We start from the raw sequence: 144,179 nt of genomic DNA on the forward strand, positions 1-144,179 counted from the left end.
CCCTTGTTAACTCTGTTTGGTGCACTTTTTTAGATATGAGGTGCCTTTTGATTAAACTTAAATATCACAGGTCACTTTACACGTGAACAAAAACCCCTTTTTAAAAGAAAAATAAAACGTGGCAGGCCTGAATCGCTGCTTGTGGGCGTTGAGGCATGAACACCTGCCGCTTCACTCAATGAGCATATCAAACAAGTCTACCTCTCTGTATAAAGTTCGGGCCTCTCTTCTATGCATCGCTTGCGAGCCGAGTGAACAATCAGTCTGATTGGCGATGAACGTCGGATCGGCAGAAAATCCAGCGGTGCCAGAGGAACCACAAAGCGTCTCCGGAAGCTCTGGGTGCTATCTGGGTTGTCCCTGCATCTCCTGCTATGTATTTATCGTTAATATAACATCTAAAAATGCAATACACTGACGTTTATCACAACAGTGAACTTAACAGTCTCTCTCACCACTGTTTTTCCTCGGATCCATCTCATTTAAAAACAGCCAAGAATACAAAGACCTCAAACCTCACGCTTCACTGACACTTTACCAATTCTTAAACAGTTCTCTTTTTGACAACTTACAAGAATGACATAACTTTTACCCTGTTAAACACACTGAAACTCTGTTTCACCACAGCCATCTCTCCTCTCATCTCCCTCGGATTTGCACACACTCTGCCCCGCCCCCATCACACCATTCGACCAATCCTGGACTTCAGCAGCAGGTAAGTATATTAAATAATACACATATGAAGGCTGTGTCTCGTTTGGAAGGCTGTGTCCTCCGGAGGTCGCATTTGTTGGCCGCATACGTCATTGAGGCTGTCTCGTTTCAGAAAAGCGAGTAGGACTCTTCGAATGCAGCCTTCAAATGCAACCTTCTTTCATGGGAATTCGGAGGATGCATGAGGTGTATCCTTCGTGGGCACTCACAACCCACAATTCTTTGCTTCAGCGAAAATGTCTAAAAAAAATGTATGATGTAAATATGATGTTCAAACGCAAGTAATGTTAATTCCCAAGTTGAAGTACCTCAGTAGATGGGTGCAGAGTATATAATATGTATAATTATATTAATATATAATTAAAATAATGTATTAGACTAAAAGTACACCTGTAAAATCTATTTTCTTTTCTCTTTACATCATTTTAACTCTCCTAAAATGTACCTCATACATTCCATTCCAGAAGGACTTTGTTCCCTTCTCACACAAAGTGCTCGCGCTTGTTAAAGAGTGGCGTGCTGTCATAGCAACCATGTTACGTTCCATTTCCGTTTGTCCTACAAAGGCCGTCTCATTTAAACAAGGCTTGTTTAAAGGAGGACACTCGGTATACTGCAGACTTCAAAGGACGCATCCTACCTAGCATGCAGCCTTCAAAATGAGACACAGCTGAAATATCATAAAATTAGATAATATTAATAAAATAAAATACTCTTTACCCCAAATAACTTATATTTTACGCAGGGCTATAAATTGTTTTTTCATGTTTTAATTCTTCTGTTTTGGAGAAAATTGTACAAACAATTGCACACAAGCTTTTATAGTAGCATTTCAACTCGAAAGAGCTCCACCCATATGTCAGTGATGGTACTCTTCTTTCACAGTTTAAAACAACCCCTTCATTTTGAGTGAAAAAAGCTTATAATTGGAATACTGACACATTGTATCTGTTTGAAACAAATACCGACTCATGGTTTGTATTCTAAAATATTTTTGTCGAAACTTACTACAGTAAGGTTGTATTTGTATTATCTACATTTGCTAACACAAACAAACAATGAACAATACTTTTACAGCACTTTGTTGGTTAATGTGAATAGCAACATATACTAAAACATTTTTAAAATTAACATTTGTATAGGTTAACAATGCATTATGAACTATCATGAACTAACAATGAACAATTGTATTTTTTATAAATTAAAATGAACCAAGATTAATAAATGCATTAAAAAATATGGTTCATGGTATAACTAATGTTAAAAAATACAACCTTACTGTAGATTTTTATTTCAGAATATAAATGTCCACCTGGCAGATGAAGAATGAGCCATAAATCTTATAGACTTCCATTGAAAAGGTCCCCTAGGGATCATAGAGACTTAACTTAGTTGTGAATGGTCTTTTTTGACTTGGGCCAGTAAGCAGCCATCTAACAACCATTAAGTAGTCATTTATTCATTGTTGTGGAGAATCCAAATGCATTTTTACCAAATACAAGATTATAAAATAAGTTTTTAACTGTTTAAATGGGTCAAAAAAATAACTGAACATTACAGGAGGGTTAAGCATAAATCTAACAAAATTTTGTTTGGTTTATACTTAAAACAGTAAAAGCTAATGTGCTAATAAAAATAAATGAACACAAGAAAAATAAACGTAATTTATCTTAATATCTTACAGAATTGTTCTTTAATTTTTCTTTTTTCTCTCTCTCTCTCTTTTTTTTTTTTTTTTCTTCGATTCTAAGGATATTTTGATATTTTTGCTGGAAAATAAGAAAAATAGTGTTTTTTTTATTATTATTTATTTATTTCTTAAATATTTATTTATTAATTTTTGCAGTGTTTCACTTAGGAGTTTCTTGAATACTTATTAGATTTATGAAATGGTTGACACAAGCAGTGAAATTGGTTGGCCTATTGTTTACAAATAAACTATTTGGCAAGTTGTGTCTGTTTGGGTGTAGACATAGACAAATAGAGGACCAGACTGACTTCAAGCTAATGGTCATTTTTTCTTCAATCGTCATCTCAACCTTTTTGTTGTTGTATGAAAGGACAGGGCAACACATGAAGCCCTGGGTGGGGAGGGGTGAATACAAATGGCATATGAGTTTCCTCTAGAGAGCAAAAATGCAAAATCTGAGCATATAATGGGATTGAGTTGGAGGAAGGAGACCTGGGGGAATCGAGAAATAACAATGGGTTGGGGGGCGGGTGGCAGTGACACGTGCCATCCTTAGTGGGAGGGGAAAGGGTGGAATTGGGGGTGCAGAACCAGTGGTGCCCCAGCTCGGCCCTGGCCTTTGTTCTGCCAGCTGTTGGTGTCACGGTCAACATCCAAGAATCAGTGGACTTCAACTGGACTTTTACCACCTTAATGGTCCACAGTGAACTCTGCAAGGGATAGGATAGAACTGATCTTAAAATCTTGATACTTCTTTTACAGATGTTGTATTGAGAGGATTGATTCTTACTTAAAAATATACTAAATGTTTGTTTTTTTTTAATCCAGTTGATTTCATTATTTATTTTGCAAATGTATGTCTATAATTAGCTTTGAAGGGGAAAAAGACAGGAATAATTTCTCCCTCCGCTCATTTGAACAGACAGCGCTCATTCAGTCAGAAAGACCAATGCTTGCCAGAGGTAAGAAGCATCATCTGGAGTTCTTTCACTCTAAATTACTGAATAACAACCAATAACATTATTAAATAACACCCAAGCTAAATGTGACATTAAAAGGGTTTTGTAGTGTTTGATATAAATTTAAACTGTAGAAGAAGTTCAATGATTGATCATGTTCTGTAATTGCTGGTAAAGCTACACTATGTAAGACTTTTTTGATTAGAAATGAACAAAATTTCTTTAATGAGCGAGTACACCAACAAGCCGTCTTCCAATCCATGTTTTGCCTGATTCACTATGGTAAGTCAACAATAGAGATTTTTATTTAGAGCTGTCAGGATGGAATAAGTGCGAAATTGCAAGCATACGTAATTTGTCCTTGCATGTTTACGTCATGTCCGTAAATTCAGAATGAAGGCCCGGCTGTGGCACGACTTGTGCGAGTGTTGGAGAAGCGGGAAGCGATCGGCAATAGCTGTTTACTCTCCTCCTGAAATCACTCTCTTCATGGATTTTTAACTGTTTGGTGAAGTTGTTTACCTGCTGTAATGTGTGGTTATGTTTTCTGGTAGGATTGTTATGCTTTATTTAATCGAATGTGTACCGATTGCAATGTGTTTATGTTTCATTTTTTTCTGGTGAAGTTTCTATTACAGGTTTACTAATATTCGTGACTTCTGAATATTTTATAACATTGCTGCAGTTTCGAGATTCCCAAAGTGTGTGTCTCTAAGTATGTGTGTGCCGCTGTTTTAAGGCTTTTTTCATCTCAGTCACAGAAATGCACAAGTTGAAAGATTATTATTATTATTTTATTTTTTATTTTATTTTATTTATTTATTTATTTTTGCCTGATGAAGACCTAATGGTCTAAACTTTGCAAGCAAATGTAAGCCAATAAAGTATTTCTGGAGCAATAAATCAGTGGACAGTTTTTCCCTTTAAACAGATCCCCATGAATGTATGCTCATCTCAAGTTGTTTATGATGTACTGATTTCAAAGCACAGTGATGTGCTGTATATTAATTTGTTTAGCATGTAACCAACTCTTTATTCTAACTTTACTTCCAAATGAGCGATTAAACATTTTTTTTATAGTAATTGTGATATTGCATAGTTCTGCAATTGCATACTTCATGTTCAATAAATTATTTAATCATTATTAAATGTAATAATTTTTATATTAAAGTGTTATTGTTTGTAGTGCATAGACCTACTATTGTAGTATTACAGTTCATTTGCATTGTCCACTGAGGCTGTAGATTGTAATATAAAAATGTATTGTCTTCAACTGAACTCATTAGCCATTTCACAAGTTTCACTTAAATTGATATGTGTAGTACAATAAAAAACATTAATGTGTATTGTGTAGTGGATGAAACACTTTAATAATCATATTAAAATATAATTGTGTTGTTTATCTTCCTCAAAGTAAGTGATATCAATTATAAATCTTTAAGTGAATAACATAATATCAACATGAAATTAGCTCGCCATGACTCCACTCTGCAGGTAATCTCCTAGTCTTCAAACCATGAAATGAATCTGCCTCAAGAGCAGGGCCGAATCACAACTGATCTAAAGTGTTCTTTCCAATCAATCGGTACTGGTGTGTATCTGAAATGCAATGGGTGTAATGGGTGAAATGCAGCAACATTTTATTTAAAAACTTCTGTTGTAGATATATTGAGTGCTATGTGAACAGGCAAGTAGTCTGGTGCACAAGCCTAAGGAACTTTACGATTTTGGATGTTGTCCTTTCTCCTGTCTTCAAAGCAAATTAAGCCTTTGTATTCACAAAGCAGATAAACCGTGCAAATACTTGTTTCTACTTGATTCAACTTGTTTCTGAGTTGTCACTGGTACTTCACTGAGATATCAAGGCCATTGTTTTATGCGGACTCCCCATTTGTAGAAGGTGCCCTGCTTTGTGCCTGACAGGCTGGCAAGGCCCTAACTTTAACCAAACATTAGTCATACTGAGCCTGTCAGTCACAAAGCGGAGTACCTTGCCAAAAAAATAAAAAAAATAAAAATTAAAAAAAAAGGCACATACTGTATAGACTCATTCATTATATGTAAGGCCAGTGGAGGGATGAGCACTCAAACCCTCTACTGCCCCCTGTGTCAACTGTAGGCATGCTGGAAAACCTGTAGCTTGTACCAAATGAGGTTTACTGCTGCCACCTAGAGGCTTTTTAAAGTTTTCACAATTGATCTTCACATAAAGGTATGATTTCAGCTCAGATGTCTCGGTATTACTGAGATATATAGTGAAATATTGCAATATAAGATCACTTAATATTGTTATATAAAATTGCTATACATGGAACTATAGCCATAAATTATATTACCAAAAAGTGACAATAACAGCCCATACTCAAGGTGTTTTTCTCAGCATGCATGAACGACAGATGAAAGCAGCTAATATTCAGCTGTAAACACAAATGCTTGTAGGAAAAGGGTCATTCTAGGTTTAACAGAATTAATTTTGAATGTAGGTTGCTTGATGTACTTGCATGAATGATAATGAAGAGTAGTTCTCTGTGATTGATTACATCATAAGTGCTACCATGCACTGTTCTATTACACTGGAATATTCTGGTTTAAAGACATCTTAAGTTCTATCAATGGCATTTGTGACATGCTGTTGATTACAACAGAAGATACATTTGTTTCTTCCCTCCATTTTGGATTGTTTTTTTACAGTAATGCACGTACAATGGCAGTCTATGTGTAATTCATTCCAGAGGGTTCAAAATCAGAAATGTGCAGATTGTATTTTGTTAAAGCGCTTATATGAATTATTTCATACAAAAACGTGTGTTATTTGAGCTGTAAAGTTGTCTAAATCTTCCTAATAGTGGTGGAACTACTATTCTAGGTGGGTGAACTTCACTGGAGGAGCTGGAATATTCCATTGCAGTCTTGTCCTTATTTGAACCATATGGCAGACTACTCCCTGCTATATATCTGTTTTGCTCTCCTCTTTCCAGTTTTGGTGACCGTTGGTTGGGCTGTGAAATATATACCCACAGGCAGGCTTACTGCCAGACTTGTGAAGCAGACTTTTAGTTCAGGTTGCATTAGGCAAAACCCAGTTCCAACTGGAGATGATCCAGATAAACTCCCCGCCTCTCTCTACCCCTCCTCTTTTACCCTCCTGCCATTTTCTTCAGGATCTCTTCCATTTCCTCTGCTCTCTGAAAGTTGACCACTTCCCAGAATGCTGACCATAAATAAAACAATCCATGGCAAAATACAGATTCAAAAGCACTGTTATCCTCTGACCAATAGTAAATGTAAGAGACTGCAAAAAGTAATAAAGTAAACCAACAGAACAAGCATGGAACACATCGGATGTGTTAAGAGTTAAACTTCATCACTGACATCCTGGTTACCAGTGCAGTCAAATGCTTGGCTCAGATTGTTTAATTGCACAGTCTCTCACAGTTTAAAATCCTTACTAAACCAATACCTCCCACCATCTCTCTCTCTCTCCTTCCATTCCCCACCCACGCCTGTGTTTCCATGGTCAGCCCTCCTGCCTATGTGTGCCAAAAGCCCAGGGAGTGACATATGCATAAAACAAAACAAGTGTGCAATTTTGTTTCTGCAAGCATTCTTTTTGGTGTGTGATTCTGCCATATTTATCATCTCACCTCCCAGGAAAACTGTGAGTATGTCGAGCAAACCATCTAGAAGCAGCAGAGGGAGAAGGGTAATGCAAAGACTAAAAAGGCAGGAGGAAAAATGCATCTGTGCACTTAAAGAATACTTACAGAACATATTTAATTGTGAATTGTGTATTCTTCATGCTGTGATATTATTGGATTAACAGGTCAGCTTTCAACAGCTTCAGAGAATCTGCTAAACTTAGAATAAGCAACAAAAGAGTTTAAGGCTGTAATAAAGCCTGTAATAAAGCAATGCTGTTAGTGTCTATATTTGAGTAAAAACTGCATTCCTCAAAGCATGAAAATGAAAGAGCTATGTATAGTAAATGTAATATTTTAAATATTTGTTTATTTCTCTCTTTGCAAGTTTGTAGAGGTCGTTGCAAACTCTTGGCTTGAACTGCTGCCAGTTTCGTCCATTTTAATCTCAGCATGTTTGTCTTTCTGCCTCTGCACATGGAGGGTACAGAAAGTTCATACTTTACATTGATGAATACAAAATATTTGAATGCATGTGATCATTTATTCAAACAAATACTGATCTGATTAAAACAGAAACTGAAGATTTTAATGTGGCAATGCAAATTCACCCATAAACACAGGTTGTTAATTACATTACTGTAATTAACTGTAAAAGATAATTATGTGACTAGACTGACCAAACTGGGATTAGGATTTGGCCCAGAACTGGAGGAGGAACTAAAGCAGCATGTAGAATTCTGCCTTTATAACATTAATTCACATTATTTACCAGGAGACACGAACATCTCATTTTTCTAAACTATCCAATATAATTATCCTACAGTTTCAGAAAAATTTATTCATACTGTTGCATTATGGTTGAACCTCAGAAATACAGAGCAAAATGGCAAAATTCCTAAATTTAAGACTTTCGCAACATCAACAATTGGTTGAAAGACATTAGAACTCAAAGAACTCTAGACAGAGATTGTGTGGAAAACTCACAAGCATAGGAAGGTATTTACATTAAAGGGGTCATGACATGCCTTTTTTTTCTATTTATGTATTATATTTTAATATGTTCCTTGAGGTTCACTTATAATATTAATAAAGATTTTCTTGCACAAAAAACTGCTATATTTGTAAAACATGATCATTCTCCACCCTCATTCTGATCCTCTTTGACAAAATGTCTGTTTTGGTGCTGCTTCTCCTTTAAGACTTGACAATAAACACCCACTGTTATGATTGGCTTTCTGCTCTTGACTGACTTGTTCTCTTCTTGCCATCTCATTGCTCACCACTACTGGGTGGGCTACAGAAGTGATAAGGTAAAGTATGCGTTGATGTGTTGTGAAGGCGGTCAGATGCAAATGTCTACCACAGTGTGACTTCACAATGACCACGTTTACATGCACTTAAGAAAACGGTTTTTTCCAGATATTTAGTAAAATATCGACTGTCCCTAACGTCCACGTACATGCGCTTGTACATTGGGGGAATCCTGGAGTTTTATGTAAGAGGGAAATTCCATCACTGTGTAGCTGCAATTCAGCTGCAGGTCATGATAGTAAGTTAAGGAAACAAACACAGCAACAACTCTGGAATATCTGGAAATAAAGCGAATCAACAGAGAGTAAAATAGCGAAGTCTTCCTCGTATGCCATGTGTGTTATTTACACATGTGTTGTGGGAAAATTACGTTGCTGTGGAGAAAGCTGCTTACTGACTGAGCCGCATGTATATGGGAGTAAAGAGTACGCCGCTTAAACAGTGAATGTAAACGGGAATGCTGTTGTCTCACAATAACCCGTTTTCTGGTGTCCATGTAAACGTAGTCACTGTGAAGGGAGTAGAGACCGAGTCCTTTTGGCAGCTTGGTTTCAACAAATGCTCTTTTTGCAATGAGGAGGAAGTTTTGAGTTCTGAAGCTTACAATATGTTTTTATAGTACAATGACCTCTTATATGTCAAAAGATAAATGAAACTTTGATTCCTCATGCCATGACCCCTTTAAGAGGATGACCTACAAATGTTGGCCCAGGTTGCTGAGTAACTAAAAGTGTGAATTACATAGAAGTGATTTATAGTAGTAGTAATTTCAATAGTCAATTTGCTTTGTTAGAATTTAACTTCAGCCTGCCAGGTGTTGTGCAGGGTTTTGAGTGTGTGTTTTGCTTTCTCTTGTGGTTTAGATGCTGCGTTTGACTGCCAGGCGTGTAGGGGGACTTCTGTCCAGACGGGCAGTGGCTGCATTCAGCTCTAGCAGTGCCAGGATGGCCAGCCATGGGCATGGTAATGAATGTTCTTTGAAAACAAATTGATTCTGTAATGTTGGGTAATCAAAGGTTGAAACAATATATTAGTATATGTTCATTAAATGTCTCTCATAATCAAGTTATTTACAACATTATATCTGTATAATTTGCGATAATGACTGATTGTACATTATCCCTGCTTATTACACAGCTACTTATCAAAAAAGTAAATAAATGGACATTAATGGCCCTATTTTATGAGCACTAGCACTAAGCACAGAGCTAAGCCATAAGTCATAAGCGCAAAGTCAGTGAGCATGTTCTTCTCCAGTTATTGCAGCATCTATGTCCTATTATATAGTCCATTCCCTGTCAAGCACCAGCAATATAAACAAAGACAGCACATTGATAAGAAGTTCGTAGTGTAAATGGACTGTATGCAATGAATTAGAATAATAGAAAAATGGACAAGCTCCTTGTATATGCTTAGAAAATGTTATTCTCGTCATTCTCATCTAGCTTCATTAAAATTATTGGGAATGTAAGTATTATTAATCATTTTCATCTACTGACACACAAATCATGGCTAGTTGTATCAGCACGCACTTCACTCTTCTACCAGTCGATTTCGATTTGAAAAATGTAATTAATTTATTAAAACACAAAAAAATTAAACCAAAAATATTTCTAAATTGAAATTACACTTCAAACGAAACGAAAATATAATCAAAATAACAAAATGGTCAAAAAAATAATATCGCAAATACAAACATTTTACCCTCTCCAACTTCTTCCACCGGCACCTTTTCAGTGACTTAAAAATCACTCTATGACAACAGATGGAAAAATACCAAATCAAATTAGATTATAAATACAGTTAAACATAATAAAAATAATAGAAAATTTTTCCATGACCTATATTTAACACAAATCTCATAAATTACTGTTTCATAAGACAGCTACAACTCTGATCATCAGGGACATAAGTTAATATTCCACTATATTTTAAGAGTTTAGACTTTATTACCACCTGCTGTTGGAATCTCCAAACTGCAAATGCAGGAACTCAATTTAGACTTTACACAGAAAACAGAATGGTTTTGAAACGTTTTAGCGCAATTACCTATTTCTCAGGAAAATAGCAAAAAGCACTTTGCGCCATTTCATTAACATACAATGTGCTCACGGTGCGATCTCTACAAGTAAGCTAATAAAATAATTTTAACTCAAATCAATGTTTCATGTGCATTTATTTGGCAAGCAGTCTTGTAATAGGCTGAATACTGAGGAGTAGGACGCTCATTTTCACAAAATAAACACCAACAGAACTCCGGCGCAAACCGGAGGTTGAGCTGTTCACCGATTTCTTTCTACTCAAATTACATAATTTCAACGCAAATCAATATTTTATGTCCATGTATTTATTTATTTGGTTAGTAGCCATGTAATAAGCAGGATAATGTACAGTCAGTCGGTTGTTATAGCAAAATAAACCCATTCAGGGTGATACAAGACCCGTCCGCATCGCTGCGGTGTCCTGATTATAGATGTCTATACGTAGATACCTCATTAGCAGCTGTTCCTATGGGCCGCGATACGTCGATTTACTTTCATGTGTTGACGGACGGCGCTTGACCATTCCAATAGGGACTTTAAGCAACAGCTGCAGATGGGACGGCTATGGTGACTGTAAATAAACTGATCAACTGTCATATCCAAGAAAATGACAAATCATTTAAGATACTGTAGGACAGTGCCCCACAAGGGGGAGTAAGATAGCAGGCGGAAGGACTTAAGCCTTGTTTATACTTTCGCCTTGCTCCGCACTGCGAGCCTCCACTGACTGCGCATGCACCTCCCCAAAGGGATGAGACGTTTATACTTGACACGCTCGCCGTTGTACTATTCTTTGAAACTAAAGGGGTTGAGTAATTGTCAAGTAGTATTCAGGTCTTGAACATGCATGCAGAGAGGACACACATGATGATGTTTGTTTTCAGTACACTTCATTAAAACCCTCACTATGAAAAAAAAGCAAAGAATCACGTAAAACCCATTAAACCGTGAGATTATTACTTGTCACATTAGAACAAATATAAATATGAGAACATATGTATAAAACTAAATTGAACAACGTCTTAAATATTTTTCTAATTTTATTAAACATTTCATTTCATTCAAATTTTTATTAAACATCAATCAATCAAATCAATCAAATCAAATCACTTTATTGTCACACAGCCATATACACAAGTGCAATGGTGTGTGAAATTCTTGGGTGCAGTTCCGATCAACATAGCAGTCGTGACAGTGATGAGAGATATACCAATTTACAATAACATCAAATTAACACAACACAATTTAAACATCTGTTATACATAATTACACAACTTAAAACATCAAATTAACACAACACAATTTAAACATCTGTTATACACATAATTACACTCAACAATATACAAATAATAACATACACTGTACAGTATACAATATGCTGTTTTTGTTTTTTTTGTTTTTTACTATATAGATACTTAATGTACAGTATTGTACTGTATTGACATTCAGGCTGTCGGTTGATAGTCAGTTGTTAAGAGAGACATAATATAATGACAGTAATATAATTTATGACAGTCCGGTGTGAGATAAAAGAGTAATAAAGTGCAGGGCTGATGTATTTTGATCGTGGGAGATCAAGAGTTCAGAAGTCTGATTGCTTGGGGGAAGAAGCTATCATGGAGTCGGCTGGTGCGGGTCCTGATGCTGCGATACCGCCTACCTGATGGTAGCAGTGAGAACAGCCCATGGCTCGGGTGGCTGGAGTCTCTGATGATCCTCCGAGCTTTTTCCACACACCGCCTTGTATATATTTCCTGAAGGGAGGGAAGCTCACCTCCGATGATGTGTCTGGCAGTTCGCACCACCCTTTGCAGTGCTTTGCGGTTGTGGGCGGTGCTATTGCCGTACCAGGCGGAGATACAGCCAGTCAGGATGCTCTCTACAGTGCAGGTGTAGAACCGTGTGAGGATGTGGCGGTTCATTCCAAACTTCCTCAGCCGTCTCAGGAAGAAGAGGTGCTGATGAGCCTTCTTCACAACGACTTCAGTGTGGACGGACCATGTGAGTTCCTCAGTGATGTGGACACCCAGGAACTTGAAGCTGCTGACTCTCTCCACTGGTGCTCCATTGATGGTGATTGGACTGTGTTCTCTGTCTTTTCTTCTGAAGTCCACCACAAGCTCCTTTGTCTTACTGACGTTGAGGGAGAGGTTGTGCTCCTGACACCAGTGTGTCAGAGTGTGCACCTCCTCTCTGTAGGCTGTTTCATCATTGTCAGTGATCAGACCTACCACCGTCGTGTCATCAGCAAACTTAATGATGGCATTGGAGTTATGTGTTGCCACACAGTCATGTGTGTACAGGGAATACAGTAGTGGGCTGAGAACACAGCCCTGCGGGGCTCCAGTGTTGAGGGTCAGTGATGAGGAGATGTTGCTGCCTATTCTAACCACCTGGCGTCTGCTTGACAGGAAGTCCATGATCCAGCTGCACAGTGAGCTGTTTAAGCCCAGAGCCCGGAGTTTCTCATCTAGCTTGGAGGGCACTATGGTGTTGAATGCTGAGCTGTAGTCTACAAACAGCATTCTCACATAAGTGTTCTTTTTTTCCAGGTGGGAGAGAGCAGTGTGTATTGTAGATGCAATGGCATCATCAGTGGAACGGTTGTTGCGGTAAGCAAACTGCAATGGGTCCAGTGATGAAGGCAGCACAGAGCAGATGTAATCTCTGATTAGTCTCTCAAAGCATTTGCTGATGATGGGGGTCAGAGCAACAGGACGCCAGTCATTTAAACAAGTTATTTTCGATTGTTTTGGAACAGGCACAATGGTGGATGTTTTAAAGCATGTGGGGACTGCAGACAAAGAGAGGGAAAGGTTGAAAATGTCCGTAAAAACACCAGCCAGCTGGTTCGCGCACGCTCTGATGATGCGGCCCGGAATGCCGTCTGGACCCGCGGCTTTGCGGATATTCACCCGTCGGAAGGATCGGGTTACATCCGCTACAGAGACGGAGAGTGAACTAACCTCTGTAGCTTCGGCCGTGAGAACTCTCTCCAGGAGGGCGGTGTTAGTTCCCTCGAAACGAGAATAAAAAGTATTTAGCTCATCCGGAAGAGAGGCAGCGGTGTTCATGGCGGAGTTTTTATTCCCTTTAAAGTCCGTGATGATGTTAATTCCCTGCCACATCCTTCTAGAGTTGGTGGTGTTAAACTGTCCTTCAATCTTGCTCCTGTACTGGCGTTTTGCTGTTTTGATAGTTTTTCGGAGGGCATAACTGGCTTGTTTATGCTCCTCCGCGTTCCCGGAATTAAAAGCGGAGGTCTGCACATTAAGTGCCGCGCGAACATCGCTATTGATCCACGGCTTCTGATTCGGATAGATTCGCACAGTTCTGGTCGGAATCACTTCCTCTACACACGTTCTGATGAAACACATTACGCTATCAGCGTAAAGCTCGATGTCGTCATCAGAGGCGGACCGGAACATCTCCCAGTCCGTGCGATCAAAACAGTCTTGTAGCGTAGAGTCTGATTGGTCCGACCAGCACTGGATCGTTCTGAGGGTGGGTGCTTCCTGTTTCAATTTCTGCCTGTAAGCGGGCAGAAGCAGAATGGAAGAGTGGTCCGATTTGCCAAATGGTGGGCGGGGGAGGGATTTGTAGCCATCCCGGAACGGAGAGTAGCAATGGTCCAAAACCCGGTCCCCTCGTGTGTTGAAACTAATGTGCTGGTGATATTTTGGTGCGACTGATTTTAAACTGGCTTTATTAAAGTCCCCGGTCACAATGAACGCGGCCTCAGGGTGCGCGGTTTCCTGCTCACTTATACTCCCATGCAGTTCCTTGAGTGCCCGGTCTGTGTCGGCTTGTGGGGGGATGTACACAGCAGTGATAATGACCGCTGTGAATTCCCTCGGTAGCCAGAATGGTCGACACAGAAGCATAAGAAATTCCAGATCAGGAGAACAGAAAGACTTGGTGGAATGTACGTTCCTCTGATCACACCAGGATTTGTTGAACATAAAACATACACCACCTCCTCTAGTTTTACCTGAGAGGTCTTTCGCTCTGTCCGCTCGGAGCATGGAGAACCCCGTGGGTTCAATGGCTGAGTCTGGAATCTCCGCAGACATCCAAGTTTCCGTAAGGCAGATAATGCAGCAGTCCCTCGTCTCTCGTTGGAAAGAGATCCGCGCTTTCAGCTCGCAGAGCTTGTTATCCAGAGACTGAACATTTGCCAGTAGAATAGTGGGTAGCGGGGGTCGATTTGCACGGCGTCTTACTCTGATGAGAATGCCGGCTCTGTTTCCCCTTTCCCTCCTGCGTTTCCGCGGCCGTGCTGCCCAGACAAAGGGTTCCGCTTGCGTGTTTGTAAACAGCGGGTCGGCATTGAGGAATGTGAAGTCCGGTTTACGGTGTGAGATCGCTGAACCAATGTCCAAAAGTGTTTGTCTGTTGTAGACAATAAGGCAGACAACATCCAAGACAAAAAACATAAGAATTGTAAACAAAACAAACAAACCATTGCTATGTTGTGTCGGAGCTCGCAACGCAGCAGCCATACTCGGCGCCATCTTGAGTCCAAAAAGCATGGGCCTTTACTTTCATTAAATAGGCTTATTTCTGGTATCGTAGGCTCATTTTATAAATGTAAGCAATTATTTTAGACATAAGCACAAAGTGGGTGCTTCCTGCAAATGTAATTGCTCACATTTACAAAATCAGGTGATTATGTTTGCCTAGCAATGCAAATGTCTCTTTATGTATAGAGACAAAAGAATGTTATTACAGAATGATCACTCTTTATGGCTGCACATCAATGTAAATGTCTCAGGATGGCGTTAATTACTGTCTATCGCCGTCAGTGTAGTGTAGTGACTGTGTATATTTGTGAAGACACTGATGAATGAAAACATGGTACACCCAACAGTATGTACAAAACAAATCTAAGCCAATATTTTTTAAATCCTATGTAAATGAATTCTTATTTTAACTAATAAACTTTCCATACTTTCCAAACTGTTGTTCCTCAAAGCCTCAAAAGCACCTGATGGAGTTTGAACTTCACATCAGACTTCTTCTTTGGGTCCACATTCGCCAGCATATCAGCCATAACTACAGCAAATCTGTAGTCTTCATTGTCCTGCATATATATATATATATATATATATATATATATATATATATATATATATATATATACAGCAGTTATACAACAGTAGTAATTAGTACTATATATCTACTCAATGTTCCAAACAGCGACCCACCAGGAAGATGAGACTATATTCTGGCTAACTGAAATGTTTTTTTTTTTGCTCACCTCAACTTCCATATTCGATTCTGTTTCCCGGTGCTTTACAGACTGGCACAGCCATCCAAGTTCGTTTAAAATTGGCTAAATGTTTTTGTATCTGCCTGGGTCACCACTTCTTCCATGGACTTTTTTCTTGGTTTTGACAAACTTGTCTCTCAGATTTTTCCATACTTTCGTCAAATTGCTTCTTCTTTCCCCACCGTGGCTGCAGTTTCTTTCAAGGAATTCTGTGCCATCTGGCTGTCTCTATGGTCCAGCATGGATGGATCATAGAGTTGCCTGTACAGAAGTACCTGTTCGGCCAGAGTCGCCTCGAAGTCGTTCATTTTCAGATGTGGAATCGCGCGCACAGTTACAAAAAATGCCATGTTCACTGCCATGCGAAATAAGGGCTGTGTCATGTTTGGAAGGCTGCGCCCTCCGGAGGTCGCATTTGTCTCATTTCATTTATTTATTTATTTATTTTTTTGTTTATTGGGAATGCAAAAAAGGTTAACAATTGTGTAAATGTAAGTGCATATACATAAAAGGTATTGACAATAGATAAAAAATAAGAAAAAGACAGCCAAGGTCTAGCGCACGACTGCCCACTTCGCGATGACGTCATTTTTGCCGCGCGCTCCCCTGCACTATTGCAGAAGCATCATGTGTAAACCAGACTTAAAGATGCAATATGTAATATTTTTACTGTACTAAATCATAAAATGACCATAATATGTCATTAGAGAATTTGGAAACATGCTAAGTTGAAATACTGGCTTCTCCGATAACAATGCTACAGCCAGTATATTCTACTTTTAAGTTTCCATTCCGGGACGGAATTTCTGTTTATGTTTTGGCCTGTGTGATCCCACCCACTGCCCACTCACCAATAGTATTTCGACACCGCTGTGTTGCCAGATTTCAACAAGCAGCCATGCAAGCCAGCAAACAAACTGGATCAGAGATAACAGATTCCACCCGACCTAAAAAGCCTCACCATCTGTCTAAAAACCACCATGACCAGAGGTGCAGTAAAACAAGGATAAATACTGCAGATGCCTTTGGAAGATGGAGACAGCTTAAAACCCAGAAATCCTTTAAAACGGATGCTGAATTGGCTAATTTGCATATCAACATTCTGGCAACTCGCATGAGCTTTGAGTCTGGGGAGGGTCAGACAACTCTCCAATATTTTAAATTTGGACTGCAGTACTCATTTTAAACACTTGTTGTCAAGCTTACTTATAACACATTTAAGGGTTAAGAGGTTAATGTATGCGGAGAACAGAGAATAAAGGTGGGTTTTATTTATTTATTTATTTTGTATATTATAACCCGTGTGTGTGACTACATCTGGCGACGAGGATCACGGACCTGGATGGAAACACGCTTGGATTTTCGGATTTATAAACTGAAACACAGAGAAAAAGGGAATATCAGCAACATGGCGATGGCGCTGAATTTACCTCCTCTCGCCCCGTCTGACGTGCAGACAGACCCCGCCAGCATTGGATTGCGATGGCCAAAATGGGTGAGCAATTTCAAACTTTATCTGAGTGCTTCTGGCATTAAGGATAATACTCAAAAACATGCGTTGCTGCTTCACTTGGGTGGCTCAGATGTGCAAGACATATTTGCAACAATGGAAGACACAGGTGATAATAAGGATTTTGATGCAACATTGAAGAGTATTTTACTCCGCAGAAAAATGTCCCATACGAGAGACATATCTGTCGGCAAGCTGAACAATAGCAAGGTGAATCTGTGGATTCATTTGATGGCAGATTAAAGCAATTGGCTGTGACCTGCGATTTTGGCGATCACAAAGGTTTCATTCATGATCAGGTCATCAACAAATGCACTTAACTGCTCTCAGGAGACGATTGTAAATTAAATTACATGTTTCCCGGCATATTCTAAATGCATGTTATTGATATTATTGTGAACGATTCATCCATGCATATGCTTTATTTATTTTTATTTTTTTTTACCTCATAATCTTTAATCAAAATGTAAAAACTTGATCTTCCGGTGAAACGACAGACTTGACTCTGGTGACGTATGCAGGACTTCTCCAATTAGTCCCCTTAAACCCTGCCCCTTTCTTATAAATACCACAACCTTGCAAAGAATTGAACGAAGCGTCAATCGCATGTTGGTGAAGATGGCAAGGTGTATTTTCGTCTGTTTTTCTTCAAAACTATCGGTCCTTAACCCAAACCTCCTTGGTTATGGGTCAGCTGGCTTGAATTGACATTCCCTATTGGAACGTTCAAGAGCTGTCCGTCAACACATGAAAGTAAATTGACAGATACGGTTTGTAACAGTCCGGAGTCTTTCCAAGCAAAATTTCAGATTGTCTGATTTTCTATAAACACTGGGCAATATTTTGGATTATATAAAAACTCCTGACTTCACTTCTAAAAGAGTACCCCCTCATCCACAACCCCCCCCCCCAAAGCAGACTGCAAATAAAGTCTTCTTCAAATTAATATATCTTGGCAAACATACTGAAAATTAACACCTAGTCCATCATTTTATTATATGATGAACTGTTTCCACATAAAAGCAGTTTATGCATGGTCTGAGGCTTCTTCTTCATTCACTTGCATTCAAACAGCTCTCCTTGTTGACCGCTCCAAGATGGCGCCGTGGTCGACGTATCAGAACCAGCCGAATGAGGCATATATGTATGTATACCATGGTTTATTGTGCGATAACAACTGGCTGACTGTACAGCATCCCTTACTAATCCACCTTTCACTTTTCTACGATTCATAACGGAAGCCTGTTTTTATTTTCCATTCTCATGTTTTCACTCACAAGCAAACATTTAGCGTATTAAATTGCCTAATAATAATAATAAAAACATGTGGCTCCATAGTGCAGATACTTTAGAGCAGTGGTTCTCAAATTTATTTGACCACGCCCCCCTTTGAAACAACAAAAACTTTCGCGTGCCCCAAAAACTCCAGTAAACTTCCAGTAATATTAAACGATAATTTCATTAGTTTCGTAACGTTGATATAATTTAATTCTTCGAGCTTTTATGACAGCCAACAACTGCATAAGTTAAGCCTGAATTCATTTTTTACTTCAACTAACATTTAAAATGGTTGTTGTTCTCAAGGGTGTAGATTTGGCTTTGGGGGGGGGGGGAGGTTGCAATGTGAAGCATTTACCCATGTTTCCATTGATCATGGTATAAATATTGGGGGGGGGGGGTTGTACTTGCTTGTTTTGATTATCCCCCACCGGAATCTACGCCCCTGGTTGTTCTTCATGTGGATCGCTGATTTAAGTAGTTTTTACGTGGAAACCGGGACCAAAAAACAGTTCAGCGTCATTTAGAACAATCATGGCGCCACCTAGTGGTTGGTTAGGAAAACGCTGTATGATATAAAGTTAACTGTTTTCCGTATTGCCCATGTCTGTTTTTGTTTTCAGAGGTGACAGAGCAGGCGGACATGTCTCTGCCCATGTACTGGGACCGTCTGGACACTCCTCTACCAGACAGACCGTACCAGGACACCCTCAGTGCTGCAGACAAGAGCCTGAAGCAGAAGGAGAAAGGACCCTGGAACAACCTCTCTAAAGAGGAAAAACTTGCCCGTTGGTATTTCTTAGTTTTGTCTCTTTTTTTCCATTGTCTTTTTTCAGGGTCATTTCTACTTCTGGTCCTGTGTCTTCTTTCTATTCTTATGTACACTCGGAGGGAAATCTTAAAGGGATACATTTCTGGCATCATGTACTCACCCTTATGCCATTTCCAACCCTTATAACTTTCCTCCACAGAACACAAAATTAGATTTTTTGTTCTATGAAGGAAAGAAATTCATACTGGAATGATATGAGGGTGAGCAAATGATGACAGAATTTTAATTTTGGGGTGAACTATCCTTTTAAACATGACTCTTGACTCATGAGAGTACATTATGTATATACGAGACAGTGCAAAGAGCAGAACCTTTGACAGAAGCAAGGTTCACAGATGCAAGTCTCTGAAAACTTCAGATCTGTTGTAGTCCCCCATACTTTCAGAAAAAAAAAAATGCCACTATGATTCTGAATTGCAGTGTATAGGCTGATGTTTAAAGAGACATATGCAGAGATGAAGAAACCATCCAGTGAGTGGAAGACGGTGGTTGGTGGAATCTTTTTCTTCATTGGGTTCACTGGCCTGGTTGTTCTCTGGCAAAGGATCTTTGGTGAGGGAAGGTTTATTTTATTTAAATTTTTTGGTTTTGTTTTAATCTCTTTCGGTTTATATGTCAGGATTCCCACACCTTTTGTCCAATGAATTTCTAAAAACCTTTCCAGTTGTTTGTGATTCCTAGACAAGGATAATAATAATAATAATAATAATTATAGCCACAAATAGCAATTTACAGTTGCTGGAGGACTAGAAAAAAAGAAAAAAAAATACAATTTAAACTTCTGTGACTGCAAGTTTTTATAAATCCTCCTGGAAGTCACCATTTAAAAATTCCCTGATATTTCCAGGTTTTTCACGAACGTGGGAACTCCGATTCCTAGTTAGCAATCTATACAAGTACCAATCCAAGGTCCTAGTACTAATGTACTAAACTAATGATTTCTAATATCTGGTCTCGGGTCCCAACCTTAAATTTACTTGTTTTTTCTCAGTGTATCCCCCTCATCCTCACACCCTTGATGATGAGTGGCAGGCTATGCAGGTGAAGAGGATGCTGGACATGCGGGTGAACCCTGTGGAAAGCTTCTCAGCCAAGTGGGACTATGAGAAGGGCCAGTGGAAATAAATGAAGAGAACAGCTGAGCTTCACACGTCCAAATCTTGCTATTTCCACCAGTCACCTTTGGTAGTCGTCATATATTACTGTGATGTCCATCCCTTATTTGACCATAAGAATGTTACCCAGAGGGAAACAGCGTAAATAATGTTTGATAGAGTAGATCAGGGCACTAAAACAGTCGACTGTGTTGAATGAATCACAACTGTCTAATCTTTACTAAAGTACAACTTAAAAGAAAACAATTTTTTTTTTGTATCTTCATATTGTTTCAATGAGAAACATAAGAGAGGAAACACTCATATTAATGACCACAAGATTTGATGACAAGTTTTTTTAATTCAAATGGGTCTTTATTTAAGTTCAATGATATCAGACATTTAAAAAATTCCTAAGACATAAAACAATGAATTCAGGGATGAAGCTGTTCAAATAAACCCAAAACCTTAAAAAAATAGTTTCCTTTTTGTCCTCCTATTTTTAGGTTTAAGTTGGCTAAATACAAACACAATGAGCAACAAATACACTTCAAAGAAATTATGGAGTTTAAGGCCATAGGAAGGAACAATATGCGTTTACACCAAATATCATAATATTTTCAAATAATCAAAATGCCTTAAATATTTTCACTAAGCTATGATGAGCTAGTCTAATTTTCCTTTAAATTAACTAGTTTACATAGTGTCGTACCAACACTGGTACATTTCACTCTTAAGCATATTGTAAAACTCAGTAACCACACAGCATCTCTCAAACACACATTCACACACACAAAACCTGCAACATGTCAGACAGAGACTAAGCATGCAAGCAGCAAATTTTCATAACACGGAATGTATTCTGTGAAATCAGTGTCTACAGAGCAGCAAAAGTGTAAATGTCAGCAATTTAAATCTGCTGAAACTCACCAACTATAATTGTTACATTGCTATTAAAACACTTGTAAAGGTGTTATTGGATTTAACCATGTTGCCAATTAACTCGTTTTACTTTTCAAGCTTAAGGCCAACATGAAATTTGATTTTACTTCTGTAATGTCATGCATTTCCTAGTGGGTAAAGGGTAGGGCGGGGCTTGATTCTGTCCATCTGGAATTTATTGGATCGTGAAAAGATGGTGGTCAGAACTAAATGCGAGTTTTCTTAACGAATTCCATTGATAATGCTGCTTTTTCAAATCCATCATTATTTGCTATTATTGCAGTAACATTTATTACATTAACCAGCATTAAATTGGGTCCTTGTGTGCCCCCCCTCCTTGACATACCCCTCCCAGTCCGATAGGATTACTTAGGTAATATTTAGATGATAGCTACTGTACACGCTGATTAATCTTGTACAATAAGACCAGGAATGTGTATTTAAAAAGTGAACAGGGTTTAATATATAGGTAAATAATTTCCTTCATTTTGACTTAAAGGCAAAACACTGCAGTTCTGCAAATTTCATTGTATAGTTCTTTTGGGAGTGAATCTGGGATTGTGCATCTATTCTTTAAGTGTCTCAGACCTGCTTAATGTTAACAAACCACGGTGCACTACAACAGACTTTACTTTTGTAGGTTAGGTCTCGAAGGACGTCACGTTTAGGATTGGTCTCTTTTGACTGACACACCAAAAGATCTCATCTTTCCCATGAGAGCTTTAGCAGGAATTGAAGGCCGGATATATATATATATGCCTGTCCCCCCCATTCCTTTCATCACTTCTGTTTGAATTAACCTGCTCGTCAATCATCTTCAACTAGAAAAGGCAAGGAATATTCAACTTTACGTTCTGTTTGAATTAATCACAGTTTGAAGCCTAAAGATTGTTTCTCCACATCTAAGCGCGATTTAACAATTTTGACACGAGCTGAATATGGAGCAGCAGGTGCGCACGCGCTTAGCTAATCTGACAGCAAGACAGTAAGAATTTGGCGGGAATCAGGAGCTGTGAGGAGACAAGAATATGGAGAGGGGAAACCAAGAAACAATGGTAAACTATTAGTTTGTAAGGATATAAAAAGAATAGTTTTGGTTTTAAAGGGATAGGTATTTCTTCCGCGGAACACTAAAGATGTTAGGAAGAATATTCTTCCTAACGTGCCTCAGTCACCATTTACTTTCACCGTATAAAAAAAAGATGCAATGAAAGTGAATGGTAACCGTGGGAGCATTCTCCCTAACACCTTCTTCCCCCCACCCCCCAAATAGACATGGTTTGGAACAACGTGAGGGTGATTTAATGATAAGAGAATTGTCATTTTTGAGTCACCTAAGCCTTTTCTATTCTAAGGTTTGTTTGTGAAAACAGACTGTAACCCTGTCTCAACTGTAACCCTTATCAAATAATAAGCGTTTCAATATAGGACAGCCGTTTTTCATTTTCACGGGAGAACCGTGATATTATCTACACCAAGATATCTTAACGCTAATGTTCAAAACTTGCTGGACCATTACATGTAAGGCTTCACTCTACAAATGATGCTTTAAAGTCTGTGAAAGTAACATTTACACAAAGAGAAATAAATTAATGGTAGGCGACTCAGAACTGATGTTAGGATTTAGGGTTTTTGCTCTGGAAAGTTAAATGCACTGTTGCCTATAATATTTTTTTTAATTTTTTTAGTTTTTTAGTTTAAGTTAGTTTAGAAATGGAACTGCAGCAAATGTTAAAAGTTACATTATACCTCAAATTCCAATTAAAAATTGAATGACTATTAGTAGTATAAGTACTTGTATTGTAATGTATTCCCAAGACTATTCAAGACACCAAGCTCTCTTGTGGCAATATGGTTTAATCTAATGACTTACATTGTCTGTGTACAAAACACAGTGAAAGAGTAGTCAAAGAAGTTTTAGGAGTGAGTGACCTTCTGCTCCTTACATATCCATGTCTCGTCTAGTTCTAGTTATACGTGATATCAGACTCGAGCTCAAACTTAAGTTTAATTAACAATAAACGTCAACAAACATACAAAACTTTCTCTGAAATCAAAACAGAATAATGTTAGATGAAGCTGTTGGTCCAGAAAATGTAGATGATCCAACAGGACTTAAGAGACACACATTAAACACTCTTGTTTATTGTTGATAAACAAATCTGCATGTGAAAATGAACAGAATAATAATTAAATAAACTAAGAGAACTGACATGTTTTCCACATTGCCTTCTAATGGTAGAGAGAGATCACAGTCTGATTTCTCCACCAGTTGCTCAACAGAAGAAGCAGGAGCTGAAGTGTAGTGTCTCTTTAGCTCTTGCACACCAACATTTCAAAGAGATGTCAGTGATGATTTAACAACTGGATACTTCAGTTTCAGCTTCCTCTGTTTCATTAGATAATTACCTCAAGGATTGCATACAAGCTTAATTTAGACTTAAAGATAAAATATTTGTATCCCTGTTAGTTGCCAATCTCTTTGAAAATGAGAGAGTAATAAAGATACCTTAAAACTGACTTAGGCTGAAAATAATTATTTATAAAAAAACAAAGAGAAACAAAGAATGAATGTTTGGTCAAACTTTTTTCTTTCTGTGTCATTTTTATCATTTCGTCAAACAGGGCGTAAGGACACGTGGCTTCGCATTTCCAAAGGTCTGGGTGACGTGTGATATGAAATCTCAGGTGCGTGTCATTCAGTCAACAGTACACGGTGGGACGTGGGATGTAAACAGGACATTTCTTGGCAATAAAAGGGAAAGAAACAAATCCGAAACAAAATTATTTGTAAGTTCCTTCATCTTTGCTGGAGGTCTAGTGAAGTTGGATCTTCAGTTATCTGTCTTCTCACAGGCGTTTCTGTGCAATGAATGACCCCAACATAACACCAGTGAGCAAGGTCATTCCCACCAGCAACCACTTCTTAAAGTTTTCTTCTGACTTTCTACTCTCCGCTGCTGCATCTTTCCCAAAGATCTCTGCAAAGCGCTCCTGCAAATAAACACACATACACACAGCATATTAAGATTAACAGCATAATGAATCTCTCAAAAACATGTCCATGTCATATTTAACACAAAATACAAATATATATATTATATATATATATATACAAAATAAATACATATATTTATATTGGTTGTGTTGATTATTAGGCTGTTAAAATATAACAATTGAACTACACAGTTTTGGCCTTGTTGTAAAAAATTAAGGGATAGTTAACCCAAAAAATTTAAATTCTCTCATCAGTTACTCACCCTCATGCATCCCAGATGTGTATGACTATGTTTCTTCTGCAGAACACACAGATTTTTAGAATATCTCCACTCTACTGGTCCATACAATGCAACTGAATGGTGATCAGACCTTTGTAGCTTCAAAAATCACATAAAGGAAACATAAAAGTAATCCATATGACTCCAGTGGTTAAATCCATTTCTTCAGAAGCAGTATATAACAGGTGTCCTTTTTTACTCTAAATCTCCACTTTAACTTTAACTTTCAGATGTAAAAGTGAAAGTGGAGATTTAGAGTAAAAAAAGGACTTCAATTTTGATCTGTTTCTTGGCCACACCTATTATATTGCTTCTGAATATATGGATTTAATCTTATGGATTACTTCTATGTTTCCTTTATGTGATTATTGGAGCTACAAAGGTCTGGTCACCATTCGCATTGTATGGACCAATAGAGCAGAGATATTCTTCTAAAAATCTTTGTTTGTGTTCTGCTGAAGAAAGAAAGTCATATACATCTGGGATGCACAAAGGTGAGTAAACGATGAGAGAATTTTAATTTGTGGGTGAACTATTCCTTTAAAATTAATATTTTTGTAACATACCAAGCTAGAAGGTTCCCGGTTGAATGAAATATGAAATATACCATTGACATATACCCAAATGAATTAAAACTGAATCAAATCATATTGAATGGAATCAAATTAGGAAATCTTCATCTATGTCCAGCCCTATTGCATTTCCTAATATTGTCAATAATGATTCTTAATGCTATAACACAATATTTTTAACTGTATTGCAATTAAAAAAAAAAAAAACTGTAATGCAAGGGGGTGCTGAATTGTCATGTTACAATGTGTAACATTATGTGAATAGTGAAACCTAAAACAGGTTTCATTCCCTTTATGCAAAATATAATTTCTTATTTCCTTGTTTTCATGAGATGAACAAAAGAAATTTTTCACAGAAGTCCCCTCACAGCTAAAACAATACATCACAGTCCCAAATAGTTAAATATATGGAAAATTCAAGAACTACAAAGAGTACTGTACAAGCCATACACAGAGGAAAGACCATGCTCAACCAACCAAACCCTTTAACTTTACTAATTGACAGTCATTTCAACCAATCCCTAAAGTCCATCAGTGTCCGCCCCTTCCTGTGGCAGTTTGTATGCACAACAATGCAATTTTTATTCTGTAACCACCAGGGGGCAAGATTTACCTTGTCTGTTTTAAAGACTTCACTAACCTCATTTCTCAGCAGGATTCTGTAGCAAGCCCAATTTTATTTGTAAAGCTGAGAGGGGATTTCAGGTTTTATAACGTAACCCGTTTCCTCAGGGAACACACACAAAGTGGAGCACAACAATAGCAAATGGAGGCCAATATGACTCATAAACATGGAAATGTTCATACCACCTTTGCCATTTCTGAGGATGGAGACAGTCGTTGTCTCAGTTGGCTCTTTAGTGCAGATTCGGGGTCAGTACAATTTGTTTCACTAGCATCACATTTTTGTTCCAGGTATTTGAGCGATGTAGTGATCATGCCAAAAAATATTCAGTGCATGCTGCCGATTACAAAACAGACACACACACACACACACACACACACATTCAGCCCTCAGACACCACCCCTGTTTTCCACTTAAGAATACTGATGTCATCCTCCAGTCTTTTCCCTTGCCCTAGTTTTCTACACAAGCTTGAATATATGGGAAGAAGAATGTGTAAGACTGGATAAAACCATCAGACATGTTAAACATGTTCACTGTCAAAACATTTATCAGACACCACAAAACTGGGTATCTCTTTAAAATTTAATTAAATAAGTCACAGCATCTTCAATCAAAGGAAGTTTGTTTTGTAGCAATGATTTTTTTTTTTTTTGGCTTTTCAATTATTTACAGCCAAAGCAGACAGGAAATGATGGGAAGAAGGGACTGGGAGTCGGGACATTATACAAGCTGGATTCAAATTCACATCACCCCCATACAAGCACCACAGCTCAATATGTTATCAGCATGCATGCTTTCTAGGTCATGACTCTGATGGACTGTGGCCATTTTATTTTTTTAACATCAATTATCTGTAACCTGTGCAAGTGATCAGTCATGTGTCATATCTGAAGATTATGAGTGCTAAATCAAAACATTAAGTGGGAAAAACCTAGATGATATTTCAAAATATTGCTATAATTAACATCACAATACTGTAGCGATATTATAAAACACAAATCTACATTTTAGTAACATTTTTCACACAAGTCTATAACTTGTTTCATTTGTAAAGATAACAGTTCAGATCCACCTTACAATCAGACCACAAAGTTTTATTGTGAAATGCATAGGATATGCTGGAACAAAGGTGCGCTATTTCCTCATGTTGTTTTATTACTGACGTGTCTATGCTCTACACAACTTCTATGGCTCTACGATGAAGTAAATCAGGAAGTTTAGCACTTGATTCACAAAGCACAGAAGTCCAATGAAGATAAATACGAAACAAGCAAATAGAAGTTTGCAATGTTTATTTTTTCATGCACAGTCTGAATTGTACGAAGTCAGACTAACAGACCTAGATAATGCGATTGTAGCCTGGCTTCATCAAGCATGTATATACGTTAATCGGACCACAACTGGCCTGCAAAAGACTGGTGACGTACGACGTGTATAAAACACTTCTTCAGCTGATGTCCTTCCTTTAAATATTCTATTACGCATTGTGTCTTGAATACTTGGACAGCTGTAGCTCAACTATGCAAAAACCCACCAAAGCTTTATTGTAACTGCGCATGTAAACATACAAAAACAATTTACTGCAGTACACTAAAAGAATTGCAACATTATCATATTATGACAATGACGTGGATATAATATCATATTAGCAGGTCCCGGCTGATTCCTAAACGTACAAAACACAAATCCTGTCATAATTCAAGAGTATTGTGAAGTAGGTCTGTCAAATTATAATTAAAATTTAAGTTGAAAATGAGCATTTACATTTTTGTTGTGTGCCAAGCACTGATGATGACTTGCAAGCTTTTTCCTTTAAAAAGCAAATAACCGTCCGATCTGAAAATTTGAAAAAGTGGATACAGACACAAACAAGCACTTAATGGATGTTCTTCAGTGTGTCTAAAATCATCATGCAGGGACACAGATGAGAAGTACAAACATGAAGCTGAGCCAACACAGGAACTCCACTAAAACAGAGAAATCTTCTTGAAATGTTGCGTTTGTGCTTAGATTGAATTTCAAATGTAGCTAGGAGAAACAGCGTGCCAGTACTTTCACACTTTCCTAGTCTTTTATAACTTTTTTGTGGTTTATCACGCAGTCACACACTGACAGTGTGATGTATGTCGTCATGAAATCAGAGACCCTCCCCTTGAAATCTGTACACGTCCTCACAGGAGACACATTTAGCTAACAAGTGTAAACAGCGATGTGTCTCACCTGACCACCCGAGATGCATCTTAATCCCTGGTGTAAACAAGGTCTTAAAGCCTTTATTTCCTTTTAAATTGAAACAGTGTCTAAAAAAAAAATGCATCTCTCCTGCATGAGATACTGAAAAAAACAGCGAGACACAGCACAACAGTCAAAGACGTCCGTCTAGTGCATGCTTCGATAGAAACAGATGGACGAGTTCAGAGTGAACGGCCTTGGCTTACTCTCATGATGCAGCATAAACATTAGGTATGTTAATACAACTGTATTTAATGAAAAACACTGTGGTACCGGTGGTATTATGAAGCTTGAGTCTGTGTATAGGCTACTGTTTAACATTAAGTTAACATAAAACAGTCAAAAGAAGCGTTTCTTATTTGTTTTTCTTTTTTAGTTAAGATTTCAGATAAACCTTTTGGCTAAATGGCTAAACTGGCTAAATCTTTTGACTATCATTTTAATGCTCTTTTGTTAACAGACAGATGTGTTCTTTGCAATAAACAATAGCTATAACATGGTACTCATTGGTTTATATTGATTTGTTGCACCCTTGTGGACGCAATGTCTCAATGACAAAAATCTGATGTCTTGTAGCATTTTCTCCCTACCTTAAAAATATTGTATTTGAAATAAGGATATAATCAAAATTTGTTAATATTTAACTAAAAATGTCAAATTAAGTTTCTCAGCCCTGTTTACAGCCCTATTGTGAATAATAATACAAAACAGGCACTGCTTAAGGAGAGGGGAAATATCTCATGAAAAAACTTGCACAACAAAAATGCAAATTATCTATTGTAAATGATTGCCTGGAAATTGTTTAAGATTTCCCTGAAGTGAGCTTCTTCATACAGGCCCAAAAAGCAGTGTGTATACATAGCCTAACTCTGCAAACAGAATTTGGCAGAGGGGGAAGTCATTTAGAACAGGCTAGTTGCAGCACAAATTCCAAAAAGCCTCAGGAATATACTGAGGTGGAGCTTTGAGGTGGAGTTATTTAGGCATACAAATCAAATCTATTAAAAGCTAAAACTTTGTTGAAACTGACAAAGAGCCAGCACCTGAAACAAATGTAAATGAAGAGCAAGAATTAAGAGACTGTCATATAGATATACTATAGAGGAACATACAAGATATAATTAGCAGGAAATTTAGCATGCGATCATTAGTATGTTTGACAGGTGTAGCCAAGGTGATGACTACTTTATAGACGTGTAGACTGATGTATAAAAAGCCAACAAGTGTGATTTCATAGGAAATGTGTGAGTGAGGGAGTGGTGGAGGCTGATAACAGATGTCTAGTTCCAGTGCAAAAGGGTTATCACAACCATTGACATAGCACACGACATCACAAGTCAAGACCTCAACTCGCTTCCACTTACAGTTTGACACAAATACCCATTAACATAAATACACATCACACAAGCCAGTAGATCTGGCTTATGAACACTCAAATCAATGAGTGTGAAATTAAATAATAGACAACAATAATATTGAAATGCATTTTAAATTTAATGTGAACTTAAAAAAAAAAAAAATGTAATGTAATGTAAAAAGATAATGCGAGTGTTGTTTGCCCATGCAAATTCGCCATCACATGCTAGTGTGTTTTCAGTGGTTGCTAGGGTGTAACTATGTGGTCCTTATTCTTTTTTTGGTAGGTAGTGTTTTTTTGGTAGGTGGTTGCTTAATGGCCAAAGTCAAAAGAGCCCACCACCAAAATCTCTATGATTCTCTGGTTAATGGATGATTCTCACAAAACCTGTCAAGAAAATTTCCTTGGTCCTATTTTACTCAAAAATAAATAAATAAATAAATAAATTATATTTTGCATAGAGTAGGAAGCCTAGTTTTAGGATGCCAAAAAGATGGTCATTATGATATTCTCATTACCGAAACAAGACCAAAATAAATAAAATTATATATATATATATATATATATATATATATATATATATATATATACACACATATACACACACACACACACACACACACACACAGTTGTGCTTAAAAGTTTGCATACCCTGGCAGAAATTGTGAAATTTTGCCATTGATTTTGAAAATATGACTGATCATGCAAAAATCTTTTATTTAAGGATAGTGATCATGAAGCCATTTATTATCACATAGTTGTTTGGCTCCTTTTTAAATCATAATGATAACAGAAATCACCCAAATGGCCCTGATCAAAAGTTTACACACCCTTGAATGTTTGGCCTTGTTACAGACACACAAGGTGACACACACAGGTTTAAATGGCAATTAAAGGTTAATTTCCCACACCTGTGGCTTTTTAAATTGCAATTAGTGCTGGTGTATAAATAGTCAATGAATTTATTAGCTCTCACGTGGATTCACTGAGCAGGCTAGATATTGAGCCATGGGGAGCAGAAAAGAACTGTCAAAAGACCTGCGTAACAAGGTAATGGAACTTTATAAAGATGGAAAAGGATATAAAAAGATATCCAAAGCCTTGAAAATGCCAGTCAGTACTGTTCAATCACTTATTAAGAAGTGGAAAATTCAGGGATCTCTTGATACTAAGCGAAGGTCAGGTAGACCAAGAAAGATTTCAGCCACAACTGCCAGAAGAATTGTTCGGGATACAAAGAAAAACCCACAGGTGACCTCAGGAGAAATACAGGCTGCTCTGGAAAAAGACGGTGTGGTTGTTTCAAGGAGCACAATACTTGTTGACATAGCGCTTATGGTTGTGACCATAAAGCTCTACTTTGGTCTGCTCACTCCAAATTACAGTGTGCCAGAAGCTGTGAGGCGTGACAAGGTGTTGTTGGGCATATTGTAACTGGGCTTTTTTGTGGCATTGGATTCTTTCTGGCAACTCGACCATGCAGCTCATTTTTGTTCAAGTATCGTCATATTGTGCTCCTTGAAACAACCATACAAAAGGTGCTGAGTTTTGAGTCTAAGTTTAATATTTGTTCAAATCCATAACTCCTAACTATGAGCAGTAGTCTTAGAGATGCTTGGCTTAGCAGGCACCACTAATAAAACAAAAAATTCAACACAATCTACATCCTTTAGAGAATCCAATATCCTACTATAACAATCAACCATAAAAGTAAACTACCGTTTGAACACATACATCGACTTGAGAGTAAATATAATATCTCTCATTCACTTCCTCAGTCACACCTTTGTCAACTTTGGGTTGTTTAAACATGGCCCATGCTCACCTCATGATGAATGGTGAACAGAGAGGGCGTGCTGCAGTCAATACACACACGTGCTTTATTATAGCATATCATTGTGCAAAACTGTGAGAACAAGGTGGGAGAATGGTGAAGTGGTATGAGAGGAATGTGGCTCTGTAATTGCAGTTGAAATCATGAATCTAAAAACATGTTAAGGCATGCCTCTTGGCTGTAAGATTACAAAGTAATAAACAGTACTCAGCCTACAGTTTTAGTGCACAGGGCACAGTCAGTACATGTGATGCAGTTATGGGCCTTTTGAGCATGTCATGAGTGTCATGTTTAATAAGCTTAAATAAACAAATCATTTGCTGAAACATCACAGAGCCTTATTTAGAGTCAATTATGTGTAAGCACTGTTTCGAAGCCTATTGAATACCTAGACACCATTTTAAGGCATCATATAAGATGGGCTCCTGATGCGAGGCAACTAACTTCTAAGATGCCTAATTTTGGCCAAATTGAAGAGCAACATCGCAAATATCTTTTGCAAAGAAGGCAATTCCAGAATGCACTGTGACATGCATTGCAGTCATCCATTTATGCAATTCTACTTGGGTAAGATGTTGCTTTAGAAGACATAAAGGTACATCAATAGGGTTTGAAACGGAGCTTTACTTTCACCTCTGTGCGAGCCATTCAGTAGAGTCAGTCTCCAACTGTTTCAATTCTGCCTTCTCTTGAATGTGAATGTTGATTCTCGGTGTGTTCAGCTCTTTCTGCTCATTAACACTAATATCGTGGCGGGGTGAGCATTAGACAGACATGGTGGGTGTGGCTTCAGAGAGGCGTTTATTGTAAATAATAATCAACATAAAATGTTCAAAAAGAGATAAGTATCTAAAATAAAGGGGGATCTGGCACCCTCGCTGTGAAAGGGTCTAAGTGAAGGATAGGTGGTGATGAAGAGTGTATAGTCCAGGTATAATGGGCGGAGTCTTGGCTTCCCTGGGGCTGCGGCATGCGATGGGACGGGTGGCACACCATCCTGGCCCATCAGCCGGGACATGTGCTTCAATCTAGTTGGAGTCCAGGGTGCGGGTCCGCCGCATCCAACTCATGTCGGACCCTACCCGCTCCGTTCCTGGACCTGCAAGGATGCCAGTGTGAACACCAGGAGATTAAAGCCAGCTCCCCAAGGAGAGGCATGCTCTGTGTTTTAATGGCAGTGGTGCTGAGGCTCTATTCACATCATGTGCACCTCATTATCCGCTGCCCAAATGAGGCTTATTAAATTGCACCTCTCCTGCCTCTCCCGTTGTACGTCTGGCTGAGGGACGGCCCTCAGAGGTGGGGTAATGATAACGAGTGGGAGGAGTGGGCCGTTCCGCCAAAAATACATTAACACACAACACAGGAGCTTATCGATCTCATGCCCACCCCAGCCAGGTGCAGCACACGTCGTGGCATGTCTCTAACAATATAGCACCACACACATCATGCCAGACCCTCATGAGAGTATTCGTGACTAGCTTTTTTTTTTTTTTTTTCATTTCATTAACAAACATGACTCTTTGTATATCTTTAAGCTACACTCCAAACACCCAGTGCATAACTGTTAATCCACAGTAGGTGTGACTAAGAAGCACGTGTACACAAATACTCTCTAGAAAAGCTGATTTTTACTGGCTTCAAACACAGCTAAGGTTGTGCGAGTACTCCCAAGAGATACTGGCTGCTAGCCCTATGTGAACAAAGAGCACATACAAACCTGGCCCTACAGGAGAGAGTGAAACCAGGTGCAAGGTGTCTGCATTCTGTTCAGTTAGCACAGGCCAATATCCAAATAGAGGCCAAGAAAGGAACCGATTCAGTTTCTGAAAGAGGCACAGTAAGGGAGAGGTACTGGATGGGTATGAAAGCTGGCAAAGATGATGAGGTGGTATATAAATGCGAAGTCATCCTTACCACTATGTTGCAACAGTTACAATCCAGCTACTGAGCAGCTCTGTTGACATCATGAATTATATCAAGTATCTCAGATCTCTTTCTGACTGAAGATGAGCTATTTTTTTTCATGTGAGAGAGAGACAGAGAGAGAGAGAGAGAGAGTGTGTGTGCGTGTGTGTGTTTTGGAGGTGAACAGTGTCATAAAGAGAGTTCAGTTTGTCTCGGTTGGGTTTCTCCACTGTTACACCATTCTAACCCCTTAAACTCTCCATGGCATTTGTAAAGTCAATGGCAAGGTTTCCAGAACAGCTTGTTCAGTCTTCAACCAGATATTATACACACACTTAGGGTGTGTTCACACTTGTAGTTCAGTTCTCTTGGTTCTCTTAGTCCGGACCAAAAAAGAAAATGATACATTTAGTCCTGGTTCACTTGGTGTTCACACTGGCATTTTTAACACTGAACCTAAAGATACAAAACAAAAGGCATAATGATAAGGCCAAAACCTGATTGGACAACTTTTATGACGTATATTTTGTGACGGAACTTGCCGAACATCCAAAACAATGCTGGCTGCTGGGCTTAATGCACTCGTTGGATTTATATATATATATATATATATATATGGTGGTATTTTTACCAGCTAAGAACAAACAAAGAGCTAATAAAATGTGTAAAGGAGTCAAAACAGCGCCGGGAATTCCTCCGTTGCACACACAATCCAAGATATGCTGCAAGGAGATGGCGGTTCTGACACCTGTACCGAACTGTAATGGCCAACATAGCTCCTATGATGAGAAGAACTAGGTATGCTTGAGGTCAATATTAAAAAGCAAATGGCTTCCTGTTTTTGGTCCATTTAGACGTCTTTGGTCCATGCTGCGTTCATATAATCAAACCGCACCAGAGTTCGTTTGGAAGCGGACCGAGACACACTATTCAGGGGGTCTCGGTCCTCTTGTTTGGTGTGCACTAAGGTTCGGATGGCAGCATTCACACTTGTTCAAATGAACCGCACTAACAGTGCAATCGCACCAGAGTTCGTTTTAATCTAACCAAACCTGCCAAGTGTGAATACATCTTAAGAACATAATGTTTAATACCAAACACTGCATGGCCAGCTTTCTTTCCTGATTAGAGAAACCAGAACACTGGTATGTCTGAACAAAACCTTTTTCATCAATACACCTGTTTCAGCCTTTTCTTGCTTGGTTGACCAATAATAATCCTATGAGAAACTATAAGAATAATTAGATTTTTAATTGTTTAAGAAAACGGGTGGTACTTCAGTGCAAAACTTACTGTCACAATGCTAAAGTGTTCAGGGTGGTTGTCATGTTGTTGCTATGAAAACGCTAAAGTGTTATGAGTTGTTTTTAGTGCATTGCTATGTGGTTGCTAAGGTGTTCTTGGTGATTGCAATGTGGTGGCTGAAGTATTTTGAGTGATTAAGTAGGGCTGCAACTAACGATTATTTTGATAATCGATTAAACTTCGATTATTTCTACGATTAATCGGATAAAAAAAATCACATTTTATTTCCTGTATTTTCTTAAAATATGATTTATTATTTTATTTTTTTAAACTGAAATGATAAAGGGCGTATGGATTTGGTTTAATTTACATTACTGAATTTATGATTCTATGCTCACAAAACTTTAAACAAAAGCCTGAATCATGAAAAGTTAAGTTTTAATTTATTGTTATTATTATTATTATTTTCAGGACATATGCGAAACAGTTCCTTTACTTGTAAGACTTAAAAAATGCTCATCATTAAAGATTAAAATTATCCATAGGGCATGAAGTGTGACAAAAAACAAAAACAAAAACAAAAAAATCAGCCCAGCAGAGGGCAATAGTGACACGAGAATAGAAATATGAATAATTATGCCCTGCTGCAAAATACATAATTATGTTACATACATATGCTTGTACACTGTCACTGATTACATGTTTTTAAACTATTCTTTTAAAAAAAAAATGTATATGTTTATCCAGTAAAATAATGTTTGCCATAATATAAATTTACTAGTTAAATCATACATTACATTTGGCATAATCAGGAGAACTTTCAAATATCAGGACCCTTAGCATTATTATACATTATATTCAGCATTACATAGTTTAATATAGTACAATCATCTGTAAACCCTGTTCAAATTCACTCTCACGCTGAAAAGACTCATCCTGTATCACATGCGCCTTCATGAGCAGGAGAAAACACTTTAAAAACCGGCACACCTTGACTGCTGAGACTTCAGTCTGATATCCATGAAAGCTGCACAACTGATTACATTGAAACTGAAATTGTGGTATGATGTTGGACAGTTTAATCAAAATAATTGCACAGCACTCCCTTTCTCCATTGCGATCGGTTTGTTGACGCGGATGCGCGCGCACACTCGCTTAGTTTAACTGAGACTCGCTTGTGGTTTTGCGAAATACGCAGCTGATTTTGAATTCATAACATGTTTATATTATAAAACATCGAAAATAGCACTAAAATGCAAGTGATGAGCTGGAAAGAAACAACTTTCACGCATCAAACAGCACAAGCACTCTGTCTACGCACCTGAAGCAGCATCCGCTACACTATAAACTGTATGCTTATTATAATCTTCTTTGAAGTGTTTATAAAGTGCTCTCGTGCGCTGGACAACTTGGGTCGTGTTTTTCCGCTTCAACTTGTCTCTTCAACGAGTTTCATAATGCAACACATTTTTCACTTGGCTATGAAGTGACGTCACTAACAGGGCTTCTCCGTACTTACCGCAAATATCCAACTAATCGATAATGAATTCGTTGTCTATGATGTCCATTATCGATAATTATCGATTAGTTGTTGCAGCCCTAGTTTTAAGTGCATTGCTATGCAGTTGATAAGGTATTCAGAGTGGTTGTTAGGGTGTTGCCATGTAGTTGCTAATGTGTTCTGCATGGTTTTATGCGCATTTCTATGCATTTGCTAAGGTGAAGTGGTTGCCAAGTTATTCTGGGTGGTTTTAAGTGTTTCTGTGTGCTTTCTAGGGTGTTCAGAGTGTTTGTTAGGGCACTGCTAAGTGGTTGCAAAGTAGTTGCCCTGTGGTTGATACAGTGTTCTGAGCGGTTTTAAGCACATTTCTATACATTTGCTAAGGTGTTCAGAGTGTTTGTTAGGGCACTGGTAAGTGGTTAATAAAGTGTTCTGGGTGGTTTTAAGCAAATATTTGTGTGGTTGCTAACTTGACCAAGTCAAAAGAGCACACCCACAAGTCTCTATTATATTCTGGTCCCTATAGATATTGTTTGGGTTCCTCTGTCAATGCAAGTTTATGGGATTTTTCACTTGTTTTATCATTGGCCAGGCATATTTTTATTTATTAATTTTTTTTTAAATCAGATTGCTTAGAAAAGTAATATCACACCTCAACAAGCCATATGATTAAAAGTATCCTTCATGGCCATAAAACAAACAGTATGCCTTAGCAAGCACCACTAATGAAAGCTCTCAACCTGAAGACCAAAGAGATCTACAGCTTGAGGCTGGCAACCAAGCAAAGCATCTGAAAGCACAGGCTGGAATGTTAAGGAGGTTTCTCAGAACAACAGAACAGGCTCTTTGCCTTAGATGCCCTCTGGCCTCTTTCAAATGCATTGAGCCTAAGTGGTGAGACCAGAGGAAACCAGCAGGATTCTTTTTAGCAGTGAAGCCCACACAGCAGCTCACATCAGAACACTTACAGAGAGCCCGGAAGGGCAGGATTTCCTAACAATCACTGAGGAATGCTGGACACCCCATAGCTGTGTGGAAATCAGCTGATAGGAAGCGAGCTTTGAGAGTGAGAAAAAAAAAAAAAAAATACATTTCAACTGTGCACCATGTAACCGTGTCGATTGCAGGCTTTGCTGTTTCTTGCTCAATAATCTCTGCTGAGTCACTCAGGCTTCAAGTTGAAACCAGAAATTTCCAGTATGTGATGGGAGGGATGATGGCGAGAGCGAGAGTGGGGACAAGAGAAAGAGGCAAAACAGATGTTTAAAAAAACCTGAAATCTGAATTACAATTTTGTACCTTTTAGTCAATGTGTGTTTGCTTTGAGGCCACCTATATACTAGTGTACTCCTACACACTGTAAATATTCACTTTCAGCAGATAGATGCATTCAAAATTTACAGTCATCACCTTCAAAGAAAATGGACCAAAATATTACTGACTCATTTTGCATTACTACACAGATTTTTGTCCAATCAAATTCTCTAGAATGACAACGTACCTGTACCGGTATTACCAAATGCATCCAACTATCTAAAAGTAAATCTTGGTTCATGGCTGAAGTTCATAACTAAAGCCTATTGGCTATTTTAAAGAAGGGGTGGGTCCTTCAATATGTCCCTCCCAAACTGCACGTCAAGAGATTTCATGGGGTCTAAAAGGCAAAAAATAATCCAGTAAACCATCACAAGACAGGATTTGTGACAGCCACGGATGTTCAAGAATTACACATACGTTGCTAAACAAACAGGATTTTCAGAAGGTGAAATTGCATTGCAACATATTTTTCAGGGTAAAAATAAACAACAAGAGGTCAAAGTATGTGACGCGTGTTTGCTGCAGTTATTTAATCTCTGATCAAACGGTACTGGTCATCTTCTGTTTAGGTCAACAGACTATGTCATCTTATTAAGTTTGATGCTGTGGAGACAGATACTTCAGAGCCATTTAGATGTCAATGACATCAGCCCAAACCTACAGGGCAAGCAAAACATTTATTATATAGAGAGTCTCTCACTTTTATAGAGCGCAAGTTCCTCTCTCTCTCATTTATGGTCTGTGGGTTTAGTGGTTTACAGTTGGAGTAGTACATTCTGAGTTACCTCTAATGGTACAGCCAATTCTGCCACCTTTCTTTGGAATACATACCTCAAAACTCAAACTGATTGAAAGTTTATAGTCAACCAGTTAAAAAGGATTTTTACTTTGCCCTTAACATCTTTTTAACCCCTGGTTAAGGCCACTTTTAACACTGGGTTAACTGATCATAAAAACGATGATCGATAATGACCATTTGGACGTGACTTTTCACTAAATTAGAAATTCAGTGACAACTATTGTCAAAAAGGGGCCTTTTTTAATTTTGAAATTGATTACGTTGTGATTTTCAGCATTTCCTTTGTTGTCAGAGACATCTCATAGCAACCAAACTGATAAATGATGCTTCAATGCTAGTGTTTGTTCTACAGCTTTACGATAATCAAAAGAGAGCATAATTTAGTGTTTTGAACACCTGTCTCTGCAAAGTGCAAACATTTGCTAAACAAGATTTATTATCATATAATGTAGGAATGTTGACTCAGTAATGGATATTATTTCATAAAAGTGAACGTTTATCATTGACTGTAAATCTCATTGACTCTGGGTGCTGACATGTTTGCAAGACATCAAACACCTGCATCTTGGAGAAATCAGAGTCGAAGATGTCCACACGGGTTTCCAATTTGGAAGTCCTACATAAAATTGTGTTCCATTGCATAACATGGCATATAAACAAAACGTGATGGTTATGGTGTCTCTGGTCAGGCAAACTGTTGTTTGCAAATACACGGGTCAGCCAGCCACGACAAAACAGTGGTGTGCACTTATTTAGATAATTACGGTAACCAGCAGGATGAGCAGAGAGACTTGCTTTGAGCATTCTTTCATTGAGTTGGCCACTGAGCCTTCACATAATGAAAAAATATGATGCATACACTTTTGATCATGCCATATTTTGTACTTTCTGTAACCGATTACGTCATTACAAACAATAATAATGAATAGGCGAGACACTGGAACAATGGGACACAATGCAGCAGCCAAAAGCACTTGCCTGACATATATGTACATAGTCCGTCAACAAGTTCTCAAGTAGACAAAATGACCAAAATGCCAACCCTACTTTAAACACTGGGTTATGAAGCTATGCTCAACAGTAGGATTAACAGCAAGATTGTGGTGCCAACCCTGAATTGCGGTGCCTTTTCTGATGAATCTGCATCCTCATTTGAACGATCCCATTAGCAATTCTTTTTTTTTTTCTTCCCAATTTGGAATTCCCAATTCCCAATGCGCTCTAAGTCCTGTTGTTGATTTCTAAAATTAACATTTTCATAATGTACCAATTTGGAAGGTACCCTGTCAAATTTATAGCTGAGAGAGAATTTCTCTCATTTATAAGCAAAATTTACATTGTAACCAAAATATACCAAAATTAATCACAACTGAATCAAATCATATAATACAGGATTCCCACTCTTTTCAAGGCACAATTTTCCAGGACATTTTATGTACCCAACAAATATTTAAGCAAAAACACATGCGTCCATTCTTTTATTTTGGTGGGTTTTTTTTTTTTATGGTAGTTTCTCATCTCCAGATAAGCAGTTTGCTCCATGGCCCAGTGTGATTATTAATCCCCATTAAGATGTGATTTAATTAAATAAAAATATAGTCTGTATATGCTGCGCACTTGAGATTGCTCTGTCTCCGTCATCTCACACACACAAGAGTGCACGTGATGATCATGATGAGGTGTTTTCAGTGTACAAGCGGCCGGCTCTACACATTCATTTTGAAGCACGCATCACTTGCAGATTATTTATTGAATTAAATCAGAGCGACTTTTTTTTGTTTAATTATCACATTAGTACATATCACAATTTTAATTTGATTAATTGTACATTCAACTGTACATTAATTTTCATCCAAATGTCATATTCCATTACATTCTGCATTTTATTGCTATTACCATTTTTATGACTAGATTCCGTGTTTTCCACATACTACATGTGGTAACTGCGGTATAAGTCAACTTCAGTCGTTGAATTATTGAAAATTAATTCACACCCTGAGGTATTAAGGCTAAATCACCTTTACCAACCCAGTCTGAATAAAATAAAATAAAAATCTGTGGTCCAACTGTCATCGTTGTCTAAAGTTTATAACTCACAGGGATGCAAACTCATGAGGTTTGAAAAAGTTGAGACAATCACTGATCCACGAACATGTTTTCCGCATTTTTTTTTTCTTTTTTCTTTTAAAGAATGAGCTAAAAGCACCAACTTAAGCTATTTTAATGATTCAAGTATAGAAACTTGTTTGCACAATTGTGAAAAATTAGCTGCAATAAAGGGTATTTTGGTGTGGCTTGCTTCTGTCTCACAAATTTGTTAAGTTTCATTAATTAATTAGTTTAGTGACCACATCTGGAGATGTCACTAGGTGGTGACAAACGAGTGTCTAATGTGCTATGAACTAGTCACTGGCTGCCCGAAAACAAAGGTAGCTTTCTTGTTGCCTCACTGCTCTATCAGTCAATGACTCAACAAACAGCGTTCATGTAAGAAGGAAGCTCCAGAAACTGGTTTTGGACAGGCTAGTGAGGCAGCATAATGTCACATCGTTGCTAGGATACCAGCAACTAATTATCGGCATCTGGTGTCTACTAAATTTAACGCGTCTGCTTCATTGTGGTTCGGTTGGACTGAATGGTCTTATAATCTAAAACAAAATCAGGAGAGTTTTGGCAATAACCAAGTATATATTTAATAACTACAGTACTACTTTCTCGCTAGAAATGGAAACAAAAGTTGGAAAAAGTTAATAAAAACACATTTATACACAAATTGGCTATCAACTGCCTCTTCGGCTGCCATTTTTTTTTTTCAGCTCAACTGCTGTGGATCCACAAACACAATTGTGGGCTTTGATAGGCAGCGAAGGATACATCTATGCTGCCTTCAAAAATCGATCAGATGAAGTTATCTCAGTAGACAGGATGTGACGCAAACATCGGAGTTGGACATGCCTTGGTCCCTTCCTACCTCCGTATTCAGCCTCCAGAGGCAGCATTTTCCTGGTTTCGGATGCAGCCATTTAATCATTTTGAGATGTTCACGACTGAAATCTGCCAAGAGACTTTATAGTACATAAACATTATAAGAAAAAAGGCAGATCTATAATTTCTGTTCATTTTGTGAACTGGCGAGTATGACTTAACATGACAATAATACCTATAACCCTAACAATAATACTCTAATGAGTTTCAATAACGTCCTTACCTATTAAAATTTGCATGTCAAATCTACTGACTTCAGTAGAATGTTTAAGCATTATAATAACAAAGCAGATCTACTGTATCATTTTCCAACAGTTTTTAAACTGCTGAACATGACTTTTATCAGAATAGACAATAATAGCCAAATAATAATAATTGAGTTTCAATAATGTCCTTACATCATTGTAAAGCGTATTTCACATGAGTTGAGTTGAGACATCAACGCTCTGCGCAACACCAGTGTCAAGCGGCGCTTTGCCTCCACATGACAAGTGTTGCAGAAAGCGTCACGGAGGGGCGAATTTATGATCTTGCCACGCAAGAAAGCGGGAGGTGTACACAATAAACATTGAAAACATTTATTTGGATGAGAAAAAAAGGCAATTGCTTTGATTGCAGAAAATAAAGAGGACTCGTTTATGTTAACGTCTTAGCGTTTTTTGTTTTTTTGTTGGTGAATGTAATAATTACTGTAGTTCAATAACTGGGGTTTCTGGATACTCTGAAATGATAAGGTAATAATTAATAAAAATAAATTGATACATTCAATATCTCTTAATAAATGTGGACAGTTTTAAAATATTTCTTGAAGCTCTGAACTCTCAAAGGCATCATTTGTGAGGCAAAAATGTATATGAAAAACACAGTTGGAGCCGAGGTTGTGCTGACGCGTCACTTCAGACTTCAATGTATTTGGCGGCGCTGACGCGAGTCATGTTAAAGCCACTCAACATGTATAAACATCAGTCACTTTTACAAATTAATAGCTCTTCCGTCCTTTTCTCTCTGTGATGAACAAGGTAGACTCACTTGCTGATGCTGAGGTAAACGAACAACATGCCCCTCTCATTCAGTCGGTCGGTACATGTACCAGGTCATTCAGTTTGTTTATGAATGAGAAGTTTTACGAGTGTCGCTTCTCACTGTACACGCACTGCTGTAGTCAAGCACGCGATTGGCTGTAGCTGTAACCAATCAAGCTATCTGCCATGGTTGGACCATGATTGCCAAGCATACAATTGGCTGCTGCTGTAATCAATCATAAGAGTTTAAGTGCACTTAATGTTATTATTGTGTCACAATTTGCAGCCGCCGGCAGTTTGTGTATTTGACTCCTATTCCGAATCCTGATTGTTACCATGTTTTAGTACATGTAAAGTCATGTACATTACTTGTCCAATCAATGTTATTAACCTCATAAATATAACTTTAAAAGAAATAAAATGTAACCTAAGGTTTACAAATGTACAGTGAAATGTCAAAACCTGACTAAAGCCTCAGATGGCAATTATTTTACATGGGAACCTGAGGTAATTCCAGCATTTACAGGGGGTAGTCAGTGATTTTATTGCCGTCCGAATCCAAAATGTCTGTGTTTTTCTCCCACCTCCCACGAGAAAATTCCCGGACAAATTACCTATTGTTTTTTTTACAAACACCAAGGTCGTGCGGTAATTTAATTACCGTCTGAATCCACATCTCTGAGTTTATAATCCAATAGCCATTTTGGAAATACTTTTTGACCACTGCTAAGTGCCATACGTTTGCACTGCATGCGGTAACAGCTCTGGCGGTAATGAACAGTTGTGAAAGTTGGAGGATTGTGTAACAGACATTTTTTTAATTCACAATAATAAAATTATGTCACCCTCCACCACAGTGAGTGGGAACTCTTAAGTAGAAGGGAAAGAAAAATGAGAGCCAGATCACTTAAACTTTTGAAATGGTCCATTATTATGGCAGCAATGTAATAAAATTGTAATATACCACATTTTAATGTAGAAACATTTACTAAATGCATTTATACATTTATACTCATTTATACGGGTCTAGTAGTCCCAGAAAAGTTGCCGGGTTAATGTCTATCTTATTTAAAATGTTAAATTTCCACCTCCAATTTTTTAAACACCGACAGATCATTCCAAATGATGTCTGTCATTTTGATAAAACATAAGAAAACCATTTTTACCACAGCTCCTTGATACAGTTGTGCTGAAAAGTTTGCATACTCTTGGAGAATTGGTAATATATATATGTACCATTTTTAAAGAAAACATGAGTGAGCAGGCAAAACACATTTCTTTTTTTTTTGGATTTAAAACATGGCAACAAAGAAAAAAATGAAATGACCCCTGTTCAAAAGTCTACATACCCTTAGTTCTTAATACTGTGTATTGCCCCCTTTAGCATCAAAGGCATGACAGCGTGCAGTCTTTTGTAACAGTCGTCTATGAGGCCCCAAATTCTTGCAGGTGGTATAGCTGCCCATTCGTCTTGGCAAAATGCCTCCAGGTCATGCAAAGTCTTTGGTCGTCTCGCATAAACCGCACGTTTGAGATCTCCCCAGAGTGGCTCGATGATATTAAGGTCAGGAGACTGTGATGACCACTCCAGAACCTTCACCTTTTTCTGCTGTAACCACTGGAGGGTCAACTTGGCCTTGTGATTAGGGTCATTGTCATGCTGGAAAGTCCAAGAGCATCCCATGCGCAGCTTTCGTGCAGAAGAATGCAAATTGTCTGCCAGTATTTTCTGATAACATGCTGCATTCATATTGCCATCAATTTTCACAAGATTCCCCATGCCTTTAGAGCTCACACACCCCGAAAACATCAGTGAGCCACCACCATGCTTCACAGTGGGGATGGTATTCTTTTCACTATAGGCCTTGTTGACCCCTCTCCAAACATAGAACTTATGGTTGTGACCATAAAGTTCTGTTTTATTCTTGTCTCTCCAAAGTGTGCCAGAAGCTGTGAGGTGTTTCAAGGTGTTGTCGGGCATATTGTAACCAGACTTTTTTGTGGCATTGGCACAGTAAAAGCTTCTTTCTGGCAACTCGACCATGCAGCTCATTTTTGTTCAAGTATCATCATATTGTGCTCCTTGAAACAACCACACTGTCTTTTTCCAGAGCAGCCTGTATTTCTCCTGAGGTTACCTATGGGTTTTTCTTTGTATCCCGAACAATTCTTCTGGCAGTTGTGGCTGAAATATTTCTTGGTCTACCTGACCTTGGCTTGGTATCAAGAGATCCCCGAATTTTCCACTTCTTAAGTGATTGAACGGTACTGACTGGCATTTTCAAGGCTTTGGATATCTTTTTATATCCTTTTCCATCTTTATAAAGTTCCATTACCTTGTTACGCAGGTCTTTTGACAGTTCTTTTCTGCTCCCCATGGCTCAGTATCTAGCCTGCTCAGTGCATCCACGTGAGAGCTAACAAACTCATTGACTATTTATACAGACACTAATTGCAATTTAAAAAGCCACAGGTGTGGGAAATTAACCTTTAATTGCCGTTTAAACCTGTGTGTGTCACCTTGTGTGTCTGTAACAAGGCCAAACATTCAAGGGTATGTAAACTTTTGATCAGGGCCATTTGGGTGATTTCTGTTATCATTATGATTTAAAAAGTAGCCAAACAACTATGTGATAATAAATGGCTTCATATGATCACTATCCTTAAATAAAATAGTTTTTTGCATGATCAGTCATATTTTCAAAATCAATGCCAAAATTTCATAATTTCTGCCAGGGTATGCAAACTTTTGAGCACAACTGTATGTGCGGCTTATGTGTATCTCCTTGTGTGCACTTAGGAGAGAGCGTGCAAGCGGCGCAACTGAGGTGATGTGGGTGACGAAACATGCGTACCCCCACTGACAGATTTATTTGGCTGCGTTGATAAACAGTCTTGTCTCTACAGTTTCCTGATTTGTTTCATTGCTCTTCGCAAGAATTTTGGCTTGCTCCGTATGTGAAAATGTACACTGTAAATGTCCGCATCGCTTTGCAGCACAATTCCCTCATGCTTTTAAAAAAAAAAAATTCCAAACATATTGAAATGCAAATACAGAGGATACAGTTTGTGGATTGATGAATTTTACATATAACAAGCACAAATGCAATCATGTGATTGACAAAATGTCTCGCTCGTCCCCTGTGATTTAATTGAGAACGCATGAGTTTCATCACAGAGGAGCCATGAAAATGTAATTTTACAGATGTCACACTGAGAAACAATTGCCGTCCGAATAGGGCTTAAGAGTGATTAATAAGAGTAATGTATGAACATTGTGAAACATAGAACAAGATAACCCATGATTATCCCAGGGTTGAAATGACCAACAATTGCCACTTACAGTATTGCAAAACAGTCAGCAAAGGCAGGTCACCTAACTGTGCAATGTTTTATCATCATTAATACATTTCCAAAAAGGGAAGCAATGCTGTTAAATAAACACCAAACATCAGTTTCCCAAGCCCAGAAATTACAGACACCTTAAAATCATGGCAACAGGGGCCTGGACAGAAGATGTTTCCAACTGTTCTCAGTGTGGACAGAATTCATCTTTTCTACAACATTCAATCTGCCCAATCACAGCTGTCCTTGCCATCATTAGTGTAAGTTATGCAATCCTTCAGTGAGAGGTTAAGACACCTGGAAAATTAAACGGGTCTTCAGCACCGCACTTCATAAATTTAGCTGACAATTATGGCGACTGCCACAAAACTACGCCACTATACCCTTGGCCCAAATGATATTTAGACCACCAAACAGCCAATCAGATTTCAGTATGTAAAAGTAATCTGAGAGGCCCATGTTCTTGTTTTATTTTAGGTTATATATCTAGAGGATCTATCTATGGGAGGTGTCCTTTGTGTTTGTCTGGCAATATGGACATGTTTGTGAGTAAAGTAAATGAATTAAAGAGAAGATTAATGAGTCAGGAGAGTGGGGCTCAGACTCCAATCTGTTCCATATCTCACCAGGGAGGCGTCAGCATCAGTTCCCATTCTGTCAGGCAAATCCCAGTGAACACACAACTGGGTATTCACACACACACCTTGCACAGATTACATATGTACATAGTGATGGGTCACAATGGTCGACTAGTTGGTTGTCAGAGAAGTGAGGTTATCTAGTTCTTATATACTTTTTTAGTTTTTATATTTTAGTGCCAGTACTTTAATTAGTGTGCTGTCTGTGCTTTAGCTGCTAAGACAGTTTGCACAGTAAAACGCCCCTTTTTTTGTGTAACTGACGCTATAGCCATACATATTCTTATGAATGTCTTTGGCCTTTGCATTGTCTCTTGCACTGTTTTTAGTCGACTTGTCTTTCAGGCAACCCACTGACTAGTCGATTTTGATGGAGTTTTGCACATCCCTAAAATTCATGCAAACCAAAACACTCATGTAGATGGTCAGACACACATATACAGCCAGACGCTGACCTAAACCGGCACATACAGACCGACACAGCCTTTGGTGATATTCATCAAGAAACTGACCTTATATCCCCCCACATCTCAGAAATGGCACAAAAGTACCATCTGTGATATGTGTGTGAGATTATGTTATAGGGGAGAGTGTGAGCAGGGGGAAGATGTGATGAGATGAAAAAATGAGATGTCGTAGAAATGACTCACCCTAAATTCACACAAAAATGTAAAAGATGACAGAATTCTCTCACTGTCATGTCACTCCGAAACCATATGACTTTCTTTCTTGCGTGGAACACAGAATAAGTTATCCGGCAGAAAGCCCAAGCTGCTCTTTTCCAGTTAATAAAACTGAACTGTGACCACGGCTGTCCCTGGTCCCTTTCACTTTCATTGTAAGGAAAAAAAAGCACCTCTGATATTCTGCAAAACATCATTTTGTACGATGGTGATGAGTAAATGACAGAATATTTATTTTTGGGTGAACTATCCCTTTAAGTATATGACTGATGACTATCACCGATGATATACTGTGTTCTTTAACACACTTGATTAGTCACACTCTTGTCCATCAAATCACCCTCTTTGCCACTAATCCACTGATGTGGCCTTTTTCTACATAATCTGATCTATGAAATATATGGGAATGAGGGGAAAATGGAGAAAACAACAGGGGCTTTAAAGAGGAAAAGGGATAGACAGAAAAAAAGATGGAAAAATGGCATTGATAGAGAGGATGAATATTGAGAACGAGAAACAGATAGAGGGAATTGCTCATGACCTGATTTCCAACTGTAAGCCAGCTCAGTAAGAGCAGAGCAGCACAGATGAGAAGCCAATGCGATCTCTACCCCTGCTCCTAATCTGGCATCAGATTTGCATCATACACTCAGACTGAGCTTCCACTCTGAGTCAGTTGAACCCGAGTCAGTCACCTCTGAAGCCCTGCATTGAGCTCTGGTCTCTAATGACTCCATTTCATGCTTTTACAAACTCAAGCTCCAAATCAAGACCAAAAGTGAGCCTATTTCACACTTTTAAAGGGATAGTTCACCCAAAATGTACAATTCTAACATCATTTATTCACTTTCATGTTGCTCAAAACCTCTATGATTTTCTTTCATCAGTGAAACAAAAGAAGATGTTAAGCAGAATGACAGCCTGGTGACTGAGATCGTCTCATTTTGTGTTTCACATAAGAAACAAAAAGGCATGGGATATGGGTTTGGAACAATATGGGTTTGGAACAACATTAGGGTGAAAATAATTATGAAAGAAATTTCATTTTTGGTTGAACTATCCCTTTAACAATCCGATTGTTCAGCTAAAAATAAATAGATAAATAATAGAAAAAAAGGTCACTGGCCAAACTAATTAAATATTTGCATTTTATATGTTGCTTACAAAAAGTTTAATTTTTTTCAGAAAACTGGGCTACTTCTGAATGGTCTTCAATGGAGAATTCTCTAAAAAGAACTAAGTATGGCATCTTCCAGCAGGTGTTAACTGGCCCATGCCATTTGCCCAAACCCTGACCCCTCAATCACACCAAAATCCCTTTAAGCCAAGTCAGTGCTAAGACAGCTATTTTCTATTAATGCAAAAGTATAGCTTCTATCTTCTTGAATAGGAAAAGACTGAAATCCCTAAAACTATTTGTCAGTACAATTGGATAACAATGGTCATCATAAATTCCGCTGCTTTAGATCAAATGCAAGATGTGCATATGCGTTCTAAAGACGGCACCACACTAGCCGATTTTTACAGTGATTTTCAGGTGTGACTTTTATTAACATAATCAGCAGCCAGGCGGAGGAAGACGAAGTGCACATTAGCATCTCTCAGCGGGAGTCATTAATCACTTCACCGTCAGGAATCTGCTGAGTCTCTGCTAACCTGTGGAGTTAATGGTTCCAGCAACGGAAAAGTACATCATAACTATTACAAAAAATTATTCCGTCGCCAAGGCAGAGTCTTGTATCCTCGTCAAGTGACGAATGAGTTTCTTCTTCAAGCTGATCTGTGATCACACTCATATGTGCATACCATCAAAAACGCTGTAATTCAGTGATTCTGTCACCAAGTGTTTTTCCTGCCTTTTGTTCCTATCCTAAAATGGCATCAGAAAGCAGAGGCACAACAGTCTGTTTTTATTGAACATAATTTCTTTACTCACTGAGTGTAATTTCTTTACTCACTGAAAGCTGCATATGGACATAGGTGTTCTACAGCATACCTCCGACTGAAGAGAGTGAGATCTCAGCAAAACAGTCTGAATGTGTGACACCCTCAGCCAAAAGAGTTGTTTGGAGTCTGCTACTGTGGCGCTAGCTTAATTTGCATGCACGTTATAGAAATTCAAAAAGATGATTAGCATTTTAAACTAAAAGGTGGAATTTCTATTCCTATAGTTGCCATATTGAGCATTACATTTCTACTATTCAGTTTTCTAAGCAAGGTCTCTCTTCTCCTTATACTGTCTCCGTAACATGCAATGGAACGTGTTCGATGCATGCGCACTACAACTGCTTTGTGACACTCTTTTAGTACAGTAAATGGACAGCACATGCGAAGTCGACGCGCACAGATGACGCAACATACTGTGAGCGGAACATTTTCGCAACGTGCACACCCGAAGTACACTTTGGCCTTAATACACTCGCACAGGCAAGAGAAGTGTGTATGTTTGTGTATGGAGATTATTAATTAGATAAGAGGGGAGCTAAGAAGCTTAATCCACTGAAGTTGAACATCACGCATATACACAAACACACTGCAAACGTCGCAAGAACATGACACAAAAACAAATGTAACAGTGGGAGAGACTTTGCTAAAAATAAGCTAGGTGTATCCACAAACACTTAGGTTAGACAGAAAAACATACCACTTGGTGGCTAAGACACGATCATGAATGTGCTTTAGTACACATGCTTTGGAGGGTTAGAGTGAACAGATTCTTAAAAGTAATTTTAAACCATTTTTATTAATGACACAAATTCAACATGTCTGGCAAAAGTGCTGATGAAAATGACAAATCAATTGTTGATTTTTTCCCTTGATATTATAATAGTGATTCATTTTGATTAAAGGAGTATTCCAGGTTCAAGTTAAGCTCAATTGACAGCATTTGTGGCATAATACTGATTAACACAAAAATAAATTGACTTGCCTCTTTTTCTTAAAAAAGAAAAAATCTGGGTTCCAGTGAGGCACTTTCAATGGAAGTGAATGGGCCCAGTCGGAAAATGTTAAAATACTCTTAAAATACAATTTTAGTGTGACAAAATCACTTACTAACCTTTTCTGTGTAGTTATATCCAATTTTACAACTACATTGCCATGACAATGTAATGCCTAAAACAACTGTAAGTGACAATTTAAACAACTTTACAGCTCAAATAATGTATGGGTTTTAACAGAAGAATTAATGCAAGTGCTTTTACAAAATTATTAGAATCATATTTCTGCTTTTAAACCCTCAAAAAAGTGCCTCACCGCAACCTCAAGGCTCAATATTTGCTTTTATAAGGAGGGACGAGACGAAATTAATTTGTGTGGTAATCAACATTATGCCACAAATGCTGTCGATTGAGCTTAACTTGTATTGAACCCGGAATATTCCTTTAATAGAAATTACATTAAAATACTTATTTTGGGTGGAACTGCTGCATGCTGAATTCTTTATGTTGGCTAAACATCCAAAACAAGCTGAGAACTGTGTTCCTGAATTACTTTATTTTTTACACACAAGTAAATCAAGACTAGTTGCCTTAACGGTCAACTTCACATTGACCCTCTTATTGAAGCATCAAGAACAAAGCTGTTAATTGAATTTTGAATATATTACTCAAAGAATCGAGCATCGGACTTGTCTGTAATTGGTTGAAATGCTCAGCCCCTGCAAAAACATACATTAAGCAGAAAATTAAACAGAAAATTGATGCAACATGAGTAGACCTACATGGACTGTTATAATTCACACTTTTCCTGATAATTTAATAGTAGCCGCTGCATCAGTAATCTCCATTATTTATTAAATTAACTGTGGAGCCCTACTCTGGAATATTTGCCATTATCGTATTGTAATGGACACATTTGTAACTCTGTCAAAATACATCGTTATAAAAAACAAAATAAGATTGGGAATGATTACAATCTTGTTTTTAAGAGGAAAAAAAATGTTTTGCATTCCATAGTGCTGTCATAATTCATGCATGAGAGGGTTAAATGTGCATGTGAGGAAATTTCCATTTTTCTTTTTTTTTTCCTTTGCTCTGTCTCTCCCTGTGACCCTGGCAGAATGGATCAGCCCAACCTTCCTTGAAGGTGAGGCCAAAGCCCCCCTTCTTTGTCCCTGCTTTGACATGAGGAATGCATTGCCATAGCGTTAGTCCATCCCCCCCCCCCCCCCCCGGTGACAAGGCTGCTGGAAGAGACCAAAACACACCATATTTTTAATGCCATTTTTACTCAGTCAGTCACACAAACACCAAATGCACGTAACACACACACGTAAAAACATCATGTATGCATAATGCATTGTCCAAAAATTAAGCTAAATTGTGAAAAAGAGGAAAACATCTATGTTTGGAATAGCATACAACCATACTACTTTTAATCTTGTTGCAGTTCTCGACTTGAACTTCCATGTCCAGTGTGGTGAATGAACCAGACATAGTATCAGCTTTGATTTTCAAGACATCTTTTGGCAGTCCGATCAAATAATGGGTCAAAAAAGAGAAGGCATTGTCACACTAAATTTGGTTAAAACGTAAAATAGGCATTCTAATTTCCAAGTTACTAACTGGACCGCACTTGCTGAATTAAACTTGCAAAATGATGAGGTCATGTGATAATGTATAACACAGTTTGAAATGTCTGTTTATTGTGGATTGGACCCTTTTTACAGACTGTGATGACTGCTCTTCTACATTATTTAGCAGCGTAATTCTAGTTAACTTTATTTTACTTTCAATTATTTACATTTTGTAAAATAACACTTTATATTATATTACCCTGACATTAATATTAATATATATATATAGTTACCACAGCTGCAATTTGGTTTCTAATACAGCTGCTGAGGGAGTGACCGTAAATTTGGCATTATTCTCTCATCTCACTGCCTTAATCGACTGCTCCGAGTTGGCATTACTGCCATAATGTCTACTTTCACTTTAAAAAAGTATACAGTATATACTGTGCATTATTCAATAAGAAGTAAGCTAAAATTCTATTCTGAACAATATCTCAAATCGCGTGGATCTGGTTTTCGCACATATTTTCTGTTATGAGCCGAAAGGTCAGGGGTAAACCACGACCTTGAGAATAGTAATGAGGGAATATGTGCAGTGCACTGTCAACAGTGACATGTAAACATTTGGCTAAGCGCTAAATGCCTGGTGTGTCACTGTGAAGGTGTTGGTTCGGTTTTTGTTCCTGTGTGTGTGGAAGACTGAGAGACACATTTTGTGCTTGACAGCGTCACATCTGGATCACTGTCTCCATCACTGCCATCAGTGTGTGTTTACTGCCAAGCGCCTCACCTGGAAGCAGCATGCTGTGTGTGTGTGTGTGTGTGTCCACCTGCATTTCCTTTGTTTAAGGAAATCACATGCCCATGTTGTGCAATACCTTCATATAATTGCGCAAATGGGATGCATATATAAACATGCACAAAATAGAACAATAATGCACCTTGCTTTTTACAGAGATAGTTCACCCAAAAAATTAAAACTCACCCATGTTGTTTCCAAACCCATGACTTTTAATTCTGTTCAACACAAAAGATGTTACGCAGGCAAAAATGAGGCTCAGTCACCATTCACTTCATTTCAAAAATATGCAGTGAAAAAGAATGATGACCGAGGATAACATTCCTCCCTTACACATCCTTTTGTGTTCTACATAGGAGAGAATGTCATACAGGTTTGGATTAACATGAGGGGAGCAACTCTTTAAATGCGACACATGCCTACACACACACGCGCGCGCACACGACACTAATGCACATTGGCAAACATATGCGATCCAAACCCAGACACAATTGACCAGGAGCACAAAAGCAGACATATAGTCATGCGACACACACACTGGCACAGTCGCAGAGAGGGGCGGTGCTAATGTATTGGAGCTTGACGAATGATTGCGGGAGGTGTTGTGATGAGGCGTGTCACAAACAAGTCTGCCCATCACACATGGCCATCACGTCTAACAAGTCGATACAGAGACAGATGACCAGTAAGGTGGAGGGATGATGGATGGATGCATGAACGGAGAATGAACAAGACAGAATGAAGGAGTGATCGGGCACACTAACAGTGGTGGGCATGTTGTTGCATGTCTGATCTGCAACACGTCCACCCATGTGAGACTGAGAGAAAGGCGGGGGAGAATGAACGAAATAATTAACAGAAAACGGAAAGAAAGGAAGGACACAATGAAGAGATGGAGGCAGGGAAAGAAGGAAGAGAAAGTAAAAGCGATGGGGGGTGGGGATGGTCCCATGGGTGTTCCCTGTGCAAACATGACAGATAATGGGACGAGGGGGTCTGTGCGCGTATACGTGTGTTTACATTTGCATACGTATACGTTTGATGAAATTCAAGAGTAATAGCCATACATCATACAAATACTTCTGTTATGGTGACAGTGATTTAAAACGTGATAAAAGGCAGGTCTTTGTTTATCAGCATGCATGAGGGCATCACTGCCATGTGTGTGTGTCAAGTATGTGATCTGTGAGTTTGATTAATGATTCAGTGTGTTTGTAAGTCACTTTTCTAGTTAGCACAAGCAGGGCGATGGTAAAGGACACATTGCTAATGAGAGTTTCTGAGGGAGTAATGCAACACATACGTGCGTGCACGTACACACACACACACACACTCTAAAGATGTAATGAACAAAGCAGGTGTAATCAGAGTGAAAAGTATGGTTCCCCCACCACACACCACTCTGTATCGTTATTTTGCCCTCCCTCTAGTTACTGCTCCTGAACTCTCATTGACTGAAAATAATTTAGACTGAACAAAGGCAGTTAGCCGAGCACATTCACATATAATTCAATCCTAATTGGTAATAACCCCACCCCCTCAGGCGCTGGACTCCTCTAGTCTAGTGCAATGATGACAAGAGCACTGGAAATATTATCACACACACACACACACACACACACACACACACGTCAGTCATTCTACTTGCCCTGTCTTTTCCATTGGAGGTAAACCAATATTTGATTTTGCCGATACCAATCACTAAGATGTTGAAAGAAAACTGATAATCAATTAATCGTCCATAATTTTTTTAAATTGATATATTGATTGTGTTAAAAAACGTTCTTAGTGTTTTCTTATTGTGATGGCATGGCCCAGATATTGAGGCTACAAGAGGCCACATCAAAGTCTTTCTAGCAAATCAGTCCACTGTCGGCCATCTCTGGAACGCTCTCAGGAGGCAATTTCCAGTCATGCCATTGCAGCTCCTATCTACTTGAATGGGGAACTCCGAAATCTCAAAAACGGTTGGTCAAGACTACGATCAAAGAACATTTCAAATCAGCAGTTAAATTTGATAATTTTGGAATCATAAACTGTATTTCTTTACCTCATATTATGCTAAAACACACAATTTTCCTGGCTTGTATAGCTAATGCGCATGCACGTCAGCAGTTGATTGACAGGCGATGTCTGTATCTAAAAGGTGATTGGCTCTTTTACCTGTAAGGCAGGACTTACTTTCTACATCCGTTGACCGTTTGGTGCTAGATCTTCTTGGTTGGGTGTTCCAATTTCTTCCATTCATTTAAACAGAAGTGGCCCATCTCTGCTAAATAGTCTCTGGCCACATTCAGTGAAATCTCAGAATTTATTGTGTGACCAAAATCCCAATAATAGCCAGAAAAAAAAAAAAAAAAAAAGATTTGGTGCATAACATGGGACTTTTGATTTTAAACAAGCCCGAAATACATCACAGACTCTTATTTTGAAATGTTTGTGCAACAATCTGCTCACACAAACAGATAAGGAAAATAAAATATGCACTCTCACAATCATCTACAATGTATTACAGCAAATAGGAGCATTAATTAATCAGCAGTGGATCATTAATCATCAGCAGATCAAAAGCGAACGCAAACAGACTTTCTATGGAGACAATGGCAGTCAAAATCAACAAACTCAAATCAATGAAGATTATATACAAAAAAAATTACATAATTTCCATGCTTTAAAAAAAAATAACATTCTGTATTACCAATCATACATTAGAGATTATTGATATATTATTATGGAGACCTATTGCCTCTCTTACAATGCTCTACATGAAACCAATCTCCAATTTATGTTATTTATATACTGTGTGTATGTATGTATGTATGTATGTATGTATGTACGTGTATATATATATATATATATGTATGTATGTATGTATGTCTATTTATTCACCAGATTAAGGATTTTATATATTTCACCAAATTTTAAATTTGAAGTGATGTGCTGACAGGTCAAGTTTTTGTATGCTCATGTTTTTCTTGGCATGCCCTTGCTTCAATTTAGAACATTTGATCATGTAATCAAAATACGCATTGAAGTGAGGACATTTATAATTGGATAATATTAATGTAAAAGACAACAGATATAGACTCAGCAGTGTCAGTGATTGTTTATATTTCACCTGCAGAGGCTGCTCTCATATTCTACAACCCTCCAACACCGCCTACGAAAAACTGCTTGCAAAGCCACTCTCCAAACCATTACAGTAAACAAGCATGAGGAAACAGACCCGGGTGTGACTGCACCTCTGGGCATCATTACTGTATCAGAGCCCATCTCCCCTTTGGAGAAGAGAGTGACTCGGTGATAACACAACCAGACGTGCAGGTACAGCGATACACCTGAATCGCACAGCTGCCAACGACTTTCACTACATTACTGCATGTGTGGGCAAAGAGCGTGAGACTAAAGTGTGGTTGAAAAATGTGCCTGCATGTGGGAGGGGAAAAAATACAAACAGGCACTTAAAAATCCCAAATATAAGAAACCGAGAAGTGAGTGAGTGAGAGCAAGAGAAGGAACGGGCATTCCCTGCTTCAAAAGAGGAGGGTGATTTTACCGTAGCTCTCCCCACCGCAAATGGGACGTACCTACGCAGAGGACAAGACGGTTTTGTGTCAATGGCTTTAAAGAGATAGTTCACCAAAAATGAGAATTCTGTCATCATTTATTCTCCCTCATTCCATAACAAATTCATGTGATGTTCTTTTAAAAAAAGGAAAAATGCAGCAATTAAAGCAAATCGTGACTGAGACTAACACAATGCTTAACATCTTTTAAATTCCACGGAAAAAAGTCAACAGGTTTGGAAACAAAATGAGAGGGGAGTAACTGATGACAGAATGCATTTTTGAGTGATATATCCCCATCTCACTACAAAGCAGTAACTAAAATGATTAGTGTGTGAACCCCCTGCTACCGTAATGCTTCGATGAGTGGAAAATGCACACTAGGGAGAGAATGTATCCCGTTCGACCATGAAATCGGGTGAACGTGTGTGTATGCGTGACCCCTGCTGCTACGGTTCACATATCAACTACAGTGGCCTGTGTGAAACGGAGCATCCTCTTGCTAGCCAACCACTGGTGAAGTTCGTCTGGCAGAAAGTAACTGATGCTGAATGAGAGTGAGATGAAGAGGCTTGAGTGGGTGTCTGCACACAGGCAGGTAGCCTACATTCATTGTGAGCATGTAACATACGTGTCTGGTTTTTTCAAAGTCAGATGTGTAGACCACATTTTACTTCCCCACTGAGGAAGTGACATCAAAAGCTCCTGCAATTTCTGCTTAAGATGAACCAAAATTGCAGCTGGGTGCAAAACCTCAGGATGTGAAACTTCAGGATGTGACTTCATTCATAATTGGTTCACGAAGTGCCAGTCATCTCTTAAAACTGAACATATTAAACTGGCATATTAAACACTTTCCTCAACCTAGACTAGTGGTTTTCAACTGGTTTTGCTTCAGGACCCAGATTTTCCATCTGACATCACATTACCAAACACATTAGTCCCAACACATTACCAAAATGGGTAAACAAGTACCCTTAAAAGGAATATTCTGGGCTCAATACAAGTTAAGCTTAATCAACAGAATTTGCCTTTCTGTAACCGCATTAATTATTATTATTATTTTTTTTTAATAAAATAGGGACCAGTGTAAATAGTTTTGATTTCCACAAAAAAAACCCAAAAAAAAAACCACTATGCCACAAATGCTGTTAATTGAGCTTAACTTGTACTGAACCCAGAACTTCCTTTAAAATCAAACATTTTATTATGTATATTAATTAATTTCTTGATAATTGAGCCAGATTAATTTGCTCCGAAATTGCGCTGTAGAGTCCGATTTAGTGCACAGCTTCTAGTTTAGGTCCACAACAGAAGATATGGGAAGTGCTTTCTTTTCCCTTTAATAAGTCTATATATTTTGCTACCCTAACTATGCATGATTATATGGTCAGACTCATTTATTAGTTGCTAATGCCACTGTTCTTCCCTGCCGACTGAGACCCTATAAGAACAGACATGGGACCCATTTTTGGGTCCTGGCCCTGTTGAGAACTAGGGATGCACCGATACCACTTTTTCTCTTCCGATCTGATATCTGAAATCTCAGTATCGGCCGATACCAGTGATGTTTTTTTTTCATAACCAGCGGAGAATGTCTATACCTCACTAGGGTTGCAACAGTATGAGATTTTCACGGTATGATAACAGTCTCAGAAAATATCATGGTATCATGGTATACGGTATTACACAATTATTACTATCAGTTACAATGACCCTAAAAAGGAGTGAAAACAGAGGTTTTTTTTTTTTTTTTGGTTGAACAAACACTTTATTATAATTGAAACTTGAAACCATTTTTTAATGGAAGTATGTGTAAAAAAAAAAGTCTCCCTTTTGAAAATAAATAGAATAAATTAGAGCCCGACTGATATGAGATTTTTGAGACCGATACTGATTTTAGAGGGGGAAAATTCACTGATTAATGATATGGTGGCCGATATAGTTAATTTTTGAGCTGAAATGAAAACTATGTGGATTGTGCATCGATTTTGCACTGATATGATTATGCACAGGTACTCAGAAGGCTGCTTTCTTAAATCTTTTCATCAAAGAGTATTTGACATTATTATTATACATTTTCAACAAATTCTAGAAATGAACAAGAAAATAAAGAAAAAATAAAAATACAATAAATAGCTAAATAAACATCAGTACTGCATGTTCAGTATCTGTCAAATGCCAACCATTAAAATAAGAATAAATAAAAACTACGATAAATAGCTAAATAAACATCAGTAGTACTGTTTAATATCAGTAAAATGCTGACCATTTAAATAAAGAATAAATAAAAATAAAATAAATAACTAAATAAACATCAGGGGCCGGTTACACCAGCTATACATACGTTACAACTTAGCATAGTTGAGCACTAAGTGGGCACTAAGTCACAATTTACGCACTACTAAATATTGGAGCGTTGCACCATTACATTTATGTAGGACATAACCCTACATATAAACTAAATATTTAAGGAAGCCTCTGACTAGGAGCAACTTATGGAATAAAAAAAATAAATAAAATAAATTAAAAAAAAATCAGACTCACTTAATGACATCAATGAGCTCATGTTTCGCATGACAGCCTTCAGTCCTTTCGACATATATGATGATGTTGGCATTTACACTCATTTACATTTACGAAAGAGGAAAATTTTTTTACTTTTAAGCAGCTTTTCAGCATGAAACCGATCTAACGGTGCAGTTTTTAGGGTGCGTCACCCAGTGTCAAGCTTCAACACATTCAAAATATATATATATATATATATGATTTCAAAATGAATAAATGTCTATTTTTCTAGCCTGTTGTATTAGTATTTATTTATCACCCCTTATTTATTTTAGATACAGTTCCCATATATTATTATTTACACAGGGCGAATATACTACTTATTAAATCTACATTTATTACATATCCTATTTTAATGTCTGGAAAACCAGACTTTTAAATATTACATTTTGTAAATGCAACAACTGGAATTGTTCAGTTGAAGGGGGTACCAAACTGTGAATCCTGAACAAAACAGTTAGGTGAATACATGTTTACACACTGACAAGGTATGAATGTAGCTATGTAGTTAGCTAGTTAGCTATAAGCTCATTGCCACAGAGAACAAAAGATGTACTTGATTTACTTTCCAGCATTGTGTCTCACCAAATAGGTAACAACATAGCGTGAAATCAACACTCAATCCACCACCTCACCGTTGTCTGCTGAGCTGCAAAAAGATGCTCTGATGTTTACCTCTCAAACTGCTACATTACTGACTGCACTGACAAACTATAGCTGGCTAACATAACAAACAGATGTGATAAACATGAGTGACATGGTTGTCAGAGACAGGGTTAACGTTATATTAGTTATATAAAATGATGGGGTCATTGTTAATTAACTTTCCAGTATGTATTTCACAAACTAGTTAGCAGCTTATCGTGAAGACACCGCTGAACTCCGCCCTGTCTGCAGAGCCACCGTCAGTTCAGCTCTGTAAACAATGGAGTCGGAGCGTGCTCTGCCAGACAAACTATGTTATGACACCAATTCTAAAGCAATGTTCTGAAAAAAGTTTTCATATCTGCACATATCGGTAAACATATTACGCTGATACCAATATATTGGTGAAAGGTTAATATCGGCCGACCGATATATCGGTCGGGCACTAGAATAAACAAGAAAGCTAACAGAATTATAATAATAAACCGAATTATAAACATGATCAAAAAAATAGCATGTAACTATAACGTGTTATATAACTAAAGCATGTTAGTTTACATGTTAAATTAACTACTAAATGAAAAATAACAGTTTTACTATTTTTACTAATAACTTTTAAAGTAATGTCCTATGATTATTATCAATTAACATATACTGTAGGTGTACGACAGCACAGCCAGACTGCTCCTGTCTGTACCTTAAACTCAGTGGTTCTCAACTGGTTTTGCTTCAGAACCCAGATTTTACATGGAAATCAAGTGGCGACCCACCATAGTAAAAACGTAACCTGTATTTAATGTATCCTGGGTTGCATTTCCTTTTATGTTGCATAGTTTTGTTCATGGTTTTCAAGTACAAGGACATGCATCAAGTGACATTTTTGTTGTTGACGTCAACAACAAAATCTACAGGAAGTTTTCTCTCTCCCCCCTTTTAAAAACTGAAGAGCATATTTACTTATATGAGCCCATTATTATCCCGTTTGTTTCCCAATTTCAAACAGAACATACATATTACACGAGGAAAGGCTCCTCATTACCATGGTTAGGTCAGTGTAGCTAGTCTTGAATAATAGTAATAACAAATTACAGTATTTATGAAAAAATAAATACTAGCTGAAACACATCTTGAAACTTTAACTACAACTGCCACTATTGATATAAAATGAGGTCTGAAACAATTTCGTAAAGGTGACGTATAATGAAAAATTAGCGCATAGTACAGTGTTGCTCTTTTTCTCCTCATTGCTGTTTGGCATGTCGGGTCTACCTACTGTTTGATGGGTTTGACTTGACTTCGTAACGCTGTAAACTAGAAGTCTCACTAGAACTGAAATTGGTCACATCAGTTTTGAGTTCTGTGCTCCGCAATATCGAGGGAAGCCCGGTTATTGCACGCGCGCACCAGATAGCAGAGTATATCAATAGCGTGAGCTGGTTACGTTATACTTGTGCGAAAGTGCAGATGAGAAGCCTTTAGCTGATTGCGAGATTATCATTAAATCTGCCTCGGCAGTCCTAAATATGCTATCAGTTGGGCAGCTGCCGAAATATCTTCAATGGGAGAACCATGGCATTGTTCTTTCCCTGCTGTCCGCGACCCAGTCCGAATAGACCTGCGACCCACCAGTTGAGAAACACTGCTTTAACTCTCACACACACACTCTCACTTATGTCAGACCCCCTCGCCTCTCTCTGACACTTTCTCCGCTGCATGTGTGTGTGTGGCACAAGTTGAGGAGGAAAGGAAATGCGTACACACACAGGTAAGATTCTCAGTCCGGTTGCATTTTTTTTCTCAATACCGTAGATAAGCAAATGTACATGGTATGGTAACCGTCCATTTTCATACCGTGATACTGGTATAGCGCTGCAACCCTATACCTCACTGTGTGGAACTAATTGGGGTACTCTTTTATATGTAAAGAAACAAACCTCTAACTACAAATTATTTCAATATAAATGTATAGCCTGTTAAAAAAAAATGTATCTAGTCTACTGGATAATGTAGCAGCAAAAGCAACAGTAATTCCAGTGAAAGTCTTCAATAGAAAAGAATCCAGTTTTCTTTGCACAATTTGCACAGCTTTTATAAGGTTACTGATATCACCAGAGCCCTCATCTCATGAGAGTGCTCATGATTTTATACAAATGTTTTAATTTCTTTAGGAGTAAAGCTTTTTTAATGAGGAAAAAATTGCTGAGGGCACCTTTGTGCTTTTATGGTTCTTTTCTGTCATTTTTGGAGCTTGACAGTAACGAACATGACTAACACACAGTATTGGATTTGGATTGGGCTTGTCAGGCCGATACCCGATCTGTCTAAAAATGTCAGTTTTGGAGCCGATACAGATCCAGGTTTCGGATCAGTGCATCCCTATTGAGAACCACTGATCTAGACAGTTTACTGAGTGATATCTGAACACTCACATTCACATGTGATGCAAAAATCTGGCTATATCCTACAAAAACACTCATACGGTTAATTAAGGACTTCCTGCTATAACTCTGTGTGCTGTAATGTTCTCATTCCTAACATCACATGACTTCAAGATCCGTATTAAGATTAAAAATACAACGTGTTGACTTTTGCTTTCAGGAATGTTCAGGACTCCTTGTGCAATTAAGAAATCATGAGATACCAGAAAGGAATGACAAGGGTAAAAAAAAAAAAAAAAAAAGAAGAAGTATGCACTATGCACTAAACAAAACAAGAAATGCATTTTAGAGTTTTCAGTCAGCAAATGAGAAGAAACCAGCCTGCCAATTAAAGAGAGCCTGTTCTCTGTACTGTCCAATGAACAAGCAGTGTTAAAAATTACCTTTACAATTAGACAATGACTTCCATATCTCACCCTCACTGCCCACCCAATCAGATTGCAGCCTATGACCACAAAGGAAAAGAGCTGACTTGGCCAGGACACCTCCATTACCTGCCACCCGTCCAGCATACATAAAGCATTGGACCAGCACAAAGGTTTTTCTCATGACTTTGCGCTTGCCTGCCTTTCATCTACTGGACAGTTGACCAAGGGACAAAAACACATGGAAAACCAAGGTGAATACAATAAAAGACAATGGATAAAAGGAAAACAATGAACTATTTGTGTATCCCCCTCATTTCCCAACCATACGTGTTCATTTCCCACACCGTGCTCTGTAGAGTTTCGATTTGGAATAAAGACTGTGGAGATCAATAATCAGCTGACCAGCGGTTGTGGCTCTGCTATCTTATCTCCCATTCCTTTCCCCTCCACAGAGTTAGAGCATCCCCACCCAGGCCCAAGAGAAAGCAGGTGCTAAAAACAGCCGTTGTCTGGACCCTAGGGAGCCAGCAGATCTGGCCGTGCAAAACACACACACACACACACACACAAACTCGACTGCAATAGACACTGATCAATAACATCTGCTTAAAAAAATTTCCCTGGACTATTACACCTTTAAATTCTTCAGAATGCAATTGAATTTCAATTAGTGACAGTAGTGTTAACATTGAGATCTTTGTTTGACTACAAAGAGAGTCCTATGGTTTCAAACTAGGATGATCAAGTTTGACCAGGAGAAGTTCCACCCCATGTTCATCAAATCTATACTGCATTGTTTTCGATAAAAAAAAAATATTGTTGAGAGGATAAGTAACTTTGAGACCAGGGGCCATATTACAGTAACATCCTTCCTCTGGAATCCTCTCATATGTGCTACTAACTATGGCCATTTCATTTAGCATCTAGATATGTTCTATTTAACTTGTCGCATCTTAACTTAAGAACCTAGATAGAAATTTGATGTAATACGACATCAGAAATCTAAACAGAATGGATATAGCGAGTCTGCTTCCACAGTGATCACACTGAAAAAAACCTGTTTTTCTTTAACAGGATAGACATCGAAGGAATCAAAGTAACTTTCCACTTACCCATCCGCCTTGGCTCTGGATCCAAGGCTGAATGTGGTTGTCTAAGTAGACTGTCATCCATTCTGCGATGCGCCCCACTAATGGGCTCATCTCCTTCTCCACGCACTCGACACACAGAGCCCCTCCGAAGGCAAACAGACCCACAATGCGACCCCAGTTGACGCCGTCACGGAACACTTCATCCATAACGCTCTCGAAGCTCTGGTATGCCGTGGCGGGCGTGATGTGGAGCTGGGAGGAGAGATCACTGAAAGCTCGGGAATAGCGCAGCTCAAACTCATTGGCAGAATCGCGGAGTGCCTCCTTCACTGCGTCCAGACCCCCAGTCCCGTTTGTCTGATTCTGGGGGGATGAAGTAGGGGACCGTGGTGGTGTCCCAGTGGAATTAGCACTCATTCCATTTAGGGAGCCATTAACAAGGGTCGTCGTTCCTGCCGCTCCCTCGCCATTCTCTTCAGCTGCCTGCCCCCCATCAGTCCGATTTGAGTCATCTGTGAGTCCAATGTGGTTGCAGGGGTAGTTCCTCTGTGAGAGTTTATATTTGATAAAAGATACCACCAGTTCTCTGTTATAGTAAGACATAATTCACGTCGTTGTTCGTTGTTCTCCGATGTCTGGTTATTATTCCTACTTGCTCGTTCTTAGAACACAGTGCACACCCTTGCGTCCTTCTCGGGCTTCTGCCGACGCTCAGGGATGGTGCAATGGCTCATGCCCTGTGGTAAGACAACAGTGCAATGAATTGATCCGTAAATACGCAATCATTTTCACAAACAAGGAGAGGAGGGGGTCAGGGTGAAAACTTTGGAAAAGGTTAAAGGGGCACTAAAAATAAACAGCTTATTTTCACCCTCTAAAACCCCTCTTACTTAATTGAGTGGCTTGATCAAAGGAACAGATGGTAGCCTCTCATCACCTGCCTCCTACAAAAAGAAAAAAAACAAAAACAGGGACATTTTCCCCTCTCCCCTTGTCCAAGACAAGGCGAAATGTACACTGACCTTGACATGAGTGAATTTTTAACAGCAGGGGACATGAACAGCCAACGTGGATAGAATTATGATTTGTTCATTTGAACAAATCTGTATATGATGGACTGTAATTGTGGTGGCAGAAGAACAAGCCAAACGCCACAGACAAAGATGCCACAACATTATTTTTTTAGGAATTACTTTAAATCGTTCTGATAACTTGTGCATCACTAATTTACTCCATAAAAGATTTGTTTAATTTCTATAAAACAATGCATCTATTTATAGTTAAGTACATTTATTATTAGTCATTATTATTATATCTATAAAGCACTGTTTTACTATCATAATAAAGATGATTATTTTAGAGCAAAAATCTAGCTAGACATAATGGTCATAATATAGAGATACGAACAATCTACATGTGATCTCTCGTATAAACAGATTAAACAGACTTTTTATTAAATACATAGATATCTAAATATTCATTTATGATTCATTATTCAATTTAAAAGATATATCGCAAAAAATAAACAATATCGTTATGCCACTCTTTCTTTCTGACCAATTCCTCAGCGCAGGGTCTTTATCTGATCGCTCGTGGGAAGGGCGCGAGAATTCTCAGGAAACACACTGGATCAGCCAAACACGTGCTGACAACGACGAGGCACAGAGCAAAAACACATGGCAATTTCAATACTGCACGGTGTGAGCCGAGCGGAGTGTTAAGAAAAATGACAAATAATTAACATATAATATGGACGAGTATTTTAATTTTAATTCGTATTTTGGAGTACTAAGCCAGAATGACCAAGTTTCGAGTCCAGATATACAACTCTCATTGTCTACATTGAGGCAATTTCACATTTAACAGTAAATTACAAGATGTAATAACACTTATGGACGTCGCTGGTTTGGTCGGCGATAAACTTCGCGTGAATTCGTGAACATTCTCGAGCGATTCTTGCTGTGTTTACAAACACTATGTCAACTCAAAGCACAAACGCAACTGCTAAGGTAAAGCGATACCTCCCATACATTGCTGTTCAATTTATTTATATAAAGAAACACTTCAAAAAAATAAAAAAAACATTTAACACACCCTCGAGAGCTTTCGTTTGCCACGGAGTAATCTATATAGTGACTAGTAAACAGATTTGCACTTAGTAACAACAGCATTTCTCAACCAACTAGTTAGGTATTAACCAAAGAAAATATCTTATGATAGTGTTTGTTAACAGTGTTTACCACAATGACAACACTGGGAGTAAAAGAGCATTCTGCTTACCATAACACAATCCAGTAGATTAAGTCAACCAAGTAAACAGCCAAACAGCTCTCAGCGTGTGCGTAAACTGGATATAGTGCAAAGGTTATGGGACAGTATCAACAGACACCACGGTAGATCAAATGTAATACTGTGTGTGAGAAACAGAGAGACAGGGCTAGAAAATGTATCTTTAAAACAGACCTCCCCTCCCTGTGATAGGACATTACCACACTCCTATATGGCATGATGACGCCCGCACTGCCTACCTACCAAAGTCATTGCGTAATAAAACTAGGCTCCATTCTATAACACAGGACGAGCGGAAACAACCGGTCAGTACTTCACATTCAGGAAAAAGTGATCACACGTGTTGTATCGACTTGTGTTCCCCCTAGCCCCGATAGGGCATGGGGTTAGGGTTAGGTTTGTGCATGGGGGAACGCATTCTGACAGCGGAGAATGTTACCGTCAGATATTGTTCCCCCCATACAGATCTGCTGTGGGGAAACAGATCCCGACGGGGAAGCAGAATTCGACACAACACCTGCAATCACGCTTAACCACGTCAGTCAAGAGAAAACGCACAAGAGAGGACCGGATCCACAATTTTTCGCGAAATTCCGCATTCCTGCTCCTCACGCGCAGTGGCCGAGAGCATTACAAATGCTGCCCTGAGAAACACTGGCTGTAGATATCTTTTTGATATGGTATCGGTAATCTCTTGGTGATCTGCATGCAGTTATATGAGATGTCAATGCCAGGACACAAAAATAACGCTTTTGAGTTTTGTTTGCGAATACGCACAAAGCATTTACCAGAAAGCAACGCCGATTCCAGCAAGAGAGCAAATGAATAGCAAGCCAACAATACATTTCCTGTAAAGATCCAAGCCAATTACGTCAATCTTTCCCACTTCGGCTAACTAGCCATGTAAGCTAGCGTCATGGAATATGGACTGACTGTCCAGGAAACGACGAAATCATCATTTGGAGGCAATAAGCGAGTTAAAAGATAAACACCCGCCTCACAGACCTTCACTACTTACTCGGATATTTGCAAAAGCATAGTCCTGTTCTCCCTCATGATCTATTTCGGTGTGTTTCTGCTCGACCAGTGTGCAGCCAGTCCTCCTGAGCGCTGTCAACAGTGCATTCAGCTGCAAGCTTTGAGTTCCGCCCCTTCGAGCTGCTCTGAAAACCATGGGCCTGTTCATTTATTACTGCAGCTATATCACATAGACATGGAAGTCTGTGTTGGTTTATGGAGTCATCTTATGCACTCAAACGTCCGTTAATTAAACATAATTTAAAAGGCAACACCGCTTAAGAGAAATGTCTCAATATCCTGGTGTTCTATTATATACAGCCAGGCTTTTAACATTTAAATTTAAAACCAACCGTTCCGCCTCACTGCTAATCCTAAAAGTAAATCCTCATAGGTTCATGTTACTTAGCAACTTTTACTCGTTGTGTGTGGTTAAATTACTGCTATGATTTCTCTTTAAATATGTTTCTACAAATATTGAAACATTAAAAGGAAATTGACGTTACGAGTGTAAATATGATTAAACCAAAACGGCTTGAACTCAATAAACAAAGAGTGGCAGAATTACTATGGTAACCTTTGTTACCCCAAACGCTCTTGATGCGTTTAACTGTTACAGCGACGCCTTTTGGCGTATTCAAATATTTAATGACAAAGTCCCTTTCAAGGCAGGTCAGCTCACTCGCTGGACGCTCCCGGGCAGCTATTTTCTATGTAAACAAGCGGCATAAAAGTCCAGCTCCTATCTACTCGAATGCAGAAAGACCGAAATCTTTAAAACTGTTGGTCAATATTACGATCAAATAAAATATTTATAATCAGAAGTAAAATATGACAGCACTGGTATCGTAAATTGTACTTATTTACCTCAGATCACGCAAAAAAAAAAAAAAAAAAAATATATATATATATATATATATATATATATATATATATATATATATATATATATATATATATATATATATATATATTTCCCGACTTGTCTAGCTAATGCGCATGCGCATCCTTGGGTTGCTCGACATGCGACGTCTACATCTAAAAGGTGATTGGCTCTTTTACTTATAAGGCGGGACTTACTTTTCTACATCCGTCTGACTTTCCAATTTCTCCCATTCATTTTAATAGAAGTGGTCTGTCTCTGCTAAATAGTCTCTGTGAATGATCATCTCTTTACAACATAAAATTTTGTGTTTAGAATGTTTTCCCACCACGTGGCTGACTACTTTGTTTTGCTAAAGCTAATTTCATAGCCAAGGTATTATCCGAAGTACACATACAGTAAATAATCAATATTTTCCACATTTTCTTGTAACTACTTACAGGCTGTAATTACTGTAGGTGATTGTTAATTACGGCAAATAAAATAAGTGATATTTACCTTGTTTTTTCATTGTTTTCTGCGAACACCAGTTAACTCATATTTCAAGCATTCTCTTCACTTACTCTTTTGTTGACTCGATAAACAAGTACAATTTTGGGGGATTTTTTTTTTTTAATGGATAGATATAATTTTCAAACAATAAATATTTAAATTGTATTAATGTATGTACATCTTCATTCATCAGCTTTTGGTGTTGTCAATAAAATAAAAAGCAGCAACGAAACAGGAGAAAACATCTGTTCAGTTCAAACTTTATTGATTACTTCACCAAATGTTTGGAAGATTACATCACAATATGTATAGAGTTGAACATTATTCTGTATATTTTACATGGAAATTTTACACATTGTATTTCTTCATATACTGTATATATTTATATTTCCCAGTCTCAAGGAAGGCAAAGTAGACATCCATAGCTTCAAGGGAAGGAATGCTTTCAGCAAATATTTAAATGCACTTCAAGAATGAAATACATTCTCACAAAAATAAAGCGGGAGTTTAATCTACACTGATGACACTAGTAAACCATATGCTGCTGGGGTTCAATGAAGATACACCTGGATTATACAGTATGTTTGTATTCCTGTATTACTCCCACTTTCTTTTGAAAGTAACACCAGTGAATGGCATCCGTGACGTAAACCTGCAGATTCAGTCAGATTCAGAAGAGCAAACATAATGTACGCAAAAACGAAAAAATAACTTAAAATAATCCATTAAGCAAAATTTAGTGCACTAAAATTAAATATTCATTAAATGTTTTAAGATTTAAATGATAAATAAAAAACATTGGAATGCAGAATGATCAAACCCCTCAAAAGAAAACCACAATGAACTTTATAATGCTGAAAACTAAATAAGCATGATGTGTGGCATTCAACAAATGATAGCGTTGACTTGGTTGGGATTAACAAGTGTGAGTACTGACGCCTGTAAAATAAACACCAAATGTTTTTGAAAGCAACTGTTACATTCTTAGAACAATTTAAGTTTCAGTGTGAATAAACTAAACCCAAATTAAGGTCCTTTATGCCAAACTAAAAGAGTTTAATGAAGACAAACAAAACCCCTCTAGGGCTAGCCTAATAATGGGTTTAAGAGACTACCCCTTTTCAATTGGAGATGAATGTCTAATTTCATGATGATTCAGTAAAGGACAATGATAATGCACATTTCTGATGATAATGCACCAGTCGTTAACAAATATACCATTGTTCATGGACAAAGGCTCATTGCACATTAGCAGTCTTCTACACGCTCATAACAATAAGTGTTGATTTCATTTCTGTATTTTTTGAGATGTCTATATTTGTTCAGCCTTTAAAACAGACAGAATTCAACAGATAAGACAAAAGCCAACATAATGAAATCAATAGACAATCAGAAACCAGCTATACAAGCAGTACTGGTAATAAATTATTCTTGTTGCAGCAGTACAAAGTAAAGGAAAAATAAAAATAAACAAAAATGACTCGACTTTAATAACACAGACGGATGACACAGTAGAGGTGTCACCGCAGAGGAGCCCTGATGGGTCACAGTGCTGTACTTTCATGAGGGAGTGGCTGACGCCCGATGAGTCAGGACTGGCAGAGTCCTTTGCTAGGAAAGTATAGGACAGTCACACACAGCCCAGAGTAATTAGTTCCTATATCAGTCAAAGCTTTCCTGTACAAGAGAGGTGCTTATATGCTCTGATCATCCATCTGTCCACTTTTCAGCCCCCCTTTGCTTCCCTTTTCATTTCAGAGCTGTGATCCCAGTTCTTGTTTAGGACGATGAAGGCTGCACTTGGCCCAATTCAGGAGAGGCGATATGGAAGACAGAACCGATGCGGAGGAAAAATCGTCGCAAAGTTGCACGGAGCTCTGGAATGAGGTCAAACTGCATCATCTCGCACAGATGGTGGTAATAGCAGGAGGCATGAGGCTTGAACTAAATAAGAGAAGAGAACACTAGAGTAAACATATTCAGGTGGAGAATATTCCCAAAAAGATTCAACTTGTTCAGTGTATTTAAATCATGGAAAAACTGCAGTAACTTGGATGAAATATAACACAAGCTAATTTAAGTGTTAAAGTCAATGTTCAATAACAGAATGGAGCCAAACGTGAATGCAAGTTTGCTACAATAATGCCTAAATAGCCTTTTGGCTATAGACCTTAATCACAATAGCACCATACTTGATTTTTGACATAAAGGAAAGCAAAGCTTTAAGGGATTGACTTGGTCTCTTCAATGGCATGCAATGTATAAAGCTGTATAAGCTCTTAGATCACATCTAATTTTTACACAACTCGTGTTTTCTGGAGTTTTTTGTCCTCTGAATGTTATTGGAGAGATGTCCTTTCAATGTTTCTTTAGCAGAACGATCCAAAACACTTTAAACAACAGTACAACCATTGAAGGGACTGCAAGTCTATCCCTCACAGCCGCACTGTCATTCCCATCAAAAATTAAAGATGGTGCTACTGTGAATCAGGTCCATTGGCAGGCACTGATGGAATTTGCTGACTGGTCAAAAACAGGGGGTGGGGGGTATCTGTGGAATTTGGCAGAATGGATTTAAAATGCTTTTTAGCTATTGGTAGCTAAAAGTGTAATCAAAATAGACAATATTTGGTTTGTACAAACTGTTGTTTGTACTTAATTTACACATTTTAATCCATTACTTGCACTGCACAAAAATAACTAATATTGGCATTATATTCATGCTGTTTAGCCAGAGGGGAACTGGCCCCCACAGTGAGTGGGCCTGGTTTCTCCCAAGGTTATTTTTCTCCATTAACCAACATGTTATGGAGTTTTGTGTTCCTTGCCACAGTCGCCTTCAGCTTGCTCACTGGGGTTATAAATACAATTATGATTTACTTATTTATTTTTATACATAATTTACAATCATATTGTAATCAAACTACACCATGATCATTCTAAGACTTTATAGATATTACAGATTCATTTTTTGTTAATGCATGATTTTCTGTAAAGCACAACGATGTGTGTTGTGAAAAGCGCTATACAAATAAAAATGACTTGACTTGGTAATATTTAAATAAATGAACATGCAAAGGGTGGGGGATGTGTAGATCTCTATGAATGAGGGGTGTTCAAATTCTGCAGGAATCTCCAGAGTTTTGCGTGCACATATTCCGTGTGGGCCTGGCAATTGGTAAACATTATCCAGTAGCAATGCATCTGTGGTGATGTCAGCAGAAAAGGAAAGTCATTTCAGAGGAGTTGCAAGTTATTACATTTTGGTTAGCGATTATGAAGACAACGTTTTAACTTGGAAAAACTTGCATCAACGAATGGTTCAAAGTAAGACCAGAAACATGCATTAAAGTAAGTTGGGTCAATTTTGATTTGATGTTGACTTTAACAGAAGTGTTCTTGGGTTTTCCAATTAGGGGTTGTCTGAAAGACCTGTAAGTGTCAATCTGGAATGGAACATTGTTGGAAATGCCTTATGTTATTAGAACAGTGATGAATGGAAAAGTCTATTTTAGTTCCAGAAAGGGAAGATCCCTAGGGCTACAAGTCTCTTTTACATATAAGGTCATCACACGGACAAACTGGCATATCATCAGAGAGCTTCCTGTAATAAAAGACTTAACACAGACCCCTAAAGGATAAGAGAGATATTCAAAACAGGGCTTTCCTGCAGGAAATAACACCCATTAGCTTAACACTTAGACTCACCTGTACAGCTATAAAAGAAATGACTGATACAGTTCTGGTTTTTCAAGCTCTCAGACGAGGTCAACATTTTCCAATTTAATCCAAAATCAAGTGGCCAAACCTATTTAATTTCTGACCAAATATGAAAGGTAAAAAGTGCTAAATGTACATGTTGAAAGAGAGGGTGTGTTTGTTATTACTTTGTCATCATGCAGTCTGAGTGTGCGGGTGAGGAGTAGCAGCAGGAGACTCGTCCAGGCTTCTCTGTGGCTCTCTGAGGTTAGACTGATGAAGTAAGCCAGCGCTTCACTACACACTCTAAATCAACACACAAATGTACACATTACCTCATCGGTCCCAAAAACCTCTCATACAGAACATGTAAATCAGAGAACTTTCTCATCTTATTTCAGTTCTTATGACTCATCACTAACAGTTTTGTATTTATAACGTTTTTTAAAAGTTTGCATCCCTGTTTACAGATGTACATAAAGACATCTACAATACCTGTCAAAAGTTTTGACAAACCCACTCATTCTTTATTATTACTATTTATAATAAACATTTTAGAATAATAGTAAAGTAAAAAACTATTAAATAACGGTAAAACTTTACAATAAGGTTGTATAGGTTAACATAAGTAAACACAGAAGTTAAAGGGATAGTTCACCCTCTCATCATTTACTAAACCTTATGCCATCCCAGATGTGTATGACTTTTTCTTCTGCAGAACACAAATTATGATTTTTAGAAGAATATTTCAGCTCTGTAGGTCCAAACAATGCAAGTGAATGGTGACCAGAATTCAGAAGATCCAAAAAGCACATAAAGGCATCATAAAAGCAATCCATACGACTCCAGCGGATTAATCCATACCTTCATAAGTGATATGATATGTGTGGGTGAGAAACCGATCAATATTCAAGTAATTTTTTGCTAGAAATTCTTTTCCCTGCCCATTAGGGGGCGATATGCATGAAGAATGTGAATCACCAAAAACAGAAGAAGAATGTGAAAGTGATTTGTTTCTCACCCACACCTATCATATTGCTTCTGAAGATATTGATTTAACCACTGGAGTCTCATGGATTACTTTTATGCTGACTTATTTGATTTTTGGAGCTTCAAAAATTTAGTAACCATTCACTTGCATTGTATGGACCAAAAGAGCTGAAATATTCTTCTAAAAATCATAATTTGTGTTCTGAAGAAGAAAGAAAATACACATCTGGGATGGCATAAGGGTGAGTAAATGAACTACCCCTAACAATGGACAATACTTTTACAGCATTTATTAATCTTGGTTAATATTTATTTCTACATATACTAATACATTTTCTACCTTTAAAAAGTTGTATATATGTTAAAGCTAGGGTGTGCAGTCTTTTCCAGAAACATTTTTTGTTATACTGGTTGAAAGTCTCTTCACATCCTGATAGCAATCAATAATTTAAGTGGTCTAAATGTAAAAAAAAAAAATATATATCTTCTGTGGAAGGGACAGGACTAAAAAATTATCGACTAATCATTGCATTCGGTCCGAATGTAATGATAGGATGTCCTTCCCGTCTATCAATCTATATTTGCATACCGCCGCGCAACTTGTTCACGCAGACAATCACACGTCATCAGCGCGGGTTCCTTGACGCTGTGCAGAGCGAGCGAGAGACTGAAAGGCGAACCGCAGCGTAAATAAGTTGTTTACGTTCGTTATTATTGTATTGTCTAACCTGTGAATGAGACATGAGGTAATCTGAAACCGTTGCGATCGATTCCACCAACACGTCTCTCCTCCTGGCGCTTAGACTCTGCTCTGTGTGTGTTCATGTGTGATAGAGGAGGTGTGGCTTTGGAGACACCTCTGAAGTGAGGGTGGGCTCTATGCTTTCAAAACTAGCTTGCTAACTGCTAGCCTCTCTGGATAACACACCCTAACTTTAACATCAGTTTGCACTGTGCACAATGCATTATGAACTAACATGAACAGATAATGAACAACAGTATTTTGAGGAATTAAAATCAACCAACTTGAGTTAATTACTCAATGAAGTAAAAAAATATTTCTTCATTTTTAGTTCATGATGCAACTAATGTTAACAAATACAACCATATTGCAAATTACCGGAATAACATGTGGAAGTATGGAAATTATTTAGTAACCAAAAGATGTTAAACAAATCTAAACTAACTTTTATTTTAGCACTATGTCAAAGTAGCCACCCTTTGCCTATTTTACAGCTCTGCACATCCTGGGCATTCTTTCAACCATCATCATGATGTATCCACCCGAGATGCTTTTTAAACAGAATTGTTTAATTCAAAATTCAAAACTTCAGTTTTTTAAGGAAATTAATATGTAGGCACAATTTAGATGTCTACAAACCTAATTTCAAGCATAAGCCTAGAGATAAAAAGGTTATTAAGACCATGAGAAACAAACTGTGTCCAAACTTTTGACTGATAGTGTATCTATAGCTGAGTGCAGTACTAATTGGTACATATCAGAGTGATGATTGTAGCATACATGTTTAACACCTTCATATCATCAGAATTGCTGAGATGTTAATCATGTTACACCCGTCATATAAAAAAAAATAAACAAAGCAAGTGCATTTTTTAATAATAGGAGACACGCAGGTATGTTGTATAGTATATAATCAATTCTCTGTGTGTTGGTCTTGGTGAGCAGGTGTGATCATTTGCACTCACTGCAGCAGGCGTGTCTGGATGTCTGGCCATGAGTCCTGCAGCTGCGTGTCAGAGTACATGCGAAAGAGGATCCTCAGACTGCAGGCCAGACTACTGGTCTCCTGCTTCAGAAGATTTGGTTTTGACTTTCCCTTAAAGCCTACACACAAGCCCACACATAAAAGCACAGATTAATAAAAGACATGCAGAATAAAAAAAGACCTCCTCAAAATAACCACATTACCACAACCCAGACAAGGAAATAAAAGATTGACGTTTGCAATCATGACGTCACTGAATAAATGGAATATTGGATGCAGCAGGGCAGACCTGCTCTCCAGAGTGCTGTCCTCTGCTCATTGTTGGAGTTGAAGTCCTTGGCAAACCTGTGGGACTCAAGGAGGCAGTCAAGCAATTTGAAGAGGTGCTGTGATGACAGGTGTCTGTACATGCCCTGATCGGGCTCCGTTTCCTCCTCTTCTGCCTCCTCAAGTGCATCTCTCTGCCAGACAACACACACAGACAAAGACACTCAGTCCCTGAACCATAGTTTCATCTGTATGGCCACACAAACAAGTTAGCTGAGTTTAGTGGATGTTTTCAGTCATAAAGTGAAATGTAAACACATCTGAGCTGTTAAAGGAGTCAAAACACTTTTCTCTCTAAGCTGCACTTATAATTTGAAGGAATAGTTCACCCCAAAATACCCTTATGCCATACCAGATGTGTATGACTTTCTTTCATGTGCTGCACTCAAATGAAGATTTTTAAAAGAATTTCTCAGCTCTTTTTGTCCATACAATGCGTGAATGGGTGGCAAAATTTTGAAGCTTAAAATTATAAAAAAAAAAATAAAAAAACACACAAGTCAGCATAAAAGTAATCCATAAGACTCCAGTGGTTGAATCAATGTCTTCAGAAGCGATATGATAGGTATGGGTGAGAAACAGATCGATATCTAGTCCTTTTTCATTATAAATTCTCCTCCCTGCTCAGTCAATCTCCACTTTAACATTCACTTTTTTCTTCTTGTGTTTTTGGTGGTGATTAACATTATTCATGCATATTGCCCCAGGGAGAAGTATTTCTAGCAAAAAAGGACTTAGATATGTGTGGGTGATCTGTTTCTCACCCACACCTATCATATCACTTCTGAAGATATGGATTTAAACACCGGAGTCTTGTGGATTACTTTTATGATGCCTTTATGTGCTTTTTGGAGCATCAACATTTTGGCACATTATATGGACCTACAGAGCTGAAATATTCTTCCAAAAATCAAAATTTGTGTTCTGCAGAAGAAAGTCATACACATCTGGGATGGCATAAGGTTTAGTAAATGATGGGAGAACTTTCATTTTTGGTTGAACTATCCCTTTAAGTCAAGGTTTTTCCCCCTACCATTTTCCACCCTCTCTCTGACCCTCAGAAATAAAAAGCCACTTGTTTCTAACACTGGGTTCCTTTGTAAGAATATGTAGAGTCGAAGGTGCTACACTCAGCCAGGAAAAGCACACATTTTCCTTAATTTTACTCCTATCATTAGTTCTTCTGGTGTTTAGGAATAATAGTACTGTATCTATCCTACATCTTGCTCATTACCTTACCATGGCTTTGCAGGCCAAATTTCTGAACAGAGAATAGGCATTGTGTTAATGTGGGTGGTCACGTGTTAATGTATTCGGTTTTCTGACATTAAAAATCCAAGTATTATACTACAAAATGAGCCATTTTTGCAGCTTATTTTCAATAAATTGTCTTTTTGGAATGGGGAAGTTTTTAGTTCTGATAGTTGTACCATGTTTACATATAACAATGAACTTTTATTTTTAAAAGATTTGAACTTTTGATTTCTCATGATATGACCCTTAAAACAATCTATAAATAGACACTGCACCACTTGAACTAGGAATTATTTAGAAGGTAAATGTCATCTAGAACAGATGACAAGTAGTTATTGTTGAGGTGTATTATTGATTAAAATACACCAATCAGACAGTTGTATGGTCTGCATTTTTTAACTGGGATAAATGCAAATTCACTGACTCCAACAAACCTGAGCAGCAGCCATGTTCTCGGCATCCTCCCTCTTGCTGGTAGCCGGATAGAATACAATGTTGTCTATGGTCTGAATCAACTCCAGCTGTACTACACACTTTATAAGCAGCCCTGCAAACAGCCTGTGGTCTGAGACCCCTAGATCACACCACATTAGAGAGTAACATGTCAAAACACAGATGGAGGAAGAACTTTGGACAGAAAACCTAGTCAAACAGGGTAAGAGGATAAGACAGCAAAAAGATATTGTAATGGACAGAGGTAATCTATACCCTCTCCATCTAAAAGCAGTGGTTCTCAACTGGCGGGTCACCACCCAAAAATGGGTCGCAAACCTGTTCTGTTCTGATAGGGTCGTGGAGAGCAGGAAAAAACAATGCTAAATTCAAATAATAAAACACAACTAATCATATAATCATTCTTTTAAAATAATAGCAAAACAAATGGCCTTTTAACTTTTAAGCACTTCCCATGTTTCTTGGTAGAAGCTAGCCAAAGTAGGCAGATGCCGACATGGCCAGGTTGTGTGACATGCCGTCATCCTTGAAAACAGATTAAAAAAAAAAATAAGGAAAAAGAAAACACAATCCAGACTACATTGAATAAAGTTTACGGGTTTGATATCATGTTGGTTTGGCACTTGATGTTCAATGTAAAATACGATTCTTAAAGCCAAACCAGTTGAGAACCACGAATGTGAGTGATTATGAATTTTGGTCAATACATTTCCTTGATACAAATGGAATCATTGCAAAACAGTTTAAAAAGGGAAGAGGTCAAACAGTCCAAACAATGTAGCTGCTGGTGGAAAGTCCAAAAAATAATATGTGACTTGGGCAGCTCTTTATATTTCTTCTTACTTGTCTCATAGCTGGTGAGACAATGTGGGCGAGTTGCGAGTTGTTTACATTGTGACATTTTCATAAGAATTCATCCAACGGGGCTTTTGATAATACGTCTCGAGATTACAACTTTTTTTTAATTCATTCATATTCTCAATAGTTAAATGCATATTTATAATACAATATTTTTTTTTTAAATACAGTAAAAATAGATAAATACAATTATTTTTTATATTTCAATAAGCATAAATGTAATTCCGTACAACAAATTCTACAATGACGTATCAATACTTCACAATTCAAATAATATATCATATTATTATTCACACTACAGTCTTGAGAATGAGATTTGTTTTGCATTATGGTAATGAGAAATGGGTGGGAGAGTAGATGGTGCATCATAAATCTTAATGGTGCTAACAAATAGGCTCAATTTTTAAATGTGGTTTGAAATAGACCCAGATATGTTCTTTACAGGTTTCGTGAGGTTCACCCAAACACAAAGAGAAGCATTACAGTACATACTGGCATGGGACTTTCCTTTCCAGGTTTCATCACTAGTTGTGGACATCTGACTGTGGCCTCTCTCTGACAGAGTCCTCTCAAAACTGCTTTGGGACAGAGAATCCACCTCAACATCCTAAAACACAGACAAACAAGCACGGAGATGCATTGGTTTACTTGTAAACCAGAGCCAAAAATGCAATTGTCTGCTCCTAATAGCAAGCAGAGACTCTGGTGGGTGTGTGTTAGTGTCAGGAGAGGGTAGAAAACTAAAATCGGTAGCAGAATAAGGACTTAGAAGGTGCTTATTTGTGGCTGACTTTGTGTGCGCATATTTGCAATATTTACTTATGTTCCTGTCATCTCACCATGTGTTTCCCTTCTCCCACCTCCTCTTCTTGCCCAGCTGGTCGCCATGTTAGCAAGCTGTTAAGAGCAAAGTCAAAATCAGACTGAAAGAGCATTTCATGAGCTGAGCTTTACAAACAGCTTCTTCAAACACACTCAGATTTCAATATTAGAGGTCATGTCAGCACCTATGCTAAGTAGGATGTCTGAAATATGACTGAACATCTGAGACATATGGCAAAACCTCTCAGATTGAGGAAAATAGAAAATTGTGGAGTACAAATCAGTAGTGATGCACCAAATACTTTAGTGCTAAAAACACGCCGCAACGGCTTGAGGCTGTCTACACTGACGTTATGACACAAACATTCTAAATCGTTTAACTTGTGTAGTAGCGCCAGCGCGTGCAGTGCAAAATGGAACGAGACACCTGTTTATTGTCGGCGCGGCGGACGCGTTGCACCGGCGCTCACAGTGTAGACAGCATCATTGATAATAATGGGGTTCTATTACTTCTGACACGACGCTCGTGTCCGGTGTAGACAGGGTGTAAATGTGAGCAAATGTGCCACAGTGAACAAGCTGCTCTCATAGCGCTTATAACACTTGCAACAGATTTGTCTATTTTCACTGAAAAATTACTGAAATTTCTGGCTGTCTCTCAGCAAAAGCATTTGTATGCCTTCAGAAGACTTGGAATATGACACGAGTCGCATAGACTACTTTTATGACACTACTTTTTACCTTTTAAAGTGAGTAACAACTGCCATTTTATTGAAAAGATGGACTGGGATGTTTATTTAAATATCTCCTTTTGTTTTCTGCATGAGAAGGAAAGCCATATGGGCTTGGAACAACATGAAGGTTAGTAAACATTTTATTTTCTTTATTTTTTTTTTACAATTATTTTGCTTTTGTCTGAAAATTGAACATTTAAAAAAAAATTGGTGCAACCCTACAAATCAAATTTAAGCAAATCAAAACACATTCAGACAGCAGGCTGTCAAGTGTCAATGAAACAGATAGTGGGGTGTGCAGTAGTGACATACGCATGAGGGCTGGTGGTCTGGAAGATGTCCAGCATGCAGGCGCAGGTGACTTCCCACACCTCCCCACTGAACTTCTCACCGTTCAGGATCACCAGGTTCTCCAGGCAGTTTGTGCCTGACCGCGCCAGCTGCTCATTATCTGACAACAGAGGCGGAGTTCTGAGTGCAACACGCTAACACTTCCCCTCTATTACCAAACACTGCTGCTTTAAAACAACACCACCCGCTGGGCCAATATGTTTTTCCAAATGTGACATGTGTAGGTATCACAGATTAATGTCCATCTGTAGTGGAGTAAAGTGGCAGGGCAGGTCCAAAAAATCCCAAACTCTCCCTCATGAATAGTGCAACAGATTAGTAAAATCCCCACCTTGTTTCACACACCACTGCAGCTGTGCAAAAATATCTGCCAGCAGTACTTCACTGAGAGGTTCATAGAATTGTGTGAACACGTCACAGATAGCGTAGAGGGCGTGGTTACACGTAGTCGTCATCCACTCTGTTTTCTATGCAAAACAAAATGGCAAAAATCAGATTTTTTATGATCATTTAGGACTTCTGATCACTTATTAGCTGCAAAATACAAACACTGGAGAACCAGGAATTTGTCATATTAAAAGGGGTCATATGAGGAATAAAATTTTCCTTCATCTTTTCAGAGCCTGATGAGCTATGAAACCAAGCTGTAAAAACAAATTACTTTCCAAACCAACTGCTCTCATTTACACGTCAACAATGGCTACTTGGTGATCAGAATAAGGAGAAAGCCAGATACTTTTATTCCTAAAAATCATAGGAACTAATGATAAGAGTTAAATGTATGAAAGTTCAAACTTTGTGCTGCTCCTGGCTGTTTGTCGACCGATAGATCGGTTTTACCCAAAAATCAATGGCAATCGTTGCCAAATCGTGGCAAAATCCCTTCATCTGGTGCATATATATGATATAAAAAGCTTAATTTGGTGAATATTTACATATAGAACTTTGTAATGGAGTCAAGACTCTGTCACATCACTATTTATGGACTAATTTACAATTATTCATGCAAATGTAATAAAAAAAAAGACATACGAAAATTGGCAAGCAATCACTGATGAATGATTTACCCAAAAATGAAAAGTCTCTTATTATTTAACCACCCTCATGCCATCCCAGATGTGTATGACCTTTTTTCTTCTGCAGAACACAAATCAAGATTTTTTTAGAAGAATATCTCTGCTCTGTTATTCGACACAATGCAAGTGAATGGTGGCCAGAATTCTGAAGGTCCAAAGATAAAATATTGGCATCATAAAAGTAATCCATATGACTCCAATGGTTTAATCAATGTCTTCTGAAGTGATTCAATGGGTTTTGGGTGAGAACAAACCAAAATATAACTCCTTTTTCACCATACATCTTACCATTGCGGTCTCTAGGCGTGATCATGATTTCAAGCTTGATTACACTTCCTAGTGCTTGATGCATGCACAGAGCACTAGATGGTGCTATAGGAAGAGTAATCAAGCTTGAAATCAAGTTTGCCAAGGAGACTGCTTTCAAGAATTGCAGTGAAAAAGGAGTTACATTTTGGTCTGTTCTCATCCAAAACAGATTGGATCGCTTCAGAAGACATTGATTAAACCACTGGAGTCGTATGGATTACTTTTATGCTGCCTTCATGTGATATTTGGACCTTCAAAGATTTGGTCACCATTAACATGCATTGTATGGACCTACAAAGCTGAAATATTCTTCTAAAAATCTTTGTTCTGCAGAAGAGTGAATTTTCATTGAATTAATTACTGCTTATTCAGTATTTATTAGCCCATTTGGCAATGTTTACTTTGTAGTGATTCTATTGCATGTTTTGTTAACCTTGTGTGTGAGAGAGAATACAGAAAACATTAAAGACCAAAATAAGAGTCCTTGGTGTATTTCAGGCTTGTTTATAATTAAAAGTCCCATGTTATGCGCCAAATCTTAATTTTTTCTGAAAATTTTTGGGATTTTGGTTGCACAACAAACACGTATCTGGGATTTTACTCATTTTGGACTCTTGCAGCCACCTCAGTCTCAGTAAGAAAAGACTAAGAATTTTTTTTGTTTTTACATTCAATATATCGATTTTAAAATCTATCGGCCGATTAATCGTTATCTGCCTTTTCCACCACCTTAGCTATCGGTTGGCCTCTAGTTTATAGCACCTGGCTCTCTACATATTCTTTTGAAGCATCTCAATGTTTGGAAAGAGTGGCTAAAATTTAACAAGGTCCCCGATCATTTAAGTCTGATCTGAACAATTTGAGAAGCACATTTCAGTATGAAATGTTTTGTGAACCAGTCACTAAGAGGCTGATATTGATGATGGGAGAGTTTAAAACTACATTGGATCCGACAGCACACCCACAGCCTGCATCTACTTGCTGTTGCTCATTTCATATGCAAAGGGAGTGTTTCATAAATGGCACTACAGCAAAAAATGGACCCTTTAAATCTAAGGGTCAGAAAGAGGGTGGAAAATTCACACTAAATAAATTACAATATGTGCAAAATTCAGCACTTGAATCCTGACTAGGGCCAGGACAAGTGATCACATTACTCCTATTTTGGAATCCTTGCATTGGCTCCCTATCAGGTTTCGTGTTGATTTTAAAATGATCATGCTTACCTACAAGGCTTTGCATGGTTTGGCTCCTCAGTATTTGTGTAAGCTTTTAACCCTTTATACCCCAAAACAAAATCTCTGCTCCCCCAAATCTGGTCTTTCAGCTGTACCTCAGACTAGTTTACGCTCTATGGGTGGCTTTTTCTTCTTATGTTCCAAAATTGTGGAAACATCTTGCAGCTGATATCAGAGAAGCACAGACATTAGGTATATTTACATTTTATCTTAAAATATTTTTTTTTCACAACAGCTTTTAATTGATTTTTATTTTTGCATTCTGATTTATTATAAACTTTTTGACATGCATGTTTATATGCTCTATTTGTTTTTATGCTTTGTATTCTTTTATGTTTGTCTTTTTATGTAAAGCACCTTGAGAAGCTACTTTAAAGGTGCTATATAAAATAACGTTTACTATTATTATTATTATTAAACATTTATGGAAAACTACATTACAACTATTTTCAGTGCAAAAAAAATATATATGTATTTTTTTTTTTAACAAATATTCTAAATGGACATCAGGTATGACCCTTTAAGTTGCGACTAACACTCTGACTCACTTCAGTTTGCTGCTCTGGGAGCTTCATGTTGTCAAAGATTCGGAAGATGATCCGGAAGAGATCGTGCCACCAGTGCTTTTCAAATGTGTGTCCATAACACTTCATGATCTCAAACATGACGGTCAGCCCCCTGCATCACACAAACACAACCTCTGAATAAACTTCCCATAAAGCCACATTATCTCACTGTTTGTATATGGAGGAGAAGAGAGTGGTTAAGCTGTTGACAGGGACCCACCTGGTCCTGATATCTAGTTTGCAGCGGTTGATTATGCAGGAGAGTTCAAACAGGATGGGGAACCAGCCTCGCACCCAAACACGATCGCCAGGGGCGACGTTCATGTCATCACTAGTGTACTCTCTCAGTGCCTGGAAAGGGGGAGTGTAGTTAAAATGTAACAAAACCTTTAAAGCTCTGGAATCACTAAGACAAAGGTAACAGCACTCACCTGTGGCCGTTCAGACACGTATTTAGCGCAGTAGCGGATTAGCCGGATGGCTTCCATACTTGTGTCAGGGAATGCAGCATTACAAACAAACTCTGACAGACACTTCACTGCATCCTGGAAAGAGTCAATGGCTGCAGCGAAGTGCTGCTGAAATGTGTTCACTGTGTGGAAGAAGATGAGATGATGTTTTTTGTAAAGATAAAAAAAAAAAAAAAGAAAGCCTGTTCATGAACTGAAAAAGGGCCATTTGCTGGTACTTACTAACAATGTGTCCAGTGGTCTGAAAGGCAAGGTCCACAATGTTCTCATCATGGTCTGATGCTGCTTGGTGGAACACAGAGAAGATGTTCTTCCATCCAGAGCGAATATTTGCAGCCTGGGAGTTCACCATCTGGGCCACACAACGTATCACCATATCTCGTATAGTGGGTGACCTACAGAACAAATAAAGGAAATTAGAGTAGAAACAACATGGTAATTCTTTCCTCATTCTCATGAAATTGCATAATTTAACGGTTTTCATCTCATCAATCACTGAAGTTTCCCATCTCTACGTTTGTTCCACTCTAACACCCATCTACTCACCTGTTCTTCTTCACGATGTGTTCAAATGGCCTTAAAAAGTCCTTCTGGAAGCGGAAGTTGGCCAGTTCTCCTTTCTCTAAGAACTTCATAGAAAGTTGTCTCAGGGAGTCAACAGCAAAGATGGCCACATCCTCATTAGGGTTACAACCCACCTGCCAAACCAGCAAACAAAAAAACAAAAACAAAACACAATCAAATACTGAAATTTTACTTATTTAGCATCAAAGTGTTGCTCAAGTGTCCGAGACCTAACCTCTGGGAACAATTCTGGAATCTCTGATAAACTATTTTCAACAGTTATTGTAGTGTCATAATCATTATGGTGTTAGCCAAATATTGAGCAGCATTATGGCTAGGGTTTACACCTTATTAACGCTAGCGCCATCTTTGATTTTTAATGGGAATGACAATGAGGCTGTGAGGGATAGACTTACCATATCTTCAATAGCACACACAGTATAAAGCTCCTAGATCAAATCTGATTTTCCACAACTCATGTTGTCTGGAGTTCTTTGTATACCGAATGTTCTTGGACAGATTTACTGCATTACAGCCCATTGAAGAGACTGAGTCTATCCCTCACAGTCTAGTTGTCATTCCCATTAAAAATCAAAGATGGCGCTAGCGTGAATAAGGTCTATACTTCGTTTTTTCATGTGCCGTTACATCTCGCGCATGGTCGGGTGTTCTAGCCTTCCAAAGTATAGTTTTTTGAGTGCGAGTCCACACAGACTCGTTCGACGTATGCGCACTACAACTGGCAGAAGATGTACACAGCCACGCTCAGGTGCAGGACGTCACAAAAACTGGGCTGCATTGTATTCTTTAGCCTTAAGGTAAAGGCTACTGACCTTGTTGAAGTGATCTCCGATGACCTGCCAGATCCGCGACCACTGCAAGCGGATGCGGTTCATGTTGTAGTAGGAGATCTCCACAATCTTCTGCAGACTGAACATGCGCGGTTGGTGCGCAGAGGCCAGTTCGTCCATAGATACAGCACACAACCAGTGCACAAAGTCCACTGGAGATGAAAGAAGACTTCACAATTAACACAAAAAAAATGTATGGAGTTCAATGACATTTAGCCTGTAAAACAAACTTATTATGTACATGACCAGATGTCCACTTTTCTATTGGCAGAACACAGTATCTGTGTGCAAGTATGAAAGTGAATCAGCTGTATGTATGCTCACGATGTGGGTTGGAAGAGTGAGTAGATGAGCAGTAACAATACAGAGAGCCTTTTTGAGTTTCAGTAACCTATGGTTAGGAGTCAGGGTTGTTAACACAATAATTCCAGGTTGAGTCTCAGTCTTTTATGTTTACCATAGTTCTTCTATTGCGGCATTTGTAATGCCACACCCACAGGTAAGACCATGGATGGCTCATTATTACTGTGGTAATAAGAAAAATCTAATATATATTATACAATTAAAGGTTCACTCAGTAACTTTGTGTCATCTAGGATTATAGTGACACCTAGTGGTGTGGATGCAGCATGATTCAAAATCAATAGTTTTCAGTAACAGATGCCATTGTAGAAATTCACTATTCACATTCAGCCATGATTAATTTAATCCAAGAATGAAAGTGTCCAATAACAAGAAGGTTACTGAGATTAAGCGAGTAGTATTCAGCTGGTCATGTCATTCTAAAATGGCAGCCTCCATGAGGGCACCCCTGCCCCATGTAGAATAAAACAGCTTTTATAAGGTTTACTGATATGAGTCCTCATCTCATTGAGTGGTCATGATTTTATACATATGTTTCAAAATGACAAATTAATTTCTTTAGGAGTAAAACTTTTTTTAATGGGGAAACAATTACTGAGTGTACCTTTATAATCAAGCCTCATACAGTGCCCTGCGAAACTATTAATTTGTTTTTGCTATACACCAAAGAGATTTGGGTTTGAGATCAACAGATGGATATGAGACGAGAGTTTAGGATTTCAGCTTTTATTTCCTGGTATTTACATCTAGATGTGATAAACAACATAAAACATAGAACCTTTTGTATCAGACCACCCCATTTTTAGGCAAGCAAAAATATTGGAACATGTGACTGACAGGTGTTTCTTGTTACCTAGGTGTGTCCTGTTAGATTGATTGTTTAAACAATAAATAGCTCTGAACATCTACTCTTGGTTTCAGCCTTCAGTTTCACCTGCGAAGACTGCATTTGTTGTTAAAAAGGACAAGCCAGCATGAAGATCAGAGAGCTGACTATGGGAGAAAAGCAAGCAATTTTGAAGCTGAGAAGAGGAAAAATCAATCAGAGGCATTGCACAAACATTGGGCATAGCCAATACAACAATTTGGAATGTCTTGAAAAAGAAAGAAACCACTAGTGTACCGAGCAACAGACACCGAATGGGTCGGCCAAGGAAAACAACAACAGCTGATGACAGAAACATTGTGAGAGCTGTGAACAAAAACCCAAAAACAACAGTCAGTGACATCACCAACAACCTCCACAGGGCAGGGGTGAAGGTATCACAATCCACCATTCGAAGAAGACTTTGAGAGCAGAAATATAGAGGTCATACCACAAGATGCAAACCACTCATCAGCTGTAAGAATCTGAAGGCCAGATATGAATTTGCAAAAAAGTACAGAGATGAGCCACAAAAGTTCTGGAACAAAGTTTTATGGACTGATGAGACCAAGATTAACCTCTACCAAAGTGGTGGAGGAAGAAAGGATCTGCTCATGATCCAAAACATACACGCTCATCTGTGAAACATGGTGGAGGTAGTGTCATGGCTTGGGCTTGCATGGCTGCTTCTGGAATGGGCTCACTAATCTTTATTGATGATTCAGAAGTTTACAGGAACATTTTGTCAGCCAATTTACAGAGAAATGCATCCAAATTAACTGGGAGGAACTTTATCATGCAGTAAGACAATGATCCAAAACACACTGCCAACTCAACAAGGAATTTATCAGGGGTAAAAAGTGGAAGGTTTTAGACTGGCCAAGTCAATCAATAGACCTTAAACCAATTGAGCATGCATTTCACCTCCTGAAGACGAGACTGAAGGAAGAAACCTCCCGAAACAAACAGCAACTGAAAAGAGGTTGCGGTAAAAGCCTGGAAAAGCATCACAAAAGACGAAACCAACAATTTGGTGACGTCAATGAGTCGCAGGCTTGATGCAGTTATTGCAAGCAAGGGATATGCAACCAAATATTAAGTGTTATTTATTTTACTTCAAGACTTATCTGTTCCTATATTTTTGCTCACCTAAAAATTGGGTGGTCTGACACAAACGGTTCTATGTTTTATGTTGTATAACACACCTTGATATAAATACCACGAAATAAAAGCTGAAATCCTAAACTCTCGTCTCATATCCATCTTTTGATCTCAAACCCAAAGGTATTTGGTGTATAGCAAAAACAAATTGGCCTTGCCATTCCAATAGTTTCGGAGGGGACTGTATATTCTCCCTGACTGATCATTTAATATAAAAATTCTATTAAAGTTTACTGTGATACTGCATTACAGTACGGGTGGTGGTGTAGTTTAAAAGCTTTTTATTTTGGGGCTTAACACTGTGTTGTAGCTCTTTTCCTCATAATTGGTGGACAGAAGTCACGCTGTCTAGCTGTTTGAGTTGTTTGACTTCTTCCACAGTGCTTTTAATTTTTAAACTCCTCATTGGAATTCAAATGGGTTATGCAAGTTTTGTGGTCTGTGCTGCGATATCAAGAGAAGCCGGATTGGATTGGGTTGTGTTGCGCGAGTGATCCAGCTCTGCACTCTCCTGTCTCCAGAGCACATCAAGAAGCCTGCTGGATTCGCACGCACCTGTGTGCTACAGAAATAGGGCACGCGACACTCACGAAAAATTTAGATGCGTATGTCAGATGAGAAGCATATTTAGTGCTTATAAAGTGGCGAACACAAGATAAATATTAGCGTCAATGGCCGCCGAAGCAAATTCTAAAAAAATAAATAAATATATATAGTGCTACCACTATTGGTCCTTAAACATGGCATGCAGTTCCAAGATGCTGTAAGGGGGTGGGGGGACTGCCCTTCAAATTAATTTGCATTAAGTTGCTCTGGACAAAAGTGTCTGCTATATAACTGGGCAATCAAGTAAACAGTCTGAAAAAGATCACCCGCTACTTACATACACCTAATAATAATTAATAACTTCATTTATTTATCACACATTATACATTTGCACATATACAGTGAAATTCTTTTTTTCACATATCCCAGCTAAGCTGGGGTCAGAGTGCAGGGTCAGCCATGATACGGCAAGGAGTTATAGCAATCGTTTGGGAAAGTTAGACAGCATTTTTAAAAATATCTCATGTTGATGTTCTCTTCCAAATTTAAAGTCCGGGAGCCAGGTAAATTTCTTGGATGCTCAGAAAGCTCAATTTCAAACAGGTAGCAATTTAGGCAGCCCAATCCATTATAAGTCACTTGTTATGATGCAATGGACCAAATGAATCTGACACAGACTATTATAATAAAGGCAAGCAACTGAAAATGGTTTTAATTTGGAGTATTCAGTGAACTAAAAATAAGTTTGGAATGCAGATGTTCTTGCTTATGTTCTTTGTAAATATGACCAAACTCAGTAACCACACTGACCCAAATTTACAAGAGGATGAGGAAAAATAAAATCTGTATGTTTTATGAGAAAAAACTATTACGTTTGTTATGAGCAACCACACAGACTTGCTCCCAAACTGTGTACAAATGTAACTACATTTTTCAGTAGCATGACAGTAGCTGAACTGTTTTCAAAACAGTGTAGTGTTTCCAGTTACATGCAACATTTTCCAACAAGTAGCAGAAGGCTAATTCGATACGAGTTCCATTGGGAATTTCAAGTGGGCTTTAAAAAAAAAAGGAAGAAGTTTTTGATTTAGGAGTAAAACATTGTCTGTTGTTAACGTTACTTAAAGAGAAACTCATGTTTTGTTCAAGAACATACAGTTGCAATCGAAATTATTCAACCCCCCCAAGACAGTAAGGATTTTCAAAGGTAAGCTTTTCTGATGACCCAGAATTTTTAAACTTTACATCTATATCAGTTGAGTGACACATTCAAAGTCATAGTGTGAATATATAACCTAATATTTCTAAATAGCAGGATTTTTTAAAATTACAGCCATTGCCATAATTATTCAACCCTTATTGCATGTAGCTGTTCCTTAAATATGTAAGGCTACACAAGTAATTGTTTTAAAACAAAATTAAGTCATCAATCTGCAATGGCACTTATTTAAGTTTTAAAATGTAAGTTTAGCGTTGTAAGCAAAAATGTATTTCTATGCACAAAATGCAATTAAAAATAAACAAAAGCTAATAGAGGAGATTATTTCATTACACAAGCTCATGGCTAAAAGTACATTTCCAAGGCACTTCAATTTCCAATAGACGAAGTTGGCAGCACCATTCATACATTTTTTAAATATGGTACAACAGCAACCTTCTTGGGGTGTGGAAGAAAGCAAAACTTCACCAAGGGAAAAGTTGACTGAATATTCAAGAAGTAATTAGGAAAGACCTGTGGAGTCCTGGAAGAAGGTTTTATTGACGTATGACACTAAACTGAAAATGAGTTTTAGACCCATGAGTCAGCAGTACGTCTGGAGTAAGATGACAAGAATGACACCATCCCCAGAGTCAAGCATGAAGGTGGGTCAGTCCTGTTATGGGGGTGATTTGCAGCTGCAGGAAACGGCTGTCCTGACTATGTGACTGACACCATGGATTCTTTCAGGTATGAGGCCATTTTGGCATGAAAAATGTGATGCCTTCAGTGTGTAAATTGAAGCTCGGTGATCACTGGACTTTCCAGCGAGACAATAACACCAAGCATACATCCAAGTTGTCCAAAATTTGGTTCAGGGATAGGTCGTGGAATGTCCTTAAATGGCCCTTTCAGTCCATCATTAAAATCCCATTGTAAACCTTTGTTGGGATTTCAAGGAAGCAGTGGCAGAACAGAAACCAAAGAATGTCAATGAGCTGGAAACTTTTGCTCATGAGAAATGTGTAATAGAGAGGTGTCCGAAGCCTGAGAACACTTACCTGAAACATTTATTTGCTGTTATTAAGGATAAAGGATGCTCCACAAATGATTGACTTTGGGGGTTGAATATTTTTGACATGACATTTGTGGAGAGAATTAGTTATTTTCTATTTTAAAATTTGGGTAAACTGAACTCTTTGTTCTCAAAATCACTCAAATGTGTATTAAAAACTTACTTTGACTGTTTACTGAGATTTTAGTTAATGTGTTTTAATTCACATCACCAGAATGTATTGCTGGTCACAGGGGTTGAATAATTTCAATTGCAACTGTAAATTACACAGTGTCACAACTCAAACAAGAATTTTAAAACCATTGTGTGCAAAAAAAAAAAAAAGAAAAACACATCAAATTGCTAATTGAGGACTACAGCTACCAAAAGGATTTGAGTTTACGTGCTTTACAAACTGGACAACCATTGTAATCTGTTGCCTCCTTAAAAAAAACTTCAATGTAGTTAGCAACTTGTAGTAGATGTAATTACTTGTTAGAAACTTGTAATTATTTAACTACTTTTCTAAAGGGGTAGCTTGACAAAGAAAAGCTTGTAGCGTCCCCAATACTGCTCCCAAATATGAAACCAAACAATTGTAAAAAACAACAACAGAAAAACCCTACCAATTGCATTTCCATCAAGTCTGGTGGATCCAGTGAAGATCCTGACATACAATATAGAGAGAAGGAGGGTCAGACAAAAGAAAAAACAGTATAAGCAACACAGTATGTTTGTATTGTCCTGCAATCACCCTCTCACCTGTCCACTGCCACCACTACACTCTGAGAGCTGGTCTCTCCTACTGACTCCTGGATATGAGCCATCTGACGCTTGTCTGGACCTCCGACCAAAGTACCTGCAGGAGACCAATAATATTGTTTTGCTTCACAGGGGGACACCATCCACACAAACAACAATACACAGACAAGACTGGACACTTCGACCATTTCTGAGAGCTATTAACTGCAGTCATACAATAGCTTACCTAAGCCAAGGGGCATGAATTCCTCTCCCCCTGATGGGAAGCCCTTTATGCTGCCTCCCTGGTCTCGGACCACACCGGAGACATAACGCGTCTTCACCCCTGTCCCAATCAACTGGGCCAGCTCCAGCTGACTGATACACCTCAGAATCTACACAGGAAGAACAAGAGACCAGAAAGACATGTACAGACCAGAAAAAAAGCACAGAAACTTTATGTAACTACCAAGAGTCTACCATCATCAAATCTTAAACCCTTGTGTTATGTTTGTTTTGTGCCAACATATTTTGTGTTCCTGGTCAAAAATTATCGGCCCAATAAGATTGTTTATACATTTCTCATGGCATATTTAAATCACAAGATATTGCATAAGATCTTTATCAACTTCATTTTTTAGTAATTATTATAGGGTTTGTACTCCATTTTATACATATTTTTATTGATAGAATGATTCATTGAACTGAGCTTCGGGGGGGGGGGGTCTCCCTGTGGAAAACAATAATAATAATAATAATAATAATAATAATAATAACAACAACAACAAATTAATAGAGGTCAACCGATAGTGGAGTGGGATGGTCCTGAACACTTAATATTTCTGTATTTTGTATTCTAATCCATTCATTTCCAGTGGTCGTTCATTTTTGACCAGGAACACAAGCGTAACAAAGTGAAATAAAACCAATAAAATGTAAAGAAAATTGTCTTTTTTTTTTTTTTGTGAAAAAAGTCAAGGAATTTTACTCCAATTGGATTAAGTAAAAAAAAAAAAAAAAATTACGTCTGGGTCAAAATGACCGGAACACAACACAAGGGTTAAAAAATATTTAGGGTTTTGTTTAAGGCATTTAGTAGCAAGTTAACTAGATATCCATGAGCAGAACTGCATTTTCCGCTTTGTTATGTCTGCGAAATGATCAGTACTTATTACTACTGGACGAAAAAAAAAAGTACTTATTACTTTCTATTATTGCACCATAATCCATTTCAGATAACCCGGCCCTAAACGGCACATAAAAGCAAAACTAACTGTGGTCAGTCACTTTTCATGTTGATTGGACAATCTCTTCCCATCTAAGTAGGCATTACTAGGGTGCTATGTGGGCCAGACCAGATCTTTTGCTGTTTGAGACTAACCTCATGCCAGGAGTTGCCCAAATAGTTTCCATCGGTGTGCGCGACCATGATAAGAGTCTTTATGGTATCAATGTTCTTTTGCTTCATCTCTGTGATACTGGAGCTGGCGGTAAGCAGCGTAAACCTGGCCAAGGCCTGGATGTAGGCATCCCTCTCCAACTGCACATTCGATGAAAGAGAAAAAGAAAGGGACAGTAGATACAAAATAAATCTCAGATATGGGAGACTAGGCTTGGGGGCATGGATTTAAATTTATTTTAAAAAACGGTATGTAAATACAGCATATTACCTTATGTAGTTTTCTTAAATTACTTCTTGGCTTATATAGTATAGTAGTTCTTTTGTTTTGTGTTTTACTTTATTTAATATTACATTATTTTATTTTTTTATTTACATTTTTTTCTTCTCTTCTTATCTCTCTTTTAGTTTTTTTGCCTTTTGTTTATATCCCCTTTCATTCTCTCTCTAAAACCCCTATAAAAAAAATAAAAAAATGGTGGAGGTACATTGAAAATGAATATAATGATTTCATTACGCATATTACAAAACTAAGCTCTCATAGCTCAGTGATTTGAGTGTGCAACCATCCTTGCGGACCAATTCAAGTGCTCAAATGAACTTGAGAGAGATTTAATTAACTATCCATAGATGCCACTGCTGCTGTCGGAACTGGGATTTTGAGGGTCAGTGGATGAATGCATGGATCAACAATTCTTGTAACAATATTCACTTTGTGTACAAGGGGCTTCCAGGTACTAACCTTACATTTTGTTTTGCGATTTCACTAGAGCGGATAGTGAAGCACGTAAAGGCAACAAAAGAGCACGCATCTCCTGCTTGATAATCGGAGGTTCTTCTTTTATTAGACACATCACTATTGAGTTATTTCAAATAGTGGAAGGAGAAAAGAAAAAAAAATTATTTGGCCATGGCAAAAAGTATTGGGGACTTCCACTTTTAAATGACGCCTATGCTTGAAAACAGGAACAAATAATATAGCTTTGACATTTGTCATATGGAAAGTGCTGATAAGGGGCAGCCAATCACAAACCTGCATGTTGAAGATACAGGCGATCCTGATAGCACAGCGGATGCCCTCCAGACAGAGAGATGCCACTTCCTGATCATCACAGTCCTGGAGTCCCACGCTGAATGCTGCCAACAGGGGTGTCCAGGCCAGCTGTTGTACATAAAATGATACACATAAGTACACATGCCGACAAATAAACCACAAACACACAGCGCAAACATACTTCAATTTCAAAGATTGACTGCCTTTGACCCAAGTTATAGAATGTTGTGTGAAACCACTTCCTGTAACACTATCAGAATGCGTCTCTTCCGTAACCTGCTCGTGAACCTTTTGACCCAACAATGAGGGTTTGTTCCAGTTCTCAACAATAGAATCTGATTCCACATTTGGTTATGAATCAAACCGTCCATGAAAAACCCAAGAGACATGCTGTTACCTTGAACATGGGACGGACGTGTTCCAGGTGAGTGGCACTGAAGAAGGGGGCCTGAGCGTGGCTTACAGCCTCCATCAAAGCTTTAGCTGTCTTGGCCATCTGTTCCATCTCCATGTTATACAGCAGCCTCCTCTGCTTTTCACTGGCTACATCTTACAGTAAACACAAACACTTCACATCAGCTTTCAACAGGGTTGAGTTTTAAAATTCATTTTTAATAAGCAAACTAGACAGTGCCCGAAAGCAAAAAAAAAACCCACAGAAACTATTAAATAAATGTACCCAAAAATGAAAATTCTGGCATCATTTAATTCCTCTGATTTTATTGCAAACCCATATGACTTTCTTACTTCCATGGAATGCAAAAGGGAATGTTTAGCGTATTATCCCTAATACACTTTTTCCAACAATGAAAGCATGGGACTGTCCAGGGACTGTGACGCTCCAAACAAAGACAAAACACCATAAAAATATGTTTAAAGTGTTCTATGGTATGTTTAAGTAGTAAAGGTGTTTTTCATTCCAAGTATTCCGAAGCATTACAATAGCTTTGCATGAAGAACAGACTGATATTTAAGGCGTTATTCAGTGAAAATCTTCCCCTCCACTGTAGCTCTAACATCTCATTCACATTCCGCATATTCAAACTCGAACAATCGTAATTGGTCAGGTGACAAGCCAGAACCAATGGCATTTGGCACTGCATTTCCACATGCTTTCTTCATATGTGAAAGAGCAGCATGAACAACTCCTTTTGCATTCCATGGAAGAAACTCATACAGGTCTGGAATGACATGAGGGTGACAGAAATGACAGTTTTCATTATTGGGTGATGTAACCCTTTAACACCTAATTCCACAAGGACAGATCTTGGAATTTCATGTAGATATTCTTACTCTGTTTGCTGGACTTGGGAGTGATGGAGTGTTCTTTGCTCTCCTTCAAGGCAATCTTTTTGCCAGCAATCTCATCATAAATGGAGGAGAGATAATCCTCAGGCAGGTCTTTACTGTCATTAATGCCCCGATTCATTTTTATGTACTGCTCCTTTGTCATCTTGTTCTTCACCTGAAGAGGAGAATACAGAAAATGCAAGTTGTGCTTACAAATGTCAGCAACACTTCGCTAAGGTGTTATGGGTGATTTTTAGACGTTGCTAAGCAATTGTTAGGGAGAGCTAGTAAGGCAGATTGTAAGCCCTAGTCACCATTCTTTTTCACTGCATATTTATTCCATTCAATGAAAGTGAAAGGAGACTAAGGCTAACATTCTAGAAGAAAAAAAAAGACATATGGGTTTGGAACAATATGAGGGTTAATAAATAATGACAATTTTATTTTTGGGTGAATTAACTAGTATGAGTAAGAAAGGAGTCTTACCTGTGGGCTATGCAGGTCGGTGGTTAACATGATGATAGAGTAGGCCAGGACGTAAGCAGTGTCTGCGCTGGCAAACAGGGTTTGCCTACAGATGAACAGACAGGTCAGCATATACAGAAAACCCCCATTGAGCTAAAAAAAAGAAAAATCTTCCTCAGACTGTACTACTCACCCTTGATTGCACTCCAGGTAGCGTGCAGCGAACTTCTCCATTAGCCTATCAATTTTCTGGGCTTCACCCGGTAACCTGAAGCCTTCTAGGAATGCACGGAGTGCTGATACAAAGTCTTTGCCACAAAAGTCCAACTGGTCCACATAGCAGTACATCACTTCCTTATTAAACTTCACATTCTCTCCGAGAAACTCGCCGACCTGAGTCTGATCACGTTACATCAGAGACAGGGCTTAAAGAACAGCCTGAGCAGCTGATAATGTCTCACAAAATATGTCAGTCTCATAAATTATCCATGTATGAATGAGAGCATGAGTGGGAAGCGAGTGAACTTACTGTGTCCAGTCTCTCCTCCTGGTGCAGTAACTGGGCGATGTCCTCTGGTGTGGTTCCCAGCATGCCTTTGTCCTGCAGGTATTGCAATCCCCGTTTTGGTTTCTTGTTAAACCTTAAAGAAACAGAAATTAGTAACAAAAACAATCCTGTAGCTCAACTGATAAATTGCATACCTTAAACATACTGCAAGTCACTTTTGAATAATGTCCAGTTTATACTTCTGCGTCAAACTTACAACATAACGGCAGTTACAGCATAGCCTACATAGTACCTGGAGATGCACCTCTCCAACAATGTAACCTTGCGTCGCATCAGCGGAGCATAATAAAAAAATTTTCAAAAACATTTATGTATTTTTATTTTAACAATAATTAAGATTTTAACTTATTTTAAGAATACAATAGTGTAATAAACACTTCTGAATCTGCATCCTACATTACTTTTGTTTATTTCTTAAATGTATAATTATTGCAGAAATAAAGACATTTTCTCTCAATACACTAGGATATTGGCTGTGTACTCACAGAAAGAAGCAGGCACACCAACGCCAAACTATAAATGCAAAACAGAGCGTTTGAAGTAAAAGTATAAACCGGCCTTAAGAGTCATGATAAATGACTGAAGTTCAGACACATTGTAATCTGTTAGGTAATTGGCTAACTCACATGTGATATGTTAAGCAAATCGGCTCACATGGTGTAAGCTGATAGGTCCTTAGACAGGTAATTGGGCAGACAATCAACTTGCATACTCTCTCTCTCTAAAATTTACTGTAAAATCCCTGCAGCGCACTGCTAGTTTTTTTTCTGAAACCCTCCACCTCCCCAGCTGCACTTGTCTAGATCTTCTACATGGGGATTGTAAGTATGTCTAATTCTGCAGCAGCATATCCTAAAAGCTCGATGCAGTATGTCTTGTTTTTGTCTAAAACCCAAATTATACTTCGGTCAGACACGAACGCTAGGCATCTGCGTACAGGACGCGTGATCCAAATTTAGTCATCAGCAGAGTTCTCGAGCACTGAACTTCTAACCGCGCACACTTTGAATGCGCAGAATCCGCATGCACTTGGAATCATTTGCACTAATTACTGGGACCACAAGGTGGCAACACTCACAATTGAGCCTTTGCGGACAAAGAGACAAAGGTGGAAACAGCAAGGTGGATGTGCACATCAAGAGCATGTCAGGTCAGGATATACAGTGCATCTGGAAAGTATTCACAGCGCTTCACTTTTTCCACATTTTGTTATGTTACAGCCTTATTCCAAAATGGATTAAATTCATTATTTTCCTCAAAATTCTAAAAACAATACCCCATAATGACAACGTGAAAGATGTTTGTTTGAAATCTTTGCAAATTTATTAAAAATAAAAAAATGAAAAAAATCTCATGTACATAAGTATTCACAGCCTTTGCCATGACACTCAAAATTGAGCTCAGGTGCATCCTGTTTCCACTGATCATCCTTGAGATGTTTCTACAACTTGATTGGAGTCCACCTGTGGTAAATTCAGTTGAATGGACATGATTTGGAAAGGCACACACCTGTTTATATAAGGTCTCACAGTTAACAGTGCATGTCAGAGCACAAACCAAGCCATGAAGTCCAAGGAATTGTCTGTAGACCTCCGAGACAGGATTGTATCGAGGCACAGATCTGGGGAAGGGTACAGAAAAATTTCTGCAGCATTGAAGGTCCCAATGAGCACAGTGGCCTCCATCATCTGTAAATGGAAGAAGTTTGGAACCACCAGGACTCTTCCTAGAAGAGCGACTGAGCGATCAGGGGAGAAGGGCCTTAGTCAGGGAGGTGACCAAGAACCCGATGGTCACTCTGACAGAGCTCCAGCATTTCTCTGTGGAGAGAGGAGAACCTTCCAGAAGAACAACCATCTCTGCAGCACTCCACCAATCAGGCCTGTATGGTAGAGTGGCCAGACGGAAGCCACTCCTCTGTAAAAGGCACATGACAGCCTGCCTGGAGTTTGCCAAAAGGCACCTGAAGGACTCTCAGACCATGAGTAACAAAGATTGAACTCTTTGGCCTGAACAGCAAGTGTCATGTCTGGAGGAAACCAGGCACCGCTCATCACCTGGCCAATAAAATCCCTACAGTGAAGCATGGTGGTGGCAGCATCATGCTGTGGGGATGTTTTTCAGCGGCAGTAACTGGGAGACTAGTCAGGATCGAGGGAAAGATGAATGCAGCAATGTACAGAGACATCCTTGATGAAAACCTGCTCCAGAGCACCCTGGACCTCAGACTGGGGTGAAGGTTCATCTTCCAACAGGACAACAACCCTAAGCACACAGCCAAGATAACAAAGGAGTGGCTCCGGGACAACTCTGTGAATGTCCTTGAGTGGCCCAGCAAGAGCCCAGACTTGAACCCGATTGAACATCTCTGAAGAGATCTGAAAATAGCTGTGCACCGACACTCCCCATCCAACCTGATGGAGCTTGAGAGGTCCTGCAAAGAAGAATGGGAGAAACTGCCCGTTTTTTTAATTGTAATAAATTTGCAAAGATTTCAAACAAACTTCTTTCATGTTGTCATTATGGGGTATTGTTTGTAGAATTTTGAGGAAAATAATGAATTTAATCAATTTTGGAATAAGGCTGTAAGATAACAAAATGTGGAAAAAGTGCAGCGCTGTGAATACTTTCCAGATGCACTGTACCTGCATTTGTATAACTCAAGTCTGAATGAATATAAAGACATCTTTATGGGTCTAAACTCCTGAAGAGAAATAGTCCAGTATCTCAAAGCAGCTGTAGCACGCATGCGCCAACCACCTGTGTATGCACGAACAGTCAAATGAAGTATACTTTGAAAAGCTAGCATTCGACTTTATGCAGGTGCTAAGTGTTTTCGTCAAAACATAAGTATACTTTGGGCTTGAGTATACAGCAAGATGTCCACATGCTTAACACAGTATGTCTGTGCATGTTTTAGCAGTAGCAGCAGCGTAGCAGATCTAGTCTTCCAAAATCCATTAATATGTCATACCAACATAACATGCTTAATCATTCAGAGAGTTGTCATGACTGATGTGTAAATGTAAATATAACTCAAAAAAGAAAAAGATGATTAAAACACTCACAGGTCGATCCCATGCTCAATAATCTCTTTCTGATGCTTGATGACCTCATACTGTTCAGGGTGATCTGGCTGATTCTGCTGAACACCAGATGACACGGTGGAGTCCAGAGAGCTCACACTGTCTCTGCGTGAGGACAGATGCTCAGGGAGCCTCCCATCTGCAATGTCGCCCTCTGCTGGACGCTCCTGACCTACAACACAGTACACCACAGTCTATTAAATCACAGAGAAATCTAAGCCCAGGACAAAGGAAACAACTAAACTTACGCCACATATTTAGCCTATAGCTACCAAAGTCGATTGTAAAAGACAATACCAGGGTCATACTTTAAAATTCTTGAAACATACAAAAAAGCAGCTCCACACAACTCCCCACAGCCATCTTACCGAGGTTGGCCTGCAGGTTTGGGTTGACGTACAAGTCTTTGCTCCATTCTACCATGCACTTCAGAATAGACACAAGACAATCCAGCCCTTTCTTTCTCAAACACAACTCCTGCAAATACATTTTTAACCAGTCAAAACTCAAATTAATTAATATTTCAGAAAACACCCCACGTCTTCCACTGGTTGTACAAACAGATCGTCCTGCCCCCAACTCACAGCCAGTGAGTATAATAGAGGCATGTTTTAATAGCGTCAGTGATTTTTAAAAAATTCAATATAATTGGCTTATCAATAGTTGACTCATTAAACTGGGAAATGAAAAATAATTTTAACATTGAAAAAAACTACACACATCAGTTTTAACATGTTTTTTGGTCTATACAGTGAACTGCATCGTATACCACTTTAATATAAAACGGACTTGTGTTATAAAGTGTATACTGACACAGTAGCCAGTATGTGGCTATTTGAAACCAGTGATAGCTACCTGTAAAGGCGTCATGCCGAGCTCCTGTCCACTCCTTCCCTGGGCGATTTTAGACAGATCATTTACTAGCCGCTCAAAAATGTTGGCAGCATTGAGATCACAGTCATAGTTTACATAAATGTCCACCACACACTGAGCATCTGCATGAGAAGAAGCAGGACTGACTCACCAATGGGTTTAAAATTAGACTCAATCTGTGAGCTTTAGACAAATGTGCACGTATTCAAGAAGAGTGCAAAGGTCACACTGCACATTTAGACACAGACCTGCACAAATGCGAGTCAGAGTCTGGATGACCATCCACTTGTGCTCAAAGGAGCTGGATGACGTCTCAAGGATGGTAAGAAAGATCTCCCTGAAGAACACCTGAGAGGAATGCGGTGTAGTTTCAGAAGAGGAACAAGCAAAAGATAGAAAAAGGAAAGAAATGGTGTGACATCATAGATTGAGAGACTTCTGTGCATGTCAAATTTCATTAATGCATAGGAATATTTGGCCCTTTTATAAGAAGACTAGTGATTTAGTGATGATTTGATAATGTTCATTTTTCTAAATGTCCATTATACAAGTCTTTACCTCAATCTGCATCTTGAGGTGCACTTTGAAGTAGGAAAGGAGGGTCAAGAAGATGGCGAGAGACAGTTCGAATACTTCAGGCACAGAAGAGACTCCATTTTTAGAGAGTGCCACACACAGGTATTGTTTGATAGCGTTCACAAACATCTCATGGGTTCTGAACACAGGTCCAGCACCCTGGAGCACAGACAGCAACAGCTGCAGAGAAACCACCTTAGAACGCAACTCGTGTGACCTGATAGAGACAAAAGGAATATAAAAAGAACAGGATTGAGTTACAGTAATCCGAACGTTGTGGCTAGTCCAATTCTTTTAAGAACAGAGAAAAATAAAAATAACAAACTTTGTCTGCCCTGTGCCTCATTAAAGGGAGTGTCCATTGTGAAGAAAGAACATGCAAAGTTCTTCCAAAAACATTACATTCAGTCTCAGTTTTTATGAGATTTTAAGAGATTACTATTAACTGGTCTGCTAAGAGCTTGGAAAAGTAATTAGCAGTCCAATAAGATGTCAGTTTATAAAAATAAGCCTAAAGATTTGTGCCATTACTAAACACTAGTAATACATTTCTGTCGCAATTTCTTAATTTCACATGTCAAGCTTTTATTTTGAATCAGATGTTTATTTTGACTTGAAGGCGTTTCTGGTGCTGTGTTTTTGACGGTAGTTTAACACTTCCTGACAAGATGTTTGTTGTACGACCCAATGTGATTACGTGCAAAATGCTGCGATTTAATTCTAATAATATACGATCTGCTGGCGCTGCATGCATCACAGTGAATTAGCGCTCTCCTGCCATCTACTACAATACACACAGTACGAAATACTAAAAATGTGGTGTATTCAGCATACGAGTGGCTTTAAACATTCCCTTTGCAGCGTGCAGCATATGAAGACTGTATATTTATTTGAATTAAAAATCACATCCATTTTTGCAACTTTACTTTAATTGTCCATTTCTGTTTAAATGGAGTATCAGAACACACACTCAAATGAGTGGGTGAGCATTTGAAAGCAGCAGTGTGTCAGCCAGACAGCGTGCGGGGACCAAATTGAGTCAGTGCTCGGTACTACGGGTACTGCAGAAACTCTGGTATCCTCTACATCACTACTTGCTTAACTTATTGTCTAACATTTCCATGATATGTACTGCAAATACATTTACTTGTTCAGTTCTTACTTTGGGTCTGGTGGTCCATCAGCCAGGGGCTTCATGGAGAGCTTGCAGAGGGAGCGGAACGCGAGAAAGGCGTCTTTCTGTAGGATGTGGGAGAAGCGGGTAGCTGTCTGACCACCCTGCATGCTTTCTGCATCCTGCTCATACAAGGAACAACAGACCAGACCACAATAATGAGTCTTTAGTCCAACTGTGTGTTACGTATCATATGTCTCATATTTAACAAATGAAAAACAAATGAAAAAATGTATTCACACAGCCCAACATAATAAAATTGTAAAGTAATAAAAAATTAAAAGTAACATGCACCAGAATATCTGTGGAGGACTCAGAACCACGATCATCCACCATTCCGTTCATCTGCTGTGTATCTAGCTGGACAACAGGGGCCGGCACTTTTGTTTCTGAGTCTGAATGCTGATCTAAACCTGTTGAACAAGCTACGAGTTACTACTATATCATAGCATATTCAAAGGCATAATAAACGATTTTATATGCAGATTCCAGTGCAACTCACCTCCTTCAACAGAGCTATCTCCCAGGCCACTGTCTGGCTCAGTTTCACCCAGAACCTCATTGGCTGCTTCGGTTTCAGAGCTCAAGGGCTGAAGGCCCTCCTCTTCTGGAACACCTCCTGACACTGATGGCTCGACAGCTGGTTGGTCTAACTCCTGAGTCTCTGAGTCTTTAAGAGAAGACAAAAACACAGCCCAGAAGACAACAGTGACTGACTGATTTTGCTCTGTAAGTCTTTTCCTTCTTTCCTTTAACTGTAAGAAATGTAACAGAATGTAAAAAATAGAATGCACCTGGTACTAAAGAAACATACAAGAGAAATGTTAATGGAATATATTTGGTATATCTCTATCCCATTATATTATAACTGGTAGATATTTTGGTAAATATTTTTAACATGATTAAACAAAGGTTGGAGAAATGCCATGCCAAAAAGAAAACCGTATACGTTTCTGACTCTGTAAACAGATATAGGAACACTTTACTAAATGTGCATCAAAACGTCATACAACGTAACAGGAAGTCAGTTCAGTGGCCTCATATTTCATATACATGTACATTTTTTATACCTGGGTCTGGAATTTCCTTTGTGCTCTGTTTATTCATGGCACACTCCTCCTCTGACTGGCTGTTGATTGAGGATAAGCCTTGCGGGGTGGAGGGAGTGGAGGGGACCCCTTGAGGACTGAGAGACGGGGATGGGGAACCGTTCTGTTCTGAGCGGGCTCGTCCGATCCATGGTGATCCAGAACCTCGACCTGGAGTTGGGGAAGGGTTTTGGGTCACAGGTGAAGGGTTACTGGATACTGGTGAGGGATTGCACAGCTGCAGACGTTGTCTGTCTTTCTCCGCTTCCTGAGCTTCCAGAGCCTGTAAGACAGCAGTTAAGACAACTTTAGCGTAACATAATTCATTCTCAGGTTTAATTATCACTTGATTTGTGGTCAATTGTAGAGGTCTACAAGGACCTTAAAATGAAACCCGTACCCGAGACCCTACCCGGCCTGAACGGTACCGTCAGACCCGAACCTGAAATTGCTTACTCTATTTATAATTTCTTCTTCTAGCAATTATTGTTGCTTTATGCAAGCATCCAGGGCAACATTCATAACAGAGTTGTAACAGTAAACATACACAGTTTTAACAAGGCACAGCAACCCATTAGCAAACCAGAGCAGAAGGAAAAAAACACATTGGTTTACCGTTTATCAAGCGCCAAAACTTTGCTTGGTGCAGAGCGGTTTGGAATAATGTGAAACAATGTAACAGTCACATAAAATCCTTTTTGCAGACAGAACTTGTTCAGAACACCTGTGCTAAAAACAAGCTGGACACACAGCAACGAATGTTTTTGAAACTGTTAAAAAATGTGCCAGTCCTGCGTGAGACACTGTTACGGTGTAACAATCAAAGGCATCCGCCCAGCATGTGTTTACATAGGAAAACAACGGGAAAAACAGAGCAGCCCCAAACGCGTCCGTTCGCATGTGTCTGTAAGTGAGAGCGCGAGCACAAAACAAGATAGGTAGCCCTGTTTATTTTTTCATTAATTACAAATCCGAACCAACCTGAAGTCATACTTGGAAAAACTAATATAAACCTAGCCCAAAACCTGGCAGTTTCTTAGGTCCTGTCAGGCTCGAGTCGGATTACAGACCTCTAGTCAACTGCGGCATTCCGCAAGTCAAATATTTGCGTATGATGACCACTAAATTGTGTAAGTGAACATTGTCCAGGTAACCGATTTCCTGCATAGCTGTGCTAATTTCAGGTCTCTTGTATGAAACCGTGGTTATTCACATAATAAAATAATTAATTAAAACTAAAATAAATATTTCACATCTATATATGAACTTTTTGGTAGCTGTGTTATTTCTTTGACAAGTAGCTGTGTAATAAGCAAGATAATGTACAGTCAGCTGGTCATTATGCCCTTATTTCCACACTTTGAATGTTTTTAGTTTTTAACAGAGCATAACTAGAAAAATGTACATTTACCATTTACTATAGAAATTTCGATGTTTAAAGAATGTATTAATTTCCATGACTTTTCCAGGCTTGGAAGTCACAATTTAAAATTCACTAATATTTTCTATGACTGTAGGTACCCTGGGTTTATTTTTGTGATAATGGCCACTCACTGTACAGTATACCTTATATAGTTTTCTGCTTATTCTGAATAACAACCCATTCAGTGCAGCAGTAGGATAAGCTTTGAACTTACCGCCTGGTTCTCCATACGGGTGAAGATGACATTAAGCATCTGTGTGAGAGTGGCCTTGGCCGTGGTCTGGTTGATCAGGTTGCGGCTGGCCAGGTAGATGTTGTAGCAGGTGCGCACAGTGAGGAGAATTGTTCCCTCGTGGATCTCTATGTGTGGCGATGTCACAGCTGTCAGAAGAGCCTGCAAAGAGACACAATGATCTGTATCATGCTCTCACAACATATGCTATATTGGATATATTAATACAATTTGAATCCAGGGACAACAAGTTTATAGCTAAGGATTCTGCAGGTAAATCCTGACACTGATGACAAACAATTAAGATAAAATGCCCTAATGAGGTCTTTGATGGGTGGCCCTCTCAAACAATCAAGTGAGCTTATGTACACAACTTAGTGGCAAAACTAAATCTTACTGCAAACTAATGATGTTGGAGAACATTAGTAACAGCTTACTCAAGAAGGTGCCCTACCCCCTAATGCAAACTACTACTCTCTTTATTTAAACGACTTTTTCCTCTCCATTTATAGTCTACCAGAAGATCGGTCACACAGCATGCTTGTCAACTATGATAAGAGTTAGGCTTGAATAATAAACAAAAGAACCTTTGAACCTTAATATGCAAGTTATGTGGCAAATCTAATAAGTGTTCTCAAATAACATTAGCATTCACAGTGGCGTCTCTACACAAGGGCAGTGCCCCACCCGATGCGGCGCTGTTGTGCAAAATGCATGGCATAATCAAATTTATATTAAGTGATAATATAATTTAAAATGTTAAAAAGACAACAGTAGATTGTTTTTTTTTTTTATTTTTATAAAGGTCTGTAGTGTTTAATCGCCATTTAATCATCCTCATTTGCTTTGCATGGGGCTAGCCCGTAGTTCTCCATGTTAATGAAGGGACATTAGGAGAATGTCATGCACATGTGTAAAGAGCATTCAATGATAGACTGAGGGGCACATTTGCCTTTGCCCCTGAGCCAATCAAAAGCTTTGATCATTTGTATGTCAAGATGACATGGTCCTCTGAAGTTACCACTTTTGGTTGCTGACCTGCATAGTGAACTTAAAGGGATAGTTCACCCGAAAATGAAAAATCTCTTATCATTTACTCACCCTTATACCGTCCCAGGTGTGAATGACTTTTTTCTTCAGCAGAACATACGTCATGCGAGAGGCAGCATGAACTGATTCCCCTTATGGACACACATTGGAGAGCGACCGGAAGTAAACAATTATAGTGAAAAGGACATAAATATTTATCCATTTCTCACCCAAAGCGATCGTATCACTTAAATATACATTAATTTAACCACTGGAGTCGTATGGATTACTTTAACCACGATTGTCTGTGCTTTTTTCAGCTTTGAAGTGCTGATCACCATTCACTTGCATTGTATGGACCTACAGAGCTGAGATAATCTTCTAAAAAAACCTTCATTTGTGTTCTGCTGAAGAAAGAAAGTCATACACATCTGGGATGGCATGAGAGTAAATGATGAGAGAATTTTTTGGGGGGAGAACATCTCTTTAATTGGTAAGTCAAGGTAACTTTATTCTATGTGTTGGTGGTTGGCTTAAAGCGTACCACTCATCGTTTTAATAAACTGTATGCCATTGCTTTGAGGTGTTGTTGATTGGTTTGTATTAGATAACAATAACTGCAACATTCAGAGTCTTTCATTTTGATTTGTTTTGTGACGCTGTTCATGTGAGTAAGATAATATGCACAGCCTTTGACGATTTGCATATATCTAGTTTGCTTTCCTGCTCACTTGAGCTTTTTGACGTGGATGTGTACTTCTTAATGGTGTTTTGTGTTGAGATTAAATTATTTGGGATGGTTGTGCAGGGCATCATGTTGGGTTAGGCAATCGATTGTTTGTGCCACAAACAGAAATAATGAGCCTGAGACAACACTGAACATTTAACTAACTAATATTTAACTTCTGTAAATTAAATGCCACCCCCCAGTGTCTAGGGTGACTTGGGTTGGTTGACGTTGATGCTGAATACAAAAGCCACTGGTATTTTAGCATGAGCTACACTGCAGAGCAAGGTGAACGTATTACAAACCCTGACACTAAACTAAGCGATTCTGTGTCCTAACTTTGTTTTGAAACTAGAGGTTAGATTAAAAACAGTGCATTATCAAAAGAAAATTATTTTGGGAGTTGGCCTCCATTTAGTTTCATTATATAACAAAGTATCAAACCAATTTGTATTTATGTTAACAAAATACATGCACTAAAATGACCTGGTGAAAAGTAACAAAAAAAGAACCAGAAAAGTAAAGCTCTGGGATAAAATGTAGCATCATTTGTATGCAGATGCCACTAGTTTGATTTTGCATACAATTCAATGACATTCAAAAATTGTAAGTGTAACTGTAAGTGTCTAAATAATTTGGTCCCACAGTATATCTACTACTAACTACCTTTAAAAGAAAACTAAAGGGTTGCAGTCTGTGAAAACAAGGTGCCATGATGGAGAATTTTCTCACCTTAATGATTTGTAGCTGTACCCCCTCATCAGTCTGCGGTCCCTGAAAGCAGTTGCAGATGGTCTCCACCAGCCGGTCAATCAGCCTTTTTCCTGGAGCTCCACTGTCAGGGGCGTTCCCCGTGATGTGACCATACGCAATGAGTTTCTGTGGAGATGTGAGAGAAAGTAGGTGAGGCGCTATGTGATCATTAATCCAAGTATAAAGCTATGAGCTACAGAACTGAAATTCCAAAAATAATGATTGCTTTCAGTCAGCCTTCCCAAATACTCCCCCATCTGCCATTGGTCTGGATAGACAGATAGTCCCTGCCCCAAACTCATGTCATTGGTTGAGCCAATTTTGCTGTGCTGGGCTTGTTGGGATCCTCAAACAGAGCAATGTTTTGATAACAGCACAGTCACAGTGTTTATACTTTTTTATTTCTGGGAAATTAACCTACCAATGGATTACATATAGTTGCCTCTGCATATTAAGAAGCTGGGATAGGAGAAAGTATTTTAACAAACAAATTACACACTTCACCTTAACCCTAAAGAGGGCAAGAATCTAAAGGTACCTCTGAAAATTAATTCACTGCTCTTTTCCAACACATTAGGGCCCACATAATACATGTTTCCACTAAAATATTATATTTTTAAAATATAATTTTAAAAACTGTAGAAACAAACTCAGTCAACTGTCCTCTCATAAAATGCTGCAATGTTACATTTAGATCAAGATTGTGAGTTGATGCTAGACTTTATCTACAAAGTCACATAACCTCAGTATTAGCAGGGACCCCCTTTTCAATATTTTTCAAAATAATCTAACTGACTCACTCATTGCTAATCCCCCTAGCCCCTTGTTTGTATTCTCCAGGAATAAAACTTTTTAGGGTTAAAGAACTATACAAACTAAAAACCTTTCAAAGTGTTTTCAACTGAAATTCTGCAGCAGGCCTGTGCGTTATGGTTACAGTGTTAAATTAGAGCAGTATAATGTATGGCACTGCAGACGTGTGAATACCAAGTGGGCAAGACTTTACGATACTGAGCACTCTTTGCATACCTGCAAACAGTCGAGAGAGGTGCTGACAATCCGCGGGGACTTTGACTGACACGCCAGCTCGAATGGCAGGACATACTTGTCAGCTTCAACGTAATTGGCTCTGGGTGGAACAACAGTGCCATCTCTGGTGCACACACAGAATTCACAGCACACATTACTATGCAGTACTGCAATATAGCCTACCTCTTTTATTTTAGGTTAACCTAAGTTAACAAATGGGTCAATGATGTGACACTCATTTATTTTTTATTTTTTTACAGATCTATTAAATTATTCAAAAACACATAAAAACTGTAATTCTCAAAAATGACAATTACTTGAATACACATCTTCTATAATGAACATGTTTCAAAGTCATGAGTCATTTTGATATTTTTCCTGCGGCTTAAAGTAAAAAATGTAACGTGGTGTAACCGTCCAGAGACAGTCAATCAAAAAAAAAATATAAACATTTAAAAATAGTAATAATAATAATTTGTCACATTAAAAGCGAAATTCTTGAAAAAATATATGTTGGCATAAGTAGCACAGAACAATCTTTTAATAATATTTATCAGTGAAACAATTGTGTTTTAAAACGTGATTCATATTTGGAAAACTTTTTTCCACCAAATTAGTCATGTGAAGTTACCAAGATGTAGGTAGCCATTTTGTTGTTTACGTTGACAAACCATGAAACTGAGAGGACGCCTTTTTGACCCTTAAAGGGATAGTTAACCCAAAATGAAAATTCTCTCATCATTTACTCACCCTCATGCTATCCCAGATGTGTATGACTTTCTTTCTTCTGCAGAACACAAATGTCAGATTTTTAGAAGATTATTTCAGCTCTGTAGGTCCAAACAATGCAAGTGAATGATGACCAAAAATGTTGAAGCTCCAAAAGCAATAAACACAGCATGAAAGTAATACACAAGACTCCAGTGGTTAAATTCCAATCTTCAGAAGAGATATGATAGGTGTGGGTGAGAAACAGATCAATATTTAATTCCTTTTTTTACTATAAATTCTCCTCCTTGCCCAGTAGGTGGCAAAAAAAAATAAAAAAAATAAACAAAGAATCGAAAGTGGAGATCCACACTTATCTTGTTGCTTCTGAAGATATGAATTTAACCACTGGAGTCTTATGGATTACTTTAATGCTTCCTTTATATGCTTTTGGAGCTTAAAAATGTAGGTACCCATTCACTTGCATTGTGAGGACCTACAGAGCTGAAATATTCTTCTACAAATCTTCGTTTGTGTTCAGCAGAAGAAAGAAAGTCATACACATCTGGGATGACATGAGGGAGAGTAAATTATGACAGAATTTTCATTGTTTGGATGAACTAACCCTTAAAGACAGATTTTTTGACGTTTTTATGAAAAGACACATTTTGATCAGGTCATGTGCTTATTAAATCTTCATTAAGTCATTAAATCTTTTTTTTTTTCTTGTAGAAAATGCTCTACATGTTTTTCAAAAATGTATGAAACCAAATTGGGCAAAAAGATTACATTTTCATGAACTTGTCGTGTGTTTTAAATTAGATTTTTAAAAGATTTCTAATTTTTATTACCTCCGACAAACTAACTGTTTAATTACCAAATAGCAAATATTTCAATCTTCCTGCCAGTAGCATTAAATAGAGTTCTTTGTTAAGTTTTCAGGATTTAAATAAACAGCTAAGGAACGGAATGAGTGTGACCACTGACCAGTGTCTGAAATTGTTACATAACCACTATGGTTCAAAATAAAGATGATGCATTAAGCTCTAGAGAGTATTTTCAAAAAGCAAAATGAGAGCTCTTTTATGTTACGTCAACATTTCGATTAACCTAAAAAGAGGATTTGGACGGATAAATCGATGATGTCTTTTGGTGAATGAGATGTAAACTTACTTCTGCTTTTCCAGCTCAAGCTTGATTTCATCTATAAAAAAATAACAGGCAAAAGAAGAGACAAATTAACACATGAAGACACCCTTGCATCACTCAAGACTGTTGATGATGATGATGATACAACCTCCTTCAAAACAAACAAACCAAAAAGAGAAGGCTAATTCAGAAAATAAACGAACACACACATTTACAGAAGCAGATAGATTCTCTGACTTATTTATGAACCAACGCAGTGTCTTATTGCAATTTACACTAGTATCAAGCTCTCTAGGCCTAAAGCTTTTTAGCTATTGCTAAACAAGCAAGTCAAATTATGTGCTCAGTCAAGGCTAAGTTCTGTAGGATTTTTAAATTAACTGGAATTCCCAGAGTGAAATGTGGTGATGGGGTAGAAATAACACCTACAGCTGGGAATATGTGCCCTAATACTGCCAGAGCAAAAATACACAAGCGATACCTACTATAAGACTGCCAACTCAGCAAGAAATGTTCCAGGTCACTATGTGCCATGCATCTACGAATCCCATTAAAGGTGGAAATGAGGCCTATTTGTAGGCAAATGAAGTGTACTTCACATATCACCAGTGGTTAATGAAGAGAGCATAATTTTAGCTTCTTTCATTTAAAAATGGTCAAGGTAGACAACATAAGATGTTATGAGACTGAGCAAGTTGCATTAGTGCCATGAATCTGTTTTCCTTTGTCTCTGATTAATAGGAACAACCAAAATAAATAAATTCCAGAATAGTTTTTAAAGGGATAGTTCACCCAAAAATAAAATTCTCTCATCATTTTCTCGCCCTCATGCCATCCTAGATGTGTTTGACTGACTTTCTTCAGCAGAACACAAATGAAGATTTTTAGAAAAATCTCTCAGCTTTGTAGGTCCATACAAAGCAAGTGAATGGTGATCAGACATTTGTAGATCCAAAAATCACATAAAGGAAATAAAAGTAATCCATTTGATTCCAGTTTTTAAATCCATATCTTCAGACGTGAGATAATAGGTGTGGAGGAGAAACAACAATATTGAAGTCCTTTTTTTTTCTCTAAATTTCCACTTTAACTTTCACTTTCAGATGTGAAAGTGAAACTAAATGGGCACCACATGTGACTTACAGATGTAAAAGTTAAAGTGGAGATTTAGAGTATTAAAAAAAAAAAGGACTTAAATGTTGATCTGTTTCTCATCCACACGTATTATATTGTAAATACTTAACACCTTCTATATATATTTAAATACTTAAGTCATATGTTCCCTTTGATGTTTGGAGCTACAGAAGTCTGATCACCATTAACTTGCATTGTATGGACCTACAGAGCTGAAATATTCTTCTAAAAATCTTAATTTGTGTTCAGCAGAAGAAAGAAAGTCATACACATCTGGGATGACATGAGGGTGAGTAAATGATGAGAGAATTTTCATTTTTGGGTGAACTATACATTTAATTCCATTTGGGCGCCAATAAGTTCAAGTTCTTCTAATTTAAATTCATTATTTTTTATTATCAGGCAGCCATCTGCTTGCAACAAAGCACAGGAAGCTATACTTAAGCAATATCACATTTCACAAGATGCATGCTCACAATGTATTGTGAACCATGCTGTAAGCAAGCTGTACCTGACTACCTGAGATATATTGCATTTTTTCAGGTAAAATAGCTCGGCGCTAAATAGGAAACTGAGATATTGTGTATACTATACTGTATAAGCCATGGCCTAGCAGTGAATCCGGATGTATGCTGGACTGTGTAAATAGGCCTTTGGCAATAAACCTCATTCACATGAAGCGGTAATGAGGGTAGAGGGAGTGTCTGTTTGAATGAAAGTGCCAGGAAGAACATACACTCAAACAAACCCATGGTAAAATAGCATTACATCAACTGCTGAAACGTGCAGACAAGCAATTCTCCACACATGATCAGGATTATACCCTAAATAAAATATACTTAAGAAATAAACAACAAAATGAAGTTTAAGATGAAATTCAGTCCACATTGCAATTGGAATATAAGCTGTTTGGGGCATTTACTTCAAATGAACTAATCTTTGCTTTTGGCAAGCAGGAAAACTCCAGAACAAAGGTTAGATGTTGGAAAAGCTCGCTAAGAAACGAGATCCTCCTGCCTCAACAAGTGTTCGTTAACTTAGTAAATAAGTAATGCAATCAGAGGCGGGACGAGCTGAATGAGTCGGACCTGCATTTCCAGCTCACGTATGATCTGACAATGTGGGATAAGTATTCCGGAAGTGGCAGCAACAACGGGGAATTTCGAGCGAGCAGCTAACGTCATCACCACACATGAAAACGATATTGTTCATTTATATGTGACAAATGAATAACAGCAGTCTAAGCACACGAAATAGGGCCACCGTTTATCAACGCACTTAAAGTGCCACGCACAATACACGTCGATCCTATTTGTAATCAATAACAGAGCTATAAAAAAAAAATGTGTCTGTTAATAAATGGTGTAATAAAATATTATTCTTTGTTAGTTCATGAAACATAATGTATTAACTAATGTTAAAGAATAGAATATTATTGTAAAGTGTTAGCGCAACATCTATCTGCTAAATGCATCTCATTCATTATAAAGGAACAGTCTAATTCCCAAGACAATATTATAAACATTACAGTCTGATCTGACTGATGTCTAGTGGAATGACGTTAGCTCGCGAACTAGGCTTTAATCATTTTAAGATATCAGTCGGCAGTGGCAGCCACATGTTCAGATCTCCTCGTGGAGAAACAGAAATGATGATAATCACCCAGCGCTACTTGACAAGCCTTGCGCAGCTGGTTGTGCTGGCTCCTCTTCACCTCCTTATCCGCGAGGATTTTCTCCAGCGCCCGAGACAGAAACATGCTCTTGGTGCTCAGGCTTGCTGTCTGCGTATGCCGTCGATGGATTTCCAGCTGTTCCTGTTCTTTCATCTCTCGGTCGACGTGTGGAAATAGTCCCTCAGGCCGTCATCGCTGGCCCGTTCCCTGCGGTTCGGCAGGTGTGTGTATGAGGGTGCCAGGAGCGGGCTGACGTTGTCGCTGGTTCAGTCGGGGGCAGTTAGTCGCGGCTGCTATCTCAGCACTGCGTCGCCATGTTGGCCGCGCGTCACGTCACGTCACGTCACGTGACCCTCAGGCTTTTACACTGATGTGTACTTTTCGACCATGATTTGGGTGAGCTGGACTTGAATGGTGGGGGCGCATGTTTTTAATCTGAGTGGTTCTGGTTTGTGCATATGGGGGTAAAACATTGCATGGGTAAGTGCAATGTCCAAGACAGCACTTGGTCAGATCATTGACAGACAATTCTGCCTTAACGCTATGAGGACAGGGTATCACTATATCACACACAGTTTGACAATCAAACTGATTTCATGTTAACTGTGAAAACATCTCAGTAGTATTAATTCAGTTCATTCATTGGCTTTGCTTTCAGTTATCATTTTCTATGCAAATTATTTAAAAGTTGGTAAAGAATCTTGGGAAGTTCAAATTTATTTGGAACGAATTATTAACAGCTTGCCCTGTCAAAATCCCAGTCCAAATCAGAAGAGGATACACTTTTTTAAAAAAAAGGAAGATTCACACTTACCTTGGTTGAACCACATTAAAATGAATCAAAAAGCACTCCAGACACTTCCGATACAATCATATGCATTGTCATATCCAGGGGTAAACTACTGGGACTATTTGCAAAGACCTTGTTTTAGGAAGTCATTTTAAGGAATATTCCAGGTTCAATACAAGTTAAGCTCAATCAACATATTATGCTGATTACCACAAAAAATGAATTTCTCTCTTTTTCTTTAAAAAAAAACCCTCTTGGTAACAGTGAGGCACTTACAATGGAAGTCAATGGGGCCAATCTGTAAATGTTAAAATACTCACTGTTTCAAAAGTATAGCCACAAGACGTAAACAATGTGTGTTAATATTACTTTAATTATGATAAAATCTCACTAACATTTTCTGTGTAAGTTATATCCAATTTTACAACATTGTTGTGATGACGCCGGAACGGCGTAACCATAAAATGATGATTTAAGCAACTTTACAGCTCAAATAATACACAAGTATTGACAGAAGAATTTATTTAAGTGCTTTTATAAAATTATATGCTTCACACTTATGCATTGAAACCCTCCAAAAAATTGGCCCCATTCACTTCCATTTGTAAGTGCCTTAATGTAACCTCAGTTTTCCACGATTTTCTTTTAAAGAAAAGGAGTCGAAATTATTCTTCGTGGTAATCAACATTATGCCACAAATGCTGTTGACTGATCTTAAATTGCATTGAACCGGGAATATTCCTTTAAGACAGTTGATGTTAGACAATTAAAAACAAGTAAGAACCAACGTTCTAGGTACTCAACCTACCTTAGTTCAGAACATTTTGTCATTAGTAAACTGAATTCAGATGTGTGACTTGCCAAAGGACTTTATGAACAAGGGGTTTTTATGCACTTGGGGGAAATTATGTTATTTAATGTGTTTATTAAGTAAATTACACAAGTAACCCACCATGGGTATTTTAACCCAGGGAAAGGCAGAAACTAAATTTATTAAAGGTCAGCAAATGTATCCTTTCCAAGTTAGTAGCTTTTATGCTGCAGTTACTTGTTTTAACCACAGGATAGCATCATGGCACCAGAGTTCTTCTTCAACATTGCTTTTACACCTCTCTTTAGTACAGTATGGCAGAAAAGTAACATTGCCAAAATCAGATTTTTCAGTTTTCAGTAAGGCTAATAGTTGCAGAATAAGTTTTTTTTTTTTTTTTTTTTTTTTTTTTTAAAAGATGTGTAAAGCAGCACTAAATCAGCATTAATGTCAAATCATCCTAAAGAGCACTCCTGCTTTGTACTTAACAATAATCACTGACCGTAATAATAGTTGTAACTTGAAGCTAAATAGTTGCCAAAGGTTTCAAGAAACAGATCATCCTCACATAAGTGACTTGTGTTCCAAGAGAAACATGCTTTTGGTCAAGTCTTCCAAACAAATGGCTGTCGTGAAAAAATTAAGTTCTTGAAGCTCTTTTCCAAAAGCCAACATAAACATTAACTTTGATGTCTACTTCAATTAATGTAGGAAATGTGACTTTAGCATAAGATATTCTTCAGTCACATTAATGCTGCTCATCCTGTGCAAATTTCAAACTGACCAATTATCTCTCAGAGATAAAATGAATGTCCTTTATGGCTGATGCCAAGCAATTAAGAATGGGAAAGCATCAACGATTTTCTACATATTAGTTTATTTCATCCAAGATTTGACTATAATACATGTACAGCTATGTCTTAATATAGTATTTATCCTTTTAAAAGTTCCATTATGTGAAACAAATTTACATCATGTTGTACTAATAAGAAAATACTGACAATTTCAGTACAAATCTATACCTTAAGATGTATCTGGTAAGCTCATTATCAAAAAGAGGAATTGACACAGGAATGATAATGCTTAAAAGCCCATTTCTAGGTTTCCCATAGCAGGTGGTCATAGATACATGGTCTCCTTTAGAAATGCAAAGATATTCACAGTTTGGTAAATAGCAAGTTATATTCTTCATATTTCTTTCCCAAAATTTTTTTAGCATTAAGCTCCATCAAAGATGCTGATGGACAGCTGGCTCTTTGTGAAAACTGATGCCCTCACTATGGAAACCAGGCCGGTCATAATGGGTCAGTTCAAACATGACAGAGACAGTTTGGTGGTCTAATTACACAAACACACACACACAAAAAAATTATCCAAAAAAAAAAAAAAAAAGAATCATAATCATGAGGTTTGTATGTCAGCTAAAACAAAGCAAGTAAAAATACATATAGAGTCTATTGAAAATAAATACAATTTCTGTGGTTACAATCCCAAATCATGTGTAGTGGTTATATAAAAATAAATTAACACAGCTCAAGACTTCATTCAATATGTCGTTTGTACCTTAAGGATGATCTGAATGAAGCTTATACGATTATAGCTACAGTGCGTGTGCTACTCAAAGCAGGTTTTGGTAGTGTAAGTGCCATGAAATGCTCTGTGTGAGACAGCAGATATGTGGTCTGCTCATAAATGTCCAATGTTTAGGATTCTCATCAGTTATTGTGAAAGTGAGACAGCAGTGAGTTTAAAGAGACCGAAAAAGAGAAAAGAAGCTTATGAAAGGTTAGTTCGGCTGAATCTCCGACAGCAGGTCCTAACAGTAAGGGCGAAGGCTAGTGTGAGGCACTATTGAATCCTGTCAGTCTCTTTTAGTGCATCCGCTCACACAAACTCTGAGATCTTAAGAGCTTACATTGAAGCATACAGCTGTGTGCCCAGAAATCATGCATATTATTATGATATGTATGTATGAATGACATAAAAAGGGGATATATGTAACTAAAGTCATTTGAACATTTAAGGAACGCTTTGCAAATAAGAGCTTTACATTTGTTCATGGAGAAGACAAAGATGCATGATGCAATTCATTTTTGGAAATCAGTAATATACATTGATCAGCCAAAACATTAAAACCACTGACAAGTGAAGTGAATAACATTGATTATATAGTTACAATGGCACCTGTCAAGGGGTGGGATATATTAGGCAGCAAGTGATCAGTCAGTTCTTGAATTTCATGTGTTGGAAGCAAGAAAAATGGTCAAGCGTAAAGATCTGAGCGAATTTGACAAGGGCTAAATTGTGATGGCTAGACAACTGGGTCAGAGCATCTCCAAAATGGCAGATCTTGTGGGGTGTTCCCGGTATGCAGTGGTTAGTACCTACCAAAAGTGGTCTAAGGACAAGCGGTGACCCAGCGACAGAGTCATGTGCGTCCAAGGCTCACTGATGCGTGTGGGGAGCGAAGGTTAGCTCATCTGGTCCGATAATACAGAAGAGCTACTGTAGCACAAATTGCTGAAAAACGTAACGCTGGCCATGACAGAAAAGTGTTAGAATACACAGTGCATTACAGCTTGCTGCGTATGGGGCTGCATAGCCGCAGACCAGTCAGAGTGCCCATGCTGACCCCTGTCTACCGCTGAAAGCGCCTACAATGGCACTTGAGCATCAGAATTGGACCATGGAGCAATGGAAAAAGGTGGCTTGGTCTGATGATTCACGTTTTCATTTAGATCATGTGGACGGCCGGGTGCGTGTGCATCGTTTACCTGGGGAATAGATGGCAGCAGGATACACTATGGGAAGGAGGCAGGCTGGCAGAGGCAGTGTGATGCACTGGGAAATGTTCTGCCGGGAAACTTTGGGTCCTGGCATTCATGTGGATATTACTTTGACACGTACCACCTACTTAAAGATTGTTGAAGACCATGCACACCCCTTCAAGGCAGCGGTATTCCCTGATGGCAGTGGCCTCTTTCAGCAGGATAATGCGCTCTGCCACACTGCAAAAATTGTTCAGGAATGGTTTGAGGAACATGACAAAGAGCTCAAGGTGTTGATTTGGCCTCCAAATTACCCAGATCTCAGTCCGATTTAACATCTATGGGATGTGCTGGACCAACAACTCCGATCCATGGAGGCCCCACATTGCAACTTACAGGACTTAAAGGATCTGCTGCTAAAGTCTTGGCACCAGATACCACAGGACACCTTCAGAGGTCTTGTAGAGTCCATGCCTTGATGGGCCAGAGCTGTGTTGGTGGCGCGAGTGGGACCTACACGATATTAGTCAGGTGGATTTAATGTTGTGGCTGATCGGTGTATATGAAAAAGTGGGAAGGCCAAACCGTACCTTTCACACAATGTGTTTGATTGTTTAAGGTGTGGAAGTTAGACATGGACATGAAGTGTGAACATAATTTTGAATGTGAGCTTAACAGGGGGTTCTGCAATGAGATTTCAGCTAGGCAAGCCTGCAGAGCATATCTTAAAAAGATACAAAATCTTAATGAAGTCTGCTCCCACCAAATCACACCCGTCCTGTGCCAATGTTGAAACCAAACCCCATTGTGACATAATTTCTGAAGTTTTTGGCCTTTGATGACCCCAAAACAAGTTCTCACCCCTAAAACATTAATAAGGGAAGAGATGTTGGATATTCTAGCAATGCTCAACCATCATAGAAATCACTGCAAATCACACTTTGTTTCTCAATGATTCACTCAAATGCGTATTGCTCAGAGACTGAGAATTAGAGACACCCTTCATACATGAAACAGTCTACTGTCCACTTCAAGGTGCTCAATGAAAACATGGTAATATATTCCAGACCCACAGAGAGGGTTCTCAAGCCTTATTACATGTGCCATAAATTCAATGGGTAAAAGGAACCACAGGTAGCAGAAAGAGAGTAGATAGCCCTTTTCATAAAGTAATAAAAGTGGTACAAATAAAAAAATATCAGTATGAAAAATATGACATTAATCTGTATTTTTGGCAATGATTAAAAACTTTTGAGCGAGACTGTACATGGAATCTGTATCTCAACTGAGGCAGCACTCTAAAAGCTTACTGAAATGTCCGATCATACAGTTACAAAAAAAAAAAAAAAAACATTAAGTCAAAAACATGTCCTAAACATTAAGTCTAGCCTCTATAAATGTTCATGATTCCCTTAAAAAAACATTAAGAACCAGTAAGCTGACATCATGAGAGGCATGTTAGTGTAGCAGACAGGAAATGATGAAGCACATATTTTAGCATTCCTCCTAAAGTTGAAAAGTACCATCAAAGATCCCAGATCTGAGTCAGTTACCATGGTAACACACAGGATGGGTTTGCCATTGTACTTTGTTCTCTTTGATAATGCTAGCGTCATGTGGCTTTGAAAGGGAGTGTTTGTCAAAGTCAATGATTGTCGTGCCTTACATGGGGCCTAAGTAGATCCATTCTTAGTCATGTGACAGACATTAACACCCTGCAGATATCTGCATTCATTCAAACGGACTCAGGAAGTTCATTATTATTCATAATGCAGCTTTTTTTAGTGCTGTGCTGCTCTCCATTGATTATAGGAACGACCTGGTCCTGTGGTTATAGAGAAGTGCCTTAAGGTGCTGTAGTGACTGGCCACCTCTCTTGGTCCTAGATTCACTGCTCACCCAAATAAAAGGCATGCATTGTCAGTCCTATGGCACACAAGAGTGTGTACTGGCATGTGATTCTGTTTAAGGATGATTATATATACTATATGACCCAAAATGTCTTCAAAATAGAAGGGGGTATCCACATACTTTTAGCAAAACAGTGTATGTTGCTTCAGTCATTGTAATTGTGTTTCTCATGTCTCTACAGTGTAATGACTGTGCCGTCCTCCTCTAGATTTCGTCCCTCAAGGCCTCTGTCGTGGGCATTCAAGGACCCCACACTCGCACTGGTTACTATGGCACCATTAGCAGGGCGGAGGTTGAGGTGGGGTTCATATCTGGGCAAAGTGGGCAAGCTGGAGCTGGCTGTCGCCCGAGCTGGTGCCAGGGGAATAAGTTTAGCCTCTCCATCGCCCTCGATCACCAAATCCTCCTCATCCTCACTTTCATCATCTGGCTCATAGTTCTGAATAATATGGGAAGGAGTCATTGCCATGGAGCCTGGTGCCGAGTATCCATAGAAACTGGTACTGCTGTCGGAGGATCGTCCTGAGCTGCCAGATGTGGCCCCGCCTCCACTATTGACGTTGCGTACCACATTATTGCGCTGATTGGCTGGTTTGACCGTTATAATGAGGTTGTGGCTATTCGCGATCATCATGTCCGTTACTTGGTCCAGGGATTTTCCAGCCACCTCAATGCCGTTGACTTCCAAAACTTCATCGTTGACGGCCAGCAAGCCCGTGCTCTCCGCCAGGCCTCCAGGGACCATGCGGGAGATGAAGATCCCCGGAACCTTTTCAAGGCCCTGGGGTGTAACACGCACGCTGGAACCATCACGGATGTAGAAGCCCAGTGGTTTTTCCTGACCGTGTTTGTAGAGACGGACGCGACGGTGAGTTTCTGGGAGAATGTCCACGTCGATGATGGAGGAAACTGGGCGAAAATCTTTGGGCAGGCTGATGATGATAGGAGGCTTCTTCTTGTTGGCGTCCGGACGGAGAAGTACTGCAGCAAGCGCCGCTGGGGTCTTCTTACGGGTCACAGTGTCCGTGCCGAATGCGGAGTAATCTGCCTCCTCTGCACAGAAGAAGGAAAGGGACAAAGAAAGAATGTAAATATGTAAAGCTTGTGTCAGGCAAAGCATTTTAAAGGATTTATCTTGAATAAAAGTTAAGCTCTATAGACAGCATCTTTTTTGTGGGCCATTATATATGTGTAAAATTGTAAATATACTTAGAAATGGAAATCTGTTGGCATTTACATGCTTACAATTAATGTCTATAGGCCAACGGTTGTACACTTGCCCCATGGACCTTCACTGTAAGTTTGTAACTGTAAACAATTTTTTTTTTCTTCGTTTTTTTCAAACTGAGGAATTAATTATCTTCAGTGGTAATGACAGCATGTCATAGATGCAGAAAATATACTTTTAAATAATCCTGACCCTAATTTTAAAGAAACTATGCATCCAAAAATGAAAATTCTGTCATAGTTTACCCATATGACCTATGCAGAACACAAAAAGAGTTAATGAATATCTCGTTTTGTCTTTTAAATATAATTACGATGGAGAGCACCTCACTTTAAAGCTTTAAAAAGAACCCAAAACTTTTTATAGAAATAGTTGATTAGAACTTGTATTGTATTGCGCTAAAAACTACACAAGTTCTTGCATGAACAAGCTTCTCTCATGCACTCATGAATGTGTAACGGATGTCAAGATTTTCTCTGAAAAATGACTTATATTTTGGGTTGTTTCTTACCAAAACCTATCAAATGCCTTCAGAATACTTGGAATATGACACATGATTCACCATAGACTACTTCTATGAAACTTTTTGAAAAGTCCTTTTTTTAAGCTTAAAAGTGAGTCGCTATAAAGGGCCTGGGTAGCTCAGCGAGTATTGACGCTGACTACCACCCCTGGAGTCGCGAGTTCGAATCTAGGGTGTGCTGAGTGACTCCAGCCAGCTCTCCTAAGCAACCAAATTGGCCTAGTTGCTAGGGAGGGTAGAGTCACATGGGATAACCTCCTCGTGGTCGCGATGAGTAGTTCTTGCTCTCAATGGGGCACGTGGTAAGTTGTGCGTGTCTCACGGAGAGTAGCATGAGCCTCCACATGCGGAGTCTCCACGGTGTCATGCACAATGAGCCACGTGATAAGATGCGCAGATTGACTGTCTCAGAAGTGGAAGCAACTTTCCTCCGCCACCTGGATTGAGGTGAGTAACCGTGCCACCACGAGGACCTACTAAGTTATGGGAACTGGGCATTTATTTTTTATTGATTAGCAATAATTGATTTTTCTTTTTTAATTTCATTTAGGATTTTATAAATTATATTTTAACATAATTTAAAAAAAATAGAATAGAACATTTAAAAAAAAAAAATAATTCTACATTTCATTTGAACATTTTCTAACCATCACATCCGATCTTTATTATCTGTGCAGATGAAGTATTTTTAACATGTGCACACTGTAAATGGGTTTCTTTGCTCTTGTCGGACTATTCCCACAGCTTTGTAAGGAGAGACCTACAGGGGGATACCGTTGCAGAGAATGCCTGCTTGTTAGTTTCCCTCCGCCCCTCAGCTAATGTGTAATCTACTGTAAACCCAAGCCTCCTTTCAACCTCTCTCTCTCAGCTGCCATGTATGAATTCCTCAGAGGCTTAATCACAGCCAGTATAGCTTGGACATTCACCTGCAAGACATGCATACTCTCTCTCTCTCTCCCTTCCTATCCTATTCCTTTTTGATCTTGAGTATTTCTTTATGCGAGTAAAAGTAGGAATCTGAGAAAGTTCAAAAGCAGGAATGTGAAAAAAAGGCTTGTATTTTTCAGAACTCCCATTAACTCGAAGAGAACAATGTTTAACCTAGGAGCTGTAATCATTAACAAAAATCACCTACGTTATGAGATCATTATTAACATCACATTTATGTTGTGTATTGATCTTTCTCATCTAGGTCAGACAGGGTTTGTTTCTTATAGTGATCTCCTCTATGTATCTTTTTTTGTGGTGTTTCTTTAATAAGGAGCATGTAACTGTGTATAGCATGTGAGCAACTGATTTATGTTAACGCATTTGACTTCAGTGCTTGCAGTGTAGAATCTCTTGAAGCCCAAATATAGTCAAAACACACACACAAGATTGATTGTTCAGTGAGGGTACATGTCCCCCCCACTTCCAGTTCCCACCAGAAAACTACCTGGATCATCCTTGTGTTTAGTTAAAATATGCAGCCGTATGTAGAAATCTTAACAAACATTTGGCAACCTGCCTTAAATACCTGCAGACATAATAAAAATCTCATTTGGGCATAATAGAGCTCAGGTGTATTCACAAACACAAACATTTCCAAGTACTAGCATGCACACACAAGTCTTAGCAATGCATGTTTGGCTGGAGCAGTGGAGCATGCATGAGGATCTCTTTTCCTCTCTGGCAGTGCTCCTCTCCTTTCTTCCTTCCCTTATCTGCTCCACTCTTCCATATAAGCATTGAGCCTAACAATAGCTTCATAGTCACTGTTAAAGGGTAGCATTGGAAGTCCCTGAGGGCCACTCAAACAGGCACAAACTAAATTTTCTGTACACTCAGAGGTTAAGAGACCGAAAGCTAAATAAAAATAAAGTGAGAGCAAGCATCAAAGCAGCCTATGATATACGGACAATACAGCGACATATTAATAAACATTCAGTCGCACACAAAACTCTACTTCCTTAACGAAGTACAGCTGGCTCTTTGTGAAACCTGACGCCTTCACTACAGAAACCAGGCCGGTCATAATGGGTCATTACAAACATGACGGAGACAGTTTGGTGTTCTAATTACACAGAAACACAAAAAGCCATTTCTCCTCATGGGCATGCAGGCCTTTATTAAACGCACATCATGCATTGGGTTCTCTATAATCATTAGAGGCAGGCCAGGAGATATGATCAATTATCTCTGAATTGTGGCCCACAGCAGTACAACACTAGAGAACCAAAAGTTACACGGTACTACCATTGCATTCTTTTATGGTGCATGAACACGGTGATCATTCAGTATCATGGTATATAACAATGTACCATGAAGCCATTACTGTACCATGGTACCACCATAAGACTTTTCTTTTTAAGGGAACAAAGACAACAGGTCCGAGTCCTAATATTTTTACATAAAAACGTTTTACATACTATACAGTGTTTCCCCTAGGATTTTTTTCAGTAGCAGTGCTGTTGTTAGCACGTCCACAAGCCCGAAACGCCAGACACGTATTAACGCATGTTGGTCAAAGAATAGATTAAAACAGGGGTGTCAAACTTAATTTCAGCCTGGGCCACATCAGGGTTTATTTGTGCCCTCAAAGGGCCCGTTGAAAATGTGGCACCAGCACCTGCTTTGGTAGCACCTGTGCAAATAATATTACATGTTATGTGCATTGAAATGCACATTTGACAGTACAGCATTGATTTTGAGGTTGGGATGCACTTAAAAATGATGATATTAACAACAGTAACTGTCACAGTCCTGTCACTCTGTCAGTCTGGGTTTTTGTGTGACAGGCCCGTGATATCGTCCCATGTCTGTCTTGTGTTTCGCTGTCCGTCTTTGTGTGAGCACACGGTTTCGGTTTTGATTTCCCTGTCGTGCACTCTTTGGTCTGTCTCGTTTCATAGTGAGCATAGTGTCTGGATCCTGACTTCCCTGTCTGGTTCAGTTTCGGTCTGTGTCGGGATCCAGACACTCATGCTCCATGTTCAGTCTGTCTTTGTGTGAGCGCACGGCTTCGGTTTTGATTTACATGCTGTGGGCTTTTCGGTTGGTCTCGTGTCTCATGTCCGGAGCATGGTGTCTGGATCCTGACTTCCCTGTCTGGTTCGGTATTGGTGTTGGGATCCGGACACTCATGTTTCATGTCTTGTCTTGTACTGGCGTGAGTGTATTGTGCTTATGTCACCTTGGCGGGATGCACTCACATCAATAATCTGCGTCTGTCTCTCGCGACCGTGGGAGCACATTGTGCGCAAAGTTACATGCGGAGGAACATTGTTTTGCTTTTATGTCAGTTATGCTTCGGCAATGCTTTTCTGCGCAATTATGATTTGAAGCTTGACACATGGACATGCACTAAGCATAAGGAAGTGTGTTCTGTTTGTGTTCCGCAAAAAGAGAGTCATACAAGTTTGGGACGGCATAAGGGTGAGTAAATGTTGAGAGAATTATTATTGAGTGCACTCCTAACTAGTCTAAACAAATCTAGTGTCAATATGGCAGCAGAAATGTGACACTGGCTTTATCTGACACTGTGGTCACTGTTGACCATGGCAGTGGAAGCATCTCCTGTTAGAGGATACCAGAGCTGTGTCCCAAATGATCCACTACACACTATACACTTTAACCTTAAACCCAAATACATGATGTAAGAACAACAGCCGTGTAAATAATCCGCTATGGTTTTGTTAAACAAACACCATTTAAGCACAAGGAATAACTTTCTTGGTATTAACTGTATGAGTTTAGCTCGCTCGTGGTTCACCACCATTCTTTTAAATCTAGCGTTTTGATGTTAGGTCACCTCAGCTGACAATGATTTCTGGGATAGTAAAGTGTCCAGTTGATCAACACTTCAGAATCTCATCGGAAATAGCAGGTCATCTGGGGTATTTCTCGCTTACTGCTTAATGAATACTGAGGATCTGAACATACTACTCCATTGGGATACTGTTTTTGGTATACTAAATAGTATGGATTAGCCAAGTATGGATATTTGGATGCAGCAAATGAATGAGTTTTCATTTGAATAAGTTTGAATAACAGCCATAGAGTAATGTGCAACTCATCTGTTTCCATCCAGATGTCACATGGTTTGGTTATTGACGCTGCATATTTGAGCATTCACTCTTAGTTCAAAGGTATACAGGGTACACAGGCAAGTTTGTGAGCAACATCCCACAAGGGGTGTGAAAACAATAGAGATGGCACATCGCGTCTCTGGTCCTCGCAAACTGAGAGATACGGACTCATCTCATCCAATATTCAGCAGCTTTGTGGCAGGCTATATGAAGGCTGCAGTGGCTCATATTTCACTTTTGTGAATGTCTCATTCAGTTTTTTGGTTTTTTTTTTTTTTTGCATGTTGTTACTGCGCTACCTTCTGTTTACTGTCTCACTCCACAAAGCAGCTTACAGAGAAATGCATGCACAAATTATTCAGGCCAGCAGCTGCTGACGGTATGAAAGCATCTGTGGAGATATTTCTTCTTCTTAAAATGATAGTTCACCCAAAAATGAAAATTCTGTCATCATTTACACATGCTTGTGTTGTTCAAACTTTCTTTCTTTCTTAGAATACAAAAGCAGATGTTAGGTAGAAAGTTAGGGACTGACAGCCTCAGTCAGCATTCACTTTTACTGAATGTAAAAAAAGATGCAATCAAAATGAATGGTAACTGAGGCCAACACTACCTAACATTTCCATTTCTGTTCCACGGAAGAAATAAAGTAATATGGGTATAGGGTGACTAAATGATGACAATTGTCATTTTATGGGTGAACTATCCCTTTAAGTCCAGACGTCTCCCAGATATTGAGTGTGTGCCATCCCGTTCCAGTCACAGCGCAATAGAGGAGAGGGGAGAAGAGGGGGTGGAAAGAGGCCTATAATGAGTGCTTATCAGGGAAGGGAGAGAGAATGAGAGAACGAGTATGACAGAGAGGCAGAGCGAGGGCTGATGGGTGAAAAAAAAAACTTTTCAACAGAGAAAAATTTCTGAGGTGGTGCTATTCTGGGCTCACTGTGTGCATACTTCTGTGGTACTGTTGAGATAAAGTAAGACCTCTACTGATAACAGAGAGAGCAAAGACTGTAAGCATTGAAACGTTGAAACAAAGTCCTTGAGGATTAACTACACTCAGAGAAAAATTTGGGAAGAGTGAGATGATGAGATGCACAGAGTAAGCAACTCACATGAAAATATTTACAGCAGTGCATGCTGCTGCTGTTGTTTCTGATACAAATGGCAAATGGGTTATTATGTGTAAACAATCTTGAGCATCCAACGCATCATCTTCATGTTTGGTCTTTTCTGTGAACTGTGGGATTGTGGAAGACCTGATGCCATTCATTAACCCTCCTCTCACGAGTCACAACCCTTTTGACTATCAGCATAAAGTCTGGTCCTGGTCCACTTTGCAGACTGTCTGACAAAGAAAGGGGCCAACCAATGTTTGGGGTGTTTATGTGCCATTTAGGGGCAGATACACATAAAATACAAGATACAAACAGATGTACAGAAAACAGTGAAGAAATAAGCAAATTTGTGTTCAAAAGTAATACGTACAGATTATTTACAGGTGGGCAAACCGGTTGGAGCTTTTGATTTTCAAGGGGCTTTACAGTTTTGTATGCAATATCTGCTTTCAGAAGGGTCAACCTGCTAAATATAGCTACCTTTCTATTGAACATTGCATTTATATAGCACTTTTCTGACACTACACTCAAAGCACTTTACACAGTGAACAGGGGACTCTCCTAAACCACCACCAGTGTGCAGCATCCACCTGGATAATGCAACGGCAGCCATAGTGCGCCAGTATGCTCACCACACACACCAGCTATTGGTGGAGAGGAAATAGTAGAGTGATGAAACCAATTAATGGATGGGGATTATTAGGAGGCCATGATTGATAAGGGCCAAGGGGGAGAATTTGGCCAGGACACCGGGGTTACACTCCTACTCTTTTACGAGAAGTGCCCTGGGATTTTAATGACCCCAGAGAGTCAAGACCTCTGTTTAACATCTCATCCGAAAGACAGTGCCTTTTTACAGTATAGTGTCCTCATCACTACACTGGGGTGTTAGGACCCACACAGACCGCAGGGTGAGCACCCCCTGCTGGCCTCACTAACACCTCTTCCAGCAATAACCTTAGTTTTTCCCCAGGAGGTCTCCCATCCAGGTACTAGCCAGGCTCAACCATGCTTAGCTTCTACTGGACCCTTTTCACATATCCAGGTTTGCATAGCGGTAGTAAACGCAGGGTAAACTTGAATGGCGGTGAATGGGAGACCACAGCAAATATAATTTTGCTTACCTGTTTGCTCCAACAGCAAAAGAAAAAAAAAAAAAAATCCACGATTAAGCTTTTACAGCTTTTCAAAATACAAAAATAGAGAGCGCTGGATAACAATAGTAAAAAGAGAGAAATAGACCAAATTTTGTCGCTCCCTCAGCAGCTGTGGTAACTTGTTATTTAAAACGTATTACAGGGTAATATATTACAAAGTACAATGTATAAATTTACACTAAATAATAAAAGAATTGCAAATATAATTTTTTTTTTTTGCTAGATTTACGTTGTTAAATAAGGTGGGAACATGTAATCTGTGAAAAGGGTCCATAGAAAAGGATGTGCAGGGATTTGTGTATGTTTAATAAGAGTGTGTGTGGGTGGAATGACTCCTTCCCTCTGCATCACATCACTACTGCTGCATTCATCAGTTTTATTCATGCTGACGGTGCTCATTCCTCTCTCTCCCACTCATATCTTTCTGTGCCTCATCTTAAACCCTCTCTCTCTCTCTCTCTCTCTCTTTCTGATGTATTCTCTGTCTCTAATGGGCTTTCATGATGTTTTGCTACCTGGGATGTGTAACTGTAGTTGGGCAGGTTTGGGCCGACCCTAGTCTTAGGTTCAGACGGCACAGTCACATACCACTCACGGAGAATCTAAGGCATACTGCGCAAAAAAACTGGCAAGCACTTGCCAAAAAAAATCAAACTCTGATTTAACTGGCTGGCTTTATGCAACTTCCGGGAGACAGGGTGCACAGGTTCCAGTTCGGCTGGAAAGAAAGTCGTGTTTATAAGGTACTGGGGCTGCTACAATGAGCATTTTTGAGTTAGAGATACGTTGAAGCATTTGCCAGGTCAGTGGTACTAAGCTGTAGTGTTGTCAAAAGTACCGGTACCAAATTGATACTAAAATAAAAAAAAGATGACTGACACATGACTGCTTTCAAATGCTAACGCGCTCATTTGAACATGTGCTCTGTTACTCCTTTTATTTATTTTTTAAATAAAAGGAGTTTTTTTATTTTATTTGTTTATTTTGACTGTTTATTTGTCAAAATAAAAACTCACATCAAAATAAAAGCTAGATGCCTAAAATTGAAGAAATTGCAACAGAAATATATAACAACTGTATAGTAAAATATTATATTCACTGTAGTAATATTAATAATAAATGATAAATAATAATTATACAAATTAAGCAATATATCACAAGCAAAAGTGCTGTTGTACTGAATTAAAGTTTGTAAAAATTGCAATGGTATGTTTAAAAGTTTCTATTTTCACTTGTTAAAAGTTTTAAGAATAATTTTGATTAGACACTATTTTGATGATGAAAACATGGAATTCTGGAAAATTAGTAAAAACAAAAAAAAAAGCAAAAAGGGATTTGGGGAAAAAAAATAAAACTACTTAAAACATTTAACATACTTATTTGAGAAACACTTGGAAACATGCATTTCTTTAACTGATTTTTAACATTGAAATTTAACTTTAAATAGGCTAAAGGAGTAGCACATTACCATATTAGCAAATTTTTGCTGTGGTTTCGAAATTTATATTGAGAACCAGGACATTTCACTGGTATCAGCACTGACTACTGAAATGTGACAACACAACTCAGTTGCAATGTGGATCAGACATAGTGCTAATACTTCGGCCCAACAAAACCTTCAAGGGGATGAATGTTCTCAGGAATTTGGTCACAATACCTTGTTTGAATGATAACATAAAATAATATGATTTTCAAATTAATTATTAATAAATGTCCTTATTGAAAAGCATATGCAGGACAACACATTTCAGACAGGTAAAGGTCACATGGTCAGGGTCCAGTTGTGAAGGTGTTTTACTGCTCTGAAGTTAATCATACATAACTGCATCATAAAGCAGTAATGCACACCGTCATTAGCATTCAAAACTTATGACAGAGGTAATAAAGAGTCAAGCCATCTCTCTTGTGTTGGGATCTATTGCATATGTTCTTTGAACCACTCTCCTAAAATGTAAAATCACAAATCTACAAAGATCAAAGTGAACAAGGTCTGAACTTTGTCTTTGTGAATGACTTTCCTTTTTATCAAAAACAGGACTAACCTGTGACCAGGTCTTGCACTACTGTTTTCTAAGGATGGGCATTATGGAGTCATTTTGTAGTTGAGTACTCTAACCGACAAAAAACGAGTAATCGGTTACTCGTAAATTAAAATAAAAGTTAAAAATAACAAGTGTGACAAGTACGTGAAACTTATTTTTTGTTTTATTCACAGAAGTTCAGAGAGAAAATACAGTATAATTCAGCATTATAATCCAGTCAAATGTGCAAGGTAAAGTCAATTTGCATTATTCGAGAAATGTTTTTAATAGTCGACTAGCTGTTGCAGATAGAGTACGCAATGAATCGATTAATCATGCACATTCCTACTGTTTTCCCCCAACAATAGAGTAATAACAGAGTGTATTCCCACTAACAATACCTCCTTGCGGAGAGGTCACGTGATGCCATGCGAGAAGCAGACGTGTGAGCGACTAGCTCTGCGCACTTTACTAGTTTTTTTTAATTATTTTCATGTTATAACCGGTGAGATTTGATACACCCAGTTACATATTTGTTTTTTGAGGTAAACATCGGAAAGAAGACAAAATCCACAGACTCTGGAGACATTAAAAGACACTTACGTGCTCAAGCTGAAACCCCTGGCGGCCCTGCGAGACGGGGACTCAATTTGGGAAGCACGTCGGGAGAAGAAATCCAGCGTCAACTGTCCAACAACTCGGTGATGCTGACGAAGGTTGTTGCTGACTTGGAGGATCTCGCTGTAATACGTCGATCGATTACGGTGATGGAAACAAAATTCTCTGAGTTGGTCACAAGAGTGGCAGATGTTGAGGAACGAATCGATTATCTGGAGTCATTGGAAAGGGAATTATCCGCTAATCCGCCCGCGTCCAAAACAGACTTGGAATACATTTTGGAAAAACTGGAAGATCTCGAAAATAGGAACCGAAGGAACAATATACGGATTGTTGGAATTCCTGAGCATGAAGAGGGTAGAGATATGGTGAAATTCCTGGACGAGCTCTTCCTGAGTCTGCTCGACATAACAGGCCATAAGCCGGAAATCTTTTCCCAGATTTTGCGAATTCAACAAGAGAGAAACGCAATCGGTTCAAGGAATGTAAGAAACTCTCACATCAACGGAAGGTCGCATTTGCACTGATGTTTCCGGCCAAACTGAGAATAGACACCAAGGATGACAGCAAAGTATTTTTATGCCCCAAAAAGGCACTGGCCTTCATACAAACTATGGGTGAGTAAACCATCAGGCATTTCTTATGTGAGTGGACTGACTCGCTGTCTCGACTGTCTAAGGAAGCTGGGCACCATTTTTGTTTCTTTTTGCGTTGGCTACACCTAGCGGCTGGAGTTTGTTTTGTTGCATGACACTCCAAGAAACTTTTGCAGTGGCGAATGATGAGACTCCGGTCGCTGCCATCTCACTTGAAGCCAAAAATGCATTTGATATGGTAGAATGGGATTATCTTTTTAAGATTTTGGAAATATATGGGTTCGGAAATACTTTTATTGGATGGATTAAGTTACTTTATAGACACCCTGTAGCAGCAGTACAAACAAATGGATTAATTTCAGATTATTTTACTCTGGATAGGGGCACCCGGCAGGGTTGCCCTCTTTCCCCATTATTGTTCTGTCTTGCCCTGGAACCATTAGCAGCCGCGATAAGAAAGGAGGAGGATTTTCCAGGGGTGATGGCGGGAGGTGTGGCACATAAGCTTTTACTTTACGCAGATTATATTTTATTATTCGTCTCCGACCCTACTAGATCTATGCCTTGCCTCTACAGAATTATCAATTCCTTTTCTAAATTTTCGGGATACAGAGTCAATTGGTCTAAATCCGAAGCTTTGGCTCTGAAAGCGTACTGTCCAGTGACAGTCTTCCAGCCGGGCATCTCCCAGTGGCCCAAACAAGGCATTAAGTATTTGGGCATTTTATTCCCAGCGAATTTGTCTGATTTAGTTAGAGTTCATTTTGACCCCTTAATAAAAAGGTTTTCGAGCGATGTGGGCAGGTGGGCTTCATTACATTTATCTATGATTGGGAAGGTTAATGTTATTAAAATGAATTGCATTCCTACTACCTACTACAGTCTCTCCCCATTGAAGTTCCCCTCTTTTATTTTAAACAATTTGATAATATTGCTAAATCCTTTATCTGGAATGGTAAACGTCCTCAGATGCATTTTAACAAGTTACACAGGCCAGTTGACAAAGGTGGGTTAGGTCTCCCCAAGATTTTGTATTACTATTATGCTTTTGGTCTCAGACATTTGGCACATTTGTCACTTCAACCTGAGAGAGCCCCTCACTGGCTATTTATTGAACAGGAGGTCCTTGCCCCTATCTTGCCATTGCAAAGTCTTTCCACCAAGATGTCCAGAGAAGTAAAGACATATCCCGTTATCTCAAACATGCATTTAGTGTTCTCGCGTGTTCAACTCTGACATTTATCTGAATGTTGCCGCAAGTATTTGGTTAAACCCGAAATTGTGCATTAACAAGTCCCCTTTCTGCTGGACAGAATGGATTGAGAAGGGTGTTACTACGCTGGGTGACCTGTAAGAAGATGGAGCGTTGAGATCCTTTGAAAATATAATACAGTGGTTTGGGATTCCCAGATCTCAATTCTTCAGGTACTTACAGCTGCGCATCTACTCTGTACCACCTTTGGGTGACGTACGCAGCCCCCTAAAGCGGCAGACACTCTTGAGATGGTGCTTGCTGCTTTTAGAAAAGGTCATGAAGCTCCAGCGTACTATTCGCTGGCTAATTCAGAGTCTAGGGGATGGGGTTCTAACCTCTCTTAAGAAGTTATGGGAGAGAGACCTGAATTTAGTACTAGAAGATGGAGAATGGGGTAGGATTTTTAAAAATGTCAAGTCTATGTCTAGAGATGCAAGGGTGCGCCTCATTCAATTTAAGATTATGTATCGTCTTTATTGGACCCCCTCTAGACTGTATAGGCTTGGCCTTAAAGACAAACCTACTGCTGGCGATGCCAGTTGGAGGATGGTGACATGGCCCATGTTTTTTGGTCCTGTGTTGAGATTCAGGAGTTTTGGTCTGGGGTTCAGAGATTTGTCTGTGAGGTCTTGGTCACTCAGATTTTATTCTGCCCCAGACTTTGTATTTTGGGTGATGGGGCGGGTATTAATATTATAAATAAACACATAAAAAACTGGGTCCTTACCTTCGTGATGATCGGCAGGCAGGTGATCCTCAGGGGATGGAAGTCACCGGGTGCACCCTCATTTCATGAGTGGTGCACCGAGTTGGGCAGAGTGGCGGCTTTTGAGGAGATATCATATAGACTACTGGGCAGGTTGGGTGATTATGGCAGGAAGTGGGGCACATATTTGGCCTTACTGGGGGGTTGAGGGGGAGGAGTAGTGGAGAGGGACAATTGGGTAATTTCTGTAATTAATATGTGTAATCTTTTTTATTTTTTTCGGTTGGTTAATTTCTTTGTCTTTTTATGTCATAGAGTATTTTCTTTGAACTGCATGTTTATATGTGTGTCTGTTGTTATTTAATGTCTGACCACTGGGATGTATGTTGGGTGATGGGAGGGAAGGTGGGGGGGCATATATGGATAAAAGTTGATTCAGTGTTTTCATGTGTTGTCTGTGTTAATTTTAATTTTGGAATCAATACAAATTGTTAATGGCAAAAAAGTAAATAACAATATCTCTGTGCCTCCCATGTTTTCTTTGCCTCTTTCCATGTCTGGTTGCTCATTGCACCTCTACATGTTCACTGACTGCTTCATTCCTGCTGTCCTGTCTAATCTATCTAGCAGAGGAGATCCGAGTCTGACCACATTCCACACAGTGTGACGCCTTCCCCCAATCCTGCAGCTAACTATGGATGTGTAATATACATAAAGAATATGACAAAGATACCCCACACAAAATTTTTATTTTAATGCAAATTATATTAATCGAAATTCATCGCAATTACAATATCAGGGGAAATAATCCTTAATTATGATTTTTATCATAATCATGTAGCCCTACCCTCCACCTCTCCTTCATCCATTACTAATTCATCTCTCTCTATAATCTCCCTTCCCTCTCCACTTCATTGACAACACCAGAGAGGCACTGGGCCGATTGCAGTTCCCTTTTCTTCTGAGGCATGATGACATAACACTGTTCCAGCGCTTCGGTACGTTCCTGTGTATCAGCGTGACATTCCCTGACCCTGGAATTCCTCTCCCTTATTAAAGCGGCTCCTCCTTAAAACTGAAACTGCAATAAAAGCTGCAGACGTCATAGGTATCAATAAAACACAAACCCACGCCTGTGCCATGATTCACCCAGCTGATGGCATGAATGGAAAAGTAAACAAATATGTGGTTTGAGGAAAGGGGGATCGAAAGAGTGTAAAGACAGAGAAAGGTTGGATTCTCAAACACATAAGTAACAACATTGTCTAGAATCTATTCCACCTGTGTAGGGTTGCTTTCCTGAACCACACCTCTGCAAGTCAGGTGAGGCAAACAGGGAGGTTCCCAAAGAGAAAGCTATGAGAGGAATGGAAATTGTGTGTAATGAGTGATACAATAAAATGAATCTAGAAGCCAATATTAGAAACAGCCTGTAGGCAGCAGGTGACTAGTGAACAAAAAGGAGACTAATATGATTAGCTGACTCATCAATTGATCTCAGTGGAAGTAATCAACAAATTGTAGTTCGATTCAAATCTTCAAGACAAAGTAGGCTTAGATTTTTACTAGAGATGTCTCTACCAAACATTCAGTTAATGCGAGTTAAGAATATTCAAATTAAGAAATCTTATCAATTTAATGTGAGCCTGACAGAAGGCTTTTCAGAATTCAGTTAATGGGAGTTAAAAATGTGCTTTCTGTTTCAGTGTTTTGTTTATTACTGGGACAAGTTACTCTGAAACATGTAAGACACGTAGAAGCATAGAGAATAAAGTTTGTTGTCATTTTAAACATAATCAGATATCATATCGGCACACAAAGACCCTAATTTCTGTAGAAAATGACTGGTGCTTGCTTGTGCAAAATTCACTGTTGTGGGTGGTTGCCAGGGCATTGGTTGCTATGCTAATCAACAACCTAAGAGGTTGTTAGTAGTTAATTATTCGCACTCACAATAAAATCGCAACATAAGCATGTGCAATTTCTAAATTGCAGCAAGCTTTATTTATTTTTTTACAGAATTTGCTATTCTGATTGGACACTGATTGCACATATTTTGCACACTGGCAAGAGCACAAAAAAGGTACCAGTGAGAGAACAGAACAGAAAGTGTATGTATAAAGAATAAAGTTAGGGTTAAACATTAGGTTTAGGGGTTTGTTAAAATACCTAACCCTACAGTAAGTATGCAACATGATCACACAGGAAGTCGACATGTTGTTTCAGAGTAGGGCTGTCACGATTATGAAATTTGGCTTACGATTAATTGTTAGACAAATAATTGTGATTATGACGATTAATTATCTGTTTTTGGGCTTTCACGATTAATTGTGCTATAAATTCTCATATTTATTAAGGTGCATGTGTGCTTTTGTTTTACATATTTTACTTCAAATATATAAATCAAATAATAAAATAGTGAAATATGATTTCCTTTTAAGGCTTTAAAAACTTTTGAATGACATGAAAAATATTTTCAATATCAAAATATTTCTAAATACTTAAAATATGTCTCTCTTTTTGGTCAACTTTAGTTTTGGTCAATTTTACATTTAAATTGTTGTTTTTGGAACTATTTTTTTATAAAAAATATTATATAAAATATGTATTTATTATTTGTATATTATATTATATTATGGAATAGTAAGATATTTCTGTCCTAAGCTCTTCACTTTCACACGTTATTTTAATGCTCTTTAATTAAACCCACAAACCCTTATTTCTCATGAAGCAAAACCTTTGAGATTTCGTTTCATCATTTCATCAATCCACAGAAATATAGTAAGCGTGCGTCTCCTCCTCTGAGTCACTGCGCATCATTAACGCTGCACGTATGAAGTTATGAACCCGCTATGACCAGTTATATTTGCCATTACACGATCATTTAAAGTGAAGCCGGAGCGCTTTGTGTACTATCAAAGTTTATATTCGTTTGTTTATATTTTCATGGGAGTTTGGCACGTGCATCAGAGCGCTTGAGATCTGCTTCACGTGCTCTTCAGGACAAGAGCTGCTCAGGTTGACGTCCGCGGTGCGGCTCAGTGATCGCTCAGAGTTCAACTGAGTGACACACAAATGGCATGGTGTTCATGGCATTTATATGTTCCCTTAAAATTCCCTCATTTGGGCATCAAGATGTGATTGGAATTTGAAGTGCACAATAATCACGGTCATCTCAAATAACCAAAATCAGATGATTATTTAATAATCGCGAAAGGCCTATTTCCGAGAGTTCCAGTTCCTTAGAATCGGCCACTGGCAAGCAGCATCTCACATCAGACTTTTTGCATCTGCTCCAGTGTGTTTACCTTCCCCTGTGGCTCAACCTACAGCAGCAGTGTAGGAGACACATGTTCGGATCCCGAGTTGAAACCAGGAAGCAATCCCGTTCGCATAATCAGTGACGAGTGTGATTCGGAGGTTGCATTTTTCCCTATAATATTACATTTTCCACTGACAGTTAGGTTTTGGTTTGGGTTGGGGTGTAAATATGCATTCCTCTTCACTGTATTACAGCCTATATAGGTGAAAACAACTTGCTTCACAAGTCCCTTTTGGTGCCCCTCGGTTACATTTCACCCAGTAAATGCAGCTCACATGTGTGCCCATTCGCCCAACAACACTTACCGCTTTGGCCACTGAAGGCAGTGTTTCACATTTCGATAAGTGCAGACTGATTTCAGCTAAAGAAAAGTCAACCTACTGTTTCAGAATTCAATGTGAGATCAGTCTGAAGTATGAGCAATAGTAATGCAAGCATTAATAATGAGTTTGTTAGCTTGACCAAAGTTAATGATCAGTTTCAGGATTTCACCAGATCATCAGAATACAAGGAGGACAGAGAGAAGAGGGGGAGGACAGCACATTTTATTTCCTTGTATCAGTCGGTAATAAACTACAGAAATGAGGAGGAGTGAATGGCACAGTGAAGCAAAGAAACAAAAACACAGAAATTCCCTATCAGCACCCGAGCAGGATGTGTGGTCTGGAAAACACATGGTGCAAATAGACACACAGGTGGCAACACCCTTTAAGCCAGCAAACACTTATCCGCAACAGGCAGGTATGCTAATGTATGGATGTTTTAAGTGTATCAGTCCCAGCATGCCTTTCTGCTTTCATCACTTCTCAAGAATTCTTTCTCAATGACCCCAGTCAGCTTGGGCCTCTTCACTGCTGCCATGGTAACAGGTAAACAAGCATGGGACTGATGGTATTGTGGCCATCCTGATGTTGTTTGAGAAAGTGCATGTGTCTGTGTATGTTGGGATAGAAAACGTATAGAAATGCATAACCCCCCCCTTTTGTTTGAGTGTTCTGTATACATGTATAGCTTATCACTCACACTCTACAAACATACCCATTAAAAGTCCAATAAGCTGACTGCAAGTCAAGCCAATTGAATATGCAAAACAGGCTACGGCAGTACAAAACCCAGAATTCTAAACACAATCCACAGGCGAGGCACAGAATGCCTTAGACCAATTTCTGAATGTTAAAATTCTCCATATTTTTTTTTTAAAGTATAGCCACAAGACAAACAATATGTGTGCTAAAATTATTTTAGTGTGATAAAATCACTTACTAACCTTTTCTTTGTAAAGTTACAGCCAATTGTACACCTTTGTTGCCAAGACTATGTAAAATGACAATTTAAACAACTTTGCAACTCAAATAATGAGCTTTAACAGAAGAATTAATGTAAGTGCTTTAATAAAATTATAAGCTTAATTTTTATTTATTTTTATCTCCTTTTTCTCCCAAATTGGAATGCCCAATTCTCACTACTTAGTAGGTCCTCTTGGTGGCGTGGTTACTCACCTCAATCTGGGTGGCGGAGGACAAGTCCCAGTTGCCTCCGCTTCTGAGACAGTCAATCCGCGCATCTTATCACATGGCTCATTGTGCATGACGCCGCGGAGACTCTGCATGTGGAGGCTCATGCTACTCTCCGCGATCCACACACAAATTACCACGCGCCCCATTGAGAGCGAGAACCACTTATAGCGAACACGAGGAGGTTACCCCATGTGACTCTACCCTCCCAAGCAACCAGGCCAATTTGGTTGCTTAGGAGACCTGGCTGGCATCACCCAGCACGCCCTGGATTCGAACTCACGACTCCAGGGGTGGTAATCAGCGTCAATGCTGCCTGAGCTACCCAGGCCTCCTATAAAATTATAAGCTTCACATTTCTGCCTTTAAACCCTCCAAAAATTTGCCCCATTCACTTCCATTGTAAGTGCCTCACTGTAACCTGATTTTTGCTTTTTTTAAAGAAAAGCAGGAATGAGTCAAAATAAATTTGTGGTAGTCAACATTATGCCACAAATGCTGTTGATTGAGCTTAACTTGTATTGAACCCGGAATATTCCTTTAAAAGTATCAACAAAACAAGAGTTCAATCTAATTTAAATTATATTACAGTATCACATCATTAACTTAGCAACATGCTAACTCCAAACCAAAGCCTTTCTAACAAGTCAGTCCACTGTCGGCCATCTCTGGAAAGCTGCTGGGAAGCTATTTCCAGTCATGACAGTGCAGCTCCTATCTACATGAATGGGGGAACACCGAAATCTCAAAAATTGGTTTGTCAAGATTAAGATCAAAGAACATATTTAAAATGAGCAGTAAAACCTGATAAAACTGGTATCGTAAATTGTGCTTCTTTACCTTATATTACACTAAAAAAACAAAATTTTCCCGGCTTGTATAGCTAATGCGCATGCGCGTTCTCGAGGTGATTGGCAGGCGATGTCTGTATCTAAAAGGTGATTGGCTCTTTTACCTGTAAGGCGGGACTTCCTTTTTACATCCGTTGACCGTTGGCCGCGAGCTCCTTGATTGGGCGTTCCAATTTCTCCCATTCGTTTTAATAGAAGTGGCCGTCTATGCTAAATAGTCTCTGGCCAAACTCAAATTTCTTTGTGTGCTTTAAATGAGTAGCGCACTTAGGATGCGACCGGTCACTGGTATACTTATGAATGGAAAAATCGGCTCTAGGAATGGAAGCAGTTTTTTAAAAAAAATTTTTTTTTTTTTTTTTTTTAAGAAGAGTAATTTATGCTACCACCCCTGGAGTTCGCTAGTTCGAATCCCAGGGTGTGCTGAGTGACTCCAGCCAGGTCTCCTAAGCAACCAAATTGGCCTGGTTGCTAGGGTGGGTAGAGTCACCTGGGGTAACCTCCTCGTGGTCGCTATAATGTGGTTCATTCTCGGTGGAGCGCGTGGTGAGTTGAGCGCAGATGCCGAGGTGGGTGGCGTGAAGCCTCCACACGCGCTATGTTTCCGTGGCAACGTGCTCAACAAGCCACGTGATAAGATGCGCGGGTTGATGGTCTCAGACTGGCAACTGGGATTCATCCTCCGCCACCCGGATTGAGGCGAATCACTACGCCACCACGAGGACTTAAAAGCGCACTGGGAATTGGGCATCCAAATTGGGTGAAAAAGGGGAAAAATCCACAAAAAAAAAATATTATGTAATTTATGATATGATTTTTCAATAGAAAATTGATTCAGATTTTATTGCTGAATTGACATATGTTGTTTGCTCGTAATCTTGACCAACCATTTTGAAGATTTCGATCTTTCCCCATTCAAGAATATAGGAGCTGTACTTGTATCCATACAAAATAACTTCCTGCAGCCTGCCCAGAGATGTAACGAACATGGCCGCTGATTGACCTGTCTTGCCTTAAAGGGACTTTGATAGGGCTATTTTTCATTTTGTAGGCAGTGGACAACAAGCCAGCTCAACAGATTTGGAAACAGTGCTTCTGTCAGCCTAAACGTAGCATTTTTGCTACGAGCCTCATGTTTACTGGCAAAAAATGTGGATTGATTTTTATGTGATATATAAATTTAGGGTTGGCAAATTTAACATGCTACTTTCTGTGATTCATATTTTTTGTTTAACGCATAAAAATTTAATGCAATTAATGCAGTATCCCATTTTTTTTTAACTTCCTGAAACTTCATGCGATAGGGGAAAGGTGTCCCAAGTTGTTCCTGGCAAGCTACTCAGTCTTATAGGCTCTGATTAGGGTGGGGGCATGGTTAGGGCATCTGCTGCCTGCAAGGAACAAACCCAGCACCTTTGTGCAATGGGTGAAACTTCACTAATCTTTTCCCCCACTTCCTGTGGCTTAAATTGGCATATATACATTTTCAGGAGGTGCACACTCGACTCAACTGCATATCCTAGCACAGAAACAGATTGTGTGGAGCAGTGCATGCTTATTCATTTTGCGTGATGTACGTCCCGAGCATAATAAACACAGGAGCGGATTTACTGCATGGAGAATGGAGACTTCACCCGCAAGCGGTGAACTAGACGTGCGAGAGATAAGCGAAACCACCCGAGTGAGACCCAGCGTGTGCGCGATAGAGACTGAGAAGGACCTGGATGTTCAGCAAGCTGCAGCCAGGTATACTTTTAGAAACTGAACGGAAGCCAGAGAAAATGATAGTTTTGAGATTTTAAACTTAAGCAAATTAAACTTCAGCATTCAATATGTTTTATATCTGTGAGTATAGTGTGTAATAATGCATTGGCAATGTACATTTAAGTTTCTCTGGCCAAAAAAAGTTTTATATGAATCGAATCTGCCCATTTGATCCTATTATTGAAAACTGGAAAATCCCAGATGACTTTGCCCAAATCGTAACTACATGTCCACTGATTTTATGCCATGTATACATATATTTGTATTAAAGATTAAAACCTGTAAAAATGTGTCTAATTCACTTTTATTTTATTTTTTATAAATGATTACTAACCAATTTCTTGCAAGTTCTTTGAAACAAAGTATAAAGCAAATGATCATTTTTTAATGTTTGTTGTTGTAATGTCTCATGTACCGCAATTTAATCGTGATTAATCACAGTAAACTGTACGATTAATTCGTTTTTAAAAAATTATAGATTCACAGCCCTTATAAAAATATTTGATATTTAGATGTTCTTTACCATATTTTCTGTGTAGTGTGTATCCCCTACATACACACATGTGCATTTAAAGAACTTTAAACATGAATGTAATGAGATAGGGCTTACTCTCCATGCGGAGTTCAAAAAGTGGGTGGGTCTTCATATGAGAACCATAGCAACTGGTCACAGCATGGCGCCAGCATCGACTGGGTAATTAAAACGCTGGCCACACAGTGTTACACAGTGACCCCTCTAATCTCCACCTGACAAAGTGGCTTACCATCTATAGGTCATATGGCACACAGAGGCAGCTTAGTGTGGGGTGCCCCACAGCCATGACTCCTAACGGGAGCCAAAACACAAAAAACAAAAACAAAACGAAAAGCAAGAAACTGTGCCCTAGAGACCCCATGTGTCATCAAATCAAATATTTTGTTACTTTTGAGTGAGCTCAGTTCAGGGTCAAAAGAGTTATAAAACTTTTAACACAAATGAAGAAACACTCCATTAGAAAAATGTATGGATCAAGGGAGATTATGCAACGAAATAGTTTTGTCAAACTTCCCAAATGTAACAGTGTTAGGCAAATTATAACATGCTTTTGGATAACAAAATAGACCTGGGACTTGAGCTCCCTGAATAGGAGCAAGGTCATTACCATACAGAAAAATTCAGTAAATGGACTCTTCTGGAAACTCCTTTAGGACTACAGTACATGCACTGTCACATTATAATCTGATAACCACTGATACATAAACAAAAGCACCACTTCTGGTCTAACAGCTTCCTACCACAGCCATCACCCCCACATATATTATCAGTTGAAACAAAATTTTTTGCACATTAAAGAGCCATTTTTAGGCTGTACATGAGAATTTTCACTATACTGACAGACAATGTACACTAAACATGAGTACTATGACCATAAAACTGCAGATCTAAACTAACTTGAGGCAGAGTACTGTTGTGCAAGTAGCACACAGATGTGAAGTTTGACCGGGTGTGAAGGACCAGCAGTGACCCACTTCAAACACAACCCTCACCTTTCCGCTGCAAGAAGAGGCGGAGCAGGGGCACTGCCACGGAGATAGCTTTGTGGTAGTTGTCATCATTGTTGATAGGTAGCAGGTCCCCGTGAACATCGGCGTAACCCACGAGCAGGTCCACGTTGGGGATCCGGTGCACATGCTGTAGCAAGCCATAGAACTCATCAAAACGTCCCGGCTTGGACCGGTCCAAAGAGAACCGCCTGAACTCTGCTCCAAACTAACAACATAGAATACAAACATCAATAAGCAACGGCAAAATAGATGGAGAGAAACATTAATATAAGAGCAAAACAACCCATTTTCTGATAAAGATCTGTACTATGTAACAGCAGACACTGATCATTTGCTTTGGATTAGTATGTATCATGTGCACATTTATAAATATTTTATACCATTTCCTTCCAATTAGAATAATTACATAATTAATGCATTTTAATAATTAATGCATAATTAATGCAACTGTAGTCTGTAATGTGTTACTCTTTTAGAAGATGAGAACTAAAATTTGACTGTTTGTAGAAGCATAATGCCCTTCTGTTTTAAGTGGGAAGTATGCATTTGGTATTAGTAAAGATTAACTAAATATAAACTTATAAAACCAGTACCAATCAGGAACTCTAATATTTTTTTATTAACAGATACACCAGACAATCATATGTAAAAAGATATACTGAACATCTGTAACAAATTAAAGTAATACATAAAGTATAATGTAATGGGAGGATTAAGACTGAGTCAGTTGTATGGCATTACTAGCTAAATATGGCTTGTCCATAACAAAGCAGTCCTGTAGATCTTTGTGACAGTGTAGTGAGTGTGACCAGGCCCTCATTTACAGTGGTGTCCATAATGATTAACACAACAAAAAAGAACCATGAATTAACATATAGGAAACCGCACCTACATTCCTCTGGTTCTGAATAAATGCTCCAGCCTTTAAAAACACCTGAACAACATTTATGCATTTGGCAAAAGCTTTTAAACAAAGCGACTTTAAGGTTAACATTTCATCAGTATGTGTGTTCCCTGAGAACATGCACATCTGTAACGCTGTCTAGGTGGGCAACTGACTAGATTTTGAAACACAATATTTGATTTGTACATCATAAATATCAGTGTAGTTGTTCATTCATCAGTTACACCTGTAAAATGTCTCAACGCAATAGGTCAGTTAAAGACTCACTCTTTGTGAGTCTGAATTACAAACAGTTATCTTTTATAGGCCTACCACATGTTTATATACACTTGTCTTAACGTGCGGCTGGGTATTTGATTTAACTTTTGAAATGTCAATATTTAATTTCCTCAAGCATGATCTTGTGTTTTGCTGTGTGGAAGTGAAATTGGAAAACTTGTGGAATCCAAAACAAGTGATCATCAGTTGGTTTAATAGTATATATCTATCAGAATCAGCTTTATTGCCAAGTATGCTTACACATAATATATATTCACTATATATACTAATATAAGATATATATATATAAGAGAGGTGGGGAAAAGCAAAAATCAAGAACATCATCATTAAAAGGATCCATGAACTGATACACAATTGAGAGATATTGTGGTCAAAAAAAGAAGACAATGATAAGTTTTGTAACATTGGCTGTTCTTCAATTAGTGGCTCACTGACTAAACTTAAAATATTGAAAAACCAAACTTCTTTTAACTAAGTTTTATCTATGTTAATACATTGATCACATTCACTCCTGGAATAAAGCTAGCCTTGATCAGCATTGGTTGGATATTGCTATAATGTGTGATGCCGTGGATTTTGTGTGACAATAATTAGATTGTTTTTTTTCTTGTTTTTTTTTTTTTGGGGGGGGGGGGGGGGGGAGAGAGAAAAAACAAACAAACTTGGATGTCAATTAACTTTTAATATAGGCTATATAAACAAAAAGATTGCTTCAAACTAAAACTCTCAAATAAGAACATGTATGGCAATGACACTAAATGAAGCTACTCTAATATCATAATGCTAAAATCTTAAAATGAATGACATTTCTAATCTTTAAACTGCTCCCCTCACAGAGAAAGCTATACTCGTAAATGTGATTTTCATTAAAACAAAATATAAACTTTTTTGGAGAAACTCGATTGTTCTCTACAATGCTTGATGTGGTGGCAATGACAGCAGTATTGGTGCCAGTGATTATCTGTTAAAACATTTTTCAAATTGTACAAATTAATACAAAATGTGTGGGGACAACCCAAAATAGAGAAAATCTGGAAAATGCTTAAAATAATAATAATAATAATAATAATAATAATAATAAAATCAGTAAAAGTTATTAAAGAGAATTTGTCAAAAAAAAAACTACTGTATATTTAAACTAGAATTATTTATTATTAAGTATTTGTTATTCAAAATCGTCATATGGGGAAAATATAACAACTTAAATAAATACTTTTAAAAATCACATTTATATTATAAAAAGCACCTAACAACATGAGATAACAGAGCATCTGTCAAAACACCCGATCACTCATAACAACACGGATTTTACGGATGTCTCGCTCAGTGAAAACAAAACTCGCCGACGGTTCAACTCACAATTTAAGCTTGTTAAAACTTACCAGGAATGTGAAACCGCATCTCAACAGCCAAATGTAAAGCTACTCCAAACACAAAGACTCTTTGATTGAACACTAATTAAAGTAATTGGCCCGATGGCTACGCACCTTGCTTTTCACCTCCACGGCGTTCAGAGTTCGGTTGCTCGGCGCTCGGTGGTTTTTGTTCATCTTTCGCTAACTGGACCCCGCCACAGAAACACACTTGCCCTCCCGCGGGCTGCGCTCATCCGCCTTCAGCTCGCTCCGTCCAAAACGTCTTTTCTTGGCTTAATCCAGATAAAGGTGAGTATCTGGCGACAGCTCCGTGTCTTAGGCTGTGTTGTTATCCGAATCGAGTGGCAACGGCGACGCCTGTCAACTGAACGTGCTCCGAAACTCTGGCCCTACCTTCCCTACCCCTGCACACCGCCACATATTGTAGTACTGGACGATCTGTGTGTGTGACGCTGCTGCTGCATGCACCCAGGAAACAGCGCAGAGTACAGAGTCACCGCTATCAAGTGCGCCCCCTCTGGCCACAAAGGCGAATCCACATTGGAGTTCATCTTGTGGTCCATTCACTTCAATGTTTTTGGTCCTTTGTTGTTCTTTGAAATACATTGAAGTACATTGGAGTTCAACGTAAATACAATGGTACATGAATATATTGTAATTATTCAGCACCCTAGTATTTGCCCTATTTCAAAGTACCATTATCTGATAGCGGAACCAAAACAGTTCTTTAATCCTTACAAAAAGAGCTTGTCCCAGTCTAATGCAAATAAATAAATACGTATATAAATAAGTTTTCAGCGTATCTGACAAATAACACGAACCCCTATACCCCACTTTCAGGCTGAATTTATCCTGAAAAGTATCAGTATTTGTTTGCACATCAAAAAGCAGACATCAGATTGCACACAAAAGATTGCACTGTGATATTTAATCCAGTGTTTATTGCAGGTTGCACATTTCTAATATGTATTACTTGACCGTGTAAATTTTTAAATGTTGGGTTTTTGCTTTCATTTGTTTCATTGGCTTTCATTTGTATTAATCACTGATTCTTGAGATAAGGTACAACGCATGTCTTGCATCCAAAAGTCATCTTTATTTTAAAAATCAAGAAATGTATCAAATAAAAATACTGGAATAGTTAAACCTAAAGGAAATGTGTATACTCAGGGCATTTATTACTTGTATTTTTAAATAATTTAATTAGAATTTTTTAAAATGCATGCTCTATACTTGGAAGCACATGTATGGAATGAAATATGTGCCATTGGGACTTGAATTTGAACACGTTTACTTGAAATTGAATTTGCAGTTTTGAACTTGAATTACATCAAACTTGAAATTCAAATGCACGTGGCATGAATTCAGATCACCCAAATTCAGATTCAATTTTTTAATACACTGATTCAGGTTTTATAATCAGATTCGGGTAAATTTGACAAAGACATCCGAGGTGTATCGAACTCAATCTTGACCAATCACAGCGTAGCTCACAGTTCACATATGGAAGAGGAAGGGTCCGCTGTGAAATAGTGCCAACATGGTATCATGGCTGAACGAGAGCCTCCACCTCTCTCTAGCATAAGTTACTTGTTCTGCCATGATGCAAACTCCAGAAGTATTTAGCATAATTGGTAAACAAGCTGTTTGATGCATGAAATGTTTATCAGTCATCTGATATCTGATGTGTTTACTGGCACATAGTTCATTCCATAAACATGTAACTTAACCTGTCCTCAGCAAGAGGTCACAATGTTAAACTGCCAAACAGTGTTTAAAAATGTAACAAATTCATAAATATAGATATCAAATGAAAGTTAGGGATCTTTAGATATCAAACAACTTTCAGTTATATTTTCCATAACAAACTGCTGATCAAAGTTGCATCCTCACTTTGCGTCAACTCCTGAATAAATCAGGCAATGTCATGGTCGGCTGTAACTCTGAGTACCCCACTTCCTGCTCATGGTGGATGCAACAGTAGGACATGTGGTCAGGTAAGTTTTAAATTGTTTCATATTTTAAACAAACAAATAATGTTTAAGTCTCTGCGGTCACAGCTTCAACATGTCAACATGTTTTTGGGTACATTCCCATTATGA

The 144,179-nt window shown here is 38.5% G+C and overlaps 4 protein-coding genes across 6 annotated transcripts; 1 reads left to right on the forward strand and 3 right to left on the reverse strand.

Moving 5' to 3' along the window:
* The first annotated feature begins 6,855 nt into the window (after positions 1 to 6,855).
* Positions 6,856 to 20,822, forward strand: LOC127418981 (cytochrome c oxidase subunit 4 isoform 2, mitochondrial-like). Its single transcript, XM_051659946.1, has 5 exons — positions 6,856 to 7,021; positions 9,179 to 9,278; positions 19,041 to 19,205; positions 19,670 to 19,801; positions 20,241 to 20,822. Exons 1-5 carry the CDS (start codon positions 6,896 to 6,898, stop codon positions 20,372 to 20,374), a joined length of 657 nt encoding a protein of 218 aa, XP_051515906.1. The 5' UTR covers positions 6,856 to 6,895; the 3' UTR covers positions 20,375 to 20,822.
* A 2,594-nt stretch (positions 20,823 to 23,416) lies between these two features.
* On the reverse strand, positions 23,417 to 66,191 carry LOC127418980 (bcl-2-like protein 1). Of its 2 annotated transcripts, XM_051659944.1 has the most exons (4): positions 65,928 to 66,191; positions 64,901 to 65,030; positions 62,642 to 63,357; positions 23,417 to 24,279 (listed from the first exon to the last, which is right to left on the reverse strand). In XM_051659944.1, exons 3-4 carry the CDS (start codon positions 63,221 to 63,223, stop codon positions 24,136 to 24,138), a joined length of 726 nt encoding a protein of 241 aa, XP_051515904.1. In that variant the 5' UTR covers positions 63,224 to 63,357; positions 64,901 to 65,030; positions 65,928 to 66,191; the 3' UTR covers positions 23,417 to 24,135. The 2 variants fall into 2 exon arrangements, with proteins under 2 accessions (XP_051515904.1, XP_051515905.1); XM_051659945.1 differs by lacking the exon at positions 64,901 to 65,030.
* Positions 66,192 to 67,545: 1,354 nt separating this feature from the next.
* LOC127418496 (brefeldin A-inhibited guanine nucleotide-exchange protein 2-like) lies at positions 67,546 to 111,274 on the reverse strand. Of its 2 annotated transcripts, XM_051659090.1 has the most exons (39): positions 110,938 to 111,274; positions 108,166 to 108,196; positions 106,285 to 106,408; positions 105,235 to 105,381; positions 102,729 to 102,908; positions 101,074 to 101,374; positions 100,506 to 100,673; positions 100,298 to 100,416; positions 99,992 to 100,125; positions 98,812 to 99,046; positions 98,502 to 98,601; positions 98,236 to 98,375; positions 97,749 to 97,857; positions 97,363 to 97,552; positions 94,256 to 94,367; positions 93,920 to 94,125; positions 93,748 to 93,832; positions 93,265 to 93,436; positions 92,369 to 92,520; positions 91,951 to 92,079; positions 90,900 to 91,058; positions 89,766 to 89,913; positions 89,540 to 89,636; positions 89,404 to 89,444; positions 83,573 to 83,742; positions 82,722 to 82,873; positions 82,398 to 82,570; positions 82,137 to 82,297; positions 81,926 to 82,056; positions 81,688 to 81,817; positions 78,848 to 78,983; positions 78,478 to 78,616; positions 77,449 to 77,506; positions 77,102 to 77,216; positions 75,733 to 75,872; positions 74,007 to 74,178; positions 73,698 to 73,836; positions 71,189 to 71,306; positions 67,546 to 69,245 (listed from the first exon to the last, which is right to left on the reverse strand). In XM_051659090.1, the coding sequence occupies exons 1-39, from the start codon at positions 111,101 to 111,103 to the stop codon at positions 69,081 to 69,083; spliced, it is 5,544 nt and encodes a 1,847-aa protein (XP_051515050.1). In that variant the 5' UTR covers positions 111,104 to 111,274; the 3' UTR covers positions 67,546 to 69,080. The 2 variants fall into 2 exon arrangements, 1 of the variants encoding a protein (XP_051515050.1); XR_007893500.1 differs by lacking the exons at positions 67,546 to 69,245; positions 71,189 to 71,306; positions 73,698 to 73,836; ... (1 more) ...; positions 78,478 to 78,616; positions 78,848 to 78,983 and having other exon boundaries at positions 75,843 to 75,872.
* A 2,135-nt stretch (positions 111,275 to 113,409) lies between these two features.
* Positions 113,410 to 142,503, reverse strand: LOC127418500 (partitioning defective 6 homolog beta-like). Its single transcript, XM_051659093.1, has 3 exons — positions 142,189 to 142,503; positions 139,501 to 139,723; positions 113,410 to 118,283 (listed from the first exon to the last, which is right to left on the reverse strand). Exons 1-3 carry the CDS (start codon positions 142,249 to 142,251, stop codon positions 117,406 to 117,408), a joined length of 1,164 nt encoding a protein of 387 aa, XP_051515053.1. The 5' UTR covers positions 142,252 to 142,503; the 3' UTR covers positions 113,410 to 117,405.
* Positions 142,504 to 144,179: the final 1,676 nt, after the last annotated feature.

The sequence above is a fragment of the Myxocyprinus asiaticus genome, chromosome 28, assembly GCF_019703515.2.
Source record: "Myxocyprinus asiaticus isolate MX2 ecotype Aquarium Trade chromosome 28, UBuf_Myxa_2, whole genome shotgun sequence".
Classification (NCBI taxonomy): domain Eukaryota; kingdom Metazoa; phylum Chordata; class Actinopteri; order Cypriniformes; family Catostomidae; genus Myxocyprinus; species Myxocyprinus asiaticus.

Excerpts from the sequence above, each read along its gene's own strand:
- LOC127418980 (XM_051659945.1), bottom strand. The coding sequence starts at position 63,223 with ATGTCTTACTATAACAGAGAACTGGTGGTATCTTTTATCAAATATAAA. Across the intron at positions 24,280-62,641 it reads TCCAGAGCCAAGGCGGATGG|GAGCGCTTTGCAGAGATCTT; the intron begins GTAAGTGGAAAG and ends GTTTATTTGCAG.
- LOC127418496 (XM_051659090.1), bottom strand. The coding sequence starts at position 111,103 with ATGAAAGAACAGGAACAGCTGGAAATCCATCGACGGCATACGCAGACA. Across the intron at positions 102,909-105,234 it reads TACAGCTACAAATCATTAAG|GCTCTTCTGACAGCTGTGAC; the intron begins GTGAGAAAATTC and ends GTCTCTTTGCAG. Across the intron at positions 94,126-94,255 it reads AGGAGGAGAGACTGGACACA|ACTCAGGTCGGCGAGTTTCT; the intron begins GTAAGTTCACTC and ends TAACGTGATCAG.
- LOC127418981 (XM_051659946.1), top strand. The coding sequence starts at position 6,896 with ATGTGTGCCAAAAGCCCAGGGAGTGACATATGCATAAAACAAAACAAG. Across the intron at positions 7,022-9,178 it reads TCTCACCTCCCAGGAAAACT|ATGCTGCGTTTGACTGCCAG; the intron begins GTGAGTATGTCG and ends CTTGTGGTTTAG. Across the intron at positions 19,802-20,240 it reads TCTCTGGCAAAGGATCTTTG|TGTATCCCCCTCATCCTCAC; the intron begins GTGAGGGAAGGT and ends GTTTTTTCTCAG.
- LOC127418500 (XM_051659093.1), bottom strand. The coding sequence starts at position 142,251 with ATGAACAAAAACCACCGAGCGCCGAGCAACCGAACTCTGAACGCCGTG. Across the intron at positions 139,724-142,188 it reads CCGTGGAGGTGAAAAGCAAG|TTTGGAGCAGAGTTCAGGCG; the intron begins GTGCGTAGCCAT and ends CTATGTTGTTAG. Across the intron at positions 118,284-139,500 it reads CCTCTTCTTGCAGCGGAAAG|AGGAGGCAGATTACTCCGCA; the intron begins GTGAGGGTTGTG and ends TCTTCTGTGCAG.